Source organism: Netta rufina, assembly GCF_964035555.1.
Source record: "Netta rufina genome assembly, chromosome: 1".
Lineage (NCBI taxonomy): Eukaryota > Metazoa > Chordata > Aves > Anseriformes > Anatidae > Netta > Netta rufina.
Window position 1 is genome coordinate 63,440,675 of NC_140123.1, and position 144,179 is coordinate 63,584,853.

Below are 144,179 nucleotides of genomic sequence, written 5' to 3' on the forward strand. Positions count from 1 at the left end.
GTGTGAACTCCCCAGCTGCTCTTGCACGCTGTGTTAGCCCCATGTGTGTATGCTTGGCTGGAGAGCAGCAGAGAGCTGGCCTAGGGAATGCTGAGGTGTGGTGGAGAGGTTTGGTTTGAAGGTCACGCTGGTTGTCACTGCCGTGCTCTCCCTGGAAGGACTCGTGCTGATCAGCCCAAGGCTGTGTGAAAGTAAAGAGATCTCTTTGTCCTCATCCTCAGGACCCGTTTCTCTTCTCACAGAGAGTGGAGATGCTGAGGTGATGCCCCTAATTATGTGCTGGGAATGCAGCCTCCTCCCTTCAGGAGGGACGAGCAGCTCTGCGCAATGGCCCAGCACGGGGGGCAGGGGCCAGCCAGGGATGTAAATACCACATCATCACGCTGTCCATGGCTTCAGTGACCAAAAGCAGACTCCATTTCTGCATGTGTGTGAGTGAGCCCATTTTCCAGCCTAGCCCCAGGCAGAAATATGAGACTGGAGTTCGGACTGGGCTGGGTGATGATGCCTGTCCATCCTCTTCTCCCTGAGCAGGAGGGAGGGGAGAGCTCGGAGCATGTCCCGTTGGGTGTCCAGAGTTGTCTGGCTGCTCAGGACTCCTCAGGGTCCCTAAATCCCCAGTATCCATGCAGTTTCTGTAGCCACGTGCTGCACGAAGGGCGGCGGTGGACATGCTCTGGGTGGTGCTGAGGGAAGGGCCTACTCTCCAGGGTCAGCTCCAGCCTCTTCCACAGCCACACAGGGTAGGGCGAGGAACAATCCAAACCTAAAACCTGTAAAATGTTTGTTATAGCTCGATGACAAAGCATCAGCTCAGCAAAGCAGAACACGACCTGCTGCCCAAGCCATCTTCTATTTACTTATAGAAGTAAGTTTTGTTAATAACGAGCTAAAGAGAGGCAGCAGCCGTGCAGTCAATGATCAAAACATATCTGATGCAGTTTCAAGCACAACCCACTTGATGTTTAGCATTTAATGCCAACCAGAGACCCATTGAAGCTCTTAAAGTACTTGAGTAAGAACATTATTTGGGAATTTAAGCCAAGAAACGCAGACCAATTCATTTGTCTAAATATTTTCCTTGCGGAAATTTATTTCCATTCAGAGCATTCTTGCGAACATTATTTAGCCATTGTATCTATCCTGAAAAATGTCTCCTCTATAATTTTGCAGTCTTTGGGCGTAATTTAATATTGAATACTATTAATATACCAGCTTTAAAATAAAACTCCTTTTTTAAAACTAGCCCTTGCCACCAATGGAGGGAATATAAATGAGGCCTTATTCATTCAGGATACATGCAGGAACTCATGGCTCGTTGTACATGCATATCGCTTTATTACAAGATTCATGACAACCATCTAAGCCAAACCAGTAGTCAGTTTTACAATAAGGTATTAGTTAGTGAAAGGAGGATAATTTTAATGATGATTTTACGGGTAAATGTTTCCCAACCAATGAAAAATTGCAACTGGTTTCTGAGTTGTAAATTGAGACCTCTCTTTTCTGTATATATGTGACATTACCAGATATGAAGAACAATGCAGTAAAGAATGATTGAGAGCAAAAGGTCTTTAAGCACAGTGCTTTATAATGTCCCAATGAATTTGTAGGATCAGACTGCTACTGTACCATGCTAGTGATTTCTCACACGGACTTTGATTCCTGATAACATAGGACTGAGCAAGCTACCAACTCCCAGATAACTGATACTAATATACTGGTCTTGACTGACTGTTCATATACCTACTGTCAAACAGTAGGTATAAAGTCCCAAAATCTGCTGGAGAGAGCAAGGAAAAGAGCATACCTGAGCTCAGTCAGGATCATCAATTGCTATCGACTCTTGCAAGAACCCCACATCTCCAGTTACAGTACAGTTAATGGGATTTCCCTTTGCCCTTTCTTTTGATCTGCTTGGAAGGAAAAACAGGCTGTCCCCAAGAGCTGAAAGTGATGAGTCCCCAGCAGCACAAGCAGCTTGGCTGGGAGCTCTGCAAGCCTGTAGGACTCAGCAGAGAGCCCCTCGCATGTCCTGCAGCTCACACTCCTTTCAAGCTCTTCCCTGCTGGCTCATCGAAGGGACCTCTGAGCAGATGGGGAACATTTTGAAATCTGAACATGAAGAGGCAGCTGAGGGGTTCAGCAGAGGACACAGGCCTGATCAGTGAAACACCATCACAGCGAGCTTCTTCGCCTTGCAAATTTCCTCAAATAAGTAAAGATGCAAAATGACTGTCTCCTGCTGGCTCCAGCCGTCTCGGCGTAGGAGCACAGCTCCGAATTCGGTTTCCACAGGGGAGATTTCTGCTTCTTTTATTTGGATAGTGGTTCAAGACAATGTTTGGGTTTTCTGTATTTGTCCTGCCTGCAGCAACGCCTCCCCAGCATGTCCCAGGCTGCTGCTGCTGCTGACGGAAAGGCCAAACACAGGCTTTTGATTTGGACTGCTCATGGGTTTGGAGGCATCCTCCTCACAGCTGATGCTGGGACTCGGAGCTCTCCTATGTTGCACATGCTATAAACCAGCCAGCAATTCCGAAAACATTTTTATTGCTGCTAATTACCCTTCAGGGAGACTGTAAAGCAGACTCTTCATGGAAATCTCCGGGCTGCCTAGAGGAGCCGTGCGAGAGTGATTAGCCACGTTTGCTGAGCAGTGGCACAGCCATTGCCTCTACGTCCCCATGCCCAGCTTGTGCCTGTCTGCTTGGGGGATGCTTACAGCTCGCCCTCTCAGCTATTCTGAATGTTGGTGCCTGTTTAAGAGGCATTTGTGATTTTGTCTTTTCTTCACTGACTGGAAAATGAAGCATATGAAGGAGGAGGTCTGGTTAAGCTGCCTGTGGTTGCCACCAAACCCTGGTAAGGTGATTGCTTTGGGTTTGTTACGCCTTTTGGCTTTCATGGGCACTCAGGGGCATGGCTGAAAGTTTCAGCAGATTGCCGAAACGCGGTGACAGGGCTGCACGCCTCGCCCAGCCGCACGTTGCTTCCTCCACACTTCGGCTTGGCCGCGGAGCAAATGCTGAAGAAATGAAATGCTGGTCCCTGCCTCCACCCATGGAAACCTGGATCTGCTCCTGGCCCCGGCCCAGCAGAGTCACGCGGGGCTGGCGGTGCAAATAGCACCTCATCTTGTGGATTTGAACGTTGCAGAGCAAATTAAGGATAAAACATTCTCTTTAAGCTTAAAACGACAAGATTTTGCTGGACTCGAGTCACACTTGAGCTATTTTAAGACTATCTCAGAATGTTTCATTGTATTTTTCAAGAGTAATAAGCAAAGATGAGCCAGATTAAAAAACTGTGGCCTGAGGAGTGCTGAGCTTGGATGGGGGTCAATAGAAACCTACATCCCCATTTTCCAGTTTGGCACATCCTGCTGTAGCAGACAGTCTCCAGAGGCCCAGCCGTTGTAGGGGACTCTTGGAAACTATCTTGTACTCAAGTGCTGTTTGTTCTCGAGGTTTTCCTACCACAGCTTCACTCCTTTTGAAACTCGTCAAAGCGCAGTTTGAAGTGGCATGCTTGATTTTTAAAGAAACAAAGCTCAGGAGGCTGAAGATCTGGTAGATCTCTGCCAGAGCGAATTGCAAAGTGGTGGGAAAAGCAATAATTTCGATTTGATGTTCTATATACAAAATCCTTTTTTTACTGGGGGGGGCTTGAACCCAACCAGTTTTCTCTTTGAGGGAGCCAAAAATTTCAGCATGAAACCGTCTCTGGAAGGACTCGCTTGTTTGAGCTGATGTGATCATGAGAAGAAACTTTGCCTGTAACCACGGAAACTAAAAATCTGAATACATTTGCCGAGCTTAAGCTGTAATACCATCAGGAAATGTCCTCTTTTGCTAGGCCTGGATGCTTGCTCCTTCCCAGCCGTGCCATTCCTGAAACTGTGAGTGCCGATCCGCAAGGGAAGAGGTAACCAGCGAGTGCCTGCTGATGTCCACCTTGGTTAGGGCTTGACGGACTTGGGCTTGGTTAGGACTTGCCTTTTCGTGACAAGCTTTCTTGACACGCAGAGGACACATCAGGTGCGAAGCTGCTGAAGGCTGCACCTCCTTGTGTTTGCAGACGTTTTTCTGGGCTCCGTGAAGCGCAATGACAGAAGTGTTAAAAGAAGTTAATTTAAATGGTTTCCAAGAGGCAACTCCAGACAGGCCCAGCTCATGACGAGTCTCGACCCAGATTATTGATTTATTCTTTGCGTGGTACACATCTTCACGTTTCAAAGGCCAGGAAAGTTTTTGCAGCAATGCCAAAATATGAGCAAGTAAGACAAAAATTAAACACCCACAAGGCAGAGGTACTGTATAGGAGAATCACTCTCTCAGGAGGTGCTCTGGCTTCAGGTCCTGCCCAGCAGGGCTCGCTAGCCCAGGGCGCCCAGTGGGATAACCCTCCTTTGGACACAATGCTGGGTTACTACCCAGCCTCTCCAAGGTTACATACGTATTAGAAACCTTCAAAGCCCAGTAAAATTCCACTGAGTTGTCCCAGTGAGGTTTTTGGATCAGGCCCTTCAGTGTCAGAGATTAGAGGAGCATGGATGAGCTAATTTTCAACAGAAGCACAGGAGAGGAACAAGTGCTTGTACCTCATTTTTCCATTACATTTTTATATATGTAGATATGCATTGTCCAGGGCACGAACCCTCCCAAGTCACTATGCTTCATTTCAAACAGTGAAGATGAGAGGATCACCAGTCACAGAGTCAGGCCCAACAGGTACCTTCCCCACAAGCAGCATCTCTCCCACTTCACTATCAGCCAGCCGGGTGAGCTGGTTGTGCACAAATCTCATCTTTTCCGAGTGGGTAGACCAGGTCCAAGCCGTAGAGTCTTAAGCAGTAAAACATGAACTGCAATTTGAGATCAGTCCTCCCAACCCTCAGTGCTAAAATACGGCTGAAATCCTGACTTTATGGTAATAAATGGCAAGAAGTCCCTGTACACAAGAGATGACAGGTTGTAATTTTAAAGGCCTAGCAGTGCAATGATAAACAGAATAGAAAATGTGATTGCTGTCATTCCAGCACAGGATAATAAACTCTTTATGGATGCGGTAAATTCAATCCCCAAATGATGCAATAACTTAAACAATAATTCACAACAGCCAGCAAAATCAGACCAAGTTCCCACTGACTTCAGCGAGGGCAGGATTGGTCCCGTAGGAGGCTCTGGCCTGCTTTGGCCAACAGCTTACGGTATTTAACCATATGGCTTCCAGCAAAGAGAGCCGTGCAAGCCGCCTCTTACCTCACTGCCTCACTGAAAACATCTGCTGAAGAAAGCATAGGAGGAAGGGACGGGATCCAGCTTGCCTAATTTAGGTAGCCTGCTCGCACGTGTGTTTTAGGTGCCAAAAAGGCCTGTTGGCACCTCTAGGTGTCAAAAAGACCCTCACAAGCCCCAGGCCCAGAAGAAGAAAACCTGCTTTGGAGGGACTGCCCCTTCAGTGGCCTTGCAGAAGGTTGTGACGAGTCCTTCTGCTCGTCTGTGAGAAAGGTAAAGGTGAAATCCTGACTCTTGCAGTGGAGGGCAAACAACCCTGCAACAGATGGGATGCCTAGAGCTGCATGACACAGGGATAAATGGGAGAAAATGCTGATCATTCAAGGCCGGGGCAATAAACTTTTTATGGATGTGGCGAATGCAGTCCCGGCAACTTAATAATTTATGTCTTCAGCAGCCACGCAAGCTTGCTTGAGCCGATCATGAAACCGTATCCTACAAACAGGCAAATGGCTATAATCTTACCCAAAGTACCAAAATAGCTGCCTGGAGGAGATAGCAGCTCGCTAAAACCGTTGTTTGATTTACGCTCACACAAACTGCCCTGGGGGAAGGACTGGGATGCTGAAGGGTGAGGTATCATGTACCACACTGGATATGGGGGCATGGACTACTGGGAATGAAGGGTGGAGACAGTTATTTTGGAAGTCACATTTCTGGCCCATTTGGAAAAAATCATATTTAGGTACAGACATCATTTAAATTTATTTTTTTTTTTCTGCAACAGGGTCTTTCCTGTCTCCTGCCTGGGAGCAGCCACCAGACCTCTTTCCCCTTTCTTTTGGGGCCATGTGGAGGCAGAAGATGAGGGACATTTCTGTGTCTCCTCACCCGGCCATGAAGATAAGCTGCCGCTCACACGCGGCCGGGGTGAAGGCAGTGGGCATGCTGCCATTGCTGTCCACAGAGCTGTGATTTCACCCCGCAGATATTAGCCTTTTCTCTCCTCTCAGGACCATACCAGATACTGGAAAGCCACAGCCATCAGGGACCTGAAGACAAATACTCGGCACCACAGCCCCAGTGCCTTTGCCAAGCGGGGCAATACGAAAATAAGAGCGCAGGCCGAAGAGCCACAAGCATGTGGCAAAACAAAGCACAATTATAACAAGAGACAAAAAAAAAAAAAAAAGAAAAGAAAAAAGGCAGATTCTGTCCTTAGAAGGAAATAATATTGTGTTCTGCAAAAATAATCAGCTCAGAAACAGAGCTTAAGGTACATCATGAGCTTGGTTTTCCTACATTTATAAGCGGTGTCGTTCAGTGGTATGCTGCCTTTCGGCCCAAGCAGAGCTGATTTTGCAACAGTGAGTTGAACAGAATGGTCTTTCATGATAAAAGACCATTTATTTTTTTTGCTAAATGAAGCTTAAATTCAAACCAGCTACTCCTTTACCTCCTCAGGGAGCAGAGGAGCGAGATGTCGGGTGTGGAATAAGGACTGGGGAGACTGAGATGCTCCCATCACCTTTGGGCTTTCACCAGCCTCGGGCAGAAGATGCACCAGATCCAGTTTTCACCGTGGGGAAGGAGAACACATACACTGACTAACACTTCTCTTGCCTGTTTTTCCATCCAGGTGGCACCACTTCACTTGGCCTCACCGAGAGGTCTCGGTTCCAGCATTGCAAGGCACCCGTGATGCTGCTACATGCGTGACATGCTCATGAAGGCACCTTCCTCGGATGACCCTTGCAGGCTGCTCGCTTGGGCTTTATCTGAGAATTAGGGAAATGTTTTAAGGCAGGTGAGTGGTGACTGTCTGGTGCTGAGGAAACGCTGGGCAGTTAACATCTCATCATAACCCGGACTGCTGCCTGTTTCGCTTGAATGTGGTAAGGAGAAAGGTCACTTCAGTGAGCACGAATGAGACTAAACAGGGAAATAAAGCTGATGGTAACAGTAATACCCAGTACAAATTTGGAAGGATTTTTTCTCAGACACTTCTTAGCCCGGAGGGAATCAGCTGTGTTGCTTTTTTTTTTTTTTTTTTTTTTAAAAAAAAAGGGTTCAGACTTGAAACCTGCCAAATGACCCAAAAGTCATGCAGATGGAGGGGAACACAGCCCGCTGCAGCTGCCAACCCACAGGTATGGAGGGAATTTTGCTAAGTATTGCATCTGGTAACTGAACAAGGGAAAGACAAACACAATTTTTCACAGAAGACAGCTTAGTCCTGATAAAATCTGCCGAAGATTAATGACCTTTCTCAATACAATTGCTGAAGATACAAATGCATTTACATGCTGCAGTCAAGCATGTCCTTATTTTCCGTGTTTCTTTTATACTTGGTGTGCATATGAAGGCAGCCTGAGGACTCTCTCCTGAGCAACCTCCAGGATCTCCTACAGGTAAGAGCCCAGCACTGTGCCCAGTTGCAGTTTCCTGCTGTGACCTGAAGGAAACCACCTGAGCCAGGCGAGGGAGTGAAAGCAGCACGGAGTCCTTACTCCTGTAGCCATCACATTTCTCATCCAGAGGGGAATTCGTCGACATGGAAATGATTAACATCTTTCAACTGGTCTGAATCTGTGTTTACCCGGAGGTATTATCTCTGCTGGGAACAAGGAGATCTCACGGAAAACTTTGGGAAGCCTCGCTTCTGTCCTGCAGCAGAACAAAGAATTTGAAAAACAGAAGAAGTACTCTCAGCTTTGAGCAAGTGGCTTAAACTTCAGCGACCACCAGCAACGAGCCGAGAGCAGTTGCCCGTCTGCAATGTCGGGCATGCATCTTCCAAATACAGGTCCTGTATTTGGGGCTCTGGGAAAGACCTCCTGGAAATAACAGGAACAAGAGGGGCTGGGTATCCACGCTAATCTTGGGCACGTCAGAATGGTTGAAACATGTCAAATAAATGTCCATCCAGCCCAGTACCATTGATACACAGCTGCTAGAAGGTGCAGAGAAAGGCTGTAGGGACAGGTGAGCACACGTCCCTGCAGCACTCCCCCATCAACTGGCAGACAAAGCATTTGCTGAGCTGGAAGTCTCCCAATCCATGCATTTTTGCTTGCCCATGGCATGCATTTTTCCCCACAGTTTTCCCCAACTCCTTTCTGAAACCAAATGGGATGCACAGGCAGGACGGAGATTCGCAGGGGGAGGTTCGCAGTGCTGTGAGCGCCTGTAAGGTATGCGAGGAACATCTGGTAAAAGGATAAAAACGTAAAGCAGTAGGGGATGAGAAATGGACGTACAGTAGAAGGAGAGGCTTGGCAGTGTGTCTGGCACAGCTGCCCTTGGTGGGGATTGTTGCGTCAAAAGATTTTCGCACTTTAGGCTCCTAAAAATACAGTGCTCTTCATCTGTCTTGGGTATTGCAATGTACTTTGGATGAAGGCTAACTGATGGGTTTTCCTTATATTCTTTACATTATTTGCTGCCAGTCCCTCTCACTGCATAGGTTTTTGTGGCTGAAAGAGTTTCGTATATTCAATTTTTCATCAGTATGTAGGTCTCTCGATCTTTGTTGTATTTTCTAGGCTTTTTTCTGCCACTCCTCCTCTGTTTATGTTTTGGTTTGTGTTCATACATCCCACCGCATTTGCTTTTGGCATCATCTCTGTGAGTTTACAGGGAGAGACTCAAAATGATTCAAGGGGGATTATGAGGGAGTTAGTGTCAGGACAATACCTGACAGGACAGCAGCTTTTTGGAGATTTAGGCTGAGAAATCTGCCAATTTTGAGTATCTGATCTGATTTTGAATATCTACAATGAACTTGGAACAGAAGCCATGGGCTGGGATGACAGCTCAAAGTGATCTTCATGCACATACATTAAGTGTAGTGTCCAGGGGAAGAAGGTGAGCAAGACGCCAGCTCTCACCCTAACAGGAATATGCCTCAACCCTAGCTCTGGTGAAACCACTGCAGACCAAATGGCAGGAATTGGGGCCGGGAGAGAAAGCTGGAGGCTCTGAGAGGGGTTTTCCTCGGTGAGCATTGCAGGGGCAGCAGCAGTTTGAAAAGGGAGTTTTGCTGATGTAAAAACCAAAATGAGAAAGGACAGCCACCCGTTGTTCCCCAGCCAAAATACCAAAACGCTTCCAAAGGCTGGCTCCCACTGGTCCAGCACAATACAGCCCAACGTTGCTGGGCTGCCAGAAAGCGTGACGGCACCATGTGCTTGAAGAAGTGCTCAGAGCTGTCCTTGGGCAGCACCACACGTGAATTCATCACAGCACAGACAGGGAGTATAACATGAAAAGTTTTTTAATTGCTGGAGACTCACTGATAGGGCCTGGCTCTGCTGGCGTCATGTCCTCTGCCATAGGACACTTCCCCTGGATGCTTTTTCTGCTTCACAAAAGAATCAGAAAACGTATTTAAAAGTTATTTTCTTCCTTCTCTGGAAGATGCTGGTGTATGTAACATCTGGAACATGCTTGAAAAATGGGATTTCCAGCTCCCACGGGTGAGACCTTTATTCTGCAGTATCGCAGCTCGTGCGCCTGGGTCATGCAGCATCTCATCAAAATAAGTCTCTTCCAGAGGGTGATACCTTTCAGAGGATGACCACCTTTAAAACATCCAGGAAAGACAGCTCAGAAAAGAAGAGCTATTGTCAGTGGAAGTAACTACAGGGAACACACGTGTTAGGAGTTGGAGACGTGTGAAACATTGGCAAGCAGTGCCGAAGAGCACATGGTTTGTATTTCTGGCTGCGTATGCGGTGTGGTTTATCCTGTGGGCTTCTTTTTTTTTCTTTTTCTTTTTCTTTTTGCTTGCAATATCACACCTGGTTTGTTTTGACTATCACTCGGCTGAGGGTATGCAACAGGACCTGCTGGCAGACGGTGAGTGGGAAACAAAGATGCACCTGCACACACAGCGTGCTTGCACACACAGCCATGGAGCACGCAGTTGTGAACACATAAAAAGACACAAACAAAGAAAATAGGAAAGACCCTTTCTCAACTTTAACATCTTGAACAATTTATTTATTTTTTTTAAACCTAGAGCAGCTGGATCAGATTTTGAAGTCTAAGGTTGCACTTTCTTGAGCTGGGGCTGTCAGAATTTTGCCCTAGTGAAAGCATAGCACAATTAGCACACATCAAACACCACAAAAAAAAAATATGAAGTCAAGCTAAAGGTATAATAGTCCTCTCAGAAGACTCAAGTTTCCTGCTCCAAATTCCAGCCGAGTGTTCCCCCACAAGCAGTACCGATGCTCTTCCATGGGGCTTTCTAGGGACTTAAACTTAGCTTAAATTTATATTTCTGATTTTTTTTTTTTTTTTGAAAGAAAACCTTACCAAAAAAGTAATTTGGCTGGGCTCCTCTCTCTTGCTGCCTGCGCAGGCTTGCAGAGCCAGCACCTCTCCTGCCCGGTGGTGGCTCAGCACATGTCATGCGTGCTTGTGGGGTTCTTGGAAACCATGTGAAGCCACGGGCAGGAAGTAAAAAGTGCTGGGAGATTGTGTAAATTCCCCTGTAGGTCACCGAAAGCTCCTTCCAGGTCCCAAAAGCAGGGAGAGGAGGAGCCTCCCTGGGCCGAATAAGCCTCTGTACGTGGAAAAGTGTGTGGGCACTTTTCCCTGCCCTCCACGGCCCTTGCCTTCTGATGCTGGTGCTCCAGCAGCCTCCGGTTTGGGGTGAGCATCTCCAGGCCTCTCTTTTCCCCTCCTACATACCTGGCATGTCTCTGTCACCGGGATCCCAAAATCTTACCTCATATCAGACCCAACGTTGTGCATATGGGAATGCTTAGGCAAGATGCTGCTCTGCTCCTTCACGGGACCTCCCAAGGAGGCTCCCAGGCACCAGAGGTGATTCCTTGTGTGCAAGGTGGGCAGTGAGGGCCCTGTCTGCTGCCCCTGGGAGAAGATCTCCTGATGGGGGTCTCACATGGATGAAGGAGAGCTGATGGCTGCCCCCAGCAGCCAGCCTCGGTTGGTGAGGAGCCACCAGGCCTCTCTCTACAGGTTTCAGCCCTCAGGTTGCCACAGGCCGTGCCTCTGCAGCAGCCACAGGTAGCTCATCACAGCACTGAACGGGGGACACACCACGCTCCACTTGCAAGAGAAATAACAAAAAAAAAGCAAGACTGGGAGGCCAAAGTAGTTTTCCCTCTGGCCATGAGGTAGCACCACTGAGCTGCTCACAGCAAGAGACGGGGTTAACCACTGCGCTAATTCAGTTGTGCTGATGAGTTGGGCCATGGCTGTGTTTCTTGGTCTTTTTTTTCCCCCCTCTAGGCTCCTACGTGACATCCAGCGTCTGACAGAGGATGCTCACATCGTGCTTTCCACCAGTGCTGCCTGCACAGCTCCCCATGGCAGGGGGGCGAACACACAACGCTGGACAGGCTCAGAGGGCAGGGAAGTGGGAAGCAGGGGCTTAAAACAAACTTTACAAGCTTAAACGGGCAGCAGACGGGGAGCTGTAGCCCAAGGGGTTAACGTGGTTGTTAGCTGAGCCCGTGATGAAATAGTTGGAACCAGAATTGGCAAACCTGCCCCTGGAGAAGCGGGCCCAATTCCTTTATCCGCCTTTTGAAGATGCTGAAGGAGCAGAGAGCTTGCTGCCAGACAGAGACGTCGTCTGGAAAACATCAGATAATGGCCTGCAGGACGTCCACTTTCCTCCACGGCAGCCTCTCAGCCTTGTTTTTTTTTTTTTTTTTTTTTTTTCCGCAGGCAGCTGCCAAGCGGCTCGGTCGCTCGGAATAGGGTGAGGAAACCCAGCCTGCGGAGACGCCTGGCCGGCCCCCCGCGAGCCCGGCGCTGCGACTGACACGTTTCCTCCGGTAAAAATGATCTCAGGGAGGAGAATAGGAAAAGAAAAGCTCTTTCCATCGGCAGCTGCGAGGCTGGTTAGAGCTATTCAGGGGCGAGGTATTCGGGTAGAGCAGCGCTGCCCCTCGCATTTCAAGGAGGCGTCTCCCGAAGACCTCAGGCAGGAGAGAGGCACAAGGGAGAGGAGGAGACAGGGTGCTGGGGGATTCCTCGGGGCAAAGCATCGACCACCGAGCCCTCAGCACCCAACCTGACTCTCCCTTTGTTTGCCGAGCATCAGCTGTGGGTTTCTCACTGCCCGAGGAAAAGGTTTGTTCAGTGCATCGTGCTGAGTGTTTAAAGCAAACCCAACCTGCTCCTAGAGCACACAGCCCTGCTCTCAGTCGCCCATGAAAGCAGCAAGGTGCTGAAGGCATCGAGGGCAAAGAGTTATGCTCCAGTGGGTCTCTTGGAAATAAATTTTCTCTCATCCTTTTCAGTTGCCAAACCTGGAGAGCTTGGCATTCGTGGAAAAGCTTTCTGCCCAGGAGAGCTTCCCCAGCCTTCGGAAACGTGTGAGGTACACGGACAGCTGTTGGTAGAGGGAAATGGCCTCTCGACTTGCTGCTGAGTGGAAATCTGGTGCCATCTCACCTCTGCCTGTCACAGGAAAAATAAGGCAGATGGCAGAAGAAAGGACAGCGTGTTTAACACTGACTTCTTCTCCCTCTCACAGGCTTTTGCACACTGAAAAGTGCAGCCTAGGCGCACACACACTTCTCTGCTGCGAGACGAACCTCCCTCCTGCATTTCCCCAGCACTTCTCACCTAAACTGCTATAAAAATCCCCTGATGGAAGAGCACGGGGACATGTAGCCCACAGAAAATAAGCGTGAGAGGGACCAGCAGCAGGACCCCAAATAGCAGTTTGGGCTGAGACACGGCCCCTCCATCCTCACCTCTCACCGTGTCACCTAACAGGTGCTAGTCCTCTGCATGAGGCCGTTTATGAACAAACCTGAGGCTCTGCTTTCCAGCTTTAATTAACAGCTGGGGACAACAACAAAGGAGAGCGGTGGGGCTGCGGGACGGATCCTGCATGGGAGCACCCCCACCTAGCGGCCTGAGGAGGCCCCGTGGCACCACAGGCCGGAGGCAGGGGCGCAGGGACAGATCCCATCTGCTCTGCCTTGGGGCTGTCTCTGAGGTGATTTGGGGCACAAATCTCGTTTCCTGGGGGCGTCAATGAGACATCAGGGACTGACTGGTTCAGTAACAGGGCGCTGTCACGCTTACACAAGCCACACTCACAGGGACAGCCTTCCCCCTGCTGACTGAGGAAGACCACGGGGCGGCCTTCCTCGCACCGTGGTGCAGCAGGAGGCCGAGCACTTGTGTCTCCAGCCATCACGGCCCAGCCCGGCTATTTATAAAAGCTGCTTTCCTCAGCTGCCAGCCTCTCCGCTCATTGCCATCGCAGGCATAGGGTGTCACAGCTGCCGAGAGCAGGGCTCCTGCAGGGGAGCAGGAATTACAGCCGAGCTACACACGAGTTCCCACCAATTTCTTTTCTTACTGAGCGAAGAACCGAGAGCCACTGGTGCCAGCAGAGCTTGGAGAAGCCGTCGGCATGTGCAAGGCTTGTCGCTCCTGGTGCCCACAACCCTCTCATCAACCCACCATGCCATGTCATGCCATAGAAAAGCGACTTCCAAAGGTTTCCTGTTGACTTAAGCACTGCCATGGCTGTGTGACGCCGGGAGAAGCTCCACAAGAATGAACTGTGCTTTGGCACTCCAAAATTCAAGATTTCCAGACGTTTGCCAAGGCTAAGAGTGCTGAAAATCACCCGTAGGAAATTCAGCCACAGGATCCAGACAGCAAGGGGGTTGCACTGTGCCCTGATGCAGTACCTGGAAATCAAGGTGCTCATTTTAAGCCCTCTCGGTCTCCACGATTCCACTGGTTAAAGTTTCTGGCTCTCCCAGGGCCAGCTGTGCCTCCCTGGGAAATCAGAGCCTACAGTGACAGGTGGAGACATCACTGCAAGGAATAAACAGCAGCAAGGCAAGAGGGGTTAGAAGGACGTCTTTGTATACACGGAATGAGGCTGAGTGGAAGGCAGACAGACCTGAGAACAGTGTTACAGAAATTCTGCATTTATAAATCTTCTTATTTCTTACCAATCCTGTGTCAGTTTACTACCAGATTTACTCAAAACCTTGATTTTATAGAATGGCTGAAAACTCCTCGGCAGAAGCACACCCTTGCGTATTGTGGTCGAGTTCACCTTCATAAAGAGGCCAGTGTCGAGCTGTCCACCGTCAGCTTGGTTTTCTTTTTCAGCTGCGGTCTACCAGCTAAACCACCACGGTCGCTCAGCTGGTGTGGGTCTGCAGCAGGTTTCCTCCAGACGCTTCTCAGAAACGCTCGTGTCTGTTCGGGTGACAGTCACAGAGCACCTCAGAGCCAAAGCTTCACTCACGTGAGTCCCCAGGGAGGACTGGTAAACCCTGGAGACCTCCAGCAGACACTAAAGAACACTTCTGCAAACACCATGGCATGCTCCATGCACCAGCAACTAGGTAATAACACAAGGAACCAGCTGAAAAGGCCAATGTGAAGCTGGGCAAAAACTGCTCCATCCACAGCCCAACTCCAACCAGCTGACGGTGTGCCAGCCAACAGCACCCCTGGGTGACCATTAGGAACCTAAGGAGACTCCGGATGCACACGCAGCCTTCAGAAATAAAACATTTCTTTTAATTGGCAAGTAGAACACACGTAACAGGTCATTAGTATTTTATAAACAATATTAAGTTACAAATACAGGTTAAAAATTGCAGTTCATGGCAGCTAAAAGCTCGGAGTCCAAAATGCACCTCTGCGACGCGGTATTTCCCTTTCCCCAGTCTGCTGGGCGAAGACGAATAAAAGATTGTTTATTGTCTGCTAGGAGGTGGTCTACTGCATACTCAAACAAAAAGAAAACCTCATTCCTAAGAGCATCACTAAGAAACGGAGGCATTCAAGGCCATTCGGCCATCTCAAGTCACATCAGGTGCAAGGACAGGGTGGAGAGTTACTCTGTAAGACCTCCAGCAAAGATCCAGCTACCTTCACGTTGAGCTGACAGCTGGATGCTTTCTGTCCCAATTCAGCGTCAAACCAGCACTAGCTCCAGGCCACAGAAGCTTCAAGTCCATCATGCAGGCTTCCGTGACATCAAAGCCAGACGTCTTGTAAATCAGACCCTTATACAGAGGAAGGTTACTGAGTACAACTAAACAGCTTACATAAATATATGTCTCGTATTTAGCAGATCTTTATTCCCCTCCCTAACGACTTGTGTTGGTATTAGTGAGATACGCAGCCCATCCCGTTTTTAATACACTCAGAACATTAACGAGTTACCATTACATGTGTTAATACACTAAGTAGCCTTTAGCAGGTCTCTCTCCCTCTCAAAAAAAAATTAAAAAAAAGTGTTTAAAACCAGTTTGGGAAAGCTAGAAATCTATTTTCCAGAAAAGCGAGTAGTACTAGGGTAACGTGGACTCCAGTGCTTAAACATCCTTTCACATAAAAGCCATCTTGACAGCTTTTGTGCCTGGGACTCAGTGTGTCTCAGCTGCCAGGCCTGTCTTCCATTCAGCCTTCGTGCTGTGGCAGTAAAAAGGTCATCAAAATCAGCTCACTTCACCTTTCGGCTGGCAGACTTTCAAACATTGCCATTGTTGGGCTGTATAAAAAGAGACGAGTGGCTCTGACATGAGTTCATTTCTTTCTTGCTCACATTTCTGAGAGTCAGTTTTACTACACCACTGGGATTTCATCTTCAGAAGCAAAGTCTGCTGACTGTGGCTGGAGAAATGACTTTGTATCTCAAAAATATCAAGAGTACCATTCAGATCTGAATTTCTATTAAAAACTGTGCACATTTAGCAAAAAAATTATGCTGCTGTAAAAACAAAAGGTCTGCTCCTTGGCCTGCTCATAATACAAGCTACAATGAAAGAGATTACACCAGAGGTTTTTTTTTCCTCTGCTTCTGTTCTAAATGCAGGCATGAAAAGCCAAGTGTTACTAAGCTGTTCCTAAGAGAGCACGCAGGGGTGTGGCATAATATACATGAATCGGGAACAAAAACAGTAACAAACAACAATTCTAGAAAATGCTGCATGTCAGCAGCACGCTCGGTTTCTGAAACGTAAGGAGTTGCATGGGAGTTGTCAAGATGAAGTCCACACACCTTGATCATTGAACTGATCACTAGATTCCAAGAAACCAAAGCGAATTTAAAAATACACGTGACAACAGCTGCCTAGAAGGCAGAGTTTCATCATCTGTCAATAACCAGATGAATAAAGTGCATAGCAACCATTACAACAGTTCCTTGAAAAGACAGTATGTTCAGCAAGTCTCCGAGTTTGTAAGCTTGACACTTATCCATACGTTTTGCTACATGTGTGGCTTCCCTTTTGCTTTGCTGTTCAGCTTCGCCCTTCAGCACTGTCTGTGGTGTGTCCTTTGCACTTCATATGGAATGCGCTGAGATCTCCGACTGCTGCCTGATGTAAGTCTGGAAGCTCTTGTCACCAATGGGATGTTCTCTAGAATTAACAGCAACAACAGCAAATTATATAGAGAATTTTCTGCCCAGAAACCAGAACGTCAGAACAGAAAGAAACAGAAAAAACCTTTTCCTTAAGTTTGATTATCAAAGTTGTAATTACAAACTGCACCTTCCTTGTAGTGGAAGAACTGACTGGTTGCTGAATTGTTCCCTGCTTTTATTTATTTTTGGTCAGAGACGCAAAGAGCGCTCCTTTATTTATGTGGACATAAACTAAGGCCATGGGGCTGTACCATTCTCCCCACCTTTATACCAACTCTCAAAAATAAACCTGTAAATACATGTCCCTTCTGGCATTTACTGCATGTTTCACAAGCACGGGCTCAAAATTAAAAATAATCACACTTACTTTTATGAATTACTTTTATGAGTTGAAAAATAAGCATTTAAAAAATCCTTATGCTTTAAACACTTAAAATATTGCGATAGACGAAGTCAAAACCTTACTTTCTATGTATTTTCAGGATCTTTTTTGAACATGAATATGAAGGCCAGAACACAAGCAAGGGAAATACCATTTCCCCAGAGCGTTAACCTGTTGTGACAGCCCATACTTACTGGCTTCCATACTTTGTCTTCTTAAATTTATCCCTCTTATACTGAGCGTGCTCCTGCTCTAAAGTTCCGACACCTTCAATAATCAGCTTTAGTGTTTTGTATGTCTCTTTAGGGTCATCGATGATGAATGTAGAATATTCTTCCTCTTCAGGCCCATCATACACAGACTTGCTGCCGCAGGCCTCTGGGGAAAAAATAAAAGTGCAGGAATAGGTATTAGCTTGCAGTTTGAAGTAGTCACGGAAGAATGTTTTACAACTTTGCCCCCAAAAGATTCACACAACAAGCACGAGGACAATATGGCATGATTACTGTGCCTGCTACGGAAATACTCAAAGAAGGGCAAGTCCTGATATTACCACCTTACCCTACCAGGGAGCCTTCCTGGTAAGACATCAGGACACTGCTTACACGGACAACTGCAACACGTTCATTCTGTCATCTGCTTTGGCGTTGTAGGTGAGCACGTTAGAAAGAGAGAATTTCACTCTTTGGCCTGAGCTGTCTGGCTGTGCTGCTCTTCCAGTCCCAGCTGTCGAGTTACCTGCCCCTTGCCTGTGCCAGCCCCGCGTCCTTTCCCCTGACACTGAAACTGGACGCTGGCTCTGGCAGGGAGGATTCGTTCCAGGGGCAGGCCGGGCACTGGTTCAGCCAGCTCGGAAGTGGTGGAGGATCTGCAGTTTGCAACTGCGTGGTGGCCAGGGCTGGATTAAAGCGCTTTCCAATCCGTGTTTGACACCACCGGCATATCTCGTTTTATAAAACAGAGTGCTATTTAAAGATCAGTGCCACAGCGAAGGCTTCCCTGCCACTCCCTGTGCTAAATCGGGATTTCTCGTCTGGCACCGTGTACACCGGATACTTTCCTTGGCATGCCCACCAGTATTAACTTCCTCTGCTGTCTCTTCTTTCTTTTATCCTTTATATCACTTTGTCCCCCTAGCTCTTAACCGTTCCCAGCCCAAACTTCACTCCTCATCACTCCAGACACCCAAGGGTCATCTTTTGTTGATAATTCTGCAAGAGCCTGTCGAGGGAAGCTGTTTGGATCCAGCCTTTTCTGGGGATCTGAATCAGGGAATGTGCACGTGGCTCCTGGTAACATAAAACCATGTTCCACTGACACCTCAACTTTGCGGGTGCTTCTTTTCGGGCTCAGTAAACTCCTGGTTTAGTCCACGCTCCGGTTTGTCAATCCAGAGTATCCAAACTATGCTCTCCGACCGCTCTATTTTAGGATGCTGCGGTTTAAGACCGTATTTCAGACAACTGTTTATTATGCAAAGAACTTTGTACAGACTATGAGACTGCGCGCTGCGCCAAAAATAATCCGTACAACCGCCTCAAGGCAGCAGAAAGGGAAACATTAACTAAGGGCTAATCGGGATTTGATCTGCAAGGTTGGTCTAGCTGAAACATACAATTTCTCAGAGGTGTTTTTGCCTTGCTAGGCATATCAGAGGTGCAAAGATCTTTCCCCCTTACCTTGCATTTTCTCCAATTTTGGCATATACAAGTTGAACAGAGAGTAGATGCGCTCAGTTTCTCTATCTCCATCTATATCCAGTTGTATATTTGCAGGCAGGCCTCTGTAAGGGTCAGGAAGAGAGGTAGAAGGCAGATGTTAAACAGTGTATTATGGCACAAAAAAAACACTTAATGAGGATGAAAATCCATAACTTCCATGTTTAAAAGCAAGTACTCATGGAAGCCAACAAAATGTACGGAATGGAGCACAAAACTTCCTACTGTTCCCAAGAGAGGCAGGTTCAAACTTCTTTATGCCTGGATTTATCCAGCGTGCTCTCACTCTGACTTGAAAGAGAAGAATGTGCCAATAGGCAGACATTCTGGTGAATTAATCTACTATAACCAGATGGAGGAGCCAGAGCACTGAATTCCCAGCCATCCAGGTCTTCTATTCTGAGGCTAACTCCCACTACAGGCTTGTTGCTTCTCTCAGTTTAGACACAAATAGCTTCCCGGGAAGCAGACTCTTCATTTAACAGAGACCCTGCTCGGAAAAGATCAGTTCAGAATTAAATCCAGACGCAATCTTTGTTTCAGAAATTGACAAACAAAACGCTGAAGGGACGTCTGGCGTATTTGCTAATGGCAAATGATCAGAATGAAAATATTTTAGGCCACAATCAACTCCTATCGATGTTTTGAACTCTACAGATTTCAACATTTTGGTTTGCAGATACCGACAGCGTCAGAAGTGACAACACAGAGGGCCTCTGAGAACAAGACACTGCCTGCACGTCTGGTGCACTGACACACACAGCCCTGGCAGTACCCAGACCAATGGCACGGTACCGATCCTTACCCTGTGCAGGGCGTGCAGCCAGGAGTGTTATCCGCAGTGGCTTTACAGCAAAGCCAGTGGCCGTTAAGGTAGGCGGAGGGATGGTAGACCGTCAGGCGCTTCTTGTTGCACTGGCTGACTTTGGTGAGGATGTCGATCCAGTCCTTGGCCTCCACGCAGTTATTTGCTTGGATGTACAGGACTCTTCTTTCAGGCTGGATCACCTGGAACATCTGCAAACACAAGTAAACCACAGAATGAACCACCTGATTGAGTTGGCGAACCTAGGACCGGGCTCAGGCCAACGATTTACTGAAGTGAAAACAAAATGCAGAATGCCCCAATAAATACACTTCAACACAACATCAAGAAAGCGAGTGTGCCCTTAGAACAAGAAGACCTTTCACCTGGTACAAGGAACAAGATACTGTTCCTCGAGGTGATGATTTGCAAGCAGCTAATATCAACTTGCTGCTTGGGCCTCCGCAAGCCTCAGGGACACAATTTTAGTAATGCCGCGGCTCCAAGTTGTGGATGGCTGGCAGAAGGAAGCAGTGCAGGGCTGAAGGGAAATGCTCGTCAGAAGGAGGCAGGAAAGACTCAAAATGAGAGTCTGGATCCGACCTTTGGGACAGCTTTGCTTTAACTGTTATATCTGTGGCCTTTTTAACACTTCAGCATGATTCTTTCCTTTTAGGAACTTCCACTCTTCCACACCCAGCCATAGCTGCTGTTAGCAAATCACAGCAATGCATTTTCTCTGTTTCTCTTTAATTGCCTGGGGGTGGTTCAAATTCCTACACGTTAATTCTGCCTTATGGCTCGGGCACTCAAAATCTAAAATAAAGCTTCCCCTGCCTGTCCAAAACAGCTTCTGCTCCAAGATGGCACAATTGCCTTTATTTTCTCCCCTTGAAGAGGCAAGTTTCTGCTGTCCAGCCTTATTGCTTGATGATGAACACTTGCCATTTCCTTTACCTTCTGCAAACACATAATATTTATGGCTTTTCCTCTGTCAGATATTCTTAAATTACCCTTTTCCCATTCTACTTTCCCATTTGATTATTCAAGCCATTCGTCAGAGCACTGCCCACATAATTTGGAATATTATTTTCCAAACAGCTGGCTCTTCTCTTCCACTTCAGGAAGAAAAACAAAAGGGCATAAAGCATCAATTTTGGGGGTGGGGGTGGTCCTGTGTAGAGCCAGGAGTTGGATTCTACGATCCTCGTGGGTCTCTTCCGACTCAGGATATTCTAAGAAAACTGAAATTCACCTTTGTGTATGACAAAGATCTGGAATATTGGCCTGAATTCTGCACTGGAAGGTCTGGAGAATGTTGCAGGCTGGCACCAGGCACCGTCTCTCCTTCCCTTGGTACACTTTCAGGTGCACATCTTTCAAAACTGCTTGCAAATATACTTGCTAATTTGCAAACGAACAGCTGTCTTGTAATTACAACATCACTTACAGCAGGAAGCAGAAGCTCCAACAGTCATTTCCCTGGGTTTAGTATCCCCACAGACACCAGACAGTAATTAGAAAGGCACAAAGGCCTCTGCGTAACAGCAGTGGATGAGCTGTGAGTATCAGTCCAGCACTGCCAAAATGCACACCAAAGAGGCCTTTTAGTAAGACTTTTCAGGACATGGTTGGCAATCAGAGTTTGGGGAATGGGGAAGGAAGGAAGGGAAGAGGAAGACAGCAGTGTGCAGCTCGTGCCTCTGTTAACACACAGCGACAGGGAAGAGAATTTCGATGTCCTGAAGGGGTAAATGGAGCCTGCTGCATTACAACAAAGGGATAAACTGAAAGGGTAGGGCTTTGTGTAAGGGGATACCAAGCTAAGTGAACTAGCATATGGCAACAACTAAGCCAAGAATTTCAAGTGGTTGCAAGACCTTTACACTGTCAAAACCACCAGTTGCTTCTCGTACAACACACCAGACCTGAGAAATACTTCGAGGCACTCTCTGGGCCACAGTGTGCTTAAGGAAGATGAAGGCCGCTTGAAAGGCGATGCGCAGCCTTCCTGCCAGACACGCAGCTTTATCAGAGCAATAAAAATAGATTTGGTACAATTCAGAGCACAGATACACAGAGAATATTTATAGAAAACGTGTATCTTTAATCACACTTAGCACCCATGACGGAATATCCATCGCCAATACATCTGCTGTGGTGTCTTGAGAATTCAGTCCTTGCTGCAGCATTCTATTTATGTATGGCAAGATAAATGGGAACATAAATGTCACCAGGAGAAGGTGACAATGGTATTTTCTACTGCTTATGGAAAGACTCGGAACCTTACTTTCCGGAATGGATGTAGTCACCTTCATTTCCTAGTCAATAGTGACTTGAAGCATCCAAAAAACCCCACAGTTTCTGTTCATGCTCACAGTACAATCTTCTACTGTTAACAAAAAAGGGATATTTTCCCTGTAATAAACCTTTTAAATTAAAAGAGAGATTCTGAATGCATTTCAGCCTGGCAGGCTCTGTGTAAATTAAAGAATTCCTTCACTGAAGAGATAATTGGAATTATAGCTCAGCTCCTCTCCTCAAGTGTATGCCTGTGATCACTCACAAGTACAAGCAGCCAGTTCCTTCCCAAGGGAGAGGTCTGACAGAAAGGGCAGGGACTCGATTACCTTACCTGTGCCCAGCACTGTGGAGCCCAGACAGCTGACCAGCAGCAGTCAGGACTGAGTGTGCTGCGGATCACGAAACCCAAGGACTGCTGACTGGACTGTGAAGAATCTGAATGGGCTGTACTTTTGGAAACTCCTGCTACTATATAGAGAAGCAGCAGCTGTGGTTGTACGTCTTTCAATAGAAACCCAATCCACGTTACAAAAGGGAAAAAGGCGATTAGGCTGGTGGATCCAGACCAGCCTAACGAGTAAGTTAATGAAGATGACCTACTTACATTTTTCATTTTAAAGGATTCTTCCTCCAGTCTTTCCACTGCCAGAATGTTTTCAATTGGAATGCTACACAGAGGGTGATCACCTGCAGAACGAATACATAGACGCTGAGCAACTTATTCACGATTCAACTTCACCCTCTGCCCTTATTCTTAATGCTGATTCAGTTCCTTTGAAGATCATTTTGACTGCATAGAAAAAAAAAAATATCTTTCCCTCAGCAGGGATTTACCAGCATGGTCCTGAAGCATTACCTTAATTTCATTTCTGCTTTCAGCAGCACTACGTTATGCTAGCAAATCTCTGAGAAATAGACTGCTGCAGCAGGGCACAGAATATTTACTGAGGAGGTGAAATAAATCATTCTTATGAATAGCTGAAATATTTTGATGGTGGTGACGTAAGATTCCAAAATTGAGTGTGAGATGATGACCGACATGATCTGAACATCTTTCCTCATCTTTTTCACTCTAAATTTATTTATTTGATAGAAGGGAGTGATATTTGGTGTGTACTACTGAACCAACAGAACCAATTTGTGAAAAGCAGAATTCTTGGTATTAGGCAGCATTAAGCGAACAAATATTTGCAGGTTCAAAGCTGCAAATCCCTGACCACTGCAGTCAGTTGTGCTAATGCTGCAGAATTTATAAGAACTAGCAGAAATGCATCTGACAATATTCAATACAAATCCAAATCCCAGGGTAAAGTATTTGAGCTCCTGAGTTTTGTGTCCTAAGACAATCTCCTAAATAACTGTGAAACCTACAGATAATGCTAATAACTAATACTGAACAAATACTATCAAATAGTCTGCTAATTTAGATCATCTTGGGCTATCCAGGAGCCTTCTCTAGCAGTCTGTACAGATATACTAAAAAAGGGCAAGAACATACAGGCTGACAGACTTCTCTGCCCTGCGCCTTCTACAGTTACAGATCTAGATATCAGTGTTCGGTTCTTACATTATTATCTTCATATTTAATCTTCACTTTGATGTGTGTGTTTTTTTTTTAAAAAAAAAAAAGCCTGGCAAACCTTTGTTACCTTTGCTTTTCTGATAGGTGAACTCGTGATTTGTCAGGCGAAACCATCTCTTCTTGAAGTTTTTCATACCAAATCGTTTCCTTCCTTGTGCTCTCTTGATCATGAACCTAGTAAACAGGACCATGGTTGTTAAAATAGACCAGATATTACACTTACATGCATATATATATATATGCATACATGTTTTATATGTATTTATGCATATAGATTTAGACATAAATACATATAGGTAGATATACACAGACATGATGGCACTCACAAAGCTGTAGGAGGGGACTCATGGTGTTTTCTCATTATTGAGGCCTTGTCACTTGACAAGGAAAGGAAAGTCACGTTTGGATAGGTTTAGTGCAGCTGTTAGTTGAGCCTGTCCTTTTTCCAGATCTAGATACGGGGGGCAAGACAAGTAGCTTGATTTGTAGTGGATGCAGGGACTCTCGTTAATTAGCTGAACTGCAGCATGTGCTCTTTCTTCCTCTGTTCCAAATCCAGCTAAAGGATTTCCCACTACAGCAGAAAAAGGTTCAGCTAAGCCTGACACAACTCTACAAGCTTTCTTTTTTTTTTTAAGCTCAAAATGTTTGGAGTATGTTTAATCATTAAAGGTGAGTGTAAGGCTTCTGGAGCACAGGGACTGTGTCCGGCCATGCTTTAGTCACTCTCATGCTTCAGAAAAAATCAGGATGCTCCACAATGCCATTTGCGATTGCACATTGATGCTGCCGTTAGGAATGGGTTTTCAATAAGCAATTCAAAGCAAGTTGATGATTGAAAGCTAGGACAACCCCCTTTTCTTTGGCAGACGAGAGGCATTCGTTTAGTGAGTTGTCAGTTTTAATTAATTTCAAACTTGAATTAGCTTACGAGGAACTGTGAGGCATCCGCCGCCTTCCTAACCACTAAATCAATCCGAAAGTTTTCAAGGTGACTTTGGAGAGCCTGGTGACTTCAGACTGCTCAGCCTCACTTTTGGTGTAAAATGTGTATCCGAATGCAGTAGGGGAGTTGATAACAGCTACTCTACACGTTAACTACTGTGTGAAATACAGAACTGTACAATGGAGGCAGTAAAAACTACTTGCTAGAGAGTAGTTTTTATCAGGTAGGAAAGCACTACGCAGCACAAAGAGCACACAGATTGAACAGCGAGTGATTTGGTTGAAGATTTTCAACAGCAGAGCTAAAATGCTTCGAACAGCCAATCCTATTTCTTGCTTTGGGTATCTTCAGTCAGAAACAATTGCATTGCATCCAACTGAACAGCAGGGCTGTTTAAAGCTTGAACAGAAAACCAAGTTTCTTCAGACTTTAACTATTTTGTGACCAGCTGGGCTGGTGCCTGCTGCCCATTCTAAGCTGTGTGGGCAAAAGCAAGCACTGTATAGAGCAAAAAATACATATATTTTTTGTTAGTCAGCTATAGTTACACACTCATCCCATTTTTAAAATGGTCAGTTGCTGTCTCCGTCCTTGCTCTCGGATTCCATGAGAAAGATTTAATACAACCATATTATTCAGATCATCACCAGGCCCCACTGGAGGGGTGGCAGCCTTTGTATTCCAAGGTTAAAGCAAATTTCAAGGGAAGAGCAGATAACCTTGGGCTGGACAACATGCTCTGCATGTTGGTTTCTCTTTTTTTTTTCATGCCAACACTTATAAGGTGACTTAGAACTGAAGATTCCTACTAAGCCTTCCTAGCTGAGACACACAAACTCCATACTGCAGAGCTAAGGGCAGTATTATTTCATTTCTGGTTAAATTTTTCAGAGCTGACATAGCTGAGGGAAGAATGTGCTTTGATTTCCCACAGATAGGTGTCAAGTGTTCAAAACCACTGAAGTTTCAAGGTCAATTTAAAAAAATAAAATAAAATTGTTTCTAATATTAGCAGAGTGTGTGAGAAGTCGGAGCAAATAGTCAGAAGCGTGAAGGAAAAGAAGTTGAAGATGAGCCCCATTCCAGGGCTGGATGGCCAAAGAAACTTTCTCTTCTTGTGGTTGTGGTGGACCTGAATTTGGATCTGCCTTAGCTTTGCTTGGAAGCATCAGCATGCAGCTTTCACCCACAAGAAAGGCAGGACTAGTTCTTGTAGTTCTCCTTTTGGAAAGAAACAAGCAGACAGCTACCAAGCAGTGATGGCACGAGCAATGCCAGCAAAGCCAGGTGCCAGTGACTAAAATCTTTGGTACTACGCATCCATTCAGAAGTACATACGCTATAGCTTTCCATCTAGAGACTCTTAATAGAAGGATAGATTAAAAAAAAAAAAGAAAGAAAAGAAAAGGAAATAAAATAAAAACGTTGCACAGACAAGCAGACACCCCACTAACCAGCCAATGAATCTGGAGAGTAGCCAAACAAAAGGCTGTGAAAATTCCCACCCACTCTCCATGACACAGCATGGCAATAAAGCAAGACATCAGGAAAGACTGAAGTAGCTGAAGCCTACTCTGCAGCCTGGAGAACGAGTTACATGAATGCTACTTGATGTGTAACTTCTTAAACCACTCGCAGTGAGTTCTTCGGGATATGCACACTGATTATTAAGCAAATTTCAGTGCTTCTTGGAGCCTCTCCCTACAGATAGAAGTCCGTAATTCTCTACTTTCAGCAGGTTTTTGATTAAGGAGGAAAAAAAAAAAAAGGACTCGGTCAACATGGAAGAAATAAATAACAAAATGTTTTCTGCTGGTTTTACACAGGCATTTCAGGATTGTTAAACAGACTGCTTCCTTCCCAAAGGTAAGTCAGACAAATCTACTGCTGTGAAGGAAGGACATGCTGTCAGCCAGGAGCTACAGCAAAGCACCAACTGCCCCTACCAGCTTACCTGCATGAACTATTACCATCAACTTTCTTTACTGTTAGTTTAAGAGTCCTTACAACAGCAGCCACAGGCCGAGCAAGAAAAAGACAGAAAAAAATCAGACAGGAGCAAAAGAAAGACAGAGGCAGAAAAAAAAATAATAATGTTTTAGAGTTAGAGGGAAAATGTTACAAACGATACAATTCTTTTCAGAAACAAAAGAATGATAAATGTACAGAATTAAAACAGACAAACTTGCTTCTAGAGACAGACCCTCATCAAAGAACTGAGTAGCTGAGGCTAACTGGAAGTGGCAGTCAGGTTTTTACTGAAAATCTAATTTTTATGTGATGGAGATACCAAGAAAGCTTACTTTCAGCAAGAGTTCAGCTTACTAAGCTCTGACTGGAAGAATTTGGATTTTTACTTTCCTCCTCCCAGCCCAAAGAACAGTGCACTTAGATGATCTTAACTCATTTTTTAACACAAAAAAAAATGTCAACATTTAGTCTCGAAAACTAGCATGGCATATAGAACATGGTTCCATAAAACAGAAAGGTACTGAAATCAGAAACTGTTCCAAATGTACCATAAATTTTCAGCAAAATGGCCCTGGTAATGATTAGCATATTAGCAAGATATTCAGAATCTGCATTCACAGTGAAATTTTACAGCTTTTGTTCACTGTGGTTTAAAAAAAGAAAAAATAAAACTTGATCTTAACACTGTGCTGATTTAAATTTATTTTGCATTAACTGTGCTAATTGAGGTCTACAGGCTTCTTTTTCCTCCATATATTTCAAAACACACTTAATATAAGGTGTTTAAAACAAATGGAAGGATGTTAAAATGAACTAGAGCAGCCACAGAGAGTAGAAACAGCAATACAATGATTTCCCTACACTCTTTTCTGAACAGGCAGATGGAATAGGGGTGGGATAAAAGATAGCTGCCTCGGAATGGTAGCAAGCACACATTCAGAGGGTTTTGTGGCACATGCATGCTTACCCTTCTTTAAGCAATATAGGTTGCTCTATGCTCTTGTGATCTCTCCTTCCTGAAGACGAAATTAAATCTAGAAACTAAAAGGTGAACAAAAAGCATAAATGAAATGGCAGTACAGCACTACCCAAATCAAAATCTTGTAACTAATGTTATAGTCCAACACGGTGCTACAAGGACCTACTGTAAAAGTAGTTAAACAGAAGGGTACTGGCAGATACTTGAGGAATTTGGGAGGTTTCCTGGGCTGTAAACTAAAAATAGCACAAATGCTCCTAAGCAGCAAAGCTGCAGATGACCAGCCCTTCTTTTCCTGTTTCTCCTTTGTTACACAGATCTTTCAGTTCCTTTTGGGCTAAGCAATTTTCAGACAGATCTGCAGCATCCCACGAAGCACGCCCATGACTCGAGCAATAAGCAGCAGCTTATTGATCCAACCTAATTATTAAACAGAAGCAGACCCGAAGAGATTATAACATTGGCATGCACATAATTTAATGCATTCCCAAAATTACAATAATTGGGAGCCTGCCTTTTCTAGCACACACATCCTAGTTTACAAACAGCACACTCTAGGACTCTGAGCATCAGCTTCAACAACACGTAAGGATGATTCAGAACATTTACATTACGTACATTTTTCACTGCATCTGCGTATTTCTGCTCATTGAAATAGTCATAAAAAGTAGCCATGTAGGATTCCTTGAAATTAGCCTGAAATACAAAAGCAAAACCATGCATATCATAATAGAGTTTATACCTAAAATATTGTTGTTAACAGTACCAGACCATGAGACAAACCGCCACAGATAAGGGGTTTTTCTTTCTGGCCAGAGGTAAAAGAACCAAAAAGCGACTTTCCCGTTGTACAGCACACACTCAGTAGTACCAAATTCTTATTTCAAATGGTAGTAGAACTCATCCCAGATGCTCAATTAATACAGTTAATAATGCATTATTCAAAAGCTTCAAGCTTCTGCTTTGGCTTTTAATCCCGGTCCTAAAAGCTGAAAAAAGTGTACAAATTCTGTTGCCTCAAAGGATTCTTAATTGAGGTACAAATTCATCTACAGTTGCCTGGGTTAATCGTAACTAGACCACCAGCAGCCCCAAATTATCATCAGATATAGTGGTTTGGTACCTTTATAAACACGCTTTACTTCATTTAGAAGTACAGAGCACGGGCATCCAGATCTCATTTCACCTCTGACTGGCAATAAACTGAACTGGTATGAAAAGCAAAGCCCTGCCTTTCCCTTTACTGGGATATTCTTATCAATTAAGGCTTTAAAATGCAGAGACAATCTGAAAAACCCTGTGGAGCTGCTATCATGTATCAGATGCAAATAGAGAATTTCACGGGTTTTCCTGATCACTATCTGTTCTTCCAGAAGGAAGGAATGAAAAGCCCTGGAACAGTCTTCCAGGTTGGGCACAAATTTTGCTTTTACTAAAATGTAGTTCAGATTAAGACAGGCTTATTTTTCCTGTGAGCATATGAGGCTTATATTCAAAGCAGAGGAAAGTTGTTTTGCCTAAAACTAGTGCTACTCAAGAATTGTAAAGGTTTAATTACAAGTGATAAAAGCTTTAAAGAAGAAATCACTTTCCTGAATTAAAGCTTTAAATGAAAAAAAAACATACTTACAGATTTAGATTTTGATAGGCTGCCCAGTGTTTGAATGGTTTTAGAGATAAGTGTCAAAGTTCGAGAAGTCTGAGGATCCTAGGAAAGAGAACAACAACATTAAATGGATTGGATACTTAAAACATCTCTTAGTTCTTACTCTCCTTGTAGAAAATAAACGTAAGATTAGAAAAGGACCAATAAAACACTATAGAAAAACACTGTTTCTTTTAAAGGTTTTCAACTCTTAAGCCACCCCACTGCCTTTGGTTCTCTGAAGACTAATCACCTGCAAAACTAAAGTCTATCTTAAAGACCGTTCAGGTCCTCTCCACTCCCAGTAAAAACAACTACCGAAAGTTTTGGGTAAGTTGCTTAACATCTAAAACATCTCCAATTGTTGCTGACAATCAATCCAGCATTAATGTAAGGCAGTAAAAACGAGACCATCTACCTTGTTTGACCTTAAAGTTCACTGTTCCTCCCACACCTCCCAAATTCTTCACATACAGTCATTCTCCATATGCAAGACAGACATAGCAGATCTTTGAACTAACAAAGCTATTTCTCCTAGAGGCTATTAAAAGAATTGAAGAAAGAATCTTGCCAGACAGCCTGTGGTGACAGAACCATATACAGAGCTCGAAAAAAAAAAGATACAATACTTACAGGATGGTGTGGTGTAAGCTGAAAGAGGTTTGGAGAAAGAATGGCAGGAGCAAAGAATCGCAGGAAAATAAAGCTGCTGACAGCTGTATACCTCACATCTAGGTCACCTATTAAAAAAATAAGAACCTCTACTGAGTATTTCAATAATTCCTCCTTTAAAACCTTCTGCAATTACCAGAATGCCTTCTGAAAGCTAACTCAAATGAGTGCTGGAAATGTACCTATCTACAAGTTAAATCATTATTCTCATCTGCTTCCTTTCATGAAAATACATAGGTTAGTTGTTTTGCTTGATCCTAGTTTGATACTGCCCACCCATTCTCACAGAGCCAAAACAACTAGGAGGCAGTGGAAAGAGGTCTCTTGACAGCCAGAAAACCTTTGCAGCACACAGGCCTCCTACGACTATGAGCTTGCAATGACTCCAATAAATTGGCCTTTGTTACAAGTTGATGTATGAGAGGAAAATAATTCAGCTGCATGGAGCCTGCAGAATGAGCCATTACAAAAAAAAACAACAGAACATCTGAAAACAGCATACTTCATAAATACTGAAACCATAAATATACACCAACATAAACTCTTTTAAAATGTTGTTTTCCTTTGAATGTTTAAGGAAAACTCATAATCATCAAAAGTACCGTTTTTCATTGAATGAATAATCAAGGAAATGACAGCATTTATAATCAAGAAAAAAAACACATCCCAAACTGTGTTTGGGATAATATCATGTTCAATGACTAAATCTATCACGGATCATGCAGACTTCTAGATTACACCTACATTTAAAGGCTATCCGAGATCTAAAATGAATCAATGCAGAGAAACTCACCTTGAAAACGTTTGGCAGCTGATTCTCGCAGTGAAAAGAAAATATCACACATCACTGTAGGACAGCTTACACCAGACTTAGTAATTACAGTAAAAATGCGATCAACATACTGCCTCAGATTTTCCTGAAAAATACAATGATTATGACAAAATTGGTACCATTTTCTGTTGTGGAAAGCAGTATTATGCCTGGTTTTATTCATAATGCCATCATTAAGAGATTCTCACTTCCAACATTATATACTTGCAAAACGATCTCACTCTCAGTAATACTCTCTTCAATAAATGCACATATTTAAGAGTAAAAATGCTATCCCTATCAAAAACATCAAGTGATGTGGTTGCATGACATATTATTTCTTTTCACAGCCCTGCTTTCTATGACATTGCTAAAGCCACAGGCTAAGTTATCCTTGCTCCCAACATTAACATTGAATATTTGGCCATTTGTCATCAAGCCCTAATCTTTCAGGGAGGCAGGGAATGTAACATTTGACAGATACTGTATTTATAGCATAATGCAAAACTGATATAAATTAATTACACACAATTTTTGATGTTAAGAAAGCTTCCGATGTATTCTAATAAATGACAGATTTATTTGCAACATTAAGTCTGAAGACCTAAGCTAACACAAGACAGTATAAACAGAGATCCTATCTTCAAAATCTAATGCATACCCTGTTATTTTCCAAGTTTTCACCATCTTTTAATTTCACGGGATCAATTTCACAAGGTTTATGTACCTGGCAGATCTAGAGAAAAAAAAAAAGAGCAATTAATATATTAGTTTACCTTCAAGTTGGAAAAGTTTTGTAAAATGCCTCATCTGATTTTTGGATAAAAAGCCAACAGTGTAATTTGTACTTTTGTTCTTGACAAAGTATCAAAGGTAAATTACAAGTGATCTTTTTTTTTTTTTTTTTTTTTTCAAAATTATTACTCTTTTATTCTACCTTTTCTTTCAACTAGGGTGAATAATTGGTCAGACACCCTTAGGCAAGACTGTTCAAGAAAAGTCCTATTCTGCCAAAAGAGCCAACTTTGAAAGTATATTTATATCCTTCCGAAACATAAGGTTGTTTGTTTGTGTGTGTTTTTTTTTTTAATGAAACAGTAGAACAACAGCTGAAGAAATTGTCAAATCATTTAAAGGAAGTCTGTGGTCTGAAAGTATTGCTCAATTACTGCATGAAGAACCCCACACCCACCGTTCTGGACTGGACAGATAATAAACCATTGCCACAACACATACATCACACACACATTTATCTAAGAATACTTGTATTAATTTAAAGCCACTAGATGAAAAGTATTACTTAGAGCTTCCCAGAAGCTTTCTGCTATAGATACATTATTTATTCATCTAAGTTATGACTTGATTAACTTCTCCGCAACAATACAGGTTAGATTTTATGAACTGGAATAATTTGAAAGCTTCCATTTGTCTCAGTTCATTTACTTTAACACAATGCAACTGTTGCTGAACCGGGTGACTCAGCTTTGGCTAAACTAACACAAGGTTTTAATGTAGAAACAGGCTTGTAAGTGTCATTCCTACAAGTCACCTTAAAACGAGAAGGAATAAACAGTACTTGCTCCCTGAAGGCCTTTTGCAGTGACATTTCAAGTCAAATGAACAGTCTAAACTGCTCTTACCTCATCTATAATTGGCTTTAGTGTAACTTGCAGATAATGCATCCCTGCCAGTTTCATCGTCTCATCAATGCACTTGGAAGTTAATGAGTTTCCTCTGAAAATGGTGTTTGGATCTCTGGAAGTGAACAATTTTCTGTAGTTTAGTCTCTTTGTAATAAACTGCTAACATGCAGAAATAGAAGCAGTGAAAGGTGATGGAAATATGTTTTCAACACACAAACAAAAATTCCTTTCAACGCCAGCCTGTCATTAAATGCATTCATGTAGCACTTAGTGCTCTACCAAGCTGTAACAGAAAAGCAGCAGTCATATTAGGTCCTGAGGGACTAAAGATCAACTATTTTGTATTAGGATGGTGTGTGGAAGCCTCAGTGCACCATCCAAACACATGGCAACGATGCAGGCTCAAACCAAAAGGGTTTACAATACCAGTGAGGGAAGCTGCACCTGCTGAACAGCATTAATTTTAGTAAGGGAAGGAGGGAGTTGATTCGAGTCCTGCAACAACACTGGACATTACAAGTGACCTCCTACAAAATATGTAGGTTTAGACTGGAAGAGAGATGAAAACACCAGCTCCAATGACATGGCCATCCTTTCTAAGTTGCTTCCAGCACTGTTCTGTGATAATACTGTTAAAAAGTAGTTCAGATCCCAATTCTGCACAAAGAACTGTGTGGATAGCTGATGCTCTGCAGACTTTCTTATTTTCCTGAACGACCTGCCTCCACAGAATTCTTCTTGTACTACATGGCTACTGCAATTCGCTAAGATTACGTATTTACACAGTCACATGCACTTTTTTTTTTTAATTACTACTTTCATTTTGAGAATGCAATTGAAAATTACATGTTCAATTAATTTTGTACATGCAATTCCTTGCTATCAGTTTCAGTTCTGCAGGCAGGTACATAATCAACACTATCATCTACACCTGTATGATCAAAAACTGTGCCGACAGACAGCAGATCAAACTTGGATGTGAACTCATATGCTTGTTCTTGAACACACACTAACAGCTTCTCTGGTGCTTACAGCTTACTACAGCTGTACTCATTTACAAGCAATACATTACAGGATAAATTACTTGACTGGATTTTTATATATTTTTTTTTAATGTAGAAGTTAGGTCCCTGCCTGTTACAAATGCCTGAAAGTCCTGAAAACAAACAACATGTTTGCTGTTTTATCACAGGAACACGACTGACTATGGAGCAGCAAATTTCCTCATCCTGCATCAACCAAGCTGTTTCTGCCAACCTTCAGCATAGAAAAATACACCTGCCTACATGAGGAAAAACACTCTAAGACGCTGAAAAAAGCCAACCCATACAAAGACTTTCTTTGGTACAGAGGAATTGTTACTTTAGAGTCAATATCTGTCATTCCCCTTGGTTCCCAATGATCTCTGCTATTGTCATTCAAGAGCATGGTTAAGTAGGCAGAAGGCTTGTTGCAACATATGTTCTTTAGGGTCTGCTTGGTGGAAATAGTATATCTTACATTGCTAAACTGTCAGCACACCAGAAAGTCAAAAAGGGACTTATAAAAAGTGCTAAAAGATTCTGTTCTCTGCCATCCACTGCCAGATCCAATCCCATCTTCGTTCCTCAGACCTCTAACTGGAGAGATTAGTCACACAGCTTGCCTTAAATATTCATGTCTAGGAAGAAACTCGCCTTTTGTTCTGAACAAATTCAGCAAACACTTTTACTCAGTACTAGATGGCTTATTAGCACATTATAAAGCTGAAATGATTTCATATGAACAGTTGAAGATAAGGTAGGATTTTAAAGTTATCCTCAAGCAATCAGGACAGAATGCAGAAAATCCCTGCTTTCAGACCTGAAAACAGTTTTGCAAGTAGACTTTACAAAACAAGATGGGAATTCCTCCTCAAACCGAACTCACCAGATCTGCAGAGCTTCTGTAAAGAACTCTGACACCAGCTGGGAAGAACAGGAGCAACTCCAACAGTTTGTTATGAAATTGCATATAGTTCCAGAAACAGAGTGAAAGATCATAACACTAGCCAACACACAGTAGGTATGTTAATAGCAATGGGTTCAGTGGTACTTACTGAGTTCTCTTCACTTCAGCATTCGCAATGGCACTTATGAAAGGCACAATTCTGCCATAGTGTAAGAAAAGCCTGACAAGAGGTATGGCTGCTTCCTGTTTCTCTCTGCAAACTTCACCCAAAATGTGTGCAGCTGATGCTGAAACAGGCTGAACAATGGAAAGAAAGAAAATCTTTGAGGGATCATTACAGCACAAGCATAGTTCCCTTCTCTTCTCCTTAGCTCCTTAGTCCATAACCCCACATAACAGCTGCAGCAGCCAGTTACCTAAACATGCCTGTACATGACATGGCAGGGCCTCACATCCCACTTCTTGTTGGCTTTAAGTTTTGATCACAAGAGGGCAGCAATTTAAAAACTATTGCAGTACGGTATTTTCCCCTCATTTTCAATAGCCAACTCTTCACTGAATGTGACTGTTGCCTGGGAAGCAACTGAAGAGGAAGAACTCTAAACCTTCTCATTTTCAAGTCCCAGTAAGAACAGAAACCAGTTCTTGTACTGAAACAAACAAACAAACAACCCCAAATCCAAACCAACTGCTAAAACTATACACATTGGCAGATGTGGTCCATCCCTCGAACATTTCAGAGTTAGGTTTGGGGTTGTTTTGTTTTTGTCATTTTGTTTTGTTTTTCAATTGTACAAGTAAACCTGTTCCTCTCTAGCAAAGGAAAACCAATTGATCAAACTTTAGTTTACTTTGCATTTTCCTAGGTAAAATTAGAAAGCCACAGAGAATATGCTGCTTTTTAAAACCACTGGTGTTCCTGGGTGTGCCTTCACCCACCATGCTGCAGGCAGATAAAGATCTTTTCTGCAAGGACAGAAAACAAGTATGAAGGATATGCAGAGCTTAACAAGACCCTCGCATGGAAGAAGGAAGATGATGAAGATTCTGGTAGTTACACACCTATGGTGCCAACAAGATCATGACCAACATTCAGGGAGACCCCTGTGAGGATGATCTATAGTAAACAACCAGCAGTGCAAACAAATTACCTCAACATCTGCAGATTTTAGCAGGAGATCTCTAAGTGGACTGTAATAGTCTGAGGAAAAAACATGGTCCTCAGTGTAAACCACATTTAACCTTAAGGAACCAAGGTCATCAGGTTTCAAAGACTTGTTTCCATTATCTCTGGGCTGCAGGAAATACCTGATATGCAAAGAAAAAAGACAAAGTTTGTGCTGAAACACAAAATTATCTCAGGCTATACATGAGCACATAGAAAAGCTAAAGATACACACAACCTTTATATACCTATCACATTTCTTGAGAGTTCTGACTCAGATTTTTTTTAATCATGTCTGCCAGTCTATTTTGCACCAACTGCAACATGGAAAGTTCTGATCATTAAGATTTGTGTATGATATATAAAAAAAATCACATATTCAGAAAATTATACCATTGCTCCTGAATTGCAGTAAATAATATCATAGAGTCAAAGTATTAGAACTCCCACACGCAACACAGAGGCAGACTGAAATCTCTAATCATATCATCACAACTTCTTGTTCTTACATTTGCTAGGATTATTCTGGCGTGCTTACAAAAAATTTAGATACAAATTAAATCCATTTAAACTTTATCACATAGCTGTAATTATTCAAAGACTTCACAGAAGACATATGTTTCTGCTTATACGCTCCAAAAGAAAAATGTCAAGTACCATGCTTCGTAAGAGCTAGACTGTCGGAGAAATTTCAGAGGAAGCCTCAGTTCTCCTAGAAACTCATCTCCAAACTTCAAGTTACTGGCATTCCAAAGATCAACTCTGTAATAGAAAACATGTAATGTTAGGAGATTCTTCATAAATAAATACATAAATACATAGATAGATAGAACTTTGTTTTCAATTCCAACCCCCTCAAGCCCATGAGTTATAAAGTTCCAAAACTGTACTATATGGGCTTCCCTACAGTCAAGAGACAACCTTGGATCTCTGGAGTCTTGCAATTCATCTCCATTAAACATCACCAAAAATCACCTAGATATCCCAGATAATGAAAAATACAGATAAAATGAAGACCAGAGGAAAAAACTGCACAGACATTTAAGGACTCCATACTTCTAGTCTCAGCCGTGTTTGGATTTCATTTTATCAGCAGCATAAGCAGCAGCGTTACAGACTGAGGTTGAATTTCCTCACAGTCCTTCCCCTCCTCTAGCTTCTGGGAAGAATCACTTGTCAAGCTTACAAATCTGTTGCACCTAAGGTAGTTCTGTGCAGATGCTCAGAAACTTTACCGCCCTATAACGTGTGCATTGTCTGAAACCTACGCAATTTCTAGCACTTTGTCCCTCACACATGGAAGTTCTGGTATGGCTGACGAGAGGATACTTCCTTCCCTTTCATGTGCTCTTTAACATTAGGATGTAAAACTGAGCTTCAGAGTAGAAGTACTGGCATCTAACTTGGCCTTTGTGGATAAATGCTGCAATGCCCACCTCAGAGTAAGGATTTCAAACTGTAGGACAGATGTTTCTGTACATATTTTAAAGTTTCCTTTGAGAGGCACCTTCATTTTAAAACAAGCTCAGCTAGAAATGTGCCTTAAGCTTGGGGAAAAAAAAGCTATATGCAGAAAATGTATCAGTTTTTGAGTAACTGAGACGTTTAGGAGAACTGTAACTGTAATTTGGGTAAGGTGCAAAGTCATCTAATTATGGACATATTTACACCACCTTCCTAGTCTCCAGCAAGTCACAGGAGGCTTGTCAAGGAATGAGGCTTGACAGTCCTGCTGAAGGTTTACCTTACCTTATGCAAGTGCAGAGGACGTCACTTCTAAATCCCCTGAGCCCTGTATCTCTCAACAGTGCCTCATGCATCAAGTTTCATATGCTAGACATACCAACAGCTCACATTGCAGGTCTACTGGTTTAAGTTCTTCAAACTCTGATATTTTGAGAGTATTTCTGCAGGGCAACAATTCCCCACAAGGAAAAATCTCTGTGATCTCCACCTTCTCTCCTCTTTCCCCATATCTGGTTGATTACTACCTCACTAACTAATTCAAATGGCTCAAATGCAGATCCAGGAGGGGATGGGATCTTTTGCAGCTTATTTACACAGAGTCAAACAGCATCTACCAAGTATTTACAGGCTCCTGGTTTCTAGTTTATCCAATTTTTTTCAAGATGCACGCTAGCAATAACACTTTCAAACACACACAGCCTGCCACGCTTCCCAAGGCTGTAGCAGCACAGCAACTTCAGTTACAGAAAAACAAAACAAAACAAAAAAAGCACCACAACAACCAAAAAAACAAACCCCAAAAGTGTAAAGGCTCTGCAGGAAAGGAACCAAGAGCTCTAGGTAGATCTCACCCTACACAATAAGCAAAGCAGGCATGCAAATTCTGACATTATTGTTTTGGGTGCTTGGAGCAAAAAGAATAAGCAGCATTAAAAATATATATATTATACACCAACCCCAGCATCTAACAGATTAGTGTTTCCCAAACTTTTTAAAAAGGCAAAAGCATGGCAAGTGTTATTCTGAAATGGTCAGGCTCTAGTCACAAAAAGAGAAAAAAAAAAAAAGCACAACAGAGAGGGGGAGGAGAAACAATGAATTTCACCAGAACATCTGGTCCTTTAGTGTTGATATGCCCTGCCTGCAACTTCCTACACCCACTCAGAAAAGAGCAACTTTCAGAGCTGTAGAGAAAACCCATGAGAGACTGAGCCTCCTCTGTACCCCGTGGAATGGTATTTTCTCAGGAGGGAGAAAGAAAACAACCCCCGAACCCATTAATTGTGCGATCCGTCCCGAGGGCACGGGGGCAATCCCACTCTGACTGAACAGGCCGAAGGAAGTGAGGGGGGCGGGAGGGGGGCCCGAGATGGAAACAAAAACACTCTGTCCTGTATGGGACAAACCCTCCGAGCAAAGGGTTTGCCTGACCAAAACTAACTCTTTATCTACTTGCATGTATTATTGACGTGCTTCATCTTTTCCCAGCTACTAATTTACAAGGCCTCGGGCAGTGCTGTGGTACCACGGTGCCAGGCTACATGAACCAGCAGCTGAGTGTGGAAGCAGAGGGTAATATGGCAGCCCTCCTCCATCATTACCACACATGCATCTTCCCTGTTTGGAGCAAGTTATCGTTCCTCCTGCCTCGTCTCCCCTCCTTTGCTTACTGCCAGCCGTGCTTCTGAAGGCCCTAGGGACTATATAGAGAGGGGCAGGGAGGCCTGGGGAGAAAGAGGTGGAAGGGAGGCCACCATTCCTCCTCAACCCTTCTTCCTCTAACTCCTAGACCATACAGGGGAGGGGAAATAGCACCTCACTTGACATGGATACAGCAGTTTTCATATATTGTGCATCCCCATCACCAGATGGCCTAACTTTCTAGTCTGTGATGGTACCCCACACGTGGCATCTCAAAGCTTTGCACCCCCTCTTGATTCCTCCCTGCTCTTTCTCTTCACCCATTCCCACAGACACTGTTGACAGGCCTCAGCAAGTTTTAGGACAGTAGTAAGTCAGGGGGTTGTTTTGGTTTTGAAATCAGAGCCGCTTCCTCCCTGTGCAATGGGTCATGCCCAGCCTCACAAGAACGCCGCCACTCTGCCTTCCCCTGCCTTTCTGGAGGGGAAAAGAGAAGGGAAACTGCCTCAGCCCCAGAGAAACTCTGAACTCAAGAGTTTCCTGTCAGGGAAGGAGGCCCTTATCTGGGTTACCAAAATTAAGCGATGAAAAAAAACCAGATCCTTCCACTGAGAGCATCACAGAGCTCCTGGGCTCTCTTGGGAAGCTGAGGGAGGGGAACCCAGACAGAAAAATCTGTGTTTAATGGCAAATGGACATTAGCATACACACATACACACAGGGTACCAAGGAAAGTAACGACCAACTCTCCCACAGCAGAACTGTCACAAATTCACATATGATCTACAGGACCATGCAGGTAAATGAACAGACCTTCCATGAACATGGAAGATTCCTCTTGAGTTATCAACATTGAAGCCATGCTCATCATTTTGAAAGAAGAGTCTACTACAGAGGTGCACAGCTTTGAGAGAAAAAATCATTAGTGGAAAATGTTCTCACCTGATCTCCATTTTGTCAACTTCATCAACATCTTCAATATCAAAATGGGATTTCTTGTTGTAGCTACTGGGTCTTGTAACCTAATAAAAAAGAGGAATCTTTAACAAATTGAACTGATACAAAAGCATTTCTGAGTTACTTATACAAAGCTCTGGAAGACTGCAGTCTTTTACTATCAACAGTGTCTTCAGTCCTGGTTCTGAAAACATTCATGCATAGGAACAAACCTGTTGTCTGAACAGACTCCTCACTGTACAGAAGCAGTAACAACCATATCCAAGAATAACTACATACACCACATACACTTACACTTTATTTATCAGAGAAAGGATTTCTTTAATATTACTGCAGTACTTTGAGTTTAGTATAGGTAGAAGCATAGGTAGAAAACAATGGGAAGATAGCTGCAAGTGTAGAGCATTAGCAAAAGAAAGCTTTTGTACAAACATTTCTTAGCATTTCTTTTCTAGCATGATAAAAAAAAAAAGACTTTGATATTTGTATTTTTTCATAGTGTGTCAGAAACTTGAGAAAAAGGCCACCCCACCCAGCTGAAACCACAGCAGGAACTGATCAAACGCAAGTGCGTATGATGTGTGGCTTCAGCTCCTGGTTGCACACAGAAGCTCAACTTTATTGTAGGCTTAAATACTCTTGTGGTTTAATGCTTCCCACTCACAAAAACTGGCTCTTATTGTAAATTTGACTACTTGGTTTTGTACAGTACACCAGATGCAGATGGTACAAACAAGGGAGGCAAAGATGTAGGCGCACAGGAAGAGAGAAACCAAAGAACCTTCAGCATGTGACACGTAACAGTCTTGTGTGTGTGTGACCACTGGCTCCATTTGCCAGGTGATTAGCAGCATTGGAGACCAAATGCTCTAACCTGTAATTGAATCAAATGCACCTGTGAGCCTAATAGCAGGTTAATTTTAATTAATCAGACAACTTCAGCAGACCAGCACAGATCTTCTCACCCTGCTATTGCAACCATCTTCAGTGTGACTTCAAGAACCCATCCTACTTAACTGTAAAAGATCTGCTTTTAACTACCATGGTGAAGCTGATGGTGTAGTTCTGAATCGGGAAGTAAACTTCAGTTTTTATCACCTGTAAGACATGAGTTGTTATAAAAAGTCACAGCATAAGCGTACTCAAAAGGGCTGTGCCATAAGTGAAATACTTTTCTGGGAAGTTTTGCTGGAGCCTGTCTGCACAAGGTCTCTCTGTTCACCTCTGTGATTGCTTAGTGTGCAGATTCATCTAAGTGCTGGAAAGACAGCTCGGTGAGGCCCACCAGTTCCAAGGATGGAATTAGGTATTAGGGAACTGTCAGCCCACAGTGTCCAGCAAGCTGCCCTGTACCATTTTATAAAAATGGGTGTAAAATTCTGCCATGTCAGCCCCTGTCTTCAGGCAAAGCTGACAAGCTGTTTATCAGCTGCTCTTTCTTTTTCAGCACATGCAGGTTTGCAGACAGGTCCCCGGCACTACCTTATTCAGTTCCCGTAAGGGGGAGATTTTCCTGTAGCTCCAAGCCCCTTCACTGTGCTGCAGCTGGAGCGGTGGTGAAAACAGCTCCAAACCATCAGGTGCAAGTTTCGCTTGTAGCACCCTTTAAAGAAGCCCTTAAATTTCTCAAACCAGCGATAAGCTATTTTCCATGTAGCACCTTCAACCTACGTGACTTTGCTGTAGAAAGCCTCTCTTCACTGCCTATTACAGATTTCTCTTCTTCCTTGGAGCCACGGCTGACTGCTGTGCTAGCAGACTGCAGGAAAGCTGATGAAGCTGTTTGGAAGCAGCAAATGACATGTCTGTCAACAACCCGAATCTGTGCAGCTCCACAGGAATCGGGTTAGCTACAGGTCTGCCCACGTCTCATTAGCGAACGCGTTTCCCAGTCGTAGCAGTGCTGCTGAACCCTGTCCCTCGGAGACATTTGGCCTGGTATGTACTAACTACTCAAAATGACATAAATTTACGATGGCTCTGTCTGCACTGGGGGTAGGATTATTCTGGCCGATTCGGATACCGCCCAAGCTCTGTTCTTACCACACAGAAACCCTTTTACTCCAATTTAGAAAACCAATATTTGCATTAACCTGGCTCTTAGGATAAAGCCAAGCTTAGCAAGCCACCCGACCCCTTCCACAACTCCACTTGGAAGGTGCCTTCTGTTTCTCTCCCTCCTCTCCCTGTCTGGCACCACCTGCCAAGCTCGGTGTTTAAATACCAAATGTTCACTGCTCCTGCAGCGCACAGAAGGCAGAGGAATCAGGCAGGTGAAGCTTCATGGTAGACAAGCTGAATTCCTCAATTAGGCTCATTAAAAAGCTCTCGCTGTCAGACACCTCCAGAACTGCCTATATTAAGAACGAGAGAGCCCGTTCTGGTTTATCTACACAGAGCATCACTCCCGTGTCACTGCCAAGGGCTGCAGCTCTGGGCCAGGTGACCTGACTTTACAGTGACTTGCCAGCTGCATTGTCCTGTTCAGGCTTTTCACTCACTCAGTTATGCCAGATCTGTTTTTGAGGTACCTATCAAAATAGAACAGCTCGGCGTAGACCAAGACTAAAATGTCCAAGAGAAAAAGAACAGAGAAAGATGCACATACTTTGCAGGCAGGATGAAAAGTTGCAAATTAGAAACACATGCAGATATACATATGGACACACCACAATTACTGCTACTTTTGCCAAAAGAACCAAAATGAGCACTTTTATGAGTTATGCTTTGTTTTAACCGGACTTGTTGAAAACATTCTGTGTTAAATAAAGCTCAGAGGTTTCACCCACTGCTATTGCAGCAGCTGAAGCTGAAACATCCAGTTTTAAGTAGATTTTTCCTCTACTGCATTCCCATGGGATAACCTTCCTCCCATTGACTGGGGAAGAAGGGTGGAACAGCTACAAAACCACAGGCTAAAGAAAGTGTACGTATATACACATCTTTTTTTAATCCCATTCTTAAATGTCCTTTTCCAAAACTCAGCTGGGCTGAGTTTTAAGCAAGTGCAAAGCCTGCTGCTCAGGAGGAGCGCCCACCTTGAAGCTTCTCCTTCAGAGCACCTGGGCTGAAGCGACACAGTGCTGCCTCAGCAGGCAGCCAGCCTGATCCCGGGTACTTCTTCCCCCTGTGCTGTGCTTTCAAACAGCCTTCAAAGAAGACAGCTGGCACAACACGAGCAGGATGCTGTGCCAACTATCTGCAGTGTAGTGTTTCAGCTTATCACCCGCTCCTTTGAAATACCAACCTCAAAATAAAACACTTCGTCAAAATGGGGATTGTTGGTCTTCTTTTTCACTTTAGTCTTTTTGGCTTCCGATCTGAATAAAGGAAAAGAAAAGGAGTGTAAGAAAACATCAGAAGTGTGATCCTAGAACAGAGCCACCGAGGAACACATCTGATAAAGCCAGAATGCCATGTGCCTCCAGCACGGCAGGGATGTTTGATGATTTCCAATTGCTATGAACCTACGCTTGATTTGTTCTAGTTACCTGCACGTGAAAAGCTCTGTGAGAAGCACTGTACCATCCCGTGTCACGTCTTCCCCTAAAGCTCTCCAGTAGGAGGAAGGCACAGATAAAACAGCCACAGATGGAGAGCTGCCTCAGCCGGGTGGAAAACTGACCTACTAATCATCTCGTCCCAGAATCTACTCCCTGTTTCTCATGCAGGAAAGCTGCTTAGATAGCTTGTAACTGTTTTTATCGACTGGACAACAATAGGTATTCTTACACAGCGGGCAAGCCAAACTGTGTTCAGCTCCCAGTGCTGCTGCATATTTCCTGTGTGACTTGAATGGGCCAGCCCACGAGCTTCCCCACCTATAATACAGCCCCAGAAACAGCTCCAGTTGAGAAATCTGTTGGCTCTGTAAGCACACGCTCCAGAATAAACAGCAGCACATTTGTTTGACGTTTTTATGCTCGGCATCGCATAAAATCCAGCAGCAGAAAGCAGCTTTCCCACTCCCCAGAGGAGAGGCATTGTAAAATCCGGAGAGCCGGCTGATGCACAGATTAAAACTGCCTCGCTATTCCTAGGGGGAGATGAGAGGGGATGCTAGCTAATTGCCTGCAGGACGTGGGGCAGACTGCCGATCCCATCTCATCAGCCACACTTGCCAATCAAGCTCCTTATGGATCAGCCCACCAGGGAGGGCACTGGGAAGCAGGATGTAGGGCAGCTGATTAAGGCAAACACGGTTATTGGGCAATTAATGCGCCGGGTGGGCACATGCTGCGCGCTGCCTGCAGAAGATAGGAGGCATCTCTCCCAGCCAAAACAAAAAAACAACACCAAAACCAGATAGGAATGGGATAGAGCCTTATTTTAAAGGGGAACACGTTATCGGTTGTCCTACATTATCCAGACTGGGCAGGGGAGGGGAAGCAATGAGAGGGAAGCTTGGACATTTAAGGATACCAGCATTAGTCACCAAATCTCCCTACCAGCTCCAGTTATAAACAGCAAGCACCATCTGAAACAAGTTACATGCTTAAAATGTCAGAGCACACAATTCAAACACACAGCTCATTAAGGGACGTCAGGCATAACACACCCAGGAAAAGATGAGGAATCCAGACCGGTCTCAAAGACTCCTCTGTGTGCAAGGTATTTGTCAAGAACGCATCTTATTTATGCTATTTATAAGAAATCATTGTCAAATGTTAGAGTTTTTGTAGCCTATGCTACAAAATCTGACTCTTTGAGGTCATGGGAGAGCTGTGTTTTTTTCTAACATGGCACAGACACAAAAGATGACACCCTACATATGTAGAAACAAAACTGTGGCATCCAACAGCATGGGAAATTTTGTAACACAACACGAGAATTTAATCCAGTATGGAAACTGAAGGTTGTTATGCAGAATCTGATTACTAAAACCTCATTCCAAATTTTATTCACGCTATTGTGTCCACATATAATGAATTACAGAATTGAACCACCTAGAGCTTCCTGCACACCCGTTAATTTGCCACAAATTGAAAGTGACAAGACCCTAAATATTCACAAACAAATGTGCAAATTCTGCAAGACGTTGATGTATTCAGCTTTTTTTTTTTTCTGCCCTCTGCCCAAAATTAGGCAATAAATTTGCTCAAAAACGGGCCTCCAACTGTGAGGTGAGAAGATGCACAAATTAAACCTAACCACAAATTGCATACTCCAGGATATCCAAATTATTCAGGGATTATTCAGACCATCACGTAAATGAAAACTGAAGTTAAGCCTCAAATTGCTTGCTCTAGTGTACCTCAGTGGCTCATACATGTACGAAGAAATTATTAATGTATTTCAGTGGTGCCTGAATATTCTGTCCATCTGAGAATGAAGATTTCTAGACAAGGGAAGAGGAAGCATCCTTGTGAAATGGGAGCTGTAGCACGTGCAATACTTGCCTGGAGGGTCCGGCCAAGGTAACGGTGGCGTAGGGATCACACTGCCCGTTCACGATGGGCAGGCCTTGGCATTCGAGAACTCTAGAAAACACAAACAAATGCAGACAAACAAATCAATAAAAGAGTTGGGAGTGAAAATAAAAGCAATGCATCTTTAGCCTGTTCCATTTTCACAACAGTTATTACTGCAGAATTGCAATGCCGCTAAGAACAAGTCTCTAATTTATACCTAAACTTGAAATTGTGTCTTCAAAACTAACTTTAACAGGGTCAAAAATACTGTAAAATTACAGAGGAACCTTAACTTGAAGGACTCTTATTATGCAAGTACAACAGCTTCAACTTCATGAAAAAAAAAGAGTATGCTGTCAAGATGGGAACTGTCACCACTTGAAATTTCTGTAACAATTTATTCACCAAAAATAGTAATAGCCAGAGCTTGCTTCTGTAACAAAGGATTAAAAAGAAAATCACAGACATGGACCCCTGCAGGAGTCAAATAACTCATCGGAATCACATCCATGGAGGCCTCTGTGCTTTTGACAAGATTTGGCACAAGCTTAGTTGTTAAACTCATGGACTACGAGACAGCATGACACATCCATCTTTCTCCATACAACTTTTAAGTAACAAAACTGAAAGAAGAAATATATTCAGCAGCTCTGCACTGAAGGAGTCGGAGAACACACTGGAGGGACAGAATGGAACAAATCAGTTTCTGCTGCAGGCCAAGGTGAGAAATTGGCACTTTAGCACTCTTGTTTCAAAATCAACAACTTTGATACAAATAAATAAATAACTAAATTCAGTAGCCCAGATAAGCAGGGAATATAGTAACTCAGTTGTTGGCCTAGATGGCCCTTCTTCTCATGGCTGGGTCACCAATACCAGCACGCAAGAGGAACATGTTCCTTCTTCTGGATACTCCAGCGAAATCACAGATGGAAACCACAGAGAAAGTTATGGAAACCTTGGATTACGCAGGCGCTCTGCCGCTTTTCTTTCTGGATTGTATTAGTCCCCTATAAGGCGGTCATAATTAGGTATTTAGGAGAACGACTGCTGGTCGAACGCATCCACACGTGAACAGAAGAATCGTGCACCACGTGTCAGCGCCAAACCCCACGCCCCTTCCCCTGCTTCCTCAGGGCAGCCTGTCAGTTCCTTGAAATGAAATCCTCGCTCAATGGCTTGGGAGCAGGCAGCCAATTCTCCGCTGTTCATGAATGGCTTCCAAGCCAGCTCTTATCCACACAGGAAGAGCCGTTTGGAAGTGAAGCAGAGTGAAAGCGTGTTCAGAGAGACTATTATTCCTGTTTTAATAAAAGCAGCCCTCCCCGAACGTGCAGACAATGCAAAGCGCTGCCAGGCAGCGTGATCCGAAGTTGAGGACATGTGGAAGCTAGAAATCGCCGCACAATAAAATCAGGGGAGAATTTGAATGCTGCAAAGTGTGAAGTTATCCACAGGAACACAAAAGGACACCAGAACTATACAGGCTGGCAGTGACAGGGTCTGTTCTAATACTGCCACGTGGAAGAAATCTTTCTGTTTTTGTGGACAGAGCTCTGATGCCACCACTTCAGCCATCCCCAGTGTCAGTAGCTGGTCAGAGGAAACACAGCCACACGAATCCCTGGGCACTTGCCTCTCGATTTGGGTGTGCTCTTACGGAGAAGAAGAGCAGCACAGCTCCTCATCTCGTGCCATCTAACGCAGAAGCCGGGAGTTATCCATTCATGAGCAGCTTATCAAATCATGAATGAGGTGCAGGATGTTTCCTTTGAAACAAGCATCAGGGGGCACGCAATGACATTACCAGGCTGCAGGTTCAGAAATCAACAAAAGGAAGTCCTCTTTCCACACAATGCATAATGAGATTGTGAAACTCCTTGCCAGCGGATGTCACGGAGGCCAGCAGAGCACACACAGATAACGCAGGGGAGGTTTGGGGGGAGCTCTGAGGGCGCAATGATTTGAAGCATCACTCACCAGCAAACATCAGGAAGGGCACCAGGCTAGACCAGAGATGTGTTTAGAACAGCAGGGTAGGTTTTTGTCTTCTCTGGGAAACAAAAATGAGAACCAAACCAACCAAAACAGCAAAACAACAACAACAAAAGCAGAGTACAGGTGTTCTCCTGTCGTCAGGATGACTTCGAGTAAGGCGTTTCTTTGTGTGCGGTGGGAATAAGAAAAGCAAAAGCAACCTTGAAAGAAACAAAACGTGGAAAAAACAGGAAACAGGCGCTGACACAAGCTGTATCCAAAGCCCTTCGGGTAATTTAAAAAGAGTTATTGTGTACGGGTGTTGGGGAAAGCAGGCAAAGACTGAAGACTCAGGACTTGGAGGCAGGAAGGCCATGTCTGGAGAGAGCTCCATTCTGGTTTTTGGGTCTTACTCAGTACTGTGGGGAGATAAAATTCAGCCAAACCCAAGCCTGATGTAGTCATGTTAACACGCTCTTGTTAGCTGCAGAAACCTAGCAGTTTTAGCAGGAAAAGAGCTAGAACAAAGCTACGGCTACTGAGAGATGAAAGAAAATGGAGCTCCAAGTCTCCCTTGTGGGTATCACTGTTAATACTGATAGTCCAGATCTGGATTATACAGGAAAAAATGAGAAGAAATATATCATGCTTTCTCTAGAAAAGGGTGTACAGACTAGGAAGCGGTGGAAAAAAGCCAGCAAAAAATGATTAGAGCTCTTGCTCTAATCGCCTGCAGGATTAATTTAATAGACGTGTGCTTGGATAATAATAATAAAAAAAAATAAGCCTAGGCAATCAGGCTGATTCAAGAATTGCGCGTTGACTCATCAGCCCCCAGAGCAAGAACGTCTGGCGGCTGCTCGAGCCTCTTGTGCCCAACTGGGAGTTTCTGATCACCCCCTGCCTCGGGCCCAGCTGGGACAGGGCTGGCCATCGCGTGGCTGGGTATAAACTTGGTGGTGGCCCGTATGGGAAAGGTCTTGGTGCAGCTGCCTGGCTATATTTTGCTTGTGGTTTGCAAAATGAACAGGTCTCAAGGAACCAGAGCTTTCAGTGTTCAGCGCGGTTCACAGCCAAACCTTCACGGGAGCACACGCGCTGCGGAAAATTCCCAGAGGGCAGAAGAAAACCTCAGACCCACGCACGCCACCAGCACGTCCCCTTGCATTTGATACACGGGCTCTGACACATTTCTACACAGCGCACATTAAACGCTCAAAACCACCCCCATGGCAGCTTTTGGTAGAGCTTATCCCAGTCACAGGAACAGGCTGTGCAGGCAACTGTTTTGGTTTTCCTCTCCGAAATGCTCTCTGAAGCCTCCAGGCCAAAAGCACAACAGAAACCTTGAAATGCTGAGATCACAGCTGCAACCCCGCACCGCCACTGCCTCTTCTGCTGCACTCCCAGATCAGTTTGTAACAGTTATCATGGAGAAAAAGCGTTTAGACATATTCTTAATTGCATTACCCTGAACACAGGCTCCTCCTGAGCTGGTTCACAGAGCTTTTGCAGCACCCAGACCAGTTTTTGGTCCTAACTGGGCAGCTGGGTGGGGGCAGCACTGGTGGCACGCACGCACGACTCTTCCTAGTGATTTCCTTCAGGCACGGCAGAGGAAGGGGAATTGATTGTTTGGGCTCGAGCAACAAGCTCTTTCCCAGATATTTACAGCAAAACAGGAACAAATGTTTGTCCCAAGCCAAGCACTAGTAACTCGAAAGCAAATGACAGCTGATGAGTGCAGCCCCCGCTTCCCCAAGTGAATAATATTAGAGTTATTGTGGGAAAACTGCAGGCAGCGCAAGAACTGTCTCATGAATTATGAAGAAGAAATCCTGTCAATACACACATATCCCTCAAACCACTGCGACTTCAAACAAGCTGCAAAAAAAATTTACCAGCTTGGTAGAAGTCTAAATATTTCTCAACAATTTAAAATCACACGGATTTTCCTCTGCTGTTAATATGGGAGCTGTCCTGCAGTTCAAACCATCGGAATCGCCTCCCAGTATCAGTTGCAGAAGGACTTGTGAAAACGCACATCTACAGAGCACCATCTGTAGGCTGTGCCAAATAAAGAAAAGAGAAGAAAAAGAGAAGAAAAGGAGGGAGTTAGCCCTGCCGCTCTCGAAGGACAAGGAGTTAATTCATTAGCGGCTCATCCTCTTTATGAGTCAATCACACAAGAGCTGCAAGTTTCGTAAAAGCCACTTCAGAAAAATTCTTAGTTATAGATATATGTATAAAAAAAGGTGAAGTTATCTTCGGTGACAGGACCCTGAGGGTTTCAGCAAAGACACAAGCCTGCTGGAATTATGAATTGCACTGATTTAGTGACTCTCACTGGCGCTCACATCATCGTTTCCTCCTGCCTCGGTCTCTGACTTGCAGCCTTAATTATTAACAGGGAGCAAGAGCTGAGCTACAGGAGAGCAAAGGAAAATGGTAAGTCAGGGGAAGGAGTTATTTCTAGCAACTATAATATAGGAGCAACTCTATACAGGAGTTATTGCTATCAACGGTATGATTTGCAGAGGAGATAGAAAACCCAACCACAAGTTGCAGCAAAGCAAGAAGGATGTAAAAATTGTAAGGGAACAGCAACACAAAACAGTGGATGCTGTCGGGGAAGGATGAATTTGCTTTACGGACAGCACTGTGTTGGTTCTTGTAAGGAAAGGGAAGAAATTTCGATTTGATACAGCATGGCAGGAAGCCAAGGAGCAGGTCAAGACGTCGAGGCAGCTGCAGAAGCACTTGTGTGAAGGCAGCACGGTGAGGGCTGTAAGGGGAGGACAGCACAAAGCGACAACAAGGAGGACATGCAGCAAGTGATTAAAGCCTAGTCAACAGCTCCAGCTCAGCTGACTGCGGCCCTAAGGCAGCATCACATGGAAGAAGTGAGATACTGTCTGTACAGGCAGATAAGGAAAGAAAGAAGATCGAAGACCAAAACAAGGCTGAGACCCACAAAGGTTGTTACAGCCTGTATAATGAAGCTGGAGGGTGGCACCAAAGTCTCCCACCTGCTTTTCCTTTGCTGGGTCTCAAGGCGATGCCCTGCGTGCTACTCGCAGGGTTGATGGAAAGCAAACCCAACGACCTCGGAGTCGAGCTCTGCTCAAGTTTTATCTGCTGCCAGGCAGGAACTGCGTGCACTTGGCACGGTCGCAGCTCAGGACATGCACGCGTGTCACTGGGTGCATGCATGAGCACTTTTGCAAACAAAACCAGCTGCATGAACGTGCCCATTTTCCCCTCCACCGTCAAACCAAGGCGGTAACGTTGTGCAAAACATTTGTGCCACGCTGGTAAGCAACCTGAAGAGACCTTAATCTGCAATAAGTGGTCGAGCACGAAGTACAGCAGGTTGGAGGGAAGCATCTAAACATCGTGCCACCGACATGCTTCAACCATGGGGCACAGCACCCCAGCTCGATCGAATCTCAGCAGCTCCTGGGGTGGCACCGGGCACGAGGGAGAGTGCAGGAAGGAAAGGCAAGGGAATGAGAGGGCTTAAACAAGAGCAGAGACAGAGAGGAAGCCCAGCAAGCTTCTTCTCATCACTACCTAGTCCAAGGATAATGTTTTCCCTACTAACTAAATCCTTGACGACTCTTTTACACAGATCCCCGCGTCATGTTTACTTCTAATTAGGCGTATGATAGCAGCAAATGTATCTTTCTAAATGAAAAGATCAAACAGCTCAGAGTTAAAAACAAAATTAGTAGTTATTCGTGGATCTAAAAAGCAACCAGAAGTGCCTTCGAACCGCATGGAGGCTGCAGCCTTCTGCATCGGATGTGCCTTGGCTCACCTCGGGGAGCTGTAAGCTGTAAAACTTTAAAAAACATCATTTTCAACAACTCAGAACAACTTTTGGCATTCGTCTATATGAGTAATCAGATCATCTGTGATCTTGATTAACAGTACTTATAATTACAGGGTTTTGATCTTTCCCTGCAGATGCAGTACTCGCATTAAGGAATTCAAATTGAGCTGATTCATCACCTAAGTTGCCAGCCAGGTCCCAAAGTAATGCTGAGGCACTGAACTCATTTTGATAAGAGAACTGGACTAAGGTTATATGGCACAGTGCTCTCTTCTAAGTAGAATTCAGGAAATAATATTGATACCTTGATGCTGTCCAGGTTTAGGTAACTAAAAGGACCTTAACATATCCCACTGTGCTTACAGGCTATGCGGCAAACAAGCAAGGGAGGAAAAAATTAAAAACAACTCATACTGTATTGGGTATAGAACCCAAGAACCACTATTTTATTAACAAATAACGCCCATTAAAAATGTTCAAGCAGAAGTGTGAAGTCTTCTCCAGTTATCCAACCAGCAGCCCCCAGCTCGGGCTCGCTACGTCCCATTTATCTCCATTTTTGCAGTAAGGCAGATGGAGCTGCTCGTTCCAAGAAGCACAAACATCCCAGGCATCAGAAGACACAACTTCGAATAAACTTTCCCATGAAATTAACTTTTAAAAAAATATATCCTTAATGTCTCTGATTTGGCAAGAAGAGAGAACACACAGAGGTTCGGAAACCATTCATGTAAAAACCAGCTGTCACGAAGCGCTGACTTAATTTAAATCGCTCCCCTGGTCCTTCAAGGCCACTCACTTCATTGTGACACTTGATGATGCTAAAATTACTAAAATTCAGATGCGCTGAAACATCTCACGCAAGGCAAAACTCGTGCAGCTTTTCAGAGCTAGCCTAACACTTTTACAGATCAACTGCTGTCCCTTCTTCTGATCAGTGCTGGTACATACTGCTATGACTGTTGGTGCCCTGGGTTCCTACTACAGCCTATCCCCTGTCCCATTAGCAGTGAAATGTCCTAAAATACCAGTAAACTTGGTTATTTTAGCAGGAGCAATGCATTAAATGTGTCATGGACAGTTTCTGCTGGCACGCCGTCCCATTTTGCTTCCTACCCTGAGAGGTCAGTCCCAAAATGTGGTTATATGGCTGTTTGTGCAGCACTAAGATCCTTGGGGAGGAGACACGATGCAAAGCAAGCTCTCTTTAAAAGAAGTTTGCTGTGCCTTGTCACTTTCCATCTTCCCAAGGCAAAACACGATGCAAACGAGGGCATGGTCAGGTAGGCGCTCTGGTAGAACCAGCTGTAATTAGTGGCCCACACCAGCTTTATGATCCCAGTCATTACACAAACGGTTCATACTTGCATCGAGCTGCTCCCTTGTATTTTGGGATCCAAAGGAAACATCTGAATCACACGGCCTGACCTCCTTCAGGACAGCGATGAAATCTCTCAGCTGAGCTCACGATGTCTACAGCATCCCCGGAGCACCTTCCTGATAGAAACCCAGACCAAACTCAAAGGGCTCGCCATGATTAAAACGTCCTCACAATGCTCTGCAGGAAATTGTTCACTGATTAATGACAATGAAGGGGAAAAAAAAGCGATTTAATACTGGTTTCCCAGTAGATTAGCCTTTAGCTCCCAACCACTGAGTATCACTGTGGTAAGAACAAGTAACATACAATCAGAAGGGCCCTGTTCTGAATAGAGTACGTGCCAGGGTTTCATCACTTTGAGGTTTTCCTTGCATAAATCAAACACTGTCACTATAAGACACATTCACCAGGTCTTCAGGTCTTCTTGGAGCTCTTCCAAGTCAACAGGATCCTTTTGAGCCTGGCGTCCTAGAGATACAGGCCCTGAGAAAAAGGGATTTGTCTGTATTTAGCCAATCCCCCCTCAGTGATTTTTTGGGGAATCAGCTGGTGATTTCCACCAAACACTAAAGAGTGGCAGAGATATCACAAGATACCCTGTTTTTTGGCATTTTGATAAATCCTCTGGATGGGTAGAGAAGAGATCCCCAGGGAGAAAAGGGCTGCAGATGACAGGGGTTCAGTGAATCTCTGGAATCGACAAGGGCAACGCCAAGCACAGCTGGGACATCTGCAGTTGTGCAGAGCCTAACCCGAATTACTGCTTCTGTTTGAAGCTCATTCAAAATTACTACAAAACCCTCAGCTTTGGAAGCGAGTCAACCGCAGAATGAGTTAAAATTAATTGCAGGCGCTGCCGCCTCCGAGAGCACAGCCCCCTTGCCAATTTCTGTTCTTCTTAGAAGGGCGCCTTGCACTTTCTTTCAAAGCATTTCCCTTTTCTCTTTTTATTTCAGGGAGCAAAACGAGGAGGAACCAGCAAAATACCTTGCACAGTGAGAAGAGTGGGACAGCAAAAGCAACGAATCTGAAAGTCCTATTATATTAAAAAATAAAAAATAAATACAAAAAACACGAAAAGACTTAATCTCTCCAATTTACAAGTGCTTGGCACACTACAAATATGCAATTAGCAACATGGCTGAAGTATTTTATAATCAAACTCTGACAATGCCAGAAAATGGCATCCGTGACAAAGGTCTACACCAAGAGGACCAAAACCAAAAAGCAAGGCAGGAGACAGCAGGTGACAGCAGCTCTTGGTGACAGTACGTAACCAGCTGAGCTCCCAGTGTGACAGCGAACCCAGGGACACGAACACCATTTCTAGTTCACGGTGATGGAGGTGTTTTCTCCTTCTTGCCACATACACGGGCAGATTTCTTGCAGTGGTTTCCTCTCCAACAGTTCTGTGAAGAATAGAGCTAGTGAAGGGTGTTTCCGATGCATTGTGTACCGTGTCTTTACTCTCTTTATACTCACCAAAAAAAAACAAAACAAACAAAAAAAAAAAACAACTTCAACACCTGTGACTTCCCCTTCACCCTGCAGCTTCCCCTGTTACTGATCTTACTTTGATGCCCTCAGCTCCCTGTGCTGCTACCTCGCAAGTGCTGCTCTTGCAGCAACAGGCAGAACACTTTCAGAGATGAGTGTGATTTCTACGTTTCATCACACCCTGCCACACTGCTCCTTCCAGGCTCTTTTTGGCTGTGCCCAGCACAGGACCAAAAGCAACGGGCACAACCTGAAGCCCAGGAGGTTCCAGCTCAATATGAGGGGGCACTTCTGTGCTGTGAGGGTGACAGAGCACTGGCACAGGCTGCTCAGAGAGGCTGTGGGGTCTCCTTCTCTGGAGATACTCAAATCCCACCTGGATGCCATCCTGTGCAACGTGCTCTGGGTGATCCTGCTGGGCAGGGGGGTTGGACTGGGTGATCTCCAGAGGTCCTTCCAACCTCGGCCGTTCTGCGATTCCTCTAGAAGCTCTGCTAGCACTGGTTTTGGATGGTACCTACCACAGAATTCCCACAACCACTGGGAATGAAGCAGCACATACATTTACCTTCGTATTACGCTAAATTCTGTGTGACCTTTTGATACACAGCCTTTTGATACAGGTCACATTGCAAGACAGCTCACCATTTTACCCTAGAACATCACCCCCAGTCCACCCTAACACGGTGACCTCGAGCTCAGTTCAAAGCTAAAAATCACTTATTAGCAGGATTTATGCTCGAACGACTTGCCTCGATGTATAATCCCTGGCTATGTTTACCCTAGCTAAAACGGGAAGTCCCGTCGAGTTATTTAAGAAGCGGCACTTGCTGCTGAAACAGACCGACTCGGAACAGCCACATTCCAGTCCTGCAGGACAAAATCGGTCCCAGACGCATCCCACGGCGTCACGCGACAATCTCAAAACGGGGAGAGCCTCCAAAACACGCCCTGCCCGAGGTGGGCTGCTGCCAAGAGCCCTAATCAAAGATGTTGCTCTTAATTAGGGCTGCAGATGAAGATACTTGCTCTTGAGTAAAAGGAGCTTCAGGAACAGAGGAGAAGCACCGAAGAAGTGCTCAATAAAAAAATTAAAAAAAAAAAAAACAAAAAAAAACAAAGAAGGGTGAAGGAGAAATTTCATGTAGTGGGAAATTCAGAAGAGGTGATATTTAGAGATGCGGGGTGGTTGGATGGGGAGTGAACAATTTTCATAGGGCTTAGGCTACAAAACAGTCGAGACGAGTTCTGGTGGGGATGGAGGAGCAAAGGGAAGAGAATGATTTGGATGGCAGGCAGTTAAACCTCAACACCACAGCATCACAGCACTACGTGATAAAACACCAGCAACGACACGGTTTCATCCGTGAGCTATCTTCCCCCGTGAGTTTGCTATGAAGCACACGGAGGATTACAAGCAGGAGCAAGATGCCATCCTGCAGGAGAAGGCACAGCTCGATGCAGGGCATGCCCTCCAGAGAAGGGAGACTGTGATGCATTTTAATGGATGCGGGCGTTTCTTGAAAATTAAGCCTTGAAACTACTTCACACCCTCATTAGTATTCCTTACCAGCAGCCACCGAAAGCTGGTTTTCCTCAAAATCCTGCGGGGTGCACTGATCAACTCATACATTAAGCTACCTTGCTTATAGGCAGCAACACCATTTTCTCCTAGCTGATTCAGCTCGCGTTTCAAGCAGGAAAAGAAGCTGCATTTGACCCTGCAGTGAGTTCAAAGCTGGCCGTAGGCTGTAGTTCTCTGCAAAGGAGTAGAAACGCATCGAAAGCAGCACACCAGCACATGTCCTCTAAACCCAGAAGCAGCGAAGCCGTGTGGCAAGGTGGCTCCCGGGCTGAATTTGGACGGAAATCTAAGGAATTCTTCTAATTTGGAAAAGAAAAATTCCCCCTCTTCAGTGTCCCAGATACGATATAGCCGTGCATTTCCAAGCCCCTCACCAATCCCAGCCTTTTGGTGCTTTCTGTCCTTATGCCCGGGAACTGATGGAGATAGCGATCTGAAGGAAAGCCAACCAGCTCCAGCATAAACAAGGGAAGCAGGAAGCAACCTAATTAGCGAAGGAAAATGCTCGGATGACTCAAAGATGATGCCTGCCTGTTTTGATTTTGCACAAGGGCCTGAAGGACTAGCTGTACCCCTGCAGTTTTTCAAGGCGTCTGCAGATGCAATCACTGGTGCCAACAGCAAGCCTTCGCTGGGCAAGACGGGGTCACGTTTTCCTCCAACTCCTCCTCTCCAACCCTAAGCAGAGACCTTCTGCCTTACCCGTGCTTGACAAATGACTCCTTCCTCCTTACCTTCCTCTCCAGAAGGGCTTTCAAAGCTCTTCAATACCCGCAGCTCGGCCGCCCTTCTCTTAATGACCCTTGAAGTGTTTATCTTAGAGATGCTGTATCTGCTTATTGTTTCCTCCCCTGCTGGCCCTTGCAAGCAGCCCGTTTAACTCTGTTCCGCATGGTCAGGAGGCGTCTCGCGGAGCTCTCCCGAGCGTCACACAGCATTTTAATTCATAAATTTACTTCATTTAACTCATACATTTAATTCATTTAATTCATAAATTCACGCCGAGCGGCCGCGGCCCCGCACCAGGGCTACAAATGCTTCATTTATCAAATACAACTTTGGCATTTGGTGTGTTTGCAGGCTCGTGCAGCGCTCTGGAAAAGTGTACCTGAGCTACATCGGAAAGCCAGGGGTGGCTGCTGCAGCTGCAGAGATTTACCATGGGGGGGAAAGGACAAAAGGAGGAGCAGAGCAGGGGGAAAGCTCTCCAGAGCAGATGTTTCCGAGCTGTTTTAAACCTCGGAGACAAGACATAAGGCAGCACTTGAAGGAGCAGCTGGGGACACTGCCTCGATGCAGCCGTTTAAATGTGCCTAATTACACACACACGCTGGAATGCGCAGAGGAAGATCGGGGAGCCAGACTCCCAGCTCACGCTGGCTTTCAGCAGGAGCTGCGGGGCCCGCTCCTCTCGGCGTGCTGGCCGTCAGATGTCATGGTGCTAAATACAGAACGCTGCTTCGAAAAGCTGCCCCTGCTAGCAGGACCCAGCAGAGCCTGCAGATTTCGACAAAATTAAACAGTAGATACAGATCCCTTCTTTTTAATAATTAGATAAAAAAAAGGCTCCGGGATGCGGTGCCTGCATCTGTATTGTCAGCCTAACTTTTAAATTCACTAACACCTCTCGTCATCATTAGCTCTTTTGCAGAGATTCAGGCTGGGAGATGGTGCTGTAGCAGCTGGCAGAGATCGAGGGCCTCTGAAGGGCTCTGATGAAGCAGAGCAGCTTAGTGGGTTAGGGCTAAATGGAAGTCCTGAATGCTTCCTAGGGAGCAGCTATTAGGTAACAGTTGTTAAACTCTTTTTTTTTTTTTTTTGCTTCCTCTGCAGAGGCTAAGGAAGATCACAAACCTTTAGCATTTTAAATAATCTCCTACTTAACGCTCAAGAGCTCGGCGCTTTGCAATTTTAATTTGCCTTCCCATTCAGATGAATTTTCCCATCCAGCCGACTGCTCCCAGTGCTCCACGGGGCTGCAGACCGGCTGAGCGAGGCTTCAGCTGCTGCTGAGGCTTTCTGGAAGACAGGGGTGGTGGCAATGCACGCAGGCACAGAGGGCACGGTGCTGAAGACATGGGCTGGTAAGAAACCCCATCTTTATTTATTTTCTGGATAGGCAAAAAAAAAAAAGCTTCCAATTAGCCCTAGTTTTCAGTCAGCCCACATACGTGCTTTTAAAATACAAGCTGCCCACTGGAAGTAGTTTCTGTTCTCCTTGCAGACCCAAACTGTTTAATTGGCTGTATCTCTGTGCCAATTTGCAGGATAGCGTTCATCTTTCTGCAGCAAAGAGTCTCCAAATTAATTTAAGGGGAAAAAAAAAGGAAGTCAAGGGAGTCCACAGAATGACAATTTGCAAGTTTTCACTCCTGATTTGGCAGCTTTGTCTTACTTGCTCACTGCAATAAACTCAGAAGCTGTCCACAAAAAGAAAGAATCAGTTATTTTCACAAAGCTCAGCTGGTAGCTGCCCTCCTCCAATTCACAAAGCCTCAACTTTTCATTCATGAACCACCTGAAACAAAGGCTCTGCCTCCCCTACCTGCACTATCCTTCTTACTGGCATCTTCTGGCTCCACAGGCGTTCAGTTAAGCATTGCTTCATTCCTGCTGTCTTTTCTTACATGCCTATGCACTGGAGCCCAGCTACCCATGAAGAAACCTGAATGAGATCTCAGCTAGTGTAGAAAATGTTGCAGAGATGCAGTTTGCTGTGTACCTTGCTAAACAAAAGGTGCAGGATGAAGAAATTGCCAGGCTACATGTAAATGTAGTGTTGGTTTTTTTCCTGCTATCATTCCCCTTTCCTTTTCTTTCTTCTTCCCTTTTGCTTTCTCACATACAAGACCCATTGCTATAAAAGCCAGCACCAATGGAAGCACATATTCTAGAAATATTTCTACTTCTGATTTCCCTTATCTACAGCTTAGCTCTGCTCCCATCTATCACCCAAACAATAGCTGTGGAAACGGGCCAGAGCCAAACGCAGTGCTCAGGTAGGCTGCAGAGAGCAGAAGACAGCGGAGAAATTTGACTTCAGCAGACAAAAGACTGCTTGGGCTCCGATTTTCAGGTTGTTTCTAAGAGCCAAGAGCTAGCTTTAAATCAAGAGAAACTCTGAGCGTTACAATTCAGTGCTGAAAACCTCAAAAATTGTCTACACGTTTGAACTAATGCATTGTATTTACTGAACAATACCTCCCAAATCAAAGCCACAGAACGCTTCACAAGCCAACCTAGGTATTTCCTCTGCATTGTACAGAGTGAAAGGAGTAATCTTCAAATCAAGGCCACAGCAGCAAGAATATGAATAAAGATTTAAACCCCGTCTGGTCAAATGAATAGAAAGATAGAAAAAAAAAAAACACAAACGCTGCACACTGCCATAGTGTAAAGGTTGACAGCACCTTATTGCTTTCATGAAGCACGAAGCTGTATGTGCAACACGTTAAGAAGGACCTTTTCTGACACCTATTTGTAGCATTTCAAGGATTTCATTGAAAAAAAAAAAGCACTGGGATCACAATGCCACCAGATCTTATTTGACTGAAGACAAAACCTTTATAAGAAAGCTGGCTGTAGTGTGGCATACACCCTCAGAACAAAACGAAGCGAGGCAAACGCTTCTGAAGGTCCTTCCGTGCATCACCTAACTACTCAAAACAGACCGTGGGGAGAGTGGAAGGATGTTCCTCTTGAAGTGTTGGCAGAGAACCAGACATCACAGGCTCTTACCTCGCAGCTGGAGTTCAGAAGATGCAGGCAGAGGCCTTTGCTGCTGTATTATATCACTAAGGGTGCACTGCACACCTTCAGGAAGGCGAAAGCAAGAGCTTTGCTCAGAAGCTGACGCACAGGGCATTTCTGCTCCTTTCCATCTCTAAATGCAGCATCCTCTGGGCCTGCTCTGAGGAGCAGTCCAAGCCTAATGACAAGCCCACTGTCACGTATGTCCCACACACGTATATCCTCTGACACAGCAGACACAGAGCAGGGTAGGAAGACAATAAACCATCTTTCCCCACTTTGTATCTTCCCCTCTTCTGTAAAACCCCAGGACCTGTGGTGACAGCAATGACACTCCAACCAAAGATGCCAGCCTAGGACTTGGGAGTTGCAGGGTTGAACCGGGTTTCTTAGGACGCATTTGATCATTATCACTTGGTTGTATGCACATTGCACAATGGCAGTTTGACAAAAAATCACAAAAAGTGTCCTCGGGTAGCAGTTAAACGAAGGCTGGGCCCTCCAAGTGCTGCAGAGCCATTCTGATGTCACTTTTGACCTGAAATAGGTACCAGCTGTACCTTTATAGGTCCCAGCTGTAAAGACTACCACGACAACTTACTGACAAAGCTTTGGCAAAGGCAACAACAAAGCAATGTCAGATATTGGTCTGAAAATAGGGCTGGTCAGAACTTCACTAGGAGAGCATTTTTCTAGTGAAACAATTGCCAAGTTGTTTCATCTAAAAGTATTAGGAAGAAAAGTATGTAGATTATAGGGAGGAGAATGAATAAACATCTCATCCTATAAATTTGTAAGGATACCACTGATTAAGGACAATTAGTAAGTAGGTTCAGAGCACAAGAACATTTCATTTCCAGTCAATGTTTTGATCCCTCCAATTATTCTGAAATGAGGCATTGCACACTGTATTTAACTATTTTGTTTCTCATCACTCTGCAGTTACATCTCAAATCCTACCGTGTTGCGAGCTTATGGCAGACCACGCCAGTGTCTGTTATGACTTCGCTCAGTCTCAGCTCAAGGTGGACCTTTCCCTGAAACAAAACAAAAAAACACCACATGAAAAATCAGTGTTATGCAAAGCCAGCCACCCCATTCCAGTTTAAAACAAAGAAAGCCAGTTAATATGAGCAATTTCAGGAGGAGTTTAAGGACTGGTTAACAGCTGTACAGGTGAGATATTTCACTTGCTCAAGAACCCAGGTTAGCAGACATCTCACCCAGTCGCAGTGCGTAATTACTCCCCCGTTACCTTATCTCTCTCTGCGTGTTTTACTAGTTGACTGATACGGAGTTTCTGTGGTCTAGAACAAAAATATTTTCTTGTCGCTTTGTTTATGCTTAGCATTTGAAACACCAAGCTAAGATACCCAACACAACCATTGAAACTCTATCACATCAGCGTGTTATAAAGAAGTACCTCTGTGCTTTACGCTCTGGAAAACTGAAGGGGCTAAAAGCCATGAAGTTCTGACGATAAACTCTGAGACAGGTATCAGTAAAACTACACTGGGCAACTAAAGAAAAATAAATGTCCAGCATGTCACCAGCATCCACTGTTATACAGTCTTCAGCTCCTCACCATCACATTGACTTTGTGGTGACTTGGGTCAAAAATCTATGCTCAGACACGCCAGGAAAATAAAGGCCATCATGAATACAAACTGCATTACCCTCATTAACTCTGTTATGTTCCAAAACACAGCACTGGCAAAAACTCTTACAACATCTGTGGTAGAACACATTTTGTTATTGAGGTATTCTAGCATTTCAATGCTGCCCAACAGTCATTTGTCAATCCCGTTGGCCAAAATGGAGTCATTCACCTTCAAAACTACCTCCTCTCCACCTTTTTTTCACCAAAGGACCCTAAAGCCCACCCAGCTAATTAGTCAGAGCTCTGATGCGGGTGTCATTATTGACTCAGTTTGTCTCGACTCATGCAAAAGCCCTTTCCTAATATAATATCTTCCAGATTTGACCTTTCCTCTTTGTCCACATCACCAGCACTCTTGCCAAAAGCTGTCCGTCCCGCCTCGCAGAGGGGAGTGCAGACCAGACCCTGGCCCCATGTTGCTCCCTGCCGTTACGATCGACTCCCTCCACACTTCTGTCTGGACCAAGGCTGGTGAGAGCAGTCCAAAGCTGGGCAGGGAGTGCAGTAACAGCACGAATGCTCAGAAATTGGGTTTGAGCTCATTCCCCAGCACTCCTACACTTAGCTGTACAAACTCTGAAGCCAATGCTGGAATGTTTGTCCCACAGAAATCAATGAATGATAGCTTCTTACTGTCCCCTTCCTTGCAAACCCCTTCCTAGGGACCGTTCTGACTGCACTTCCATCCTTCCAACCTCTGTCAGCCACTTGCACACTTGGTATTGAGTCCATAGCATTTTTTTCTGTCCAGGGCCTGGAAGCATTTCCCTGCACAAATGCATAAAGCCGCATCTAGACCCACCTCTTCCCAACTCATCTTGCTATAATGACCATCATACAGGCCCTACAAGGGGCTAAGCACACCACCAGCTGAAAACTCGGGTTACAAAGGGCACTTTTCTGGCTTTATTTTATGGCGTTCTCCTTTAATCTCACTCTTCTCTCTTCCACGTATCTGAACACAGGAGCTAAACCATGCTCTCTGTAGAACAAAGTTGGATTATCAACCTGTAAAACAGCTGCTGCCATCTTTGTTGATGTCCTACGTATTACCTGTGTTAGAGAAATCAACACCGGTATGAGTTTTGAAGGAATTAAGAGACGTGAAATGAGGTTTAAGAACTTGACAGAAAATCTCCCTTTGTGGAAAAACACCAAGAAGGCAAGATGCTTTCACAGGAATGCTTCCACTGATCTTAAACAAAGGCGAGACTGATCTCTCTCAGGGATGAAAGAATGCTTCAGTACACTTAGGTGAGCCTGCATGTAAACTTCATTTACAGTGCTAATTTGCTAGATCTCACTCAAACTGAGTAATTAAGATGAAAGCTCCCTACTGTAGAAATGACGCTCCAAAAACGCTCTCAAGCCAGCAGTCCCTCGCACATTTTCCCAGCGACATTAAGAACAAAACATAGCTCAGCCGCCTTTGGGCTGGAAGCCAGCTCTTCTTGGAGCTCTCATTTTTCTCTTCTGAAGACTTCGCGAACGGCCAGCTGCTCGAAAAGTGCCTCAAAGCTTCAGACAGCAAAACAAAGGTCACGGGATCACCGGGCCTGGCAGCCCCGACGACTATTCCCAGAAAACCTCCTCACTTCCAGTTAAAGATTCAGTTACACAAATACATGAAAATAAGGCTGCAGCAGCATACTTGCAGGTTTAATTCACAGAAAATGTAATTTGTACTTAAACTGAATGTTTTTTCCCAAGTCATCTATACCATTAGGATCCATCTGAATAAATTTCCTCCTTGGAATCAGATAATCTCCTGAGTTGGAAGGGACCCACACGACCACTGAGTCCAGCTCCTGGCTCCACACAGGACCACCCAAAAATCAGACCCTGTGTCTGAGAGCATTCCTTCACCGTGTCATTCGCTGGTGTACGATACACTGGATAATGCACTTCTCACAGAGAAGACAGAAAGCTGTGCAATAAATCAGCATTATAAAATCAAGACCTCAGCTAACCAACTGATCATCTGTACTAGACTAAATGCACCAAAGAAGAAAGAAGCTTCTAAAATATTTACTTAAAATTTAACAAAATATAACAATTTAACAATTTACTTACAACACCAAGACATTCATACAGAATCACTAAGGTTGGAAAAGCCCTCCAAGATCACCTGGTCCAACCATCCCCCTACCACCAGTGTCACCACCAAACCATGTCCCCAAGCACCAGGCCCAACCTCTCCTTGCACACCCCCAGGGACGGTGACTCCACCACCTCCCTGGGCAACCCGTCCCAGTGCCTGACTGCTCTTCCTCAGCAGAAATGGCTCCTCATTGCCAGCCTGAACCTCCCCTGGGGCAACCCACGGCCATTCCTTCTGGTCCTATCACTGGTTACCTGTGAGAAGAGGCCGACCCCAGCTCCCCACACCTTCCTCTCAGGTAGCTGCAGAGATCAATGAGGTCTCCCCTCAGCCTCCTCTTCTCCAGACTAACCAACTACACAACAACAATATTTTAATTACTAAAAGAACGACTGATATCACCCAGAGCCTCTAGCTGTTGATGACAGCATTTACAAGTAGGAAATACCAGATAACGGGGCAGGATAACAAGCACAGTGCCCCTATTTTGCCGCTGAAAACACCGTGGCTTGGTTCAGTTCAGAGAGATCCCTGCTGTGGAGCCAGGGACTGAATCTGGGATGAGTCCCAGGCCTGTGTCCTAACCACAAAGTTTTTCTTTCCCCTTTAACACAGCAAGCGAACTCGGAGAAGCAGCTGGATGTTTGACAGTTTCGAAGTAGGATGCATTAATGGCTGAAGCATTTACATAAAAATAAATCAGCATATTCCTAGAAGCAGGGGTGTTTGTTAGCATACCCCTCACATCAGGAAGAGTAGGGTTTTTTCAAGGAACAAGCTGCCAAAGGAGCGCCAGCTCAACTGCTGAACAGCACTTCCCTTCTCCTACACAGGGAGCGATACGGATGGGTGGGTTCAGAGGTCGGGTGTCCTTCCTAATCACCTCCAAAACACCACCACGGGACCAGACAGGTTCTACTTTTCCATTCTTGATCAAGGAAGTCATCAGCTGATTCAATTTCACGTAGGCAAGGAGCGAGTATTCAAAAGGAAATCGGTAACAAACAAAACTTTTAAAAGGCCTTCCTAAGAAAAAAAAAAAAAACTGCTTGTTAAATATTGCCTTCACTAAAATAAATAGAAAAAAAAAAGGATCAAGTTCCAGTCTTGTTAAGATCCTCGTAACACTAACAGGTATCAGGAAGAACTCAAAAATAAAAAATTGTCTCAAAAATAAAAGGGAGGCTAATTGCAAGCTTGCAAATGAAAAGAAAAAAAAAAAAAGGCAGAATCAAAGTTGTGTTTTGATAGGTACAGGAAAAGTTTGCCTACACAATTTCATTTTCCTTGGAAGCTATAAGCTACTGCAGACTGAAACAGCAGAAGGCAGCTGTACAGCAAGCATGCACGCACTGCTTACTTGTCTCACGTTTCCAGCAGTTGCAAATTTGTGGTTTCATTTAAACACTGTATGTGGAAGTAGGAAAGAAAACACACGATAGCGGATTATCCCGAGGTTACTGCTTTCACAGAGCTCTGCCGTGCTGGCATGAGCCACTGGGAGCATTTTTAACAAGTGTTGGGCCTCAGAGGCAGCATTCCCCAAGGAAGACACCCCTAGGAGACACTTCTTGGTGGGTGATGTGCACGTTTTGGGCTGGAACCTAACACACATCACCTGGCCCAGTGACTGAATGCCACTTCAGACACCTGATCTAACTCAAAGCAGATGTGATCCGATGTTTTAGGGAAAAAGTTCCTAAAAAAAAGCACTAACAAACACCAGGAACCCCTGGGGTTTATCCCAAGCTCCAGTAAATGCAGAAATAACTCTGAAACGACGTGAATTTACTATTCAGCAGTAGGTGCTCTTTACTTTTACTGCTTTTCACTCTATTATTTCAGGCTAGCTTTTTAAAGCAACAAACCAAACTGGGATAGACTGTCTCACCCCCGTGAGCACTAAATACTCTGATATTCGTGTGGGGAGGAGGAAGTCTTGCCACAAAGCAGGATCTGGTCAATAAGCAGCCTTTTTGATTCTCACAAACATTATTATGAAACGCTCGCCAGTGTTGCCACACGCGTCAGTTCTCCGAAATAATTTTATCAGCGGGCACGCAGCCTTGAGAATCTTCTCACTCTATCAAAACAGAGATTTCATATCATTTCAAAACAACTGAAAGAGGGAAACCTAAAAGCCACTGTTCATAAAAAAAAAAGAGAGGGTAACACCCATTTATTTCCTGTGTGCGGTGGAAAGCCGATACCGAACCTGGAAGCTGCTTCTTCTTTTTCAAATTTGCATAGAGCCGTGCTTGCAGCGGGTTACACAAAATGTGTCAGTGACTCCTCTTCGTGTTAGAAGCACCTAAATACCTACAGGAACACAGCTAACGCCAGCGCTGGACAGTGGGCACGCAGTGCTTGTAGCTGTTTAAGAGAGCAGGTATTTCTATCAGTCACTGGAGGGGTATCGCCCTGTGCAGTTGATCATGAAGACAATTTGTTCAACCTGGTTTATTTTCAAACTAGTTCATTTTCAGAAAATAACAGTGAACATCAGAGCCGTTCCCGTTCAGTACAGTTTGCTCTGCACGTAGCTAAATCAATGCTTTTTATAGAACAGGAAGCAGACAGATATGGGGAAGACCATGGCAACTTCCACAATATTATGAAGGGAGGGCAAAAGAAAACAGCAGAGCAACGCGTTTCCAGCTTCCTCTGGGCATCTGGGATAAACTTCTCTAACCGTCGAACGGGACTGAACGCAGGAGAGCTGAGTCAAAAGCTTGCAGTGAAATCCTGGCTCTGCTGAAGCCATGGCAAACCTCCCACCCTGGCAAGGGCAGGGCTTCATTCACGAAGCCTGACACGAGGAATACAGATCCTGCTCTCTGCGGGGAGGCGCTGACAAAGGAGCAGAGTTTTTCTGAGCAGCACAGGACGCCTCGAGTCCATCCTTCTAGCTAAAACACAAAGCATTTCAGAGCCAGCAGCGACTGCCAGCACGACAAAAGGCTTGACTGTAGGGGCACTCTCTGAACATACCTGCCAGCAATGTTTTCCTCTAACGCTGTAAGGTCCAAGCAGGGATGTATCGCCTCACGCCCAGGAACAGGCACGCTTCAGCAATAATCACAGGCTGGGTAAGCAAAATGCTAACGGGGCAGAAGAAGGAGGAAGGGATTCTGGTGCCTGAAGAAAGTATTTCTTAACACCCGTAATTTTTTTCACACTGAATTTGAGTACAGAAGGTTAAAATTGAGACAATCTGCTTCCTCGGTGTTGGTTACCTGCCCTTTACATATAAGTATGGTTTTGTTTTTGTTTTTTTTTTTTAAGAAAAATGATAGCTAAATAGGCATGTTTCAGACATATCAAAGCTCTTACGAGGAGGAAGGGGAAATGAACAATTTTCAAGCTTTTATGTCAGGGGTTTTTTTGCTCCGCTTTCCCAACAATGAATTTTACCCAAGACTAGCTTTGGAAAAGCTCTCATGGTTCATACCGAGAACTCAGGTTGAATGCTCCCAAAATTAATCCTGAGAGCTGAGTTGCAGGAGAACATGACCATTTTACATTTGGCATTGCTGTGGAGGAAGCAACTCGGAGGACACTTGAAAACAGGAACATTTGAAAGCAAGAGCCTGCAGAGGAAGACACGTCAGAATATAACTGGCTCTCCTTTTATTTCTCCCCCCGTTTGGCATACACAGACTGCATGGTTTGGAATATGCTTGTGAGTTTTGATATTAATCAGAATGTCTCGGGATCTTTAACCACTCACTGATTACATGTACACAAAAGGTATTGGGCTTGCAAAGCTCGAGTTCCACCAAACAGACTTAACTGTGGAGGGCTGAAGCTGCTGTGGAAAAAAAAAAAAATCAACAAACAAACCTGCTCAAAACCAGAAAAGGCCTTCTGAAGGTTGGCTGTGCACTTGGGCTTAACTGAGAACATACGGACATAGGGAGCACCTGTCATCTACTGCCCCAGGCAAACATCTGAATCAGTTACTGTCAGATAAAGTCCTGCGTGTGAAGGGAAGGCAATCGTTGAAGAGAGATGTACGCACAGCAGCATGGCAAGTTTTGCTTCCAGTTCTTGAAAAGCAGGAGAATGAGAAAACAGCAAATCCTGAACGATAAATGACTCGTGGAAAAGAGACACCTCCCATGGAAAGCGTGCAAGATCACGCTCCTACTGAGCTTAAACAGCTGAGCAAGTTCTGTCTTCTGCTGCAAATCCCTCTGCCCTTCTGAATCTGCCTGGCTGGTTTAACTTTTGCATTGAGATAGACTGTGAACATTTTCACTAATGGTTCAACGCCTTCACTTTCCACAGAAATGCTTGAGCATTTGTGCTGTCAGAGACTGAGTATTTAGCTCGGGGCATGGCAGCATCCCACTGAGGAGCCGGCAGGCTCCAGCACAAGATGGGAACTTCAAACTCCTTTAGCTAAATCCACACAAACCCACCTGGTCACAGCTTCATGCTTTCAGAACAAGTTTTCCAGTGTGGAAAAGTGAGCCCTGAATTATGCATTTAACAGCTCCTGCCGAGTTTCATTCCGCACGCTGTGTAATAAATCTTCCAGACAGCATTGAACACGTTTTAGTAGATTTAAAAAGTAAACGTTCAGAAATCATATAATTTCCCATTCGTATGCCAAACAGATGTAATTTTGCTGAACTTTCATAGCTCATGCTCCACAGAGCAGCTTGAACTTAAGCCACTTGGAGTAAAACAGTCTGATCACCCAGGTTATACCTAAACTGCATGTGGAATATGCCCTGACAGCACTACAGCAGAAGATGCAACACAGTTTTATAAAACTATCCGGAACAAAAACAGCCAGTGAGCTGTGGTGGCACTGATTTACCAAGAGAATAAAAGCCTCTTGCACTCCTGACAACACCAAACATCTTTATAAGTCAGTAAGAATTAGCAGGGTTGGAAAACCATAGGACAATGCAAAGCCTCAAGCTAAGCATCTCGGTAACTGTGTCCAACATTACCACATAATTTTGATTACAGCATCGGAATGATTAGTTGCAGCTTCCGAATAAAATTGGAGAAAATAGCACAGAAATATAAATAAATGCACTCAACTTCTATTAACACTGATTTTTACTGTTCTGCATTTGCAAAAAAAAAAAAAGAGTAATCTTCACTTCATATACTAGTCCCTCGCTATATATGAAAAAAGAAAACAGCATTTCCATTTGAAAAACTTGTACCATTTCTGAACTCCCTAAGTTAGGTCCAAACCATGTCAATAAGGAAATTTTAATTATACACATTGAACTAGAACAGCTAAAAACACCAGTTCTTCCATCAGAAATGCTGTTTTCCATAAGTTCAAGTCAATCCTTCTGTTCTCAAAAATAAGGCCAAATGTATCCCAGAACTGGGCATCTGGGAACCAAGGCACCCAAGATCATTAATATTTCATTAATATTTCCATAATCCACTGATTGTAAGCTGGTTTGCAATTTCTGACTGTGCTGGTTGGTCTTGCTTAAAACCTAGACATTTTCAGGCTTTGCACATGGTAAAGAACAGCTCTCTCTGGGCTTAACACTGTCACCCAGTTTCTTTCATATCATGGCCTAATGATTAGAAGGAATCAGAAGCCAATCTGGTTTGTCTGTTCTCTGTTTGCTTGTTTTGGGTTGTTCATTTATTTATTAATTACCCACTCTGACCTCAAGCCAAGTCACATTCTTTTTGATACTTATTCCTCATTCTGTTCAAAGTATTGAATTGACAGTAGGGACAGTGGCTTGCCTCAGTGCAGTGCTGTGATGCGTAACTAAATAGCCACAAAGTGCTCTATGACATGGAAAACGGTATTTATGACACGGAAAATAGCATTAAGGCCACTGACTAACAAAGACAGAAGTAAGATGCAGGCAATCCCTGGCACATGGCTTAATCCACTAGATATGTGGCCAATTAGGATAATTACTAGAATGAGAGACTGATAGTTGGGACAAGAATATTGTTTTTTGCTTGTTAGTATTTGCATGATTCATTGCAAATGTTAACCTCTTAAAACATCTCAAATGATTTCCTTAAATTTGGAGAAAAACTGAGTGACCCGTACTTACTGCACATACTCCTTCTGCTCTTCCGAATGAAAAAGTAAATGTTTAGAAAAAAAAAATACAACTGAGATACCGCAAGCATAAAAGACACAAACAGAAATACACTTTCATTCCTCTATCTTCCCATGTACAAGAATTCCCACAAAACATTTACCACTCTGCTCCCACTAGTATGGAAAACATAAAGCCCTTGTACAGACTACTTAACATAAAGACCGTGGAACATTTAAGTAAGTGGATAAAATCAGAGGGCTATTCGTATTTATACTAGTTGTAATAAATGTTTATCGTGTAGCCCAGAAGCAGCTTTTAGCGTTGTGCTCTTGTAAAGATACAAATTGTGGAAGTGATGAACTGTGCAATTACAAACAGAGAGCATGCTCTTCGAGCAAACATCGTGCTCGTCTTCTCTCCGAAAAGGTAGAACTGTTTGCAAACCTTTCAGTTCGCAGCCTGAATTACCAATGCTGTCCTAGAAAGTACCCTGGGTCTAAAAAGCTTCCACAAGCTCACTCTGTGTAAATATTATACCAAAATAAACTATGCAGAGGCTTATCCAAATATTGACCTTCTTCAACTGATAAATTACAAAGGGAAAGTTTTCATATCCTGCAGGAAATAAACACTACATCTACTGTTTTAAAGTCACTGTCATCAGAGGCTTTGGGGTAAGAAGAAAGGGAGACAAGGGTAAACAGAACAGACTTCAATGTTAAAAGGCTATTAAAAGCCTTCCCATCACCATTGGCATCAAAATGTGGCATTAAGGAGGATCAATATTTTACAAGAGAATGCTACAGACTGAACAGGCTGCCAGGAGGCCTTCTCTGCATCACATGAACAACAGTATGTTATTTCTCACTCCAAATAAATGAAAAAAATAGCCTTGAATATATTTTCACAAATGCTTCACTACGTTATAACCACGCTACATACTGGAATGGATGTGCAATGCGTGTCTCCTTTTCTGACCTAGTATGGCCAGACTTGCTTGCTAAAGCCAGCACATTATTTCTAACCCTACCGCAGCTTCCTAAGCAGCATTTCCCTGTGCATTTATTGGGTTTATTGTACAGGTCAGACAATATCCAGGCTCCTAAGCAAACACTGTGTTTCAAAAGTGTTGTGGGTTTTTGTGTGCTTTGTTTTTTTTAATAGAAAAAAAAATCAGTTAAGTATCTGATTTGTATTCACTTGATACCCAGCTACGTCATTTTAATTTCTTGTTTTGTTATATAATGACTGTTTTCACAAGACCTGACACTGTAATAGAAATTAGAACCTGCTTCAAAAGAGGCTAAGTAGAAAAAAAAAAGAAGAGTGACACTGTGTACCAAAACCTGCAAAGTACCAAACCCTACACTGAGCTGAAGTGATACTATCATTAGCATTCCCAGGGTTTGGAGCAGGGCCTAGAAATCTGGCAAGTTTTTTTTGTTGTTCTGTTGCGTTTTTTTGTCTGAGATGTACTTGTTGCCATTCCTGTGACGACCTGCCTACACAATTATTTAAGACAGTACTGCACAGATATGATTTTCAAGGTGGTTCAGCTCCCTGTGTAATCAACAGTTATTTATAGTTTTGAAGCTATTTGATACCTAGCAGACAACCACACCCCTCTTTGTATCAGTGGCTCTGGTAGTTCACATACTTTTGATTATTTCTGCAGGCAGAATCCCAGCCCTTGTTGACTTAAGCACACTCGTAATTCACCCTCCACACAAATACCCTCAGAAACTGCAAATACCAGTGAAACCTAAACCACACTTATGAGCAGTACTTCCCTTCTGCAGGGACACGACACACCTCGAGCCATGGAACCCACTAAGCCACCATGGCACTGTTACAAATGCTCCTTTGCCAAGGCAATCTCACCTGTACTTCTGAATCAGCATCAACGTGCTGGAGTTGAAACCAGGTGTCTCTGTTATGATACTTCTGCAGATCTTCTTTCTGTATTGCTACCTTTCCTGGAAATAAAACAAACCAGAAGCACAGTTTAAGACATGCTGTAGTTCCCCCAAAATACGTTTCAATCAAAAACAGGTTTTAAAACAATGATTAAAGGACTATCCTATTCAAGAAAGGCTGCAGATAAAGGAAAGACTTCTTCAGGGCATACTCATTTTTTAAACACAATACATAATTCTTTCTGATGAACAGTTTTTTCCACTTCATATTGTGAAAGCCTCTGAAATTCCTAACATCATACTCACTTAACGGACGGAAGCACAGAGCACTGCATGGATGAGTTTCCAAGTATGCTTATAGTAAAAATACCACTGTTGCTTTTTTTGATATAACATTACAGTTAAACTTGCGGTGGGAAAAGTTTGAAAACTGGTTGTTTCAGATGTTTGAGGCAGATGCCTGTAACAATCCCAAAAGATTGCAAGCATGGGGTTATTGTAAATAATAACATGTCAGGATGAGGCTCTTCACTGTATCTTTGGAGAAGAGATGCAGCAAGTGGAGATGTCAAGTCACTGCTGATTCCCAGACCTGCATTTTGAGGTCTGGTCACTTTGCCACTCTAGGTGGTAGGAGATCCACCAACTGTGCTCACTCAAAGCCTCGCAGAGCTCGTATCCCACAGCCCAGAACCATCCGAGTGATACCACTCACATACCACCTCTATTTAGACCAAAAATACAGCAGACCTTTTCCCCCTGACCTTTTTCAAACCCCCTTACTTCTACCCAATTAACTTTTTTGGTAGCTATAGCAAAAGCAGCCTGTTTCATGCCATTAACTGATGTATATACAAGCTAGGGGCTAACTTGTATGTAAAGCTGAAACTTTCATCTTGCCAGCCTCTCAGGCATTATGTAAAGCACTCTCCGAGGGCTAACGAAACTTTTTCCAAGCTTTTTTCTTTGTATATACAAAGCAGAGCACGGCATGCCTGAGGATCACGTGCTCCTCCGAAAGCAGCCTTGGGCTGGGTGGCTCCCCAGGCACCGAGGAAAGCAGTGTGTTCAAAGTGAAAGGATCCAGGACAGCCAGAGATGTTCATGAGGCTCAAGAAAGCCACTTTCTGGCAGCGTGGTTTGGTAGCAGACCTCTCCGCTCGAGGGAGTTGCTCCCCAGCTCCATGCAGTCTGGCCAGGGGTCATCACACATCACCTCAGCAAATGTTACTAGAACACGTTTACATTATCCACAAGATGAACTACGAAAATCACAAACACAGAGCACTTTCCTTTCTGAAATGGAGACTTTCTTGAGGTCCCAGCTGTAAGTTTAGCATTACACAACTCCGTCCCCTGAAATTCTGGCCTTTGCCTTTAGCTGTGCTTGGAGGGCTCCCCCAGCCCTCCTGCCTGCTGGGCTGCTCCCAGGCTCTCTGTGGCAGCTCCTGCTGCATTGCATTCTCCTCTCACCCTCAGGTTCCTTCCAGTGACACTTTCCAGACTTGCAGGCCTGGTTTCTGAACGGCTCTGCCATCCTTCCACATCCTTCCCCCTGCAGCATCTGCCAGGGTTTCTGCTCTGGCTTCTGCAGAGCTCCCGAGCCACCGCTGCCAAGTCTTGCTCCCTCTGCCCTTGCTGCTCTCCTCCCCCTTCTTGTCCTTCGGAGATTACCAGATCCATCTCCTTGCAGGCATTGAACTAGAGATTAATACAGAGCGGATTCACTGCCAGGCTCTTCAGTGGATGTGCAGAGCTAGCGACTGAAACTTCTTAGAAAAAGAGTAATTAAATTACACAAACCTACAACCTAATATGGCAGAAAGGGTAAATAAACCGTAATAAGACATTTGAGCTGTGCTGAACAGAAGATGTGAAGTTATTCTGCTGAGAACCTCTGTGCTGATGGCTGGGTATTTTCACAGCTATTGCTTTTACTCTCCAACCACAGCACTATGTGGGCAGTTTCTCGGCTTTTTCCTGTTGTACTTTCTCTAAAACATTTTGTCAGAGGGCTATGCTGAAATGCATGACCTTCCACTAATTGCTGTGGCCCTTATCTGAAACTGTCTACTTTCACTGCTTGCTGTGAAAGTCTCTCCCAGAAACCCGACCACAAGGTAACGCACACCGCAGGCTGTGCCGCCCGTATCTTTCCATCCCTTTTATTCAGCCACCTCTCTCACATGAACATTCCTTGTGGAAATCCACAGGACAATTTCAGCACCTTTACATGGCCGAAAAGCTGTTACCAGTGTCCCCTCTTTTCAGCAGGAGATCCCATTACCCTGTAAACCCAGGCTGCAAAACCATCTTAGCCAGGTCTGACTGTACGATCAGTAGGCAGCAAGAGGGTTAACCCGGTGGCACAGCTGTTTTGATGAGGAAACTGTTTGAACAGCACTGTTTGCTCTGCACACAAGCAATTCTTATTAACGAGTGAAACTTATTGACTGGGCTGGCTGGGATCCAGGGTTTTTTTTTTCGCTGTAGACCAAGCGATCCGCAGAGAAGGAGAAGCCAGTGGGATAAAGTGCGCGTGTGTGTGCGTTGGCGGGGGTAGAGCAAAGAAATGGCCGGCACTTTGGCTAGTCTAAACGCGTTTAAGAGTGTATTACTGATAGGGCAGACTGTTTTATCTGTCCTGTGAAACAAATTGTCTACATAAGGCAGCGGCCTGCAGGATTTATAGCTCTCGGCCTGCATATGCTAAGCCACACCAGGCTCCGGTATCACTGAGAGCCACCGGGCCCTGCCCTCATCACCACAGCCACTCGGCCTCAGACAACTTCAAGACTTCGCAAAGAATTAGGTTAACTCTGGGCCAAGAAGCACAAGCTGTCGGCACCTGCCATTTGAACCGATAGCGCCCGGTGAAGGCCCACAGCTCTCCTTGAAGATAAACCTGACGCCAGAGGTCGGCAAGGTTTACCGCCTCTCATCTCGAGGACTTTTCCTCTCAGGGGCTCTTGGGCTCGACCCCATAGCACAGTGCTCCTTTGCAAATACTGCTCAGCAGTAATACCAGCAAAGGTTAGGTAAAAGCATTCTTCTCGCCTGAATTAATCCATTTTCCAGGTCCGACACTCGTCAGGACCTCAGGCTGGGGCAGTGTGAGGCAATTCACACTCACTTCCACACTTCTGTCACCCACATGGCAGCGTTTTCCCTATATCCCCCAAATCCACACTGAACAGGCCTGCAGTGGCATATTTAAATCCTAAACCCTATGTTCAAAACATACGTGACTGCCAAACCCAGCCCCTTATCTCCTTGGGAAGAAACCAAACCACCAGCAAGCTGCTCTGCCAAGCACAGGGCCAGGGCACGGGTGAACGAAGTTACTACAAAAGCGCCCTTTATGGTCCCAAGGGTGCAGAGCCTCCTGCCTTCCCCACCCGCACACCTCTGTCCCTGCATCCCGAAACTGTTGAGGAAACGGTGCCAACTTTAAGAACACCAAAAAATGTAAATAAACATTTTTTTTTAAGGAGGAGGAGGGAGGAGGAAGTTAAGTTTCTGGGGTCATGCGTGGGTGTTGTTTTCATTTTTAACACACCGATCCTTTCAGCTGACCTGTCTGACAGCTTCCCTGCTCAGCCACGTTGACACAGTGGGCAGGCAGGGGATGGCAGGGGGTCAGGAATTTGGGCACGGAGGCAGAAATATGCAGCAGAGGCTGGTGCTGATTTCTGGCCTCACCACTTGAGAAGGTGCTGGGAGAACGCTGCACCCTTTGGGCATGTCCCTTCCCTCGATGGACTTTCAAATGCTCCTCCCAGGTGAGCCAATGCAGGCCAGTAGCATGTCCTTGGGCACATATGAGCTTAATTCAGAGCTTAACATTTCCACACAAAGACTAGCATGGAGTTATAACTTGCCTCTGGCACTCTCCATCCAGTCACAGCTATCTCCTCTCTGGGTTTCCTGCTGGTGAAGAAAGGACTAGGCACCAGCTTGGGGATTATACCTCACCTTTTAATACTCGTTTGCCGGTTTGTAGAGTGTTTGCTTCACTGCTGAGGGATCTGAAAATTTATGTCAGCTCCTAGACTAATAAAAGATACATTCCTTTGCAGAAAAAGAAGTCAGACAGCAGTACGACTGGAGCTTGTCATTTTAAAAGGACACAAGGCTCTACTTGAAAAACCACCTGACATTTATTTCACAGAACCCTGTAAAGGCAGCACTTCAGGAGCTCCAGAATCTTCTCTTTAATTTATCTTGGGACACTTAAACGTTGAAAACCAGGAAACTTTGTGTACTGCTGCCAAGTGAGCTGAAGCAGTAAAATGCAATAGCATTTTAAAAAAGCACAATTCATTTAAAAAACAGCACAAATCTGCTTAGCCCTCCCACAACACGGAAAGAGACTGAAAAAAAAAGACTGCCTAGTTGAGGATCAGAAAGGTAGTGATGAAAATTAGGGGCATGAGAAGGTCTCAGAGGCTCAGAAGCAGCAGAATGGCTCCTTGCTGTCTAGGGTGCAGTGACCCACGAAGCACAAGCACTACCAGACCATCTGCTGCCATTGGTAAGAATTAGTGGTGACAATGGCAGAATGCTTCCAACACGGCAGCGGTGCATCCTACATAGAGGACTGAGGTGTACTCTACTCATATAACCCCAGTTTCATCTGGTTTTTGAATAACTAGTGCAAATAGAAGAATACATCACTTCCACCACCCATTTCCTCCTCCTTGGGATTTATCTTGAAGAGTAAGGCAAAGAAAAGTAGGCTTGAAATTAAAACATAGCTTCTAACCATGGACTATCAACGTTGGTTTTGCTGGCCACAAGCCTAAAGATCTCTCCTGGCTTATATTGCAATTTCTCCTCTACCAGCTCTCTGCCAGCTGCCATCTGGCCCTTTAGATGTACCTACATTTGAGAAAGGAGGGATAGCTAGCCCATGGCTCATCCCAGTGGGACAGCAGTCACTGCTCTCTGCCTTCGAGCAGGCACTCAAATCCCTGAGCACGCTGCCTGCACTGGCCAACCATTTCCTCCATCAGCAGACCCTTCCAGGTACTGCAAGCAGCAGCCACTGCTATTGCATTATCTCCACGGGCCCAGTCTGCTCTTAGTTCAAGCAAGACATAAACCCAACAGAGACTGCTTAATAGCTTCTGGTCTGGAGATGAGTCAAGTGCTGAAGAAAATACAGCAAGCCCAGCTCAAACTAGAGCAGCCAGAAGCATGCTTGTAATGGGAGGATAAATCTGATTATATCCCAAATACAGGCACTATTAACACTGTCATTTGATAAGGATGGAGGCTGTGGAAAAGAACAGTCAAGGTTCTAGCACATTATGCCCAGTAATTTTGTTTATAATATGCGTACTTGTAGCAGGAAAAAGGAAAAATATGTATTTTTTGAAAGCTTGACTTTGTTTTCCTGCTTTTGTCATCATCCATTATGTTAAAACATATTGTGAGTGCAGCCTAACAAATTGTTCTGTGCAGAAAGCATTTATTTTAGGCTCTCTATGCAACCGAACCGTAGAGAATCTTCTCTATATAACTCTAGTTTATAGCTCCTCAAGACTTGTCATTGTGGGACACGGTCATCTGTTTCCTTTATTTCATTAGTAGCTATTTTTATACCATACTGAGTTGATATCTTTCCCATGCCATCCAACAGTACAGCACGGAAACAGTAATCTATGTTTTGACTTCTGCCTAAGCCATAGTTAGGGGTGGAAGAAATAGAGGAACACCAGTTTTTATTACAACATTGATCTCTGTTTTGTGTTGTATTTGAAGATCTTTCCTCTACTTACCTAGCAAGAAGCATAGTTTAGCAGGGAAAACTCTTTCCATTTTCCTTTAAGCCCAGTAAAATAATCAAATGGTGATGTTTCAGCTATATCTGGCAACAATTACCTAATCACAATAGATGGTTTGTTTGGGCCTTGGGTATTAAACGATGGCAACTCCACGAATACACTTCCTCAGCCTTGGTAGCACTCGTTAACAAAGGCACAATCACCTCAAACAATTTTCAATTCCATGGAGTTTTCATTCTGTAAGAATGTCTGTGAGCTACGATTTGGTTTCATCTAATTTAGTCCAGAGCAGCTAAGTTTAATTACCTCTGCAGGCAAATTTGTTCCATTGCCTTATTTGCTTCAGCTCATCTAGCATTAAGCAGGAAAACAGTTATAAGCTGACAGGACACAGTGGCCTCAAGAGCTTCAATTCGTTGGACAGCACACCTAATAACCCCTGTAAAGATGACTTAGAGCAGTGAGTTATAGGAAATGTAATTAACAAAATGACTTATTAGTTTGCTCCTGGCTGTCTGCCCCTTCATTGAGGAGCTTGGGCATGTGGCACCCATGTCTTTTTCAGTGCCATTTCCCCTCCACCAGGACTACAAACCCCTCTGCCAGGAGTAACCCACACTTAGGAAGTGTGATGGGCACGTGATTTGGGATTTAGGTTGAGGATAAATAATTGTATCCCTGTCAGCTGAAGGCCAGATGATATTAACTATGCTTTCAGTGCAGCATTAAGCAACTTGGTGTGGCACATTTCCTGTTTTTAACTGAGCTACGTATTCAAGGTCACGGTCTCGCGCCTCTGAAGTGTTGACTACACACCTAGGAGAATACCAGCTGCAGGCATAGCGGGGAGATGGTTTTCTTCAGAAAATCTAGCTCAGTCCTTAAAGGGTAAGAAAAGCCTTCTGTCCCAGTGCATTGCAACAGCTTGCCACATTTCAGTCTCACTTAACACTTCTAAGAAGCCCCAAACTAAATATTAAACCATAACTGCTACAGAACACATTTTTACATATGCTTTATTTAGCAGCATTTCTGTCCTAATACTCCTTCTGCTGCTTCCACACAGTGATATCTTGTCTTCCCGTCGCTGGTGAAGACACCAATTGCCAGTTTCTCAAGTTAATGCCATCTCCTCAACGTTTTTTTCCTTGTAACGACTTGATGGCAATAGCTATGCTATTTATTATAGAGACACATGTCCAATTAAACTGGCCTATGATTCCTACTTGATAATTTGGAAGTAGAAAGAATATGTGAATTTAATTTGCCATTACTTTCAGTAGGGCATTTCCTACTCAGAGCATCCCCACATACTATATAAATCACTATATTAAACTCCAGGCAGTAGCAGTCAAGGCACGCATTATCAATGCCCAACTTAAGACTGATTTATCTCCACAGTGACTGTATACATCACGTTTTACCTAAAAAAAAGATTAATTATATTTCAGATCCACTGAGATGTGCATTTCTTCATTAAGTTTGCATCCCAGCTGGCACCCAAGGCTCTTCCAAGACACGGTTGTTCCAGAGCTGTATGGTTAGCGAACAAAAATCCCACATGACTTAGCAAATCGTCATTAGGAAAATGCAAATGTAACAAGCAAACATGCAAACTAAAAGATATCTTTATCTGAACAACCCTCCCATCCTGTATGCCACAACGCTACAGCCTGTTCCAAAACCATATCTGCTACGCAGGTTCCAGTTTCTGAATTTGTTTGGCTCTCCTCGGAAGTTTCTGTCAGAGGCTTCAGGGGGTTCTTGTTTTTCATTGTCTCGCCCCCACTCTTTCCGTTTTTGGTGGCTTGAGCCTTCTCATCTGTCACACATTTGAGTTGCGTTTCGGATGTTTTTACCATCCCAAACTTGTACTTCGTATTTGAATAATAAAGATTGTGCCTACTCTGAGCTCCAGTCAACCTGGAAATCAATATTACAACACCAAGAGAAAGTGTTGGCAATACTAAATAGTGACTCAAAAGGAACTTTGCTAGCCAGCCATCTTCAAAAACAATAGCTCCTTGTCAAATTCTCACCATTTTATCACACACGCACACTGTGTTCTCTCTCCTTCTCTCTCGAAACCCCCTCAAAACCAAACAAACAATGCAAACAGATGTCTTAAATGGAGCATATCACACAGGAAACAGGCAAATTCACGCGCTCAGTAACATCTGAACTTAAAATTCTTCTCCCTGGAAGGAAGGCACGGCCCCCAGTTCCCTTCTCTGAGAAAATTTACTGCTGGATGAGCATGGGTAACCACCTTTTTTTCAGCAGAAGTGTCTCATGATGACAGAATATAACAAGAAATCTCTGTAACGCAAGCAAAGGGCCCCTATTTGGAGAACTGAGCAGTTCAGTGGAAGCGAGCTCATTCTAGCACTGCGCTAACCAAACTGTTTCAGCAGGGATCTCTTCCTAACCTCCCTTGCTCGAGCCTCTTCGAGAAAAGGTCTCTTAAGACAAAGCTGAAAATAGATGTAGAGCAGCTATTTCTTTTAAAGATTACACATTTGGTTCCTGTGTAAGAGCTGGTGTCATCACAAAAACTCCACTGCTTAGCTTTGCTGCTGATGATTCCTGCTCATTATGAATTACTGAAAATAACCACTTGCAGTTACTCCAGAGCACTGCTCTCTTTCCAGAGCATTTCCAATTCAAAGCAAAAGTTACAGAATTAGTATCACAAGGTGACAGTAATTCTAGAATTTTTCCTTCTCTCCATTGCCTTTTGGCTATTGATAACACTTCCACATCTTTGAAATGCTCTTCAAAATATACCTTTAATTAGGAAAGAGGGGAAAAAAGGGGGAAGACTCGGTTACAATAGCTACATGCACTGTAAAATTGCGATGTAGATTGCTAACACTGGAGTTTTGCCTTTTAGCACTACATCAGTGGAGTAACAAATCAGTCTGCCTACATATGGATTCTGCAATGCATACAAAAATAAATTTATGAAACTTAAAAAAAAATAAATCACACGTTGCAAGAACACTACCTCTTTTTCCTGAAGAGGTAGTGGAAAAAAAACACCTGATCAATCATTCAAGAATCCAAACAAAGGCCCCTCTGTATCTTCTGCAAGTCTTTCCTTCCATGAACTACTCCCAGAAGCTTTAAGATGAGATTACTCCGGCAGCTCCTGAAGAATTGCCCTCCAGTGTCAGGGCTTGATTATTAAAACAGGAACTTAGAGAACACGGTGAAAAGGAAACAATTTGCACTTCTCTACCGACAATTTCATGGGTCTGGCTCGTGTCAAGTGTTCAAAGATCCCCGTTCTGAGGGAGAGGGTAAAGCCCTTAGCAAGAAAAATCACAGTCCACAGCCTGCCTGTTTGTAGGACATCGCAGCTACAGAAAACTAGTCAAGGATCTCACCCTGATGCTTTACCTAACGCTTCTCCTGCAGAGTACATGTGTATCTGGACATTGGATTCTGGCTGTGCAGCAGCATTTTCTCAGGAATTTTCTCAGTTTCAGTTGCTGCCACAGAGTTTTGCATGTTAAAGCTGAATTACTTCATGATACCTGGAAGATGAAATTCTTGCTTCCTAAGGAAAGTGCTTTGGCCCCACAGCTTTGTCTGTTACTGCGCTGTATTTACCTGTAGTTCTGCCTTTAAGATCTTTCACTGTGTATCTTGTGCTCTTTTTCTCAGAAAGAAACACAAATTTTGCAAGTATCCACCAACCCATTGAGGTAATTCCAGATTGGCTTAACAGGCTAAAAGAGTAAGTGTAACTCCCTGCCTCAAGAAAAAAAAGTTACAAGCTTGAAAGAAACTTCCTAAGCATTCTTAATTTTCCAGTTTAAAGCAAAAAGTAATCTAATGCTTAAGTAATTCAACCTACCAACTGGGAAGTTTGGTTCAACTGTCAGTTTTACTTTGGAAATTCAGCAGAATCTAAATAGATCAGGAAACAAGGAAGTCCTTAAAAGTCATGGTAATTACCATTTGTCAGTGACTGAAGGAAATACATATTTACTTGTTTTAAATAAATACAACATGAAGATACACAACTAAGAGGAAACATCAGCTTAAAGTAAGAAAAGAATGGAATACCTGACAGCAGACTAAAGAATTAAATAAAACAGAGCAATTTCTAGTTTAAAAAATCATTTAATGAAGGTTAATTCAAAACTCAGCAAAGTTGGTGGAAACGGTTTGAATCAGGCCATACAACCCAAGACAGGACAGTGAATATAACCACAATTTCTCGCTGTAATGTTAAATGCAAAATCCAGAAAAAGAAGAATTCAAAGGTAAGGCTCTTACCAGGTTCTCAAAAACCAGGTCCTTGACCAGGTAGGTCTTTTTATTTAAAAAATAAAAAATAAAAAAAAATTGCTAGATTCTGTACAGATGTGCTCCTTTAGGGACACAATTTCCTAGCTCATGTGTAACAAAAATCAAACAAAAAATAAATACAAAACATGAATCAGAAATTAAAGAAAGGAAAAAAATTAGCAACTGTATGACATACTAGCGTAATGTAAAGGGACATACGAAGAGATCAGCATCACCACTTTATGCCCATTAAGATAATGCATTTTACAGTATTACATAAACTATCGCTCAACATTAGACAATTTCCTCCATACAAGTTCTGACAAAACATGATAGCTGTAGTCACTTTATACTGGAATTTAAAAAAAAAATGAATCAGACACAACCTCAAAATTAAGATTAGAAACTGAAAAAGAAAACCATCCCACAACAAAACAAAAAACGAACCAAACCAAAAACAGTAGAAAAACCCCAAACCATTAAAGTGACTTAAAATGGAAACTGTTCCACTCAAAGATAATTATTAAACTTCCCAAGTTTTGTTCTGTTTTATTTTTAACAAGACTTTTATCCCTAAAGAGATAAACTGAGTGTTATGCAGTTTGCCACATGTGAAATGCAAAGCAAATACTATCTGGCAATGGCCTGCCCAGAGTAAGCAACAGCTTGCTCTAATATCGTTTATAAAATTTGTCTGTCATTGTGCTCTATCTATGAACAGTATGTATTACTCTGCATGTGATTACTGTAGTCATCATTTAAGAGTATTTCATGCAGGTGAATATAGTGAGTCCTAGAACACAGCAAGACTAAAGGCCTTGCATTTAAAAAATATAGAGTAACAAATGATGTTGCCAACGTTTAATGGAGCTTTCATTGCCCATTTCAATTAAACTGCAATCTGTATTTGCTGTCATAAGAGCATTTATCTGCCAGCCTTCTTTACAGTATGTAATACTGAAGGCACTTTTGTCATTTGACAAAAAGGAAAATACAGAGCATTACTTACCAGTGTCACTTTCAGTCATATCAAGACCCAAACTCTTATGACTATTTATGATCCAACAGTTACAAGTCCAAGAGAAGTAAGCCATAAGGAAAATAGTAATTTATGAACACATACCTATGATGGAATCCCTTCGAAAAACATCTCTGTCAAAAATATAAAATGACAGATGGCGAAAGGTCCGAGGAATTTCACAGTAAAAGTCTTCTCCATAGAAGGGGCTGGGTAAAAAAAACACACACATAAACACGCACATAAAAAAAAAAAAGAAAGAAATTAGTGTTGGTATCCTGGAGGAACCAGCGTGCTACCATTTCACACCCAGAACATCTCTCTGGACTGCGATGCTCTCTCCCTCCCATGCAGGTGCTCCTTCAAGCACAGCTCCTGCTCTTCCCATCTGAACTGCCCACAGAACAGGAGCAGGTACTTATTTTTATTTGGAGAAACAGAAGACCCTAAAGAAAGAGGGCAGAGACACCATTATTTGTTAACACGATGTGCCTCGAAAATGGGCAGAGGTCCCTGCTGCCACACAGTGCTTCATGTACCATCACAACAGGGGTCACAGATGACCAGGATGAGCACAATATAGCACGGATCAAGTAATACATAGATATTTTTAAAGGATTTTGTTTACTTTAATACCTGCAGCCATAACCTCTTTTCTCATCCCCTCCAAAGCATTAAATTCAAAGCCAAATGCAGCCAGCTGGTAGTAACTAAGCCTTGGAGCTGACACGACACTTGTGACCTGGGAGCCCTGCATAGATGTTTCTATTCTCGCTTCCTGGAATGCCATCAATATGGGTTGTTTTTACAGTAAGACAAGGTTTTATAAACAAAAATAATGATAATAATAAAAAAAAATCGCAGCATGAAAAGCTCTTTAGAGATTTAGGGGGCTTTCTTTGGATCCTACCAATTTAACCAGAAAATAAAGTCCCTGGCTCCTAATAGCAACCCTTTCAGTATCTCTCTGTCCAATTACATGGTTAAGGAATTATTTCTGAGAACTATAAGCATACATCAACACTATTTATTCATCGACAGGCCTACCATTTCACCGCAGATTTCTAATTCCAAGTCACTCATGCTTAAGGAGATCTAAATTGGTGGCTGCCATTTGAGTCATGCAGACAAATGCAGCAAGCATGGCAGAGGTAGACTTAAAAATAAATCTCTCATTTTAACAAGCTCAAAGCCAGCAGGTTTTTCTTCCCCCTTTAAATACAGACCTCCTTATTGTCTCGGCTGAGCACAGCCATGGGAGGTCATTACTGAAGGCTTTTGGTGTTAGAAAATTACATAGCCAGAAGTTTAAGTGTCCTTGCATTAACTTTTGATTTTTCAGCCTCTTGTCAGCAGAGGTCATTTCCTTGGTGCCTTTTGGGATACCACAGCAGAAGGAATTTTACATCACCCGTACACTTTTGCTTGTCTTTCTGCCTACAGGAAAAATTCCCCAAATTCCCTCATTACCTCACGAGCTAGATAACAAATCCGAAAGCACACAGCACCACAAATCAGCTAACAATTGTGTTTGAAGAGGTATTTGCCATATGAAGTCCGGAGACATCACTCAAGACACAGTCAGAACATTATGGTGGAGCCTCTCCTCCCCCAGCCACATGGAGGAACACGTTATATTCATCCCAGCTACCGACCCAGCGCTCTGTGTTAGGTTCAGATTCTCCTCCGAGAGATTTTATTTGGAATAAAAATAAAATTTTTAAAATTTGTAGCGCAGTGGGACTACACAAATGCTTCAACACTGCCCATATATTTAGGGCACCATACATGCAAAACGCTTGCATTGTTCCGAGCCCTAATAGTCTGCTCAGCCATAACATTGCCCTTTCTGCTGGAAGAACACGACGGATGAATTTACTCACTAATGACCTTTGAATGAGATGATACTTAATGAACTGTGGATTATATATACACATTTCTCTATCAAGCATATTAGTGAAGCTTCAGTATGCTGGAAACACACACACGTACGTGCTATAAAGCTTACTTTAATTCAGCTCAACTGATCCTGGGGGAAGGAGCAGGAAAGAGCCATCAGCTGGGCCCTTTGGCAAGTCCCCTGCTAATCATTGTCACAAGTGCTGGCCAAGGGGCAAAGATATTTAAAACCACACCCCAGCAAAACACCCATGACATCTGGAAAGGCAGACTGGACAACAGGAAGTGTCTGGTCCAATGCATGCTGTCCGAAAGAGACTAATTAACAAAAGAGATGTAATCAAGTCTGCCTTAGCCATGGAAAGACCACATCTTGGAGGTCTCTTCCAACCTTAAGGCTTCTGTGGTTGTAATGAAAGCAAGCAGATCTCCAACCCAAGCGCACTCGCTCTCCGCTGGCTAACTCCCCAGAGAAGTTAAAATGTAAGGAAACATGGAGATAACATCTGATCCTCTCCAGCCTTGTGGAGCTCTGCAGAAACAGAATCTTCTTTCTGAAGGAATCAAGAGTCACCACACGAACACTTCGAGCTTCCAGTTAAATGCGTGCTCATCTGCCATGTATCTCTTCAGCACAGTACTGGCCTTGTCCCCCATGCAGACCTGACAAGCAAGAGGTCGCAGCACTCAAACCCCATGATTTATTTCCCAAGCCAACTTATTGTAAGCACAAGCCCCAGGGCTCCTGAATGTTTTCTTCTGAAAGAACAGCTCAATGCCTCCCTCCCTGTCCCCTCTGCCCCAACAGCTCCAGCGTGTGCTTTTATTTTGGTGTGGCAATTAATGAAAGCGCTGCCCACACGGCCCTCCATCCTCTGACAGGATCCTCCAAAACACTACAGCTAGCCCTGCTGGAAACCCAAGGATCTTTCTGAACCGAATGAGTTCAGGTTCAACTTCCAAGTCTTGAGATAAGCTTTCACTGGAGAAACTTTATTCATTCAAGGAGGAGGAGGAACACTGAGGGGTCCCTCCCTCAGCCCTCCAGCGCAGGTTGCGCATCAGTAGGCCGCACACCAGCGCTGTCATTATTTCAGGTTCTTCTAGACAGCTGACACCCACTGTAAGGGCAAATCAGCCTTCTTCCAAGCTGAATATAGAAGCATTTTCAAACCGAGCTGCTTCAGTGAAGAGCACTGACTCTAAAACAGTGTACATCTTTCGTACAGCACCTTCCAGAGACACCTACACAACCTGATCCCTCCTCAGGGCACCTTCCCTAGGAGCTTCCACACCTGCTGTGACAGAAGAGATGCAAAGCTTTGTTGGGGGAGAAAAAATAAATAAAAAAGAAAAGAAAAACATCAAGAATAGCCAAATGGATTTGGACCTTCAAGCATATTCCCCGCTCACCAAGCACTTACTTGTTCTGAATGCTCCAGGGAGCAGGAATACCAGGAAACCAAAAACAGAAAGTTCCCTCCGAGTGCTGTTTCCCTCATAAAATTATCCAACTTCATTCAAGCCCTCCCCATTCTAAGGTATCTATTTCTGAATGTCCCCCGATGTAGGAGAAGAGAAATTACTGTGTAAACCAAGTGGAACGAAAGCAAATACAGAAGAGAAATCTAGTTTCAAACACAGTGAATGTGGACTTTTTTTCTGAAAAAAAAAAAAAAAATATATATATATATAACTCTAATTTTGTTCAGTTTTAGCTATTTTACTAACCTCCAGAGGCAAAGCTGCAACTTTAACTCCTCACATATCTACCAAAATCACTGCAAATAGCATTAACTGGGAGGTTAGCTTCACAAAGTACATCTCAAAGTAGAAGCATTTCTTTAGTTTTAGGCTGGGCTGCAAAACCTCGTGCTTGTTTCTCAGTATCAGAGGATTCACTGAAGTAGTTTTGTTTTTGTTTGGCACTGGTACTTCAGTGAATGAAGTGAAAGGGTTGCATGATGAATAATAATGAAACCCTCAAACCAAAATTCTTTGTCTATCAATTTTTTTTTTTTCCTCTAAACTGCTTTTGTGCCTGTAAGTAAGGACTATTAACATGCCACAGACAACTCCACATCCTCTGACTGTTTTAAATGGTTTGGAAATACTGGATTCATTCTGTTGCGTGAACTGAAGACCAGAGTTCACATCTCAGTGTGAGCTGGAAGCAAAATCAGTCTGTACAAAGGAGTACGCTTGCTTGTTTCTCCTACTAAGGTTTTTCTGCTGCTTGGCTAATACAACCTACGCTATGCTTTGCGGCCTATGTAAAGGGATGGGGGGGGGGGAAGGAGAAGAGAAGGTTTATTCAGAGCAGACAGAGCAAGCCAGATAAAATCTGAATACATTTCAGTCCCCCACTAGACAGGGAGCTACGAGAAGGCAGGCAAGTAAGACAGGCTCTTGAAGAGCCAAAGTTGGCAGATGTCACCGTAGCTTCCTTACAGCACGAGGTATTTTTAAGAAGTTGTGTATTTGCCGCACAGATTTGGCAGGCTACTTGCAGCAGGAAGTGTACGGCACAGGAGGCACCACCTAAATCCAAACATATCCCCCATGGCCATTGTGAGAGTGCAGGCTGCCGTCTTCCAGACATCTGCTGAGCCCAAGCAAATTGCTCCTTGTGTCCTTGTGCAGAGATGGACCGTGCTATAGCCACAACCACCCCTGCTACACAGAGAAAGAAGTAAAGCAGCACGCATTTTGTCTGCCCTAACATCAGAGCAGAGGCACAAACACACTAGCTATAGTTATCATCCTCACTTGACAGTTGCTGGTTTGGCTCAACGAGGCTTACAGGGATTATGATAACTTTAAGCAGCAGCCGCCTGGCCCCTAGTCACCTCCCAAAATATTCTGTAAGACGACACACACAAACAACAGAAGTCACATTACAGCTGCATTATTTTATCTTTATTTTTTTAAATCACTCGAAGCAGCCTACAACACCAACAATTGTTACTCACATGGGTGGCTTTCCGTGTGAATAAACGCTCTCATTCATAAACCCTGCCTTGGGTCTCAAGGCTCACTTCATTCTCCTCTGTCCATTAAGTCTTGCTTCCCTTCCTGGCGCTCTTCCCAGCTGCCTTCCTTCCCTACACAGCCGTGCAGTCCTTGCCTTCAATAATATCCCCGACCGGGCTGAAGTTGCATCCATACCCTTTTCCTCAAAGCCTTGGGATGCTTCAGAACTGAAATCCACTGACACTAGGAATTGAAGCCATGGTCAGATACAACTGAGCACAGATGATGGCAGAGCCCAGAGGCTGGGAGCACACTAAGAAACAAGCCAGGAGTGTGGGAGAGAAGCTAAAGAACATGTGGACAGCAGCAGATGTGCTGCAGCACCCAGTGCAACACCTCTGGGCTAGGGAAAGCTGTTGTGTCAAGGAGGTGAGCTGGCAACTTCAGGAGATGGAAATGCTAACAGAGCTAACTCAGACACGGCGGCTAATCTCGGCCACGCTCCAACTAAGGGAAGCAGCTATGTGCTTAAAATTTGAGAACTGGCCCGCAGCCAAGATGTTATCAGAACATGAGAGAAGTCTAGCTATGCAGCCGCGGACTCCAAAGATAGGAAAACACAGCGTCCGAGCAGGCCTGGAATTAAAAAAACATTAAATATGGCAGCAGAATCACTTAGAGAAAGCTTTGAGAGTTAGTGATTGACTTTGTTACCAGATCTGAAACCGAGACAAAGACACAACATCCTCCTGTTGAAGAGAACAGCCTTGGCTATGAACTTACAGCACTTTTCACCGCACACTTACAACCTCACTTTCCTTCACTGGAGACTATAGGGAGGGGAAAAAAAAGACCGCGGGTGGAGAAAGTGCTTCTGGCTTCATTTTCTGTTTCATTCAGGCTTTGATCACTATGTTTAGCACGTGAAAAATTCCTCGGTGCAATAGCCGAGAACTAAATAATGACAGACCCAAGATGCTTGGCTCATCTCTCTAAAGCACACAGCGTCTGCCATTTGATTCTCAACGTGCGACGGTGTTTGCCTTTATTCATATCCTTGAAACAAATTTAGAGATGTCACATTCCTTCCATTCTTCACCTATGATTTGAGAAGCTGCCTTGATTTCCTGTTGCAGCTGACACTGCCCTTTAAGTGAATGGAAACATCTGATGCAAACAGCCAAGGCAAAGTCAGTCCTAATGCCAGCAGGCCAAGAAAATTTATCCTCGGGGACGACCTGCAGTTAGAACAAGCCCTGGATGGCGGAGCCTCAAGTCTGGGGCTGCTCTTTGAGAAAGGTAAATAGATGTTTCAGCAAAGGAGATTAACAGGCAGAATCATTCAGTGCCTTTATTTATGACAGCAATATAAATATAGGCCATGCAAAGCAGAAAACTGCATTAAATCCCAGCTCTAACTGCCCTCTCCCTCGTATCTTCTGACTTGCATGTGACCTTCTCAGAATTTCCTAAAAGCCCGTGCCAAGCAGTTTATGAAAACAGTGCTGCTTGAAGGGTTTGAGCTTCTCTTCCTGGGAACCTGGAGAGCTTGCTCTGACCGACCCACGTGCTGATCGTGCTTGTCCAAAGATCCCCAGGGAAGTCGGATGACTCTGAGCATAAAGAGGGCTTTCACGTTGCTCTGCGATTTCTTAGGAAGACCAGCCCATGTCATAACCCCGATTTCTTTCGGTCAGATGCTACCAAGTAATCCTCAGAGCAGCCCTCAAGGCACCAGTGCCACCACCGGCTCAGCTGGAGCCAAGAGAGGCGAGATGGCAGGAACGACTTAAGTTCCTGATTGTAATTTATGAGTCCCACCTGACTGCTGAACAGAGAAGTTAAGGTTCACCGTGCTGGCTGCTCTCAGTTTTTCAGATACAAACTTAGATAAAGGGCACCAGGCTGACAGAAAGTCTCTCAAGAGCGCTGGTAAGGGCACTGGACTGGGCAACAGGATGTGCGGGTTCAGTTCTTAAAGCTCTGCATGATTTATGTTTTGTTGATTTAAGAGGTTACTGCTCTCAGCTGCCTTCCCATGCCTCTGCCACAGCCTGATAAAACAAAAAACTTGTTGCAGAAGATTAGGACAGAGCTCAGGGAGGTAACTCCTTACACTGTCTCAGTGTAAAACGCAGGAGATCATGAGTCAGAGGCTGAAGCCTCTGCCACAGAAATCACATTCACACGGGAGCCAGGACTGGTCATTCATCCAAGTCCTTCTGGGAAGGAGAAGGACCTGTGTTCTTCCTCACATTTAGGAAACGTATTTAAACTTTACGTCAGGTGAAGGGCTGCCTGGAGAAACATACATTTCTGCAGTGCTTAACAGAAGCTTAATGACAAGGGGGGGAGGGGAGAAGAAAAAAAGTATGTATTCATTGAATCCCTAAGTACAGAAGACAGTGTCTCAATGTGACTTTAACTACAAGTCTTCTCATGCAGATAAAAACAAACTCATTTTATGCAGACATGCTGGTAAAGGTAGGTTTTCCCCAGGACAAATAAATCTGAATGAGAAGATGCTGTTTCAGCATTGCTAGAGCTGCACACGAAACACCTTTCGATTCAGCCATTCACACAAAAGATTCTGCTTTTCATAGACTACATGAAAATCAATTTCTGAGCTAACTAAAAGACGAGGAGTTACCAGTATGAGTAAAAAGGCAAACACTGAAAGCTTACTTTGGCGGCCTGTGACCAGAGCCAGCCAACCCCATGTCAGCTGTGAAGGGACGGGAGCAGAAGATGGGCACGGACAGCGTGGCCTTGTACGCCAGCCACACAGCTGGCCAGGCAGGACTCAGCTATTTTAGCCAAGTTTTGGCCCAGCTTCATGTCCCTGCTCCCAGCTAACCTCGTGTACCACAGCAGCGACAGGTATTTCTCTGCTGCACACAAATTGCATGGGCCTTCGGGCACATAAACCTTGCCTGGCCATCATCTTTAGTCAGCCCTTAAACCAGGGAGAATCACAGAATCACAGAATTTTCTAGGTTGGAAGAGACCTCAAGGTCATCGAGTCCAACCTCCAACCTAACGCTAACAGCCCTCCACTAAACCATATCCCTAAGCTCTACGTCTAAACGTCTTTTGAAGACTTCCAGGGATGGTGACTCCACCACTTCCCTGGGCAGCCTGCTCCAGTGCCCCACAACCCTCTCAGTGAAGAAGTTCTTCCTAACATCTAACCTAATAGGACTGTAAAGGATTTTGAGACGTCATCTGGAGTACCACTGCTCTAAAGCATGAAGATCCCAATATTTTGGTCCGGATCAGTTACATATGACCTGTTTAAAGCCTTCAGCCATAAACACGGGAATCTACTCCAGTGCCTCAGACTCTTCAGTAATAGGAAGCTTTTCTTCACAACAAACCTAACCTGAACTTCCTTCCCCACTGCAGTCTAAGTCCATCATTACTTGCAATATCCACACTGAACACAAACACGCAGAACAATTCCCCCTCTTTTTTTTTTTTTTAATTTATTTACCTATTTATATCAGCTCTCAGCCCTCTTCCCCAGATTAAGCAGCTCCTATCTTTTCACCTTTCCTCATCAGTTATGTTCTCCTGACCTCTGACCGTGGTGTTGCTCTGCTCTGAAGTCACCTCAGATGATGACAAGAGCTCAGCTCCACGAGAAACCAGAAACCTTCCAGTTTCTGCAGAGCCTCAGCACACCTCCTCAAGCTTTCTAATGATCTCTGAAGACAGATGGAATTTTTCCCACTACATGAATTACACTTGTTGCTTACGCCTGCTCCTGAAAGTTATTTTCTCAATAGAAAAATAATTGGATTAGCTCAAGGAAATGACATCACCTATTAGCATACAGCCCTCTGCCCCCCTCCTTCGTCCTCCCTGTGAAGGACTTTAATGATCAGCAAGCAAAAACACCCACTGTGCCACTGCTGGTTGTGAGCAGTGGGGCTACAGTCACTTGAATCAGCACTGAATTTAAATGAGTTATGAAGTCAGCTCTGGAGAAACAACTGGTTCAGGGCCATTGCATGTCAGTTGTTGTCAAAAGCACAAAGAGTCAATGGCTTTTCACTTTTTTTGCTAATTAGGTACACTACAAAGAGGGAAGTGATAGCATCATCACAGAAAAACACTTCCTATAATTATCTTTAGCCAATCTAAATACCTCAAGAATCAGAAGGCTCAATTACGGACACCAGTAGACCACATCAGAAAATAAGCCGAGGAACAAAGACTTAAGGGGAAAAAATATATGCAAGAGAAAACTTAAAGTGACTTAAGGGAATAAATTCCACTTCAAGCTACTCAGACTCACATTCTTAAGTGTGTTAGGTACTTGGGGACTGGGGGAATTATTTACTCTATTTCCCAGAGTAAATTATTTGCAATAACAACACAAACAATAGATTCCTGACTATACTACTCAACTCTCACTCTTTTCCCACTTTATCTCTTAAGATAAAAACGACTTTCCCTTGCTGCTACTTTACCCTCAACAAAAAATATATATATAAAGAATTTGATTTGTCAGAGCATACACATATCGTATATGCCCAGCCTTGTTCCCTTTAGATTTTTAATCTTGGGGGATTTCCAGGAGAAAGTGTTTTAACTTTCGCTACACGCTTCTTGTTCTGTTTCTTTCTCCATTTAGCTACTATAATCTCACAGGAAGCATCCACGATAAGGGGAGGCTGGAACAACAGATACCTGTTTGCGTTAGTTGCAGCTGCACAACAAAAAAAAACTCCCTAACTTCAGCAAAACTTCACACACAGCTGCAAAACAGAGCTCAGAACTGAAGAGCTTAGGGAAGCTCAAAACAAATACTGCAGAAAGAAAGGAGCACCAGCTGTACATTCTTTGGAGAACAGTTTATATGGCTTGCCTCAGTGCAGACGTTTTCCCATATACACAGCTCAGAATCATGACACTAACACTTTTACCAACAGAGTGTGCTTAAAACTGGAAAAATGATCGTGCACCCTCTGAACTCCCCTAAAAAGTATCTATGGCACATTACACAAACACAGGAAGCAGAAAAATAGTCTAGGGTACCAAGAAGAGTTAACAGCACACGTGTACGCATGGATTTATTACCATAATGACTTCTCCACTATTTTGGTCCTGAAAACCTCCTCCTGGTCCAGGTTTACAGTACAGTAGCAATCCCTCATCTTGTTTGGCCCCGGATACGTAGGAAGATTTTTGGCTTCGCCTAAAGACGAGAAAGGAAAAGAAAAACAAAACACAAAGATTACATATTAAGAAGTTAACCACATATGTCAGCTATCAAACTAATGCAGCACCAGCAGCACGGCTAAAGCAAGATGCTGTGTTATATTTTTCTTCCCAAGCGATCAGTCTCTATTAAACAGAGCAGTACATTCTGTTTCCAAGAGAGCAGCTCCCGACAGCCACCCAGTTCGGAGCTCGGCAGGAACCAAGACCAGCAACAACTCAACAGTTTGTTGCCTCCGATCTATCCGCATGTGTTTGGGTGGGTATTGCTTCCTTCCCAAGTTTTGCTTTTGATCAGTCTGCCCATAAGATACCCGGAGCACAATATAATAAGGTAATAAAGCTTCCAGCCCATTGATTTCAGCCTAAAGATGTTGTCAGGACACAGCAAAGGAGGGCAGATCCCCAGCTCCTTCGCTCGCCCAGATGTTGAGATGGACTATTAGCACGTGCCCTGGGAACTACACTGTTCTCTCCGGGTAATAATACATGGAGTAAAAACGAAAACATAAAAAATAAAACGAAAGCAGCACACGCCAAGAGAACAAAAGTTTGTTTGCCAGTAGGGAAAGGAACCCCAAGTGACAGGCACAAATATAACTTGACAGTAACAAATATAACAAATATAACTTTTTATCAGATGTCTGCGGTTCAGCCTAAGCGCATCTCACTAGACACATGCCTTTCCCAGTCTCCGGCTCCCAAATAGCTTTACTATTTTAACAGAACCATCTCGTGTGTTACAAATCTGTCTTCAGTCAAAACATGCTTTTCCCCTTCTGCAGTTTTGTTTAACAGCAAATCTGATGCAATGGGCATGTCAACACTGAAGGACTGCAGCAAGGAAATACCAAGCCCACCAGCATCCTCAGCTTTAAAGGATGAGCACGAAGTGACAGAGGACTTCACATCTTCTGTACCTCTCACACACACTTTTGTCATGGCATGCCCATAGAAAAGCCATACATCCACACTTCTCACAAACTGCCTAGGGATGGGTGATTGTATCCACTATCTAAAGCTAAACACAGAACATACAGAATCCCAGAATCATCTAGGTTGGAAGAGACCTCCAAGATCACCGAGTCCAACCTCTGACCTAACACTAACCAGTCCTCCACTAAACCATATCCCTAAGCTCTACATCTAAACGTCTTTTGAAGACTTCCAGGGATGGAGACTCCACCACTTCCCTGGGCAGCCTGTTCCAATGCCTCACAACCCTTTTGGTAAAGAAGTTCTTCCTAACATCCAACCTAACCCTCCCCTGGCACAACTTTAGCCCATTCCCCCTCACCCTGGCATCAATAAATGCATGAAAACAATACTTCGTGTATCAATGCTCACTTCAGAGCACTTCTACAGAAGTCCACTCCCAACTCAGCTGATGCAACTTGATAGCTTTCCTCCCTCTTCCCGCAGAGCTGCGAGACACGGTGTTTAAAAAGCTGGCTCCACGTAACTCAAAGGTGTGACTGGAACATCTCTCAGCGTGCCCGGCGTGGCTTTACATTCAGCTGAAGTGTTAGCAACAGTTCAACTGCAGCAGCTCTGGCCAAAAATACATCAAGTATTACTGACAGCTTTTGTACAACCTCCACCGGAGTCTAGTCTGCTGTGGTAAACCTCCAGCTTTTAGTTGTTATCTGCATTTGAGCAAATTACCCATCGAACAGGCTGAGCTCTGAGTGTCTGTCCTTTCTCTGCAGGCCCTGAACATCCCAATTGCTGTGTTTTCAAACTAAAGTCACATAAATTCATCTCTTTTCTGGATGACTGGGTGAGATCCCTGTCAACAGGGAGAGTTTCAATTGAGGAGTGGTCAGCAAGGCTTCACCTGGAGCTGCCGCGCTACTCTCCCAGCCCTTCCCAGACAGCTGGTCAAAACTCTTCAAGCTCAAAATTAAGGAAAAATAACACACTTGCCCTTTTCCTCCACTTTTTCCACCTCCTACTTCAACACACAGAACAACTCCTGGGTTCCACGTTCCTGATTTCCACGCAGCTCTCTGATGCCACACGATAGGCATTTCACTGCTCCACGCCAACACTTCATCGCCTCACGAGTGCTCTGTAAGAACCCTATTTTAAAACTCAATCCTTCTCTTTGTTAGAGGACTTGCAGAAGAAAACCCCGCAATGCTAAAACAAACGCAGTGCAAAGGAGGATACCAGTGCCACCAGCAAGCGACCGCCTACGCAGTCTGCAAAGCAAATTACACCACCACAATATTGGAAAAATGGGACACACAGGGAGAAAGATAGAGGGAGAAGACATTTTTTCCAGCTGGAAGAAAGAAATGACTGTAAAAGGCCCTGAAATGCCATGGAGGCCAGAACAAGGGATTAATTGACCGACCCAATATATTAATCATGTTACTGACTCCAGAAGGAGCTTGCATAAAAATGTGGTTTCTTCCCAACACTGACAGCACCCAATGGCTGTTTAGATTCCTCCAGCGCTGAGCAGCTGAGAAAGACAAATTTGTCAAGCTTTCAAGCACAGCTAAAGACTAACTCTCCAGCCAGACATTTTATGTCAACAAACGCGCTCTGTTAAGAGCTTCGGTTGCTCCTCAGATTCCTCCAAGACAAAAATGTTCCCTCTACGGCACGGCTTTGCTATCCGCAGCGAAGCTGAACAATTTGGTCGGTATTTCTTGGTCCTGCTACTATTGAAATGAAAAAAAAAAAAAGAAAGGTCAAAACACTTGATATAGTCATGCACCATTTCCATATTTTCAACTGCGAAATCTAATGAGATTGATTGATTTGGGCAAGAATCCCCCAGTTTAACCTATCTGTGTCGAGGAGGCATCTTCACCACCTGCATTTTCAAGAGGCGGCTCCGTTCTCTCTTCCTCTTTGTATTTTGAGGCACCAGCACGATGAGAGACTGGAGGGAGGGTTTGCAGACAAAAGGTCAAAACGCCCACCTTTAAGACCTCCTGTCTTCCGCTAACAAGAAACGAAATGTTTCTGAAGATGTCTAAGACCTTGATCATCTAAAATACACGCACTTTGTTTCGGGGCATAAGGCTTCCATTTGGAAGGCCTAGAAATAAAATAAGCAATTTAACTTTGCAAGCCTTGTCCCTCTGTCCCTGTACACGTCTAATATAGATGGTCCTAACTGAACTGTGCGACGCACTCAGCTTAGCACCAAGTATTTGAACTTTGCGTAGCTAAACTTAGCTTTGCTAATCGTTACCATTGGGTATTTTGGATAAGTCTTTAAAGGATAGACTGTTCCACTCTGAATACCTCACTGACGTGCTATTTTCTCCCTGTGAATGGGTCGCTACAGGCTCAGACTGGACTACCGTGGCACAGCAGGGCGCAGGGTACTCAAAAGGCTGGAACAAGAAAAAGAATTAGATCTGTATTCATCTTTCTTGTTATTCCAACATTGTTTGTTCTTGCCCTACTAAGACACCGACAATAAAAGGAAACAAGAAAAAAGGGCTCTCTTTACAAATATGATAGAGAAGGGCACTGCTGAGATGCTTGGGAGTGTAAGTGTTGAAAATGAGAAAAGCTTTGAAGATGTTTCTACAAAGAAATAAATATATACGTACACGTATGTATGCATTTCCTTACAGTTTTGACATCTTAAACTCCCTGAAGCACCTGGTATTTTTCATTGAATTTAAATACTTGGCATTGCGTCGCCTTTGCTTTGGAGTATTGCCCTAGGTGTAACTTTCTGGAGAGAAGAAAATGCACGACAGCCAGACATTATTTCTTCCTTTTGAAACAAAATTTGCTGGTCCTATATGCTTCGAAGTTTTGGGTCACCTGCACACAGCTGACAATCTGAGCACATTACTAAAAGCCTTGTGTCCACAAATTTACCTTCCTGTCTTCCAGCTGCAACATATTTGATTTTTTCAAAACGCAATGGCAGAATCACTTCAAAAAATATTGAAAAAGCCAAACAAAAAACCCACATCCAAGAAATAAACTCGGTAAAAGCAGCTGAGCTTTCCATACTGCAGCATTTGACTTCAGGGAACACGCAAAGACTTCAGTACAGAAAAAAAAAATAAAAAAAATAAATGTGAAAAGGGCAACATATCCAAACCAGCAACAGCAATTCATTTTGTTCCTGCCATGTTCAGGAGCCACTCTCCGAACAAGCTCTTGGGCAAGAATGTCAAGAACTAAAACAGAGCAACAATGTACGCCGAGAATGAAAAACTGCTCCCATTTTACCCTAAGCTTTCTATACTGATAAAGATGCTGGTTATAGGGGCAAGGAACAAAAACACACTATCTCAAGCACTCCTCAAGTTCGCTTTCTTCTGAGAAAAGCATCAGTCCTTCAACATCCACAAATCAAGCAAAAACAGAGAAAGGAAAAACACACACACAAATCTCATTCTCTATCAGAATAATCCCAGCATAGATGTAAAACATTAGGATGTCAGCAAATTTATAATTAACATTTGCTGTAAGTTTAATTAAAAATATGATACTACTCAGTGACAGCAAGCAGTTCATCATTTTAGTACAAGGTGTGATTTGGCGGGGCGAGGTGGAAGGGAAAGGGAGAGTTGACTACAACACCACAACAGGGATACACCGAAAAAAGAAATCCTTTTAATATTGAAAGGGTCATGGGTGGAAAGCTTCTGTTTATACAAGAAACCATTTTCGCTACTGAACAGCCGATACGGTCATTACCTCAAGTTAACAGTGTTTGAAAGCAGAGCATACAATTCTGTTTGCACATAATTCTTACATGAAGATATACCGTGTACACACCACAAAGGGGAAATGTTTGATTTATTTTTGCCTTGCCAGATAGGAAAAGGCAATGAAATTCACACGGGAAGTCCCACAGACGGATATACCCAGTGTGCAACTACAGGGTTACGTAAGTGTGCTCTAGTGTACTTTTTTAATAAGCTAAAATCAATATATGCTTTTTGGGCAACATATGCCAAGTATCAAAAGATGTCCTCTCCCTTCACGTGTATCTATATATAGGTCACTCGCCCTGAAAATGAAATAAAACCACCAAATTCATCAATTTGCTTCATCGGATGTTCATATATTATGAAAATGAGATTTGCTTTAAAACAGATGTGATCAGAAATACTCTTTGCTTAAACCGTAGACATTTATGCGGGCGTGCACGCATGCTTTGCTCTGACAAAGAGACAGATTGCATTAGATTTCTAAACCAGGTCAAAAATAGCCATCTGTGAACGGATTTTGGTGACCTGGAAAATGAGATTTTTAGATGACCTGTTCTTAATGTAAGCCCTTGCCTGCCAGCCTCTTTCCATGTGAAGCGATGCTGATGCTCGAAAGCTCAGGGCAAGCCCTTCCTCCACAGAACAACCCCAGAACAAGGTGATACCACAGCACTGCTTCAGCACGCTGTATTAATTACAACCTTATAGATGAGGGCATCGTGTGGAAACCCCAAACCCTCTGGCACTAAATCGAAGACCTGTGGTGATATGAGATGATATCTTGTTGCCAAAGACTACTTATACTCAGACCTAGTACTTACAGGGGAGTTGTGGATCATGAATCTTTGAGGCTGGAAAAGGCCTTCAAGATCACTAAGGCCAACCATCAACCTGTCCTAGCGAGTCCCAACACCTTGTCCCTTAGTGCCATGTCTACGTGTCTCTTAAACACTCCAGAGATGGTGACTCCACCACAGGACGGCCTATCCACCCTCTCTGTGAAGAAATTCTTCCTGACATCCCATCTAAACCTCCTCTGGAGCAACTTGAGGCCTTTGCCTCTCATCCTATCACCCGCCACTTAAGACAAGAGACTGACACCGTCCATACTCGCTGCAGCCTCCTTTCAGGTAGCTGCCAAGAGCGATGAGGTCTCCCCTCAGCCTCCTCTTCTCCAGACTAAACAGGCCCAGGTCCCTCAGATGCTCCTCGTGTGCCTTGCTTTCCAGTCCCTTCCCCAGCTTCATCGCTCTTCTCTGCCCATGCTGAAGCAACTCAATGGCCTTCTTCTAGTGACGGGCCCAAAGCTGAACACAAAATTCAAGGTGTGGTGCCACCAGTGCCATGCACTCGCTTCCCCAAACTTACTCCACACCAGTTAGGAGCCTTCACTGAGACCTTCCTCTGATCTGAAACCTGTTTCAAGACAGAAAATTACAGGCACTTCTATAATCCTCGACACAACCGAAGCAGCTGAGGGTATTCTCACCAGAGAGCAACGAGAAGCTCCGGGCTGACATCCTGACTTTTCCTGCACGAGGCAGTGAAGAAAAGCTCCTCATCCCATTAATGTAACGGGTCGCACGCTACTTGCCAATATAAGCTAAACATGGGGAATCGAGTTTCTCTGAAGATTCCCTCGGGACGGTAACTTTACCCCACAAAACAAAAAAAAATGCACGAGCCCAGCTGCTTTCTAACAAAATGGAAGCTATTTTGTGTAAAAGGAGACTCGAAGCAATCATTGTAAAGTGGGATACTGCCAGGAAAGAGGTGATCAAGGAGTTTTCATCCCAACTCACAGCTTTCCTGCTGCATGCCGAGGTAAGCACTCCAAGTTTCTCTGAGGAGCCCTTTCTTGTATTTCTGCAGAAAAACAGATGCAGAACCAAGCGGCCCCTTTACCGCTGCTGATACGATCTCAGAGTCAGTTCTCCATCTACTGCTTTTCACTCCAGCTTGTGTTTTGAAGATGATATTTTGGATCAAAACACATCTCATGTGACTTCCCAGCTGCGTTCACTGGAGGCTCTGGAGGTTTTTTCCTACCAGTTTCAGCAAGGCAGGGGCTGGCTGCAGGTTGTTCTGCGCCTCTGGAGCACGACCTTCCCTTGGACCGGCGGCTCGTGCTGTTATTTCTTGTTATTATTTCTCACCAAAAAAGAAAGATCAGCTTCCTAAAGTTATTAAAGACCTTCTCTCAGCAAAGCTGAAGTCACTGAACATCTGCTGTGGGAGGCCGTGGGGGAGAACGGGGGCTGCAGGAGGGGCAGAGTCGGGGAGAGGAAGAAGCCTTGCATGGGCTGCTCCATCCCAGAGCGGTGCTGGGCGAGCAGCGAGCACTTCCAGCTATTTTTAGAAGAACAGTATGAGGCAGGAAATGTAAGCAAATGATTTACAACATCAAACGAAACGTGACCGAAATCCAGCATCAGTTCAACCGCTCCCTTTTCAGCCATTCTGCGTTCTGGGGTTGCTTTTGGGTGAGGAGCCCGCTCATCACGAAGAAAAAAAAAAAGAGAAATGGTCTCAAATATATCAGCATGAGCAAAAGTTTATGGCAAAGTAAGCGTCTGCCCTTCCCTGTCTTCATTTACTTGATTCGCACACAAAACCAAAATGCAGATGACCAAAAACGGACTTTTTTTTTTTTTCCTTTTGGTGTAGGTCAGAAAGCCACAGCTGTGTGGGAAAAAAAAAAAAAAAGCAAGCAATGAAAAAGGCATAAAGCCCTCTCTTCCCGGCCATTAATCACTTCTATCACCAACAGCGAGCGGCTAAAAGCTTTTACAGTACCATGAAAAAGATGAATCTGTCGATGGCTCTGTCTTGCTTAGATTAAAAGCTAATAACGAGGAGGAGTAATTGCTGGAGAGCCGGAGCTTCGGCGGCGATGGTAAGAAACCCTAACTGTTTCCTCGGATGAATGGCTCTGTTGTCCACAGTCGCTCTGGCTTTACAACTGCTGGGCTAGAAATGCCTTCACTAACTGGAAGTGTCACAGCATCAATGTTAGACGGAGATCGTTTTGGCCATTTGACCTCGCAGTGCTCAAAACCAAAAGAAAATCTCGCTGTTGAGAAACGGAGTGACTCAGAGCGCAGCAGTTCAGGGCAGTCTTGAAAAGTCCCCAAAATTTAGGGATTAAGCGAGCGAAGAGCATCTTCCTTCATACACACAGCGCTTCCCATTACAATATTTACCATCAGGAGGGAAAGAGAAAGTTTGTGCAATCTCTTCCCCAGCTTGCTTAACTTCAGCCTTTCCTCTAAACCAGTGAAAACAGGTACTTTCCTATACAAAGGTCAAACTCATTTTTCCACGTAAAGATCCAACCCCTGAAACGTCCTCCTGCACTAATTAGCAGCTTCCTGTAAGCCCAGCAACAGGCAAGACTACACCTAATTACAGCTTGACATGGTCTTGATGCTGCTAGTCCACCTACACCCCAGGCATTCCTTCATGCACAAAGAGCATGAGGGAAAAATTAATAGGAAATCCTTTATTTTAAGAAAAAGTGAGGACATAAGCAGCTCTCAGATTATATGCTTATTTGGGGGGCTGAGTGAAAATATTAATTCAAGAAGAGTCTAAAATTTCCAGTTGTCACCTTGGCTGCCAAATGCTGTCTTGCAAAGAGACGCCTTGGTACTGAGCGCGGTGCTCTGATTGAGGCATTACATTAATCATTCACAACACTTGTTTCGCTTTGGTTCCTGCATCTTCAGCTACAAAGCACTTCTTCCAGTAAATGAAAGATGTATTCCCACTGTCAAATATCTGCACTGCACAGACGCGTGCTGACAACAGACAAGATTTTAGGTAGGTGCTCATTTCTCCTTGCTGGCTTGCAGTCTCACCTCTCCTTACTACGTTGAGTCCTTACTGCTCCGTGGCAGCTCCCCTGCCAGGGCTGCATGAGGATCAAGCACCCTGGGGTAACTTCAGGCAGGAGCTTAGCTCCAAAGTGCACTTTTGTGTGATGCCATCTGCTCCATTTCTGAATTGTTTCTTCCTTTCAGTGTTTGCCAGTTCACGTGTGAAGTGTACTTGAAGAAAAACGGGTGTATTCCGGCATGACTTTATTAAAGTACCTTTTCTTCAGAGATCAGAAGCAGCTAAAAGCCCTCTCTCAAAACCAGCCACACCATCCCACCTTACAGGAACAACACACGCAGCATTCAGCTCATCTCTTGGTATTTTCAATTTCCAGTTTGGCATTATTATATATACATGACTACTTATTATCTCCACTTTTAAGAGAAAACAGTGCTCTCCCTGGCTTCTTGTGTGAAATGCTATTCCCCCATCAGTGCTCACTCAGCATCTCCCATCTGGTGGTCCTTTAGCAGGGCTGTGAGCAGCCAGGCTGTTTAACACTGAGCTATAGAAGACAAGCCCTGTTTCCACCCTGCCAAAGCACCTTTGAGACAAAAGGCAACTGGAGAAAAAGGAGACGACGATGGTAAAGGAACAGGCTGACGGCCGGAAGCGGTGTTTAGCAAGAGAAGTTTTAAGAACATCCTAAAATACTTTGAGACACGTGGACGTCGGAGTAACAAAGGAGCAGTTCTCTACTGCATGTCACAGGGAAAGGGAAAAAGCACTGTAAACAACTTCAGATCCAAACGGGCTACTCCATTCTGGAAGGAGAAAAAAAAATATATCAAAAAATATTTGAATTCTTTCAGTTTTATACGAATTGGGAAGTATTATTAAGCTCTTTTGCTTGTGAGTTGGTGTAATGGAGCAGTTTGCTCCTCCTTTCCCAACAGCGTCCACTCCTCACAGTGCTGAAGCCCACACAAGTCTAAAATATGTGCTCATGCTGAAGTTCTTTTTCGAGCAGTCTCTGAAAATGCCAGAGCTGTGAGCTGCTCGTGTACCTGCTAACTTTTAATTGCGAGCTATGAAGTTCCACCCACACATCTTGGGCAGTGCATGGGACTGACTGGGCAAGCGAAACTGGGGAAAAATGAACCAAAAAGCATGCTGCACGCTCCCAGTCTGCTGCGTGGTGGTGGCGGGGGGGAGAATCTTTCCTGTAGATGAAGTTGAGGTGCACGACGGGGTGCCAAAGCCTTCGGTTGCTCCTGCCCCATCTCGCAGCACGCAACCTGACTCACTTCAGCTGGAGCTCTGTCCCAGCACACTCACCCCGGCACCAGGAGGGCACCTGCCAAAACACGTGGTCTGAGCGTCTTCCAGAAGAAGCCAGTGAGGGAGAGGCAAACAAATTTTGAAGAAACACAGGCTTGTGCTTCGCTGCAGTGCTTGTTCTCGCAGGAACGGGAGCGGGATTCGAAGCAGCAGCAGCAGCAGCGTGGGGACGTACTCACCCAGAGGCTGAGCATTTTTCAAAACTGCCGATGACTTCTGGAAGCCGGGCATTCCCTGCGAGTCGCTCATCCACACCCACAAAGTTCATCCAAAGTTGAGTTTTGTAATGTCCCCGCTCAGACGCTGCGCGCATCTGTTTCACGGGGAACGAGAGGGAGGCTGCTCATCTGAACTGAAACTTGTAATGGTTGTGAGCGTCTGCTATCTGCAAAAATCAACTGAGAACTGGAGGCACAGCGAGAACTCACCGAAAGCTACAGAAAATAACCCCTGCTTGAACTCACAACCTCATTTTCTACCCCACTGCCCTGCACCTTTGCCTACTTCATGGCTTTTCCTTATCAAAACGCTGTCAGCAACCTGAAAGATGGGAAATGATGCTGTTCAAGGGCCAGAATCCAAGCTGAATGTGGAACATTAACTCATCTTTCCTTCTTCTCAGGCTTTCATCTATGACCTGTGACAGTCTTTAACCATCATTAATAACCATTATTTCAGCAGCTTCCAATCCTCCACCCTACCGTAGCCCTTACTGCTTTTACGGGCACAAAACTGATGCTGCTCCTGGCCACGTTCGCACCATTCAACTCGTCACGTCTTCCCAAAAAAGGATTCAGAGCACAAACACAACTTTGTTTTTCTGAATTACTCCTTGGAGGAGTTCCTCTTGCTGCCCGCTGACTAGCCAGGGAGCCCAGCCAGAGCCCACTGCCCTAGCACCAGCTGCATCCTCTATGGGATCTCAGCTCTGCCAAACGCTTCCAGGCACGAAGATTTCTGCAGGGGGAGTTTTTCTCCCAGATACTTCTCCAGGTTTGATTTGAGTATCACTGTAAGAATGTAAGCAGGATCAAACACTCTTGTTATTGCCACTTCTTAAAAATTTATTTCACAAAGTTCATGCCACCGCCACAACTGCAATGCATTTTTTCTTGTCCTTACCAGCTTAATGAAGGGAATCCAGTTTTAATCTTGATTTATCTTAGCACACCAGACTGCTACAAATTCACCTGCCTTATAGCTGATTCCTTGCTAGCACCGAAGAGGCCTGAATTTAGCATGCTCCTTTCAGTGGGACTCCAATAACTTACCCATTTCCGTGCCTAAAAACCCTTTCTCAATATAACGATGCTGCTGAACTCGAACAGCAAGAGGAGGCAAGCGGGAAAGCAAAAGGAAAAAAAAAAAAAAGCACACCATGTAACTGGTAAGCAAGGCATGGACCTGCGGTACAATTTATTTCTGAAACGAGGTTTCCAGCAGTGACTAATCGGATCACCCCGCGAGCGGGAACATCACATGAACCTTGGTCTGGGGAACAAGCCCAACCAAGAGCGAGTGACTCATCGCGCCGACAACGTGATGAGAACCAAATGCTGGATTATCCGACCCCAAAGGCTGCGGGAGGAGGAAAAAAATGTTTACTTCTTCACTCCTCAGCGCCGAGGGTAGATTACACAGGCACAATAGCACAAAAAAACAAAGCTGAGCTGAGCCTGGTCATTTATTTTAAAACTAGTGACCGAAACCACAGGGTTCAGAAGTTAGGGTAGATGTGCACCCAAATCGTGTTACTAGGATACGCAGCTGAGATTTTCACTAAATGTCTAAGCCATGAATGCAATTTTCCCTTGTAATGTCTTAAAACCCTCCTACGATTATCAATTTCCCTGCAAATATGGATTTTAACTTTCCTCGAAATGTGTACGATCCAGCTGTTGGGTTTTTTACGCAAAGCATAAAGCGGGGTATTAAAAAGGGAAAGTGACCTACTTTTCCTAAGCTATGCGAAGTGCTAATGTAATGAAACTCCATCAATGTCAGCTTGCTTTTATTCTTCCAGTTTCAGTTCAGGAGTTAGTCACATCAGCTGCAGAAGAAGGGGCGAGCAAGACTGACTGTCTGTAAAGCACGCCGGAGATGTGAAGCATTTTGCATACTTAAACCAGTGACAAAGCACAATTCAATCACCCATACAGAAGTGAGGGAATTCAAAAACCATGTACGAGAGGGACAACTCGTATTTTTATAAGCACAACCAGCTCCATCAGTCTGTCCATGACAACACAAACCTGCTCTGACATCTTCAGTAGCAAAGGTCTGAACGCGGCGAGATCTGCACGAGTGGAGAAGATGTTCTCTTTCTTGAACTGCTCGAGTCTGCTCAAGTGTTTGCACGTGAAAAGGAAAGCGCCAGCTTCAAAGAGAGAAGGACTGGTGAAGGATATTTCATAGGACGGAGGTATAAATGCGTAGCACGCCCAAAGATAACGCGATCCAAAGTATGCATGGAGCTGTTGATGTTAATTTTAAGCCTTACCCTGAAAGCTTTTCCAGATCAAACCAAGGTCCAGCTCTAGGCTTAAGGCCACACAGCTACTTAGGGGCAGTGCTTTGCTTTAGTGGCACGCAGGTGGAGTCACCACTGCAGTCAAGCTTATTCCTCAACCCAGTGACCAGAAAGGACAAGACAAGCAAGCCTAAAATCTCAGAGCTTTGAGACCACAGCTGCGTGTCACCAAGAGCCCAAAACACACCAAGCCTCGCTCAGCCTTGTTCTCAGCACTTTACAGAACACGTCAGGACGGCAAACAGGGATCAAAGCTGCCCCCACACATTAAATCAACATTCTCCTTTTCAGAGCTCAGCAGACGTGATGTAATACACACCACGTTCTCCTTGCAGATACAGCACACACTAGTTTTAACACTGATTTTAAAACACAAAGCCCATCACATTTTTTCAGAGGGCCGAGTGAAGCTACGGTGTCAGGTGCAGTGTCGGTAGGGATCTATCGGCCAAGTTCTACCTGTGCCACGTCCACTTGTCACTAAATAATGTCCCCAGCCCCCCGGGTGACTTCGTGGCTTTCAGAAGAAGGGCAGACAGGAGCTGCTGATGCTCCTGCGTAAGCCGAGGTTGGCTCCTGGGCTACATCAGGCACCTCCGCTGACAGCGGGAGAGCTTCGCCCCGACGCTTACAATAAGCAGCTGTAAAACTTGAAGCACGTAAAGAGGCACGCACGTGCAAGGGCTATTTGCTGGGTAAAAAGGTGCCACTTTTACCTTGTAGGGTAGAAGAGAAGCTACAGGCCAGAGAGACTCAAGTCCGTGTGCTATCAATGCTGGGGGACAGGGATGCCCACAGCAGACATTTGGCTAGCAGGAAACCAAAGCTTCTTTAGGAAAATCAAGAATTAAAAACCCTTTAGCTTCAGTTACCCGTGACTCACGTCCATAGAGTTTCAAAAACCGTCCTGCTTTGTTTTTGCAAAGCGACGGAGAAGTGCAGAGCTCTTCTGGGCAAGGAGTGGGTGCTGCCAGGCAAGGCGCTCGCTCCTCCAGCTGAAGATCTGGGCTCCAGCCCAGCCCTGCTGCAGCCTCCATCTGTGCTCGTGCAGAACGAGCCAGCCAGCTCGCTCCTGCGCTCACACCACCTCCCCGGGCAGCACTTTGCGTTCGAAACACTGCCGGGCAGCCGTGCGGCGAGCAAAGAGCAGCGCCCGCCGCATCTCAGAAGCCTCTCGCCTACCTCTGTGACAGCACACGGGGAGGAAAGGCAGGCAGAAATCGGGGCGTAGCGACACTGAGCAGGAGAGGGAAAGCATCTGGCCCGTTTCACAGCAGGTAAGGCAGACAAATCGCTCCCAGTAAGCAAGAGAGGAAATATTGCTGGCAGTATTGCTCCTAGCAGCACTGCCGCGTGCATACAGAGAGGGGAAAGAGCTCCCAAAGGCCTTCCTGGACAAAGAATGATCCAGGCATGGAAAAGGTACTGGAGAAGGCAGAAAACAAATTGACAAAAAAAAGTTTAATGACAGAAATCACTGGGATTTGTCTTGCGCTGCACGGGCACAACCAGCCACCCTCTAACCACCACCAGCAAGAGATTCACCAGCTCTGAAGCAAGACGCCACCTTCCCAGGAGGCAAGCTGAAAATGAACATTAAGGTCTCCAGCACAGGAAAACACATCTTTATTTTGACTTTTGCACCTCACTCGATTAGTGGCTGCTTCTACAAGAGAAATCCCTCGTCTCTTGGCTCCAGGTCTGACTCCGAAGTGAGGCAGAGGATGCAACAGGGAGAACACATCCCAGTTTGCTTTTCAACCAAAGAAATGCCCACAGAGATAAGCCAAAAACACTGCTTAAAGCAAGCCCATGGCTTGCTTCAACTCTCCACCACCCTGGCACCACATTATGCTCTCTGCCAGTCAGTCTCCTCCACTCGCTTTGGTGTTGAGCCCCCTTAAATAACCCAAAACTCATCAGGGTTCCTACCAGAAAGCCACGTTTTCGTCCCAAATGCAAACCTCCATTCACTCTGGTGTGCACATGCAAGCCGAAGGTACGCAGACCTATTAGGCTTTATTAAAAATACGGTCTTGAGATTATTCACAACAGCTGCTTCCTCTTCAGGCTAGGGGAAAACAGATGGCAACCTAACAAGAGCTCGATAATTTTTAAAAATTGACTCCAAAACATGGCACTCGGACAGGATTTCTTCCACTCATGCAAATCTCCAAATGGGATAGCAAAAAAATAAAAATTAAGAAATCGCTGCCAAATGTTATTTTGCTAGCAGAATATCCAACAGCCTGATAGCATAATTAACACAGGGCAGAACAAAGAAGGCATCAGAACTGCAGAGGGAAATTGCAGGTTGCACAGCACCCCAGATCACACGGCTGCTGCTCCAGACTCCCCACCAAGGCACTCGCTCCGGACAGGGTTTATCAGCGCTCCCAAACCACCCGTGAAGTCTGCCAGCCCTCAGACAGGGCAATCTGCAAAACACGGGCGTATTCTTTTCAATATTCATGTTCAAGATTCGTAAGAATGGAAAATAACACGGGAAACATTAAAAGCCACACGAATTATCCTCGTGAACCTCACCAGGGGGGTTTATTTGTCGGGCTGGCAGCCCAACAACTGCACTTCGTGCGCATTCCTTAAGAGCAGAACCGAAGAAACTATAAATACATCGCGCTTACATTTTCAACACGGGCTGAGGGAGACTGTATTATTGAGCCACCACATGTCCAAGTTTCTAAAAATTCCTACCTAAACAGCAGCATTTCTTGACAGGCTACAGGGAGTACTCAACTGGTTGCTCCTTCAACAGGACCGCTGAAGAGTAGGATGGAAAATTTCGGACAGGAACGCAAGCTGTGCTTCTCACCACACGCTTTAAGGAAACAAAGGTTAGGGTAGAGTGAAGGGTTTCTCTTTTTTTTCTTTTTCAGAAAAGCCCAAGCTGCAAGCCCTACCAACACGCTGGACTCACGTTTTGAGGAGTACAGGGAAAAAAGCTACACTTTACCATAACAGCTAATATGTACGACCTATACATAGAGTTATCTGATTATACATTACAATTATGGACTTATAATATGGTGCAGATAATAGTTTGCCCATACATTATATAGGGATATAAAAACCCTACACAACTTTCAAGCAACTTCAAAATCTGAAGCTTTGTTCAGCTAACATTTTAATTTTGATTTAATTTCTGCCAACACTTTGCTGCTTTTGTATCTGAGTTACAGAACAGAGAGGTTTTTTTTTCCTTCTATAAGCATTATCAACTACCACCTGATGCTAATCTTTAATTTTTGTACTAGATCATATGTACACGTGAAGTGTGCAGAGCAATGACATTTTTTGCAGTATTAAAATCCAAGCAGCAAAGAGAACAATTACAAAGATGCTTCCTCCTGTCCCATTTTGTCCTTGTGACCTCTATTCTAGGGGCAGAAGATGACCAAATTCTGCAGCCTGCTCAGCACTTGATATAGCACATTTGTGATCTCCAGCAAGAGGCCAGCGAAGCCTCAGACGTGCTCCTGTATTCTCTAAGCCTGACTGTATGAATCAACTCCCTCTATTTATGGAAAGCGGGTATTAAATTAACTCTTGCCTTGGCATTTATCATCCGCAAGCTTCATTCTCAAATTCACGGGATATCCTCTGTCCAGCAGTCGGCCATTCCAGCCGAGTTGTGTAACGCCCGCTGGCACGGCTAACCCAGCTTGACGCATGTCCACGTTGCAGAGCTAAAGCCCCACAAATCCTTAGGCTCCTGCCAACTGTGGAACTCGAGTGGCATCGAGACTGCTATTCCCCATTATCAGTCCCGCTTCCAGACCAGAGTACATGGTACCTCCTCCTCCTTTGGCTTGCTCCTTTTCATAAAGGCATGGGAGATGTGAACAACTTTATCCAAGGCCTGTCTCGTAGATCAGAAGCTTTCTAATTTTGAGCACAGACCTTACCTACCTTCTTTTCTTCCAGAAGCAGAGGTATGCTGCCAGCTGAGCCTATATTCAAAAGGAAAGAGACAGGGCACATGTACAGCTGAGATCTGCAAAATAACCACCTCAAACAACCTGCCAAGGAATCCAGCTGCATCAAGGAGCCTGAACCAGTGACGGTGCTCGCAGGAAAAAGGACACCCAGTTAACAGCAAGCTTCTTTCCTCATTCCTTCAGTCCCCTGACAGATCCCCATTAGAAATGCTTGATGACAACCACCTGTATCATGTGGGCTACCTCCAATAAAGTTCTCTTGCTTGTTATCATCAAGAAGTGCAAATTACCAATCGCTCACACCCAATGGAAGACATCTAACGAAGAGATAGCACAGCTCTGCGGTCTTCCCAGCAGGGAGGAAAAAGCCACTTAATCAGCTAAGTGTGTCCTTTCAGCTCTCTCCACTTCACCTCCTGGCTGGCCCCTTCGGCTGGAAGGAGCACCTAAACTAACCCAGAGTGCCAAAAACAGAACTGCACTCCAGTGAAAGAGCTCACAGAGAGCCCCAGTACTGCTGGGAAGGCCACTCTGGGAAGGACTGGTCAATACCTGCGTGTACGCTTCTAATTTGCTCTCTGTGCCTCTCTCTTTAGGGAGATTTTTGCCACATTTTTACATGACAACAGTGAGAAGCTTCTTCCCCTCCAAGTGCTGTCTCCTTGGGTCTTTGCTGGACTCTGTCATCGCCCTGCTCTCACACAAACAAGATAACCTTAAGTATACAGAAATTAAGTATAAAGAAATTAAGGTCTGCAGCACGAAATTGCTAAACTCACAGAGCACAGACTTAACGTGCATCTTAAGTAAGGATAAACATCAGAGCAATTTATTGATGCAGACCGAAGGTCAACTATATTTAACAGCCTCTGCTAATTTCTGAAGTGAATCTTCCACACTATGCGTTCAGACTACAGCATTTTGCATGAAGTGCCTGTTGTGAGGACTCCCTCAGCACGGCTCCCACCGAAAGGCTGCAGAAAAGCCTAAAAAAAGCCCTGCTACTCTCTGTCTGGGGTAGGGGAGGAGAGAAGAGAAACAGAAGGGCCATCAGGCTAGTAGTTCCCTTCTGCTAATCGCCAGCGTGGTGCTGACATGGTGTAAGAGCAGGCTTGCCACAGGCTGCAGAGAAGCAGGAAGATGCCCCCAGAAACTTCACAAAATCGGGCCTGGCTTTCAAACCACAGAAAAAGGGAAGAAGAATAAATCACTAAAAATGTCACGGAGCTCGATCGGAGCCCAAACACAGGGACGAGTGCAGGGACAAAACGCAGCTGCGCCAGGTTAGCCGGTCTTCACCCGAATTTACTTCCCTGCCACCCCAGCAGTGCAATTAGCAAGCAATTAGGCGCTGCAGCAATAGCTACCGAGTAGCTGGTGCCTCCCCAGCACCTCTTTACCCACAGAGGGCCTGGCAATGCCCTCCTCACCAGGCCAGGCACAGCGCCCTCCCCACTCAGGGCTGGAGGCCGCTGCCCCAGCGCACAGGATGCGTTTTATTGCCACAGTCAGCGTTACAAAACTGCGGCCCCGCTTGGTGTTATTGCAGCTCTGCTTCCTCCTTCCACCCCTCAGGATTCCCAGCACGGCCACCCCAGCACCAGGGGGGGCAAGTTTTAAGGGTGAGGGGCAAAACGGGGAGCTGGATGCCTCCAGAGAGGGGCAGGTGCATTCCTACGGCCTGGCCTGTCCGCGGGGCACCTACCTCTGCTGAGTGCCTCAGTGCCTCTCCTAAATCAGGCTGCCTTTCCAATAATTGGTGTAAAAACTCATTAAGGTTAATTATGGAATTAATGAACTGAGGAGAAAATAAATAAAAAATACTACTAAGAAGACTGTAAAATGAACTAAGTGGGCCAGGTCAAACTTACTGCCTCGTGTCTTGAAGGCCTGAATCATCCATTCTGGATTACCCAGAGGGCACAAGCCAACAGCAAGGAGTACGCTGAGCATGGCTAAACCTATAAAACACTGACAGGATCCTAAAGTCTGGGTGAACTAAAGGCCTTTCAGAGACACCACCAATACCTCAGAGGACTTGCAGCAGCACCTTCTTGTGTTTTAGTTTAGAAAAGCCTCAGCCTCCTTCCCTCTCTCCCCCAGAAGCTCTCAGTCCACGGCCCTACAACAAAATCCACGTTTCCTTCCATTACCAGCCAAGTAAATGCTCCACTCCTCCGAGGAACGCTTTAAGCATGCTCTCGATAAGATGCTCTTCTGTTCCAGGAACTTTAATATCTGTTAAACTAACTAAATAAATAGAAACCCCGATTAAACTGAAGCCAACCCACTGGCTCAGAACGATGTTTCGCAGCTCTCCGCTGTCGTCACCCTCATCCCATGCTGGCCTATTTTAGCGTTAATCTCATGTTCTCTGCAGAAAGCCATCATCCAACACCCCAAGCACCACCAAGCCAGAAATCTAGCACACGGCGGGTGGGCTGCAGCTCCCCAGGCAGCTCTGCACGCCACCACGGGCACTTTCAAGTGCCCTGAGTTAGGGCAGAGAAGCAGGAAACCTTATCAGGGTTACTGACCAACATGAACAGGCTTCTTCTCCTCGTCAGAGGATGGCTGCAGCAGGTGAACAGCGTGCTCCTTGCAGGATTTTCTAGATACTCTTCGTTCCCTGCCTCGTTCACTGTATAAATTTTAACTCCGGGGGGGAAACTGAGAGGTCAAGACAGCCAAAAAACCACCACCAGACACTTAGAAACGTGCATCCACGTCCAAAAGAATGCCAAAAATACAGAATATTGAATCCAAATTATATGAGCAGAATGCTCCCTCGTTCCTTCCTTCTGTCCAAACCTGCAAACAGCCCGGCCTCACACCCTACGGGCCGCACACGCTGCAAAATCCATCAGCGTTTTGGTCATGACACCCAAGGCCACCAAATACTCGGCCCAGGGAACAACAAAGGCAGCAATAAATCACCACCACCGCCTCCTCCAGAAGCGTGAAGGGAACCAAATCCCACCTTCAAAGCACAGCTCCGGGGGCAGGCCGTAGCACTCTTGGAGGGGGCTGGCAGCGCTCTCCCACTCGCACAGAGCCGGAGCTCTGGAGGGCAGCAGGGGCTCAGTATTTCCTCCAGGCACGCCACCAAAAATAAACATCAAAATTAAAAAAAAAAAAAAGGCAACAGAACACCAAAAACGTGTCGGCGTTACCGCAAAACTCTTAACAGCAACATTTCCACCTAGACTATTACAGAGATTACTCACATTCAGTCCTGAAGGTGACTTGAAACAGTCATTCACTTCATTTTTTATTTATTTATTTATTTTTTACTTGCAAACCCACAACTTTCTGGAACGCTGTCATGAAAGCAGGTGTCAGAGCAAACTGGTTATCAGCCTGCTAGAGCTTCATTTGCACCGAACTCGCTCTGCTCTGTCCCAGCATCCCGAATTCCCCCAGGCACTTTTTATTCCCTGTCAAAAGCTCCTGCCTCAGTGCTCACAGACAGACAGCCGGGAGTATGGGTCTGAATAAAAATTAGTTGTTTCTTGGCTTTTCTTCCCCCTCCTCTCAAGCGGTTTTGTAGGGAAAGGGAAAGGGAAAGGGAAAGGGAAAGGGAAAGGGAAAGGGAAAGGGAAAGGGAAAGGGAAAGGGAAAGGGAAAGGGAAAGGGAAAGGGAAAGGGAAAGGGAAAGGGAAAGGGAAAGGGAAAGGGAAAGGGAAAGGGAAAGGGAAAGGGAAAGGGAAAGGGAAAGGGAAAGGGAAAGGGAAAGGGAAAGGGAAACTTTTATACAGCTGCAGAAGACCTGAGAACCTTCAAAGAGGAGATGTGCCACCATATAACACACCCACACACTCTGCTGAAAGATGTATTTTAGCTGGATGCATACCTTGGGGAAGACAGGCAGCAATTCCTGGGGTTTATTTAGAAGAACATGGAGCAAGTATAATGTGCAACTACAAGTATTTCCAAGCCTTTCAGTGTCATCGATGATATACTTTCTGTTAGTGACATTAAAAAAAAAATGTCACTCTGCAGGTGGCAGCAGCCGCGGGATGACAGAGGGCTTCCTCTTGCTCTGGAGAGCTTGGGCCAGCCGCTCCGACAGCTTCAGGATGTGAGCATTCATAAAAACGCATTTTTGGGTCAGATGCTTTGTTGGTTAGAAAGAAAGCACAAGCGGTTTTGCCAAAAATAAGTGCAATTCTGTTCCCTCCCTTGCTCAGCTGCTGCTAGGTGAACTGCAGCAGTGCAACTGAAGCTTTAATTTGAACACTGCCGGGCTGGGGAAGGGCTTGTTTTTGTTTTAGGCACCACATATCACACTCCCCGAGCTTGGTTTTCCAAGGCTGTGTTCCTGTGCTCCGTGGCAGCCACCAGCTCCTCCAGCCAGCCCCCGACAGCAACTGTGAAATGTCACACTCCTGCAAAACAGAGCTCATTTGGTCTCACAGGCCGGTGATTGTTCCAGGGGGGATGGAGAGAGCGGCGAAGAAAGGGAGCTTTTGTAGCAGCTAGCAGATTTTTCGGCTCTTCCTACCACCCTCCTTCCTACAACTCTCCCAGCTGAACGAGCGCCAGGAAAACCAGCACAACTATTTGTCGTCCAAACACTCGAAACCTCCCGGCTCACAAGTTTCAGGCCGCGGTTCGGCTGCGCTGCTAAGACACCAGGAACCTCCGACCACCTTCGGGAGCTCGGGAAAGGCTTTAAAAACGCACAGCTCGGGAGAAGAGCCTCAGAGCCGTCCCCGGGGCTTTCAGAGGGCTGCGCTGCAGCCCTGAATGAGGCAGGAAATGAGGAACAAAGAAAGGAATTTCATAGATTCCAGATGTACTCGGGCACCAGCTGGGAAACGCAAGCAAGAGGCGGCTACGGCCCTTGCAAAAGGCTCCCGCTCGCTGCTCCCTTCTAGAGCTCTCCAACAGAAGTAAGTAGCTGTAAACAATTTGTAAACAGACATATTTTTAGAAGAAATTGGGAACAGTAGGAAAAATAAACTTCGTCGCCTCTCTCCGCTTTTTAAGGAGCTTAAAACCCCAGTGTCAGCGCGTCTGGCTCGTCGGGGCTGCTGCTTGCAGCACAAGAAGTCCACACAAGCAGCTGGCACAGGAGCACGTAACAGAAGTCCAATATTTGCACTGTGAGAGCCCTGTGAAACTTAAAAGCAAGGCAAATCAGTCAGCAGTCGCTCAAACCTCATTCCTCCAGTCCCAAATGAACGAGGGAGGGGTCAGACCCTGGGAAACGAAAATCCCTCTTTCCGTAACCCACGCTCTCCGAAGCCCGAGGTTCCTTTTTTGAACCACCTCGCACGGCAGATTTCTTCTAAATGGGTTTTGAAATGCCTTTGAGTAACAAGCACGATGACCACCACACATTTCCTCGCCCAGTCATTGTGAAAAAACACAGAAAGAAAGTTCGAGGTCGTGTCTTATGGGACGCGGACCTGCACTGCTCCTCCCGTGATGGCAAAAATACTTCTTCTTCCCAAATGAACTTCCAGGATTTTTACAAACACATCGCACGTGGCTACAATGAGAAGTTTTATCCAGTATTTGTCCACTGGCACACACTGAACATTGCAGTGGGTGCTACCTGCTCAAACCCACCAGGTACTCATACATACACGAACCTCCCTCCCCTTTGGCACTGCCAAAATTCCTTATCACATCCTACAAATCCTTTTGGGATATTGGTGATGCAGCCACATGGTTACAGACCCCAGCAAGTAGGGAAAAGCATGGCACAGTTGTTGGGCTACCGAAGGGATCTGCATCGTGCCCTGGTGCTCCCCATGGGAGAGGCAACAACCAGCAAATGCCGAGTCTCTAGCCAGAAAGAAAAAGGTTAAGGAAGACATTTGAGGTCCAGGATGTAAATCTGAAGAGCAGCACTCCTGATCAAACTCAGGAGGAGAGCAAGTCAGGGCAGTCTGTAAGTCTTCAACATTTTCGTTCTTTCCTCAGAAGACCTCAAAAATCCAGATACGCTACACTTTTTTTTCCCTTTCAGACAGAAAAAGGGGGAAAAAATAAAAGGAACACTCCAAGCCCTCACCCTCTCCACTAAATCCATGAAGTATTTAACACTTGGCAACGATCCATGACAAATTCGAGAAATGAAAATAGGAGGAAATAAAAAAAAAAAAAAAAAAAAAAAAACAGCTCTTCGTAATTTTAAAGATTCACGTTTCGTTTTGCAAAACTTTCACCCAGAGAAGTTCTTCTATAGGAGGAAAACAACATCTGAAGTTTCAGGGAAGTTGCTTTCCCTTGGTAGAGGTTAGGAAGGGGGAGGAAGGAAGCTGGATTTGTTTTGGTTTTATTCCCAAACAAAGCTTTTAGTCGGACCCTAAATTCGGTCACCAGTCCACTAGGCTGGAGAAGCCAAAGACACTTTGTAGGTTTTAGGAAATGTTGGTAAAATCCAGAACGTGCAAGCAGCTTTCAAGTTTATTAAAACATAACCTGTTACTACCTCCAACCAGCTCTCAACCTTCCCCTTGATTCAACCCCAAGAGGGATAAATCCCTGGTACTGGAAGGGTCCAGGCTTCTTCTTCTCACACACGAAAAGCCTGAGATTCGTTCTCCAACCACCAGTTTGCAGAGGACGTACCCACAACTGAATTGTCGCAAAATTAAAGGCATTAAGTACCCTTTAACAACCCGAAGTGGATTTCGCCTCATCCTCCCGCTCCTCCCCAAGAGACAAATTGCTCCGTGAGCTACTCAGAGATTGAACTCGGGTCTCGCACAAGCGTAAGAAAACTTCAAACAGAATTCAAACAGAATTTAAACTTCTGCAATGGACATCCACAGGTCCCTCACCGGTCACGGATGGAGAAAGGACAGAGGATTCCCTCTGGAGGTCCATTTGAACTCTACTGTGCCCATCCACTCTAAGAGTTTTCACCTGCTGTACAAAACCAATGGTATTTTAGAAGCTTTTTGTTTCAAGATTGTATTTTCTGATCTTGCTGGAGGCTGAAAACCCCTTTCAGTGTCTGCACGGAAAGCCTTCCTTAACCAGGAGCCACAAACCAACCCAGGTGAAGATGTCCAGGAGCTGAGCCTGGGGCACCCACCCGTGCCAGGACAGCCCCAGGGCCACACACGGGACCCAGGGAGGTCAGCATCAGGAGGAATAGAGACCCACAAACACAGGACCCAATGATTTAGGAAATGTAAGGAATAGAGAATGCATTTTCAGCTATTGTTTTAAGAGAATGGAGAATGTCTCAATGCAGTTGAAAGTTTTCAAGAGTGTTTGCTGGGAAACCGCGAAGCTAAGACATCCAGCACTTACATAAGGTCCTGATGTAAGAGCCTTTGGTACTTTGACCAGCAGATAATCACCTCCACCAGAAGACAAGAAAACACTATTCGTTCTCATGGCCGAGATTAGAAAACACTTTTTTTTTCTTTCAAATGTATTAATTCCAAAAGAGGGGAAAAAAATCAGAAGTTCGCTTCCTGGTATCAGAGGCTCTGAGCATATGTTTAATGGTTTCACACATGAGAATTTACCTCTACCCACTCCAAAAGCTGAGTCACTGCCTTCAGGTTGGCAATGAGGAGCCATTTCTGCTCAGGAAGAGCAGTCAGGCACTGGGACGGGTTGCCCAGGGAGGTGGTGGAGTCACCGTCCCTGGGGGTGTGCAAGGAGAGGTTGGGCCTGGTGCCTGGGGACATGGTTAGTGGGTGACACTGGTGGTAGGGGGATGGTTGGACCAGGTGATCTTGGAGGGCTTTCCCAACCCTAATGGCTCTGTGATTCCATATATAAACTTTCCTTTGAGTAAAAAATGATTAATTCATGGAAAATGTCATGCCAGGTTGGCAGCCCCAAATGCAAGCATCCTCCATTTCTTCAGAACCCAAGTTTACTGAACTATTTTCCACTGCTGCCTGGGTTTCTTCCTCTTACTTGGAGAAACTGTCCTTTGGGCTCCACACTCAGCTACACAACACAACAGCTACCAACCTCTGCTGAGCTGAAATAGGTTATGCAGATTTTTTACCACCGCTTTACTATTCCGCACCCTCCGCTGTGGAGGGTGCCAGACTGGAGCCTTAAATAGATTTTAGCATTACAATGGATAATAGTGCAAGTTGCCACTTCGTTTTACCTACGCAGCATCAGTTGAAGCTGTACTTGTTACCTTCTTAAGGTGCAGAAACAAGCTCGAGAAGTCGCGAATGTATTCAGGGTGAGATGCAAGCAACTTTTCTTCTTTCTTTACTTGTTGGTCCACTAACTTTGAAACACTAGCAGATCACTGCCACCTTAATAAGGAAGATTTTACATTTCCTAAGTAATTGTTTACCATGATATTTGTCTATATATAGGAAGACACAAGATGGAAAACTCAGTTATGCTAAAAATACCCGTGCAACAGCCTTATGCCCCTTTTAAATGGGGATAAATCCTTTTACAGCATTATGCAGCGAGCACGTTTAGTTGCAGTTACTTACTCCCATGGGTAACCACTTCAGACAAGGCACTAAATCCCAACAGCCAACGATAAGAAGGCCATCTTCTCAAGGCAAAACGGATTTCTCCCATCAACCTTAGAATTATTAGACCGAGGGAGGCCTGAAGTTTTTTTTTAGAGGTGAGATAGCCCCTCCTGACCCTCACAGAAACGCAGAGGCAATCCTCCCAAACATTTGTTCTGTACCAAGTTTAACGGTGGAAGGGCAGTAACTACTTTCTCTCCTGGCAATCAATCTGCTTAAGGACTAGCACACGAGCACTTAAGCAAATACCCGTTGCCTGATTTCACCTAAGACTCTCAGCTTCCCACAGAAAAGCTTCATGCCTTTCACAACGCCTTGAACTACGCAGCTCTCTATGAATTAGCCAAGAAGGCACAGCAAAACTGAGAGCCAAAGAGGCAGCACAGCCTACAGATAAATGATCCTCAGCTCGTCACCAGGACCAGCACAACGTAAATGAGATTTTTGGTTTTATCCTTTGAAAAGGGATAAGTTAGGGATGCAGCACCAGCCTGGTAGCAGCCAACCTTCACCACAAAATATTTACAACTTTGTGTCTCTGATCACACATGGCTACGCTGCCCAAAGTCCCACATTTCAGACTGTGACCTCAACACCTGCAACCACCACGGTCCCTTCGTGGCCCTCTCCAAGGAGCTTTACCAGCTGGTGAACATCTTAACCTGCTGTGAGCACTCGTGCTGCAGCAGGGGACCAGTGTGACCGCCAAGATGAACCTCACGATGAGCAAAAGGGTCACACTCAGCAACTGGGGGCTCCATCAGCCCCGCCAAGTGCAGCATCCTCCTGTCCCATAGATTCTTGCAAAGCTACGGGAGAGGTAAACCTACACAGCAAGCCTGGCTACAGCTAGAAGCACAGTCTTAGAGCCTCCTAACAAGCAATTTCTTCAGCTGTCCAAGCGCAAATCGATGCACGCAGTGCAACCTGCCAGAAAGCCAGGCAGGATGCAGCCTTCCAAAGAAAAAATGCTTAACGTGAGCCTTCACTTTTTCAGCTGCGAGCTTACCAGCCGATGCCATTTATGGAGAAAAAAGGAGCAATTAAGCACAGTGTGTGTTTACTAAACGCTGTGAGCAGCACACCCCCGGTCGTGTTGTGGAGCAGAAGCGCTCCCTTTGTAGTTTTCCCAGCCAGCGGCCAGGCACGGAGCCCCGTGTTGTTTCCTCTCAGGTTTTGAAGCACTGACTCATGGAAATATCAGCGCCGCACACTTCCTCAAAGCGGCAATCTTATAGGAAGTGTTTGTTTAGTCTTACATGACACATTGTTTTGTTTATGCGCGAGGAATTCCGGTCCAAATAATTTTCAGTTCGGGAGAAAAAAAAGAGGAGAGGACAACGGTTTCAGGCCGGGGGAAGCCGAAATAAACCAATTTCGAGCAGACTTCTGAAGAGTGCGGTCCTTAGGACGGGCACTGCTTTTCTCTTTGCACCGCAAGGCACGGAAGAAACCAGAAATGGGACAGGAGGCAGCGCAGGCGACCTCGAGCAGGGCAGCGTGGAGGTGATGGTTGATATCACTCCCCAGCGACCTCAAAATGCAGCCCAGCAGCCCTGGGAAGTGCAGGGGACACCACAACCAGCTGCCTGCACCTGCAGCTTCGTGCAGGCAGAGCACCCAGCTGCGGCAACGCCTATGGGGTCGGGGGCACCCCAAAAAGCGCTGGGGCGCCCTGCCCGCGCCGCCTGCTGCCCCCTGCCGCAGCGCAGCGGCTGCAGCCGGGCTCCTTACTTTTATTTTTTATTTATTTTTATTTTTATTTTTTATTTTATTTTTATTTTTATTTATTTTATTTATTTTTATTTTTTCTTTTTTTCCATTTTTCATTTTTATTTTTTCATTTTTCATTTCTATCATTTATTTTTATTTATTTATTTATTCATTTTTATTTATTATTTTTATTTATCTTTTTCTTTTTTTCTTTTTTTCCCCGAAAAAAAAAACAAACAATCCCAACCCACCCCCCCCAACCCCCTGGTCCCGCTTTCGGGATGTGCCCCGCAGCCGCTGCCTTTCCCCTCCCGGCGCCCGGCACCTCACCGATTTTAATCCTGACGCTCTGGAAGACCCGCAGCCCCTCTTCCTCCACCGCCATGGTGCTGCTCTTCCTCCTCCTCCTCTTCCTCCTCCTCCTCCTGCTCCTGCTCCCGCTCCCGCTCCCCGGGGGCAGCTGCGGGCAGCGCGGGGCCGGCAGCGGAGCCGAGCGGAGCCCAACGGAGCCGAGCGCAGCGCGGCGCGGCGCCCGCCGCCAGCGCCCGCCCCCCGCCCCGACGGCGCCGCCTCATTGGCCAGCGGCCGGCGGGCGGCGCCGCTCATTGGCCCGCCGCCTGCCGCTCAGCCCGCCGCCGCCAGGGGGCAGCGGGCTCCCCCTCAGCCCTCAGTCCCCTCAGCCCTCGGTCCCCCCTCAGCCCTCAGCCCCCTCAGCCCTCTCTCCCCCTCACCTCGCCCAGCGGAGAGGCACAGCCAAAAGCTGCTTCTCCAGCCTGCAGGGAAGCAAAAAAATGTGAAATAAAAGCCAAGCACACACAAGTAAACCCGCCACAAAGTGCCTGCAAGCCCACCGCTAAGTGCCTGCCCTGTGAATTGCAGGAGAGATCGGCAAGCAGACCCAGGGCAATACCACAGATATTAAGAATACACGCCTTGTGTGCTAGGAATATACACATAGCATCTGTGGGGGTCAGCTTATAGGAAAGCCTGGGGCATGTGGGTTTTGCAGCTCGCAGCTAGGAAGCGGAGCTGTGAGTTATCTGCAGGAGCTGCACTCGCTGGCGGCACAGCGAAGCAACAGCGATCATTCAGCTAAAATATTCGCATAGCACCAGGCTCTGAAGGGATGTACTAAAGCACGGGTTTGCCACTTGCCAACATCCCTGCCATAACTCCCTCCTCCCAGCTGCAGTATGCCCAGTGCCTGCTGTGCCCTCTGTTACATTATCCCAGTCTTACCTACCCCGTATATTGTCTTCCCCCAAATGCTTCCAGCCCACTGCAATGGCCAAGCTCCTCTGCCTGCTGGTCCTTTGTATCCCCCTGTGATACCCTCAGCTCTCTCTAGCATTTTCCCATTTTAATCCCAATTTCACCTGTCACCATCCTTCTACCTCCCCTATTTCTGTCTCACCTTCCAGCTGGACAAGAGGCAACACAAGCCACAGCCTGAAGAGGAGCTGCAAGTGCTCTGATCAGATAGCTCACACTTTAACAAGGACACTCACTGCCCATCCTGCTCTTGCCTCTCAGATGCTGGATGCAGCAAGCAAACAGTTTTAGAAAATGCATGTTTTACAGGCCTGTTTTAACACTCGCTACATGCTCACAGATTAAAGGGGATACACAGCAGTTGCTGCCTTTGCTCCTTCACCACACGTGCACACACCACAAACATGTTTGCACAAAATAAATGTGGGCCCAGAGCCACCTCACTGTAGAAGAGCAAACAACTCTTATGCACAATGCTGTACACAGGCAGAAATAAATATTTTGGCTATAAGCAAGTGGATTTGCTTTCCCTATTGTGAGGATTCCTATAAGTGGACTCCAGTCAAGCTCACAGACCTCTTAAAAAAAAAAAAAAAGAAAAAAAAAAAAAAAGAAAGAAAAGAAAAGCTGTCTTTGTACCTGTGGTGATTCAGTAATCAAAAAAAAAAAAAAAAAAAAAAAAAAAAAAAAAAAAAAACACCTTCTTCTACATGCTGATACTGGGAACTGATAAATCTTCCCCAGCGAGATCGGGGAGAAACCTGTTTCCTTGCTCTAAATATTATAGGCACCCCAGATGAAGTATTTTACTTCTCTTTGATTGCTGTGCTTGCCTTTGGTACATAAAGACTTCAATTGACCTCATTTTCCAGTCAAAGCTTTTTTCATCTGCAGAAAGTTGACCCTAAAATAGTCATTAAAAAAAAAAATCAATTCTGTTCCCAGCATTTGCTGCTGTAAGAGTTACGCTCAGCAGATGGCCTATCCATCCCAATTTGCAGTTGTGCTCTTCTCAGATAGCCATGGCACTCTTCTCTCCTTTATGTTCAGCAAAGAAAATTATCCATCTAGTTATAACCCACTTGTTCTATCTTCACAAAACCAGACAATATGGAGATTTCCCACCCGAATTTGCAGTCAGAACTCGTAAATGCTATTGCCTAGGGGGATGCTTGCCCCCCTCACACCCCGACCTTAGGTGTTGCTCACAACTCTCTTTGCTAGCAGTGGTGCTTACGAGGGTGTGTGGTGTACCACAGCCATTGGTAAAAAAGAAACACAACCTGTCACGACTCCCATTTGTTTGTTATGAAAAGCAAGAGGCCCCTCAGCCATGACACTTTGAAATGCCTTGCTCATGCCCATAAGCAGCCTGCAAGGAAAGCACCCCAATCCAGAGGTGTGTCTGGGTCACGGCGGCACGTTGGGCAGCTTTAGGGCTGGGTGCTTACCCGAGGCTACGCTTCCAGGCTCCCTGTAGGGGTGGTGCAAAGGCTGTTTTTCAGGATGGCCTTGCTTTACCAAGAGCGAGGATATGGCCAGGGAGGCTGTGGCAAAATTAAACAAGAGACAGCTTTTTTTCTTTAAGAGTCAAGCACCGCCAACTTCTGCACTTCAGCATAGAAGAAACCATCAAGATACCTACAGAAAAACCCACCCTGGTAATAAAAAAGAAATAGAGAAAGTATATAAAAATAAAAAGGCTGGCACCTTCTTACACTCTTCACTACGGAATAATTCAGCTTCTCCACATGAGAATCTACAGATTGTTGGAACTTACAGCTCACTGTGCTGTCCAGCTCCATTTCTGGTTTCCTACCAGCCCCTTTTTTTCTTTTCTCCTGAAGCTCTTTGACAGTGCTTCTGTGTACCAGGGTGTTAGTTTATTTTCTGTTCTCTCTGTTTTCTTGACAGAAGGCTAAACAGCTTTTCGCTTCCGCAGTAACAAACATCTGCCTCCAAACCTACACGTGGTGTAGTCCAACAACATAAATGAACTCAATGTTTCAAAACTGCATGAATATGTATTTTTAAAGACACTAACTGCAGGAAAGAAGCAGCCAAAGAATGTGCATTCCTTTGTCAATATCTCCTTTGTTGAAATAAAACCTCCACACCAGCATATCACATGTGTATCTGCGTATTACAGATAACATGTGCGTGCAACATGAGGTTTGCAGCTGCTAGCAGCCTGATCAAAAAATCCAGGCAAAGCGAAATGCTGCTTTTTCAGATGTGGATGAGTCTGTTAATGACTATATCTCTTCCAACTTTTCTTCATCCAAGCCATATGGGTTTATATTATCAGCTCTTCAGAGGATTCTTGGGTCTAAATTAGACTACAAAGAAGGTCATTTTCTGTGACTCATTTGTGCCAGGCAAGGAAATCATTTCCTCTCTTGATCTTCATGATAGCTTTCTCTCGGGAGGAAACAGAATATAAGAAGCTTTCTAATCTCCTTTTGCATTACGCAAGAAACTAACAAAATATGAACCTATTATCCTCTGGGTACCACGGAGCTGCTACCTATATTTATGTGGCATTACAGCTTCTTAACATTTTTGTAGGTTCTTCTTATCATGAGCACTCGAAAGCAAAAGGCTCAGCCCTTAGCACCTGCATTACCAAACTTTCATTCAAAACAAGACAAAACCAAAAAAAGGAATGGGGCATTAACACAAACAAAAAAAAACAAAACCACATCAGGGACGTTTTCTTTTAAAGGAAAAGATGCTCTGGAGATAGAGAGAAAATAAAGTGCACAATTAATAGAGAGGCTAATGGAAACCTCATGAATCTACTCTCAATTATGCCCCTGAGTTGCTAAACAATCTTAGGGAAATTTATGTGCAATTCATTTTCCCAGAAATGAAGTGGCAACAGTGGCAACTCCCTTGCTTATGTGAAGTGTATTATGCTGCATTATGCTATGGAACTACAAATCATGTTAATCTGGAAAAAAATAATTTAAAAAATCATCTCAAAGACTAACACATTGCCAACATGGCTAGCACTTTTAGCTGGGGAAACCATGGCCCCTCTGCACAGGGCTCCATTTTGTCAGGCTCTTCACAAGAGATGGCCAGCCTGCCACCTAGATTTTGGTAACCTATAGATGAGCCATTTCTTCATCTAAGGTTATTTCTGCATATTGACCTTAGCAGCTCTTGAGAGAGCTTTTCTTTTTCTCTGACCTGAAAGTCTCATTATTTTTCTTGTACAGAAGCCTCTGATCATCTTCTACCTCTGTCCCTACAGTTATCCTTCTTTAAGGTGCCGAGAACAAGAATCATAAGTAGCATTCAGACAGGGGGATGCCACCAGTGGATGGAATGGCGTGATGATTCTTCATTTCTTTGGCCTTTTTCCCTTTTCTAGTAATTCCTAAAATCCTACTGACCACGTCAATGACACTGAACATCATGCTGACTTTCTTCCAAAGAACATCCTTTTGTTGCCTTGCTATTTGCAGTGAAGTCCTATGTCTCCAGAATGCCATCAGAAAAGAAAACCAAACCAAACCACCACCAACAAAACAACAACCAGAAAATAGCAGGGATTAAACAACTAATAAATGGCAGTGGCAAAGAAGTTGTCTTCTACAGCAGATATTCACTGTGTATGGTTTTAAACTTGGTTATGTTGAGCAGTGACAATATTAAATCAGAGTAATCTGATAATAATGCATTAAAATTGATTTTTTAGCCTTTTTGTCAAGACCTCTTAATAATAATATACTACCAAGATACTGGTCTTTAGAGAAGTGTGAATATATGGAACATAGGGGGAATATAAGGTTTGACCTACAGCTGCCTGCCTCCAGAAGAAAAGTAAAAAAAATAATAATAATAATTTACAAAATCTGCTCCAGAAGTCCTAGAGCTGACTGGTCGGGAAAGTGCTGCAGTCCTTCCCCCATGCTTCAGGAACAGCAGCAATATAATGAACCCACGAAAGTAGGAAATTAAGAATCAGCCTGTGATTACGGGTGTCTCTACAGATTAGGAGTTTGCATCTGACTTAACCATGGAGGAATGAAGAAAGAGGAAAGAAATAGCCTGCATGATCAGTCCGGCAAAGAGAAATGCTTTGGCCATTACGCTAAATGAAAGAAGGAAAGGAAGAGGCTGATGACAGGGTTTTAATTAGCAAGGGAGTCAGCCACACTGACATGGGAAAACACGGATTTCACCAACATACGGAAGTGACAAAGTTTAATTGAAGGAGAAACATGGGAAATGGGGAAACTACCAGCTGTTACCAAGCTCTGTGCGTGCCATGCACACACATATGGGATTTATATGGGCATATATGGGATAAAAATAGACCTGCGCATCAGAAGCAGGAAAACTGGGCTTTGCACTGTAGCTACTACATGTAAAGAAAGCAAAGATCTCCACGATGGTCCCTGGAAATGGGTGTTGAAAGACAAGCAGGTCTACCTGCTCTTCCTACTGCTCGCCTTTTACAAAAAATCTCACATTTTGGCTGCTTGTTGCTGGAACACTGGGCCAGGAACAAGAGGCCAGAAAGGGGAAAGAAAATGGCTTTAATTACAGGAAAAAGGGACCAGTGAGAACTGGTTGTTACAATAGCTGAGACAATACAACTCGTTTTCATGATGTATGGTTTTTAATCACTTTTTTTTTTTTTTTTATAAAAAAGAACACTTTGCTCTTCTAATTCTCGTTCCTCACTTCTAAAAATCTGTCAGCCTGGTGTCCTTTTAAAAACTGTAACCATGTAAAAATCCAAGTCACTGCAGCCAGCCAGCACAGAACATTCAGGATCCTGATGAGGTTTACCAACATGAAATACCTCCGAGTTCAGCTGGTGGAGGCATTATGTTCTGGCTCCTATCTGCTTTATTTGAGCCCATAAACTTTGCTTTCTTATTAGGGAACAAATCCTTGTCTTTTTCCATAAAAGACGATAATGTAATAAAATTGCATTAAACCCATACAGGAAAACAACCAACCAAAAAACAGTGATTCTGCACAAAAATGAAATGTGGTGAATTTTACTGCAGTTGGGTACGTAGGCAGCCATTCTCATCTCTCCCACATCAGCTCCTCGTGCAACTCCTCTAAGCAAAAACAGCAAATAATCTTGAGAAAAACAAAACAAAACAAAAACTGAGCAGCAATGGGACTTCCTGTTTTTGTTTTTTGTTGTTGTTTTTTTTTGTTATTTTAATAGTGGGTGCTGCTGTTTACGATAAATATGTGGTTATGCAAACAGGGACATAAATGCTCGCATTTCCCAAGTCCCTGCATATTGGCAGCCGTAATCATCCCGTCCATATCTCCTCTGTTTACATGTCATCGACTCATCTGCAGTCTTCTTTATGAGGATTAGTTTGACAACATGGGACTTTATCCTCATTCTCCAGCTCTCAGGCAAAGCTCCAAGCTCCCTTAATTTAGTGGCATCGGTAGCATCTCTTCCAAGGGGGCTGTAAGGAGAGCTCTTAGCCCCATCCCATGGACCCCAGGGGGTTGTACAGCGCCTAGAGGGAAGCTATTGGGGTTATACTGCCAGCATCTACCTAAAAACAGCCATAAAACAAACCCTCCTCTGCCCAGATATGCCCCAGTTTTGTGGTACAAGACACACAATGGATGCTGTGGAGTTTATATGGCCTGGGAGAAGCCCTGCCTAATTTACGCAGGGCCAGCGCCGTGAGTAAGGCAGCTATCCACAGGCATCCCTGAGCTTTTAACAGATCCTGTCATCCTCCATTCGGTCAAAAATCCCATTGAAGTCAACGCCGGGCGGGCTCTCCTGGGTGAATAGTTCCCATTCAGCTCCCCGGGATTACTCATGTGCGTGAGTAACTTCCAACAAGGGCGAGAGGAGCGAAATCCGGTCCTCGTTAGGGGCTGCTAAGCCAAAACATATCTCGCTCTGTCAGTAGGGCCGCCCGAGCAGGGAACCCCATCGGTTAGGTGTTGCCTAAAAAAGACAACGCAGCACAATTTGGCACCTCGTTTCTAGCATGTGATCCTTTTCGAACTAATTATCCAGGCCTGGCTGCGCAGAGGAGCTCTCCCCCATCACAGGGCATGAGCAAAGATAATCTTTACACCACGGAACGCAATTAGCCAGATGGTTATGTGGAGGTTTTTGGAAGAGAAGCAGTTCCTCTGATCTGGGAGATAAGAAAAAAAAAATCAAAGCTGAATTAAAAAAAAAATAAAAAATCATACCACGCTTGATTTCCAAGTATTTAATTACATATTATCACGGGTAACTACCAATCCACTCCAATTATGCAATCTCGTTTTATTGATGTTGGAAACACATTTGTAGCCACTATACAACGTGTATATTTAAGTCAATATCTGAGTAAACAGCCTGGAAAACCCATCATTTGTACCCAGATTCGGTTACTAGCACGATTATCATCTGCCACCTGCTGGAAATAGCTGTGATATCTCTCAGCTTAGGCCCCGAGACGCAAGGTCTGGTCATTCATCAAGCACACACGGATGCCAAAGAGCAAAATACCCTCAGCAAAATACACCCGGGAGCAGGTTCCTCCTGCACCCAGTGGGACAGGTTGAGTTGAACAAGAGGTTGTGTGGCTGGCCCACAGCACCCTTACGGGGAACAAAACCTGCCTGTCCAAGACATCTGCTCTCACTCGAAAAAAAATAAATAAAAAGAAAACAGAGAGGGTTTGGATCTGGATGAGGTATTTCTCCCAGCGCTTGCAGCTCGCTGCCTCCGTGCCAGTAAAACCAGAGCAAGGAGTCCAAGTAAGCCAGAGGGCAAAGCCAAAGGCAGTGCTGCAGGACTCGCCTGCCTCTCTGGCTCATGTGGAGAGGGCTGCCGAGGGTTCGTGTTCAGATAATGCTCACATTCAAGGGAACACAGTGCCTTTCCCTGGGTGTCTTTCAGTTATTTACAGGACCAAAGAAGGAGAATCAGAAAGGAAGACTGGGATACAAGTGATTTCTGAAGGGTATCCAGGTCTGTGGGATGGAGTGGAGAATGACAGAGAAGAAGAGAAGCACTCTCCCAGATAACACTCATGCCCAAGCACCTCATAAAATTATAATTAACGCCTAATTTTCTCCACTGACTGGTTTTAACCCCCATAAAGCAGTCAGATGGTTGGAGTAGGAAGGACTATAAGCAGTGTCTAACAGCATTTAGCAAAATCTAAAATACAGAGCCACACATCAGCAAGGATTAACACTGACATCTGCCCCCGCCAGCCTCCCACGGGATGGACGGATGGACAGAAAAGTGTGCTGGATCTTAGCAAACATCATCCAAAAGATTTAACATCATGCATGTGTCTATCAACGTCCTATAAATATATAACTAAAACTCCTTTTAATTACAGCACTGTTTTTCCACTCCTCTTCCTCTCTTCCCACCCCCCTTTCCCTCCTCTCAATTTCTCAGACAATAAGTGGGAAACAAACTTTTTTTTTTTTTTCCCCAGCCCCAAATTAATTCCTGCTCAAAGCTTCCATAAAGGGTCATAGATAAAGGAAGCATCTGGCAAATATCTGCTTCATCTTGCAGAGATAACAGGTCCAGCCCACCGGTTTGTGAAGGAGACTTCATGAGTCTGCTTTCAGTAAGCACTGAAATGCTGAAGAATCCCCTCAGGTTGGCTGAAGCTATGTTTAGACCATGACATTCGAGAGGGAGGTAGTGCATGGCTGATCCAGTCTTCCAGCATCATCCCCTGACAGAAAATGCCATATTCTGCTTTCCTTACCCCCAAACAAAACAAAAACCACCATCAACAAAAACAATCACCGACAAAACCCCACCCAAAACCAAGTCTGAATGAACACGTACACGGCCCGCAGCTCTTGAGGGCAGAGAGAGAGAGCAGGCAACCACCAAGGAAGCTTAAAGCCACTTCCCTGCTCTCAAAAACTTTAATGCAGAAACAGCAGGGAAACAATTTCCAGTGATTCCAGTTCCTCGGTGGGCCATGCTGCCATCAACATAAGGAGCTAAGTTTTCCCCATTTTTTTAAAGGGATTCATCAAAATCAGTCACAAGAATCCCTTGATGGCTCTGCTCTTCAGATCTCTCCACAGCAGGTCATTAGGGATGTAATATTTAAAAGACAGAGGCTGAGGCCCTGAAAACAAACGAGGGCCTAAATATTTCTAGTTGCTCAAGGGTGAAATACAACGTTAGGTTTTCTGCGTATTTGAGGAGATGCATTTCGACTCTCGACTATTATTTTACTACAATTATTCTTCATGTCTTCCTGCTACTTCAACAACAAAATACCAAAAACCCCGGCAGCTGGAAGAACGCACTCTTCAACTCCTTCCAACATTCATCTGAAAATTAAGTGTTGGCTTTTACAGATCAATATTAGTATGCATAAAGGCTCTAATGCCATCTCTGCTCCTGTTTCTTAAGCACCATTTCACACCGGCCTTAAGAAGAGTGTCCAACCTAGCATCGCTACCAAAACCCCACATTTAATCAAGATAAGGATTCAAGAGAGCACTGGGCCTGACCGCAGCGATAGTTGCCCTGGATAGTGAGGAGATAGAAGTGTTGCTCATCCCCTGTACCCACACGAACTGCTGCGTGTAAGAGTGCCCGACATGAAGAGCCTTGTGCTAAAACAAACACGCCGCCCGTGGCCCATCCTGGTGCAGACCAGTGTGAGTTTTGGTCCTGCCAGCCAAACCTTGAGGACATCGGGTCAGCTGGGGAGGAGGCCAAGCTGATCTGGAAGGAGCAGAAGCAGCTTTTCTGGGTTCGTGTGGGCCCAAGGAAACATCTTTGCCCCCTTGGCCCTCTGCCAAACACAACCAACAATGAGGGAAATTCACGTGATAGCCAGTGGTCACCTCTGTGACTGGCCTCTGACTGGCCTTGGCAAGTTGGCTTGAGCTTTCCAGAACTCGTTAGCGGTCAGACAGCACGTGGATAAAGGAGAAAAGGCCATTAGAAACCAGAAACATTTGCTGTGGCTTTTGCATGGCACATATTTATCAACGAAAATAATGTTTTACACAGGTAAAATGGGATGACACCTCACGCTGGGGTGTGCTCAGCGCCTTCCTGAGGCATGCCTTTCAATTAAAAGCTCAGGAAATACAGCCCATTACACAGCCCTGCGCACGTGCACAGTGCTGTACGAAGCACTACGAGCTGCTCACGCTGCCGTCTTCCCCTGAACAAGGGGAGGCAGGGCTGGTGAGCGAGGTGCGCTCGGTCGGCTGTGTGATGCACCGATCCCATACTGTTCGCAGCGCTCTGCTGTGATGCTCAGCCCCTGTTTGCTGTTCGCTAAATGCATTGTTGGAACAGCTACCACCAGCTATTCATTCTTTTTCGTAGCAGAAACGCCATGACAACTTCCACGTGACCGGCTGCAAACATACCACAAGTCTCCAGGGCTTTGCTTTAGGAAGGCTCGGCCTGATATTACTCACCCTTTTTTATTATTACTTTTTTTTTTTCCTCCAAAGCCCAGATTCGGTGGTACTTTAGTTCGTACAAGATGCATCAAGCCTACCAGCCGATTTTACCATGTGGCAGCAAATATCTTCAGCTAAAATGGGACAAAGCAAAGTACGAAGAGCACAAGAAAAGGGTAGGTACAGCTGTTTGATACAGAGAGGAGACCTTCCCAAAAGAATAAGTTTGCCCCCAAAAGCTCCAGCTCATCCCTATTCCTTCTTAGTACTGCTATTTATGGAAGCTAGTGATCAACACCAAGTTACAAGAGACACTTTTTGAGAACATCCTGCAAATATAGTTGCACTTTTTTTGTGTCCATCTAAAATTATCTGAACGACATTCACCAAATTCAGATGTAAAAAAGATTAGATATGGGCAGTCCTCTGCCCTGTAACACAGGACTGCTCCCTTTCGAAAATCCCTAAGCCGTGAGGGCCATCGGTGATGATTCAACTGAATTGCTGCCTTAGGAAGATTGTATCGCAACGTAATTAGCTTTAATACGAAGAAATAGGACTTCATTATTTCCAGACCGGGTCTGTTTCATTAACTGGATAAAAATATCTTCCTTCCTTCCTTCCCTCCATTGTTCCCCTAATTCGACTCGCAGGTGGAAAAAAGTTAGAGATGAGGCAGGGACCTGAACTCGAGATATTTTTTCTAAGCAAACTGACATCGAAATCAATAATTCCACTTCCTTCTCCGTGAGATAGCCTCGAGAGGCCTGCTGGTCCATGAGCACGGCTACTTGACTTCCCAGCTTTTGGGAACCGTGCCCAGGTTGAGCAGCGGCCGAGTTGCTCCTCAGCGCCCCGAGTTTCACCGAGCCGACATCTGGCACAAATTCGAGCTCGCCCTGGTGAATGCCAGCTGCTGGAGCCCCAGCACCTTTGTTCCAGGGTTTCTGAAGCCAGCAGGAAGCACCAGTGTGTTTTTCATGTGCTCAAGAGCAAATAATTTCGGCCGGAATCATTTTATTTTCTTAACGGAAGAAACGGCTGGGGGAAAAACCAGGGTTATGTCTTCTCTCTGCAACATCCTGTGTAGAATTTAATATAAAATAGCCCCACAACGCCATGGAAGTGTCTCAACAGAGATTAGGAAGGGCTTAAAAAATACCTGCTTTCACTTTTTACACTTGTGCCTGTAAGGACAGGAGATAAGTCAATCATATCACTTTCCAGAAAATGAAATTACATCAGCATGAATGCCACGGAATGAATTTTGTTTCTCAAAGCACCTTTTGCTGTTCCAAGTTTGAAACAAATTGCATATCTGTACATGAATATCGCAGCTTGCGTAGTTATCATGTGCTATTCCTCACGCTGCCGATTTCCACTGGCTGATAAATCAACTGGGTCAGGCTGGAGATTAATATTTTTGTTGTGCCACTGAACTCCCAACTCCATTAAAATGAGATCTACAAACACATTCAACACAAGAAGTCCTTTTCCAATATTGCTCACTTCTTTCCGTCAGCATCCCGAATTTGCATCCCCCTGGAAGACCCTGAACATCTCAGCATACCTGGGGCTTTCTTACTATTATTTTTATTTTATTTCTTTCTGCCGGATGACTAGTAAAATCTTCTCCTAGACAGTCCTTATCGTAACATCACCACCAGTGTAACCTGGCTGCACGTCTTTTTACGTTTCCCCAACACAAAGAGCGCTCTGCATCTCCCGCAGGCTTTCCAGCAGCTGCCTTTACCATTTTAATTTCCCCCTCCTCTCCTCCTGGGCAAGTCTGGCTTTGCTGATAGAATGAATCATGTGTTTAGTAGTGTTACTGCTGGCTAGCAGAACAGAACAAGACAATTAAAAGATTTCCTGTAATGATATGCGAGGGTATTTCCAACCAAAAAAAAAATAAAATATGGGTAAACATTCCTGTTCTGTTGCAGATCCAAGCGGCAAAACCCTCAGTGGATACGAGTGCCCCTGCAGCATGCAGCCGCCTCCATCTGAGGTTCGGGAAGCTGAAGGTTTGTCCTGGATATTTCCCTGAGCATCAGCAGCCTTACCTTCACGTCTCCTCTCAATGCAAACAAAGAGACCACCAGATGGTGTAAATTTCAGGGCCATTTTTTATCTCCTTGCAGTGACTGCTGCAACAGGACTATGGGGATCCATGGGTAGCATGCTCCCAGCTGTACTAAACACACATTATTTTGTCTTTTTGATTACTGATTTCATCAAACTGCTTCAGACTGACGAGTAGTAAAGCATTCGAGTACCCTTTTAAAAGATACTTTTGCACAATCATGAAAAAAAATCCCTTTTTTTTTTTCATGTAACAGGAATAGCTCAATCATCACGATGCACGCAGAGCAAAGAACTGATTAATAGGATGTTAACACATTCAAAGCACAAGGAATAACAATGGGTAGCCTTGACTGGCAGTTATCCTTCACAAGCTTACTGCTCCCAAGAGGCAAATTTTTATTAAAAGATGAGAGTGGAAAATAAATTTGTTACCTAATTAACTAAGGAAATGACAACAATTAAAAAAAAATAATTAAAAAAATAATAATAATACATGCAGCTAAACCCTGTCCCAGGCTTAATTTACGACACGGTGCCCCGCAGGCAGCGGGAGCAGAGCCCACGTAAGGACTTCAGAATTAATTTCCTTAAAATAGTTTATCGTCTCACTGCGTGACATAATAATCCCCAGGCACCTTAAAATCTTTTCACTATCAAAACAATTCACTTCTTCCCCGTGCATAAAATCATATGCTATATTAGGGTGTGGATGCAATTGCTGTCGTTATATTTTTTTTCCTATTGCTGCAAAAATAACACTGACAAAGTTCCTCCGAAAGTGGAAAATCGCATGTGTACATAGTCACCAACAACAACAGCAGTCCCCATGTTAATAAAAAAAAGGCAAAATAGAAAAATAAGAACCCACTACTCTTGGGCATGTTCCTCAGGTCCTGCTACCTGGAAGTGAGACCTGATCTCTTTCTCATCCCGCTTCTTCCCAATGTGCTCTATAAAGAAGGAAAAAATCTTGTAGGGCTGCAACCTGCCAGTAACCAGTTGTCTTCCTTAAATCATTCTCCCCAAGGTAACTCAGAGCCTGATGGGATTACTTAATGCACCAATTTTAGGGACATTTACACTACAGTTTGACAGTATACTACAGTACCTGGCCTGCTTTGGGTACAAACCCTAGCACATGAGGCAGACGCAGTACATCTAGCAGTAGTAACTTACAGTAGCTTACAGCTCTAACATCAGCCATTCAGAACTATCAGAGCAGGATGAGTGAGTTTATACAGGGCACACTACATCTTTGTGGCGCCCAAAATTCAATGTGATAAAAAAAGGGAAAGAGAAGAGTGAATGAGTATGCTCCAAAGGCACACTGAAGGTAACAACAAGACTCCCATTGACTTCAGAGGAGTCTGATGAGTCCCGTTATGTTCCTGTACAGCACCCATCACAATCCTACATCCTGGTGAGCATCTGTGAACACTGCTGGAGGCACAAATGATCAATATACATCAGTAAATAATTTTAGAAATTGTGCTTACACTGATGAAATGCATTTGGTGTGATCAGAGGGAAGTGCTTTAGGGCCAAATCCACGGTATTGCAATGTTTTTTTTCTCACTGGGTCACCAGCACAATGGTGAAAGGGAGGTTCTCTCAGTGCTAGCACAAATTAGGCACACACAATACATCCCCGCTGTTTGCTATGGCCTTGTACTAACAGAAGCATTTCTTCATTCCTTCTGTACACAAAGCTGGAGGAAGATCAGCTTTCGGTCATCAGGAGAGACAACGCTTTGCTGCGGGAGAAGGTGTCCTGCACCACGAGAACCAAAGGACAGATCGACAACAAAAATAAGGCCAAAAGGTAACAGCAGCAGCACTATCTCTACTTAGCTATCAAGTTACCTTCCCACTGATGAGCATAGCTAAGGATAAGCTGCTCTGTGAGGACGTGGATTTTAAAAGGCAGCCCTAGGTATAATCAACACTTCAGCATGCCACTTGCTTGCCCTGTCACATGAAATCCAATGCCAGGTCATTTTCCTCCTACCCTCTGTTGAGGAGAAGATGCCTTTAAATTATTTTTTCAGTTTAACAACCGAGGGAATGCAAAGAAAAAAGAAAAAGAAAAAAAAAAAAAAAGAGAGTGAGAGAACGTTGCCCTACTTTAAGGGAACTAAATGAAGCAAACCTATTATGCCTCAGCAGAGCTGTTGTTGCTGCTAAGTGAGTCATTGCTGCTGACTTTGCCAGTTGTTCCTACAGACACCGCTGGAAAGAGGGAGATCCAAAGCTCAGAGATGAAATAAAAACAGAGCAAAAAAATAGAATTAAAATTTTAAAAGAGTCATTGGAGCAGGAAGCAAAGAAATCAAGATCTAATTTACCGCTCAGAGGAGACTCAGCAAAATACACCTTGAAGACTTATCACTAGGGAGAACCAGCTTACATATTTTGGATTCACAAGGCAATTCACACCCCTAACAGGGTACAGTAAACTAGTCAACAGCAGGGACAGGCTCCTGAAGCGACGGAAAAATCCTCATGGTGCAACAGAGGATGGTTTATATGGCTTAGGTGGTGGTTGTTACCTCTTGTGATTCATTTACAGCCTACTTCATGACATACTGGCTGCTCATCGTGTCCTAAAGTGCCTCCAGATGGCAAAACGCAGCTCGTGTGCCAGTGACCGAGGTCGAACTCGCTGCGCCTCATGGTCACGAATATCCTGACGTTTGCACAGTTCCTTGGAAAGGCAGAAACGATCTGAAATAGTTTGTCATGTCCACATCCTGCAAATCCACATCACATCTCACACTTGTCCCTAGTGACTAATACCCAGATCAGTGCAGGCATCGACGGGCATCAGTTAACTCCACTGCTGAAGGTATGATCCCCTAAGATATGGAAGGGGAAGAGCATCCTCCCCCTTTCCAGTCCCTCTCTCCCCTTCCTGACTCAAGTGGCAGACTCGCGTTGTTTTCTTTGGATCAACTCTGGTTTTCATCAGCCTTCTCCACCGCTAATTAAACTCGAGAAAGCAGCAGCAAGCCAGCCCAGCAAAAGCAAACAAACCTGGATAGCTTTTCTGCCACTTTCTGCAGAGACAAATGATGAATTCCAGGGCTGCCGCAAGGGAGAGGGGAAGACCACACAGCTGGCAGCAGCGGGGAGATGAGCAGGGAGCGAAGGGGAAGGAGCAAGCCGTTCCTTTTCTGGTGGCAGGAAGCTGCTATGAGATCAGCTCTGCTGCCTGGGAAATTACAGCCTAAGAAACCACAGCAGGCTTCCAAGGAGGTTTGAGACAGCACGCTTATCTTGGTTATCTCTCCATTTCCCAACTCGGCTCATCAGGTTTGTAAACAAAATGCAGGCACAAACCAAAGCAACTGAAGCAGATCGTTAAGCATCTCGGACACCAGCCATACCCTCCCCTACGCTAAAGCAATCCCAAAACTGGAGGGCTGGCATTAATTCAAGGTACAAGGTTAAAACCAGCATTTTTCCTCCTGTAAAACGCACCAAAGCTCCACATAGGCAGGGCTCTGTTTGGAAGACCAAAATCCTGTCCTCTGGAGGAGGACGAAAGGATGGGGTTGTAAGGGTTGGTGAATGCAGCTCACGGAGGAGAAAGTCCCTGAAGGAGAGGTCTGACAGCTTGGGCCAATGCTCCTCTGACACAAGATGGGCAGATGTTTCATATTCTGGCTTCCCAGGCGTGGGAACGTGAGCAACTGAGGAGAAGTTTGATTCTGTTTATGTGTCTTTGCCTTCTAGTTTAAACAGAGAAAAACGAAAGCAGGAGCAGCAGAGAGCGACCCAAGGGAACCCTGCCATCCTGGGTAGGGTTACCAAGCCTGAGCCTCGCCGCCGAGCTCGGAGGTGGCACGAGGACTGGCAGCGAGGTGAAAAACACACGGCCAACGTGGCGAGACACCCCTGTGGGCAGTGTAAATCACAGAGCCAAAAGGTAGCCCCCAGCTCCTCTTCTTTCCTTCCTGGTTATTTCTGGATGGGGAGTGTCCGTAGGGTGCGCCTTGCTGTGCTTTTGCTCAAGAGAGTTACTGCTGCACCACCAGCAGCCTCTCATTTACACAGCCCCTTTTATCAGACGAGTCCCAGAGTGGTTTTCAGGCTTTATTAGGTGATCTTAAGTGCTGCAGTTTCTACTGTCAGACCGCCCATCGCAGGAAGACAGCTCTCAGAAATCAATGAATTAGCTCATTCATTCATTAAAGCAGTGGCTTAACAGCTCCCCGAGAGAAAAAGCCAAACACCACAGCAACATTAATGGTAATAAATAAATTTTAAAAACAAATAATAATAATCATCATTAAAAAAAAAAAGAAAAAAAAAGATTTATGTGGCAAGCTTTCCCAGAAAAAGAAAATTGATTGTCTTTTTAACTTTCCATGAATGCAGCTACATCACTTTTACTAAAGCATCCCCAAAGTATTCAGTCTGAGGCAGAAAGCAAGTATAGGAAACATCAACCCAAACAGCTAAGACTTGGCAAAGAAATAAGCAACTAAAAGAGAGACTTCTATACGAGAAAATATTGTGCAGATATAATTACTATGGAGGTATCATTACAAACCAAAGAATTACATTAAAAATAGTAATGTCAGGTGTTCCAGAGTTAAAAAGTACCAGAATTATGGTTTTAAGATTTTTTTTCCAGGGATTTCTATTTTGGTCAGATTTTGGGTTTGGCACATCTTCATAAAAGCACAAATAAATTCTCATAGAGAAGCAAACACATCCTGCAACCTTCCCCACATTATCTGTTAAGTCTGTGCTCCATAATTAATAGGTAGCAGAAACACCCGTAAGAAGTAGTCCCTAGAAAACCCTTTTTCCAGTCCCCACTTCAGAAATGGTTGAGCTATTTTGAAGGATGTTTAAAAGATAAATAAGCAAGCCTGAGGGAGATACCTTCCACAGACTTCTTCAGCTGGACAGAGGAAATCCAGTAAAGCGGTAGCCAAAAACAGGATCACTGGAAGTATTGGGCAAGATCTGTGATAAATAATTGTGTTAATTTAAAATTGTGATCTCTCTACGCTTTTACAGTCTGCCAGTCCAGGGTCAATCTTTAATAAATGACAATGACAAGTCATGCCTCTTCTCATCAGCCATTCTTCTCTCCCTCTGTTGCAATTGAAATTTTTTTTCCTGGTCGTAGATATGCTACAATAGCAGGAGATAAAGAAAAAAACAGTAATATAATGACAGTCTTTACTGAATAAATCTGTTAGCTGAACCAGCTCGCCCACTGGCCTGCCCAATGGAAATTGCTCCGACTCGGATGGCTCAGGCAGCTCCGAGGAGCACGAGAAAGGCAGAATTCCCTTCCCCTGCTCTCGAAAAGGAGAACAGCAACATCACTGACAAACGCTTGTCACCTGTAATTGCTAACTGAGCTCTGCTGCCAAGGGAATAATCCTGAAAATAAATCATGGAGGGTTATCACGTCAAAGCACTGTCAGGTTCCTTATTCCTGATTTTTCTCTTTTCTGGCAGGAAGAGCCATTTAAGAAGAAAACACCTAAGCAAGACAGAAAAGGAGAAAAGCAACTGAAAGAAGAAGGTGTGAAAAGTAAGATGAGGGAAAAAGAAAGACATCACGTCCACCACGGAAAGGGAAAAGATCAATGAGAACAGGACGCCATTCCAGAAATAGCATTATTCCAGTAGTCTCCTGGGAAAGCAATTTAGGAAGTAGCAAAGGGCTCTTACTCACACTCCCTCTTGGCTTACTGTGGCATTTGGAAATGTTACTGTCCTCAGCCTCCTGCTTTGCCCTTGTTCTGGGAGTCCCTCCTTTCCTGGCACGGTGGACCAGCACAAGAAGGGACTGTGAGTCTTTTTGGGGACCGCAACCCTTCGCGCCAGCGCACTTTGGGTTCTGGGGTTCAAGTAAAAATACTGCTCCTACATGGGTGATGACGGGACTTGTGAGGCCGGTAACTTTTCGACTACGCAGCTACCACAGCAAAAATTGCGAGCAGAAATCCAGCACGAGCTGGGGTGGCTGGGCAAAGCAGGTGGAGGAGCCACGCAGCTTAGGGTGCTGTGGTTTTAAGTAAGAGTGTAGCTGTTAAACATGCTGTGCTTTCAGTATAGTGGAAAAAAAAAAAAGCATAAAGCAAACAGGGGTTAAAGCCATTTCCTCTTATAATTACCAAAAAACTACTTTGCATATAGACAAGCTGACAAGAGAGGAGCCTTGCTGGGAAGAGGACCATCGCCGAGGAACCGTAGCGTAACTAATAAATTAATCTGCGTAAGATTAGGGCTTTTGTTTCGCCACGTGATGACTTTCATCCGAGTACCCGAAGGCTTCCCAGGGAAGACCCAGCTGGATGACAACAAATACTTCAGATCGAGGGCTTTGAAATGTCCTCAGAGGCTCCCTGAAGCCCCTGAGCCTCTTCCTACAAGGGAGAGGACTCGGTGGAGCAGCACCCTCCCAGCACAGCCACAGACACCACTTCCTTCTTTCCTCACGATTTCATGCAATCTTTGTGTCAGTCACAGTAATTACATTCCCAGAGAGAAAACACTAAAAATACACCAGATTTGTTTCCAGCTTCCCTTTTAATGGGATTTAGCAGCTTGAAAGGGGGAGAAACAGCACCGCGTGACCCATCGGCTCCCAGCGTGCTACAAGCTACCCCTCTTAGACCATCACTGATTCACTGCTCAGGGGACAGAAACTTATGTTCTGGAACATAAATTCTGTGTTATTATTGTTATTTGTTTAATTCGTCAAAAGAAAACATGCATTAAAATCACAAACTGAGCTCAGCATAGACGTGCAAGGTGGCAGCAGTTCTCTCAGGAGAGGAACCGAATGAAACCAAGCAGGAAGGAATAAATACCAGCTCTCGCTTTATTTGAAGTAGGATTTCGGCTGTAATCATCCTGCAGGCTGCCAACTTTCTAAGCAGGCATCCCGGCGATAACTGTTTGCCTCCTGGAACTTGGGAATGCTTTCTGTGATGTTTTCTCCTCTCTCATTTGTAATCCAGTTCAGCGAATAATGTCTGAGGCACTGGTGGTGGCAATTTATTTTGTGAAATTCTGAAATATAAAACTTTGTACCTTTGTCGTACTGAACCGATGGAAGAAATTGCAGCTCTGCAGCCAGTGAATGTGCCGTATAACTGGGGTCTCCACATGTCAGAAAATTCACAGCTTCCCACGGCAGGACCTGAAACACCATCATGCTACAGAGGAAAGCTTCGTTGCACCCGAGTGCCTCTGCCAAAGGCCAGAGGGGATCCTTGTTTGACCTTGTTCCAGGTTGGGTTTCAGGGCACTCTGTAAGGGACAAGCTGTCCCTAACAAGTTATATGGATTGAAACAGACCTGCGTGCTGAATTTCTGCGTCCTTCTCTTCTTTAAAAGCTTCACGTTGGATGATAATAACCTAAAATATTTGACTGAATGCTACTGCCTTGTAATTAAGCAGGTATGTTACTGTCTTCAAATCCCTGGCTCCAAAGTTGAAACACTTTGCTACTGAAACACTGGTGTGATTATAAGCCAAACGCTTGAAACAAAACAGAATTAAAGAACTATTATGAAAAAAAAGAATGTGTTGAGTTACCAGAAATGTTAATCTGAAGGCCAAATTCTGCTTCTGTTCTCAACTAGTGCAAATCCAGGCCAACAGCCTTGACTGCAATTGGTATGGATCTAAAAACCTTCAATGAAGAAACCATGACAAAAGCAAAGCTTGTGGGTTTGGTTTTGTTTTTAAAAAGGAGAGGGGAATCGTTTTCCACCGGGTAATGAGCTGAAGCAGGTCACTGGAGATGAATTTACGTTTAAGGCCCCAGCTGATGCAAGGCAGAAGTAACGCCACAAACTCCTTCGCTGAAGTGGGAAATGGTTGCTCACCACCTGGCAGCATTTAACACCAAAACAGCTCTCCGAAGGGTCAACAGGAACACATGGAGCATGGCAAAAACTGTCACCACTCAATAATCCGTGCTGGTTTCCATGGCAAAGGTATGACTATTGACACAAGCAGGGCTTGTCCAAGTTTAGGAATGAGTAATCTGCAATTCACCACCCCGCCCCCCTTTTAACTGGACAAACACCAAATATGAGGGCATTCATCACTGTTTCTATAAATTTATCACAACGCAGAAATGGAACATTACTTAAATATTCCCAAATTATTGTTTTTTGTCACTTTGGTTTCTTGAAAAACGGAGTTTTTATGATTTCAGGAGAAAACTATTCAGCCGGATTCCCAGGCCCTGGATATAAGCAGGAATAACAAGCTGCATCCAAATTGCTGGTAGTTTAAAGCAATTAATCAGGCTTTCCAAAAGTGTTGGGATTGTAATAGTGAATCGTAATACTGAAAACTGAATTGTCAACCTTTTTGTTAGCTTTGTGGTTACAGAACATGTAGCGCTCACGTTTTCCAGTTTGCTCTTATGAAGCTGAGAAATCTTCTCTTGAAGGGTTTTCACGTGATGGCCCGGCAGAAAGAGAGAAAGAGAGAAAGAAAGAAAGAGAGAAAGAGAGAAAACACCACAAATGTTGTAATAAAACCATAACATTGAGGATCTTTGTTCCTCCCTAACACTTGGGTTTGACTCTTACTGCTAACCTCGCTGAAGTCAGCTTAATTGCCCTATGTTTCAAACTCTCCACCACCAAGACTTGAATATAAAACAAATATAAATTAAATATAAAAGAAATTCAGCTGGCCCCAGCCACTTGATTCTGCAAGCTCAAGCACGTTTACATAAGTCTGCAGACAGACAACCGTGGAGTTCAAGGCCGAGGTTCACAAGTCAGTGAGTTGGGTGCTCAAAATCCCATTTGTGGATGCCACTTCCTTGCCAGCCAGAGGTCCAATTATTCTTTTGCTTTTCCTACAGAAGAAAAGCCCATGTCTGGGCAAACATACGAACCACAATGCGGGGAAGCACTCGGGTTTGCTGGGCTGCAGGAAGACACTACCTAATTTGTCATCCTGCAGCCTTGTCACAGCTCTCCAATTTACAAGCTCACTTCTACGGGGACTTTGCAAACAGTACCTATAAAACCATCCTCATTTGATTCCCACTGCATCTTCTTTCCCACAGGCAGAGAAGGCCGGGCCAGGTTAACGGGGTGGCACACAGCTGAGCAATACGCAGGACCAGGGGTGTCTCAGGAGCAGACGATGCTGCACGTGGTGCCAGTGCAAACTTCTGCCTGACCTACCCTATGGGGTCAAGAGGTAGGGAACAGGCTAATGGGGGAAGAGAGCGGGCATCAGGAGACAGAATGCCCCCGGGATGGGAAGGAAGGAAGATGGAGGAGTAGTAATTGCTCTGCTACTGTGTCAGAGGGGCTGGCAAGGAAAAACCTCCCTGCCTACCGTTGTTCCAGCCCTTGTGCATCACTTCTAGCTAGAGCAGCCAAAGAAAAGTTAAATGAGGAAGGAAAGCTGGGATGGAACGTCCTGCTCACCTCCACATCCGGCGTCATCCTCTGTTTCCTCACCAGCCAAATATAACCCAGATTTGTTTCACTGCGGTATTTTCCCTTGAATCAGCAGATTCTTTATTTTTTAATTAAGGCAAATCAGGCCACATCTGTAGGAAAACACGGAAGCTCGAGAGCAAGGGTTACGGCCACTATATATGTACGTGGAGGTGATGTGTTATATTACCTACCTGAAAACAGGGGGGAATATTACCAAAACCCATAAGGAAGTAGCCATTTGATTACAAAGATATATATTTAAATGATGCTGACATTTTTCTTTCAAGCCGAGAAGTCTGGGATTTATATATATTAATAAAGAAAGGAAAACCTCCTTCAGTGAAAACAGAGATGGAAGCTGTGAAGTAAATCACAGCTACCTCTCCGAAGCGTTTTCTTGTAACTTTTGAGCCCTTCAGGAATCTGATAAAAAGAACCCAAAAACAAAGGAGGAAGTTTTTTTGCTCTTCCTTATCCCTTTCTTTGACGCCTACGAGCAGCATAAAATTAATCTTGCATTCTGCACCGGCCAGCAGATTTTGAGCCGCATTTCGATTTTCAAAACTCGGTTTCCTTCATGAATTAAATATGGCACCGAGGAACACAATCACCGCAGCCAGGCTGGGACTCTAGTTCCAATAATACATTGATTAAACTGTGCCCCCGAGAGTCTCAGCTTTCCATACGACAAAGATGGCTTTGATTATCCCACGGCTGCATTATCTAGGTATTAGGGTGTAAGCGCAGCGGCGTGATTTGGCAGGCGTTTGGAACCGTGCCTGTCATACACAATCTATACACATATGCACAAATTAAAGCCCATTGAGCTGGATTCCCTGGTGCCTTCCCGGAGCTCAGCTGGCATAGCTGCACTGAAAATTGGTCCCATTATCGGGAGACAGACAATCACTCCTGGCCTCCGCCTCCCCCTCCCCTGGAGCTGGCTGTCCTCCGTGGCCCTGCGTGCTGCATCCTTTGTGCTCTGCCAGGGCTTTGTCGCGGGGGCTGTGGCCTTTGATTTGATCCCAGTGCTTTGCTATCACCGTCAGGAACAGAAACTGGGCTTTGCTGAATGGCACGTCACTGGTAATCACTGGAATTTCGTCTCCCCACCTCTGCCAGGCTTCTCGTGCCACAGAAGCAGGCAAAGCAGTGTTGGCTGAGCTCCTGAGAGAACAGTCTGCACAGCACAAGCTTCCTATCTCTTCTGGACTCCTCAACTTGAAGCTTATCAAAAAAAAATAGAATATATACGAGCTGGTTACAGTGCAAAAAAAGCAGGGTGTTAACCAGGCATTCCCACAAAGGATGGAAACTGAGTTTGGGGGCAGCTGCTGGGGACATCTGCAGAGCAAACTGCAAGCAGCTGCAGCTTGGACACCCTTACATAAACACCTAAGAAAACCCACTATGAAAGGCAAGCAAAAAGGGTATAACCCTCAGGAAATACTGGTTACCCACTAGTTAGAGTGCCTGCAGCTTTGCTAATGTATGGCTTTTGCAACTGTTCAAACTCCTTTTTGCTAAGCGTGTTCATGCAGTCTCGAAAGCAAGCTTCCTGCATCAAGTTAAACTTCAAATTATTTTGTCTTTGCTGCTGTTTTAACCTGAGTTAGTTAACTTTGGCTAGCTGATTTAAGCTAAAACTCAGATTTTTTTATGGTGTTTTGCAGCGTTGTTACATCCTATATAGCACTCCTGGAAGACAGGAGCAGCCATTAGCTAGAGAATCTCATTATCACAGCTCCATCCTAAGCTAGACAAAGCTCGGCTGACAGATCAATCTAACAAGGTGAGAAGATGCACAGGTTGGCAGACAATAACTGTCCAGCCCATGTAACGTTCAAACTCACTGCTAGTGGGTTCAGCTCCCTGTCCATCTGATTATGCTGGAACATCAGCCCAAGAAGCCTTACCTCAGCTGTGAAAAAACAAAGCAGTGTCTGCAAGCCCTTGAAGATGCCAGCTAAAAAACCTATAAAACATAGACTGCATTATAATGCTGATCAGGAAAACCTGTGGAAGTTTGTAAATTTTCCAGTGTGGGTTTAAAAAAAAAAAAAAAAAGAAAAAAAAAGAAAAAAGGTTCATACCCACCTTTGCTAACTTCAGACAAACAAAATTCCAGCAAATGGGTGCAAGTGCACAGAGCCAGCCCAGACTTGAACCAAGATTGATTTCAAGTATGTTACAGATCCAAGCCGAATGCTTTGCACAACCCATTTCAGGCTCTGCTTTTGTGAGCTGAAGGCAAGAGCCCATTTCCTCTATGCCGAGTGCAACTAGTAACAGCTGTAAAATGGTGCTGGCTGCCTGACAGGGCATAATACTCTTATCCTCTGACCTTTCTGAGGAAAGGAACAAGGCTGGCATGGATGCACACTTGCACATTTTTTCCATCATGTAACATATTATCCTGATGCAACTAATTATTACACTGTAAACATAATTTTAGTTTGATGCTCATCATGACAAACACCTCCTGCTGTGTTTAGAAATACACACACTCTTTAAAAAATCCTGCTTGTAACCGGGTCTTCTTATAAGAAGTTTTAATTTCCATGCTGTTTCCTCCAATATTAGAGGCAGACATTAGAGTTAGACACATGTGGTCTGCGTGTTCTGTGCAACAAACACTCTCACCACAACATACTCAGGCTACGTGCCAAGCCCACGTGGAAAAAGGGAGAAAAGAACCTGGAAATTTAAAATCAGGTGCCCAAATAAAATGCACTGATCTCAAAGCATCCTATACTGTCAGACTGAAAGCAAAACCAAACCTTCTTTTGTTAGCTAGCTAAATAAATAAGTTCTGCATCTTAATTAGATAATCAAACTCAATTTAAGATCTTTGCCTCCATTTTAAAAACATCGTTCACCTGACCACACTTGTAACGACAAGGAGCTCAAGTCACTAAAACAGAGGAGACTAATTGCATTAGGTTAAAGCACGCAAAGGACTTGACTTTACATGCCCTTCCCATACAAAACGTACTCCCCCAGACTGCAGGATCAGGACCTTGAAGGGGAAGAGGCAGTCTCAGGGGGATCCGGGACCTTCACAGCTCTTTCACTTCTTTTCTTCATGCTCCAGGAGCTAGGTTGCCATCTGGCACGGACTTGCAGCAGCTGCAGAAAATAAACTTGAGCAAACATATGGGGACAGGTGTGACTAACAATTAAATAGGGGGGAAGTACTGCATTACAATTTATCTAACAAAAGTTCCTGGGGAGTCTGCACCTCCGAGTGCAGGTTGTGTCCCACCTTTCAGCTCTAGTACTCGTTCTTCAACCTTAGTGTCTGGAGAAGGCTTCATTCAAAGCATTGCTCCAGAGAATATTTTGGGTTAAACTTTTAAGATGAAGTTTTTTTCCCTTATACCATGCATGGTCTCATCAAAATAAATATATATCTAACGTACCTCCAACTCAAAAAGCCCTTTCAATGATCATAAAATGCTTTGGATTTTTCTAGTTTACCTCAATTTCAAAGCCAGCCTTCCTCCTTTCAAATAAGCATTCTGCTTAACTTGAAATATAATTTGGCTCAATTATACAATGGGAGGAATAAATTTATATGCACAGAGGAAAGCCATAAACAGTTCACAGATCAGAAAACATATTTAAATGTCCCTAGAAAGACTGGGAGGTTACTAAGTATGGTCATCTGGTCTACAAAAGGACAGACCACTAGAACCTTGTGTATCTCTTGAAATACGTATTGAGCAAATCTCATCAATAAGAAGCTTTCTCTTTACCCAACAGCA

General features: G+C 44.6%; 1 protein-coding gene across 1 annotated transcript; it reads right to left on the reverse strand.

Moving 5' to 3' along the window:
• Positions 1-14,770: 14,770 nt before the first annotated feature.
• RASA3 (RAS p21 protein activator 3) lies at positions 14,771-118,672 on the reverse strand. Its single transcript, XM_084298756.1, has 24 exons — positions 118,510-118,672; positions 91,485-91,602; positions 81,633-81,736; positions 70,387-70,481; positions 59,655-59,731; positions 44,658-44,738; positions 42,506-42,578; positions 39,244-39,323; positions 35,851-35,955; positions 35,180-35,336; positions 34,177-34,325; positions 32,097-32,211; positions 31,118-31,192; positions 30,439-30,562; positions 29,607-29,713; positions 28,959-29,036; positions 27,947-28,024; positions 27,317-27,390; positions 23,500-23,606; positions 22,455-22,537; positions 19,547-19,758; positions 18,703-18,806; positions 17,218-17,401; positions 14,771-16,636 (listed from the first exon to the last, which is right to left on the reverse strand). The coding sequence occupies exons 1-24, from the start codon at positions 118,562-118,564 to the stop codon at positions 16,561-16,563; spliced, it is 2,511 nt and encodes an 836-aa protein (XP_084154882.1). The 5' UTR covers positions 118,565-118,672; the 3' UTR covers positions 14,771-16,560.
• Positions 118,673-144,179: the final 25,507 nt, after the last annotated feature.

Bases quoted from the DNA above. Each gene is read 5' to 3' on its own strand.
- RASA3 (XM_084298756.1), bottom strand. From the start codon at position 118,564: ATGGCGGTGGAGGAAGAGGGGCTGCGGGTCTTCCAGAGCGTCAGGATT. The intron at 23,607-27,316 runs GTAAGCATGCAT...CCTGTTTACTAG, and splicing joins CCTATATTGCTTAAAGAAGG to GTTCATGATCAAGAGAGCAC. The intron at 19,759-22,454 runs GTAAGTAGGTCA...TTGTGTTTGCAG, and splicing joins AATCCTTTAAAATGAAAAAT to ATGTTCCAGGTGATCCAGCC.